At 53.2% G+C, this 141,513-nt stretch overlaps 2 protein-coding genes across 4 annotated transcripts; one reads left to right on the top strand and one right to left on the bottom strand.

The window, feature by feature from the left end:
* The first annotated feature begins 8,547 nt into the window (after positions 1–8,547).
* Positions 8,548–33,708, top strand: LOC146338310 (Krueppel-like factor 5). Its single transcript, XM_084813443.1, has 4 exons — positions 8,548–8,715; positions 22,663–23,554; positions 26,861–26,920; positions 31,006–33,708. The coding sequence occupies exons 1-4, from the start codon at positions 8,548–8,550 to the stop codon at positions 31,182–31,184; spliced, it is 1,299 nt and encodes a 432-aa protein (XP_084669569.1). The 3' UTR covers positions 31,185–33,708.
* Positions 33,709–52,261: 18,553 nt separating this feature from the next.
* On the bottom strand, positions 52,262–123,963 carry KLF8 (KLF transcription factor 8). Of its 3 annotated transcripts, XM_084813442.1 has the most exons (6): positions 123,524–123,963; positions 92,922–93,062; positions 64,157–64,715; positions 62,411–62,513; positions 61,729–61,865; positions 52,269–53,801 (listed from the first exon to the last, which is right to left on the bottom strand). In XM_084813442.1, the coding sequence occupies exons 3-6, from the start codon at positions 64,677–64,679 to the stop codon at positions 53,620–53,622; spliced, it is 945 nt and encodes a 314-aa protein (XP_084669568.1). In that variant the 5' UTR covers positions 64,680–64,715; positions 92,922–93,062; positions 123,524–123,963; the 3' UTR covers positions 52,269–53,619. The 3 variants fall into 3 exon arrangements, with proteins under 3 accessions (XP_084669567.1, XP_084669568.1, XP_084669566.1); XM_084813441.1 differs by lacking the exons at positions 92,922–93,062; positions 123,524–123,963 and adding an exon at positions 76,412–76,615 and having other exon boundaries at positions 52,262–53,801; XM_084813440.1 differs by lacking the exons at positions 92,922–93,062; positions 123,524–123,963 and adding an exon at positions 66,236–66,744.
* Positions 123,964–141,513: the final 17,550 nt, after the last annotated feature.

The following is a 141,513-nucleotide window of genomic DNA, read 5'->3' as shown; positions in this document are numbered from 1 at the left end:
CCCCTGATCATCTTTGTTGCCCTCCTCTGAACCCTCTCCAGTTTGTCTGCATCCTTCTTCAAGTGTGGTGCCCAGAACTGGACACAGTACTCCAGATGAGGCCTAACCAGTGCTGAGTAGAGGGGAACTAGTACTTCCCGGGATTTGGCAGCTATGCTTCTATTAATGCAGCCCAAAATAGCATTTCCCGTTTTTGCAGCCACATCCCATTGTTGGCTGATATTCAGCTTGTGAACTACAACAGTTCCATCTCTGAGGGAATTCCACAATCTCAGAGCCACCACTGAAAAGGCCCTGTCACCACCCCCATCCATCTGATCTCACATAAAGTGTTTTGGAGTGGGAGGGGGAAACCTCTCCCGGGCCTAGGGGTCAGGAGGCAGCATGTGCTAGATTATTACGGGACTTGAGGCAGCTGCAGTCAGGAGATGGAGAAACAAATTCATCACACACGCTGAGTTAAGGAGCGTCTGTGTGCTGCAAGGGGCTCCAAGGCAGAATCGCCAAGAGCCAGAGATGCAGGAGGCGGCAGCGGGGGGGGGGGGCAGGCGCGGGGACTGACAGCCTCCAATGTACAGAGAACTGACTGGGGGTGGGGTGGGGGTGTTGACTTCCACATTGCTTCAGAGATCTCCAGTTTGTCTCCAGGCCTTTGGGGCAGCCCGTGTCTGCACACTCACTGTCCCAGCATGCCAGTTGTTGTCAAGACGTATCGCCAAGGCAAATGTTATTAGCCATGTTTTGCAGCTTCATTGCTTTTAAAGAATCGTTTCCATGAGAAACCAGCTCTGCAAACACACCTCACAGAGGAGGCCAGAGGTGAAAGGAATAATAGGCACATTCCAGCAACATGAGACAGTGCGCGCGCGCGCACGCACATACACACACGGTTAACTGTTTGCGTGCTGTTGAACAGCATGTTTATTGGCTTGGGATGCTGACACCTGCAGGGTCTTTCCCTTGCCTTTGCGTGAGCACATCTCAGTCCTGCCTCAGCTTGTCCTGTCTGGTCCTGGTAGCAGAGGTTCTCTTCTCCTTTCCCTGCCAAAGGTACACCCCTCCTCCTCCTCAGCCAAGAGGAGCTTCTCCAGCAGCAGCACAGCGGGGCCCACCCCACAAAAATGCCCACCAAAGCCCATCGGTGTGATCTGTGATGTTCTGTTTGGTAAATAAAAGCCACACAGATGGAGCAAAAACATTCTCAAATGAATTTCTCCCCTCATCATTTGAGCCTACTGGAATGTCATTTACTTTAATTTCTTAAACTTGTTTCTGTTGTATTTCACCATTGTAGGTACGTACCAAGAATTCGTACCATTTTAAAGACAAGCAAGCAGTTTAAAAATAAACTAACTGGAATAAGTGTCACTCCACCCTCAAAATGCTGATTGTGTCATTCAGATGTTTCTGTGACAAAAGCTTTGGGTTTCAAATTTGGGAAAATTCACATTTGCCTCCAGCTCCATTTAAGTTTGCTCCCCTTCTGTCCCCCAACGGAAAGGTTCACGAAACATTTCCCTTGCGCTTACACTGATCCTGAGGGGCGTGTCCACCCCCAGGGCAAGATACTGCCTTTCTGGGAGCTCTGCTGAGTCACATCAGGCTCCGGGGAGGCCTGTTAAATCCCATCCCTCTGCTCTCCCATCCATCCAGGCCAAATGGTTTGCATCAGATTCAAATCCGCATACATAACCACCAGCGCACACACCAAATTTGCATCCTCTTTGGGCGCCTCTCTATCCTTATGCACCAGCCAGGTCTCAGGGGCCCAAGGAGCAGAGCAGGGTCCTCGGCCCGCATGGACGTCTTTGCTTAAACAGATATTGAAGAACACAGCGGGATCCGGTCCAGTGGCCGGGCCCTTCTGTGGCCACAGGGGCAGCAGAATCAGGTTCCGACGCCCCGGCTCCACCGCGGACTGCGGGAAGAAAGAAGGGGGCCCCGCGGCACGTGCGGAGGCAGGGCGCCGCTTCACACGACCGGGGGAGGGCAGCCCCCCGTCTCGCATCACACCCATTCCGGCGTCACTCAGGCCCGTTTCGCTCGTCCGCGAGCGGGTCCTGCGCTCGTGGCTGAACGTCGCCCTCGAAGCAGCGCGCGAGGCAGCCCGGGCGCGCAGCCGCGGAGCTCTGGGGCGGCAGCCTCGCGGGACCCCCGCCGGCCGCCCGCCCGCCCGCCCGCCTCGCACGGACGGCGGCGCGCCTGGCGGAGCGGAGCGAGGTCCTGGGTGGAAGAGCCCCGCGGGTCGCAGAGGGGCCCCCGCCGCCCCCAAGGCGGCGTCGAGCGCTTGGAATCCGCCCGCGCGGCCCGCCGTGGCGCGCGGCGGGGCCAGGCTGCCCGGCGCGCGCCCGCCCTTCCTGCGGCCCCGGTTCTGGCTTGATGCGCGAGGCGGTCGGGCGCGCCGGGCGCCGCTGCCTCCCGCCGCCGCCGCGCGCGGATTCCCGGGGGCGCATCCTCGCGGGCGGAACCAGGCGCGCGCTCGCGGCAGCCCTGCGCTCGGCCCGAGGGGCGGCCGCCCGCGCCCGCGCCGCTCCGCCGCGCCGCCCTGCCTCCGGAGCCGGGCCGGGCCCGCCTTCCAGCCGCGCGCCTGCGACGGGCAGCGCCCCGCGCGCGCCCCGCGCTCTGCTGCCAGCGGCGGCCGGGTGCCGCCCCCGCGCGCCGGGCACCCCGCCCACGGGCGCCTTCTGCGCGCCCCGTCAGCGCGGCCGCCGGGAGAGGCTCGGCGGCCGGGCCGAGGAAGGGCGGCTGCGCGGCGCCGGTAGCGAGGGGCGCCCGAGGCGGAGCGGGTGTCGCGCGCGCCCAGCCGCGAGACGCGCCGGGCTGGCGCGGCTCCTCGGGCGTGGGGCTCCGGCGGGCGGCGCGGCGCGGCGCGGCGGTCTCGCGGGCCCCGCCCGGCCGCCCCGGCTCCGGGAACTGGCTGCCCCGCAGCTGCGCAGGCCGGGCCGCGCTGAGGCTGCCCCGGAGGGCCGCGCTCCGGGCTCCCGGGCGCGTGCTTCCGCTCAGCCACGTGCTGCAGCTGCGCCGGACCCATCTTGCGGGGGGGCAGCAGTTGCGCTCCCCCGAGGAAGGCTCGGCTGCTCAGCCGTCTCCGTCCACGCAGGCCGCGCACTCTAACGCTTCAGGATCAGGCCAGAAGTACACGATTTATTTGAAAACAAAAAAAAATCCACATTGTTTCAATCTAACAAAGAGCCATTCAAATAATAATTATTTATTTATTTGTGATACTTCTGTACCACTTAATATAATAAAATCCCTAAGCGGTTCACATATAAATATTAAAATCCTATTTAAAATACACCATTTAAAAAACAATTACAGTTACAATAATAGCAGAGAGCAATACAAAGAGTAGTACAATGCAGCAGCATAAGATTTTATATATTTTTTACAATATTTATATACCGCTCCACATCAGAAGATTTTGGAGCAGCAAACAACAAGGTAAAAGAATAAAACACCAGGTTAAGAGTTAAAACCTTTTTTTTAAGACAAATCCCAATAAGGTGGAATTTAATAAACCGTGGCTGGTCATGTAAGGAAAGCCTCTTGAAATAATGTCTTCAGGAGGCGCCAGAAGGAACACAATGTTCGCACCTGCCTGACCTCTAAAGGCAGGGAATTCCACAGGAAGGGGCCACCACACTGAAGACTCTTTTCCTGGTAGACTCCAGCCAGGCCATGGGTCCATGTGGAACCACCAGGCACACGCCCTCTGATGACCTCAGTGACCACCAGGCAGGTTGATAAGGGAGAAGGCGCTCTCTCAGGTATCCTGGCCCCAAGTTGTTTAGGGCTTTGTACATATACCTCAAACCTGGCCTGGTAGCAAATAGGCAGCAAGTGCAGTTCCCTCAGCAAAGGAGTTGCACGCTGAAAAGGGGCATCAATCACACACCAGGAACAGCCTGGGTGAACAAATGCATTTTCAGTTTTGCCTCCTGAACTGTGCAGGGGAGGGTTTTCCAGAGGGTGGGTGCCACCACTGAGAAGGCCCACCATTGAGGTATTACGTGGCAATATTTCTGCGGGTTTCAGAATGACCAGCAAGGCCTCCTCAGATGATCTTAAAAGTCGGCTGGGCATATATAAGGGAAGGCAGTCGGCTTTATGTAATATGAATTCATCTGGGAAAAATTTACTCGAAGAAACAATGCAGTAACCTTATTTTTGGCCTGAATTACATAGTTAGATTTGGGGTAAGGGAGGGCTCAGTGGATATTTGGTACTTCCTCATGTAGGGGGCTGAATGTGATAGCCACAAGCCTCCGCTTATGATTATGCAAAGGTTGGAGAACAACTGATTTGCATGTCCAGGGAAGGACACTGCATTCCCTTGACCTTCTTAGCTGCCTGGGGGCCTCCAAGGTGACCATAAGGAGCAGCCCCTTGCAGAATAGGGTGCTGCTATCACTCCCCAAACCTGGAGGATAATGCTTGGTTGAGTGGCATAATAGGTTTCTCAGTGTTTGCACTTTCCAGTTCTCTGTGGGAATTTCCAGCCCACTATCAGTCTTGGCAGCTCATGCCAGCCGCCCGTACTCCAGATCCAACCCCTGCTCCTGTAGCCCCCCCCAACTCTGTAAATGATTTCTCAAGTAAGCCTAAAAGGATCTTCTGATTCCAGCAATAAAAGCAAAGCGATGTATAAACGTCTTATCTGCCTACAGATTCGCCTGCAAAGGTACGGCCTTGATTCTATCAGCAGTTGGCATCTTGGATTGTCAGTGGGAGCCAAAATACGTGAAGCAATTATCTTTTCTTTGGACAGCTTCTGTTAACACCACCATTGGCAAGCTTTGGAGTTTCGCAGAGCTCCCCACAGAGAAAATGTGAAAAGTAGCTAATATGCAGCTGTCCAGGAAGGAACGGTGGTTGGAATGTCACTTGGAAGGGTTGTGCCTGTCCCTTCCTTCACTTGGCTGATGAATGGTGCTGGACTTTCCTTCCCACATCTTGAGAGCTGCTGCTGGCTGGCTGAGACCTCTGCAGGGCCCCTTCTGTGGTGGTGTCACAGTGATGAGCTGGTTCTCCAAAGAGAACCATCCGGCAACTTCACCAAGTTAGAACATTAACAGACCAAGATGTAAGTGGTATATCCCTGCCCTGAAGCTGATCTGGCCTGTAGAACCTGACCTGTTGTGGGGTCTACACATCTCCTCTAGAGTAGAAAGGAAGTTTCATAAAAATAACAAAAGTCACCAAAGTCAAAATTTGACTTTGATTTAGAATTTAGAATATCAGAATCAAATGTTTACATCAAAATTTGGAAATCACCTAGTCAAATCAGTGAACAAGGTAATGTAGAATTGAGTAAAATCTATTAAAATTTAGATATTGTCAAATATTGATGACTATTGCATACTGGCAGGTACTGAATACTACTGCATGTTCTCCATCAAACATTGCCAAATGTTGAATTCTGCTTCAAAGTATTTGGAGGTCAAATACTGGTGCTGCACATAGTCACCATTAACATTCACAGAGAAGAATTTTGAAAACAAAATCATTCCGGCTCTATCCCTGGAAGCTGTGTTAGCGTGGTTCAAGTAGCGCTCCTTGGACACAGAAGCAAAATCCAGTGGGTGAACCCTGTATTCATGCCTGGAACTTCCCTTGTGTTCTGCCTTGACTCCCTCCTGTGGCTTTTGTCCATTCTTAAGGGCACAAAATGGAATTGTCTATCCAGCTGAGTCTATTTGGGCTGCGGAGACCTTTTGTCTTCTTTTGCTGACTCCCTGTCCAATTGTGCACACCTGTCCCCTGCATTGGTCAGATTCTGTTCCTGCAGTACAAGGGAAACATGCATTGAAGCATTTGTCCGTGAAGTTTGCATTTTGAAAAGGGGCAGGCAAGCAAACCCTTTCTGAACCCTCGAGTTAAGCCAACATGATGTGTACCTATAAACACTGAAGCTGGCCAGGTGCAAACAGCCAAAGGCAAATTCACTGTAAGCCAGAAGAGTCAGAATTGCACCAAAATCAAATGAGGTTCTCCGCAGCTGCAGCAGGTCTGTGTGTCCAGGACTGAACCAACTGCTTTGCCCTCTTCTGGACAGATGCCTGCTTCTGAGTCCCTCCACTGCCACTCGTGAGAAGCCTTATTTTCTTTTGTCCAGCACCCAGGGGTGCTTCCAGGCAGAGGGCTCCTAGTGCTAGCAATCAGAAGGCATCGTGCAGCTAGTCTATCTTTTTCTCAACATACTGTCTGCTATAAGGAAAAAGATGGAAGAAGAAGAAAGCAAGCATGGGAGAGTCACAAGCAGAAGGCATTGCTGTTTGGATCCACTGTAAACATCTGTGAATAAGGGTGATGGCATCACAAAAGCCCCGTCTAGAAGCACCCCAACTTATATCAGGCTCTTAACGGTTATTGTCATTCATTATTCTCTTGCTTTAGGTTCCCCACTAACCCTTGTCCCCTGCTCTGCCGATGTCGATTGCTTTTATGTTGTTTTAGTAGTGCTTTGTTGTTGTTGCTGTTTATTGTTGTTTTCTTATAATAGTTTTTACTATTTGTTATCAGTGTTCTTCCTAAAAGGAAATAAAACTGGTTATTTATTACCTTGGCTTTTGATGCTGCATGTTTTGCCCCTCTCTGCCAGTGATGTTTGTTTCCTGAGGAACTGGCAAACCCATTTGTATACCTTTCCATCTACCTTGATTAGAGAGTTCTGTCACTGCAATCCAGAAGCCTGCATGCTCCTGCTCTAACTTAAGTTGGTGCAGTAACAGAAACCATGGCTTCTGCTCTCTATCTCCTAGTACTCTTTAATTTGTGGAATTTTTGTACATTACTCTGGGTTATATTTTACCAGAGAATGAAATTAACATACTGATGATAGATAGATAGATAGATAGATAGATAGATAGATAGATGATAGATATTCCTTTGAGAGTAACACAGCAACTACTGTTCACCGGGCATGTTGGGAGAGAGGCTGGTGCTCCATGGGGGAGCCCCTGCTTTGCACGCAGAAGGTCCCAGGTTCAATCCCTGACAGCATCTCCAGGGCGGGCTGGAAATGGCCTCTGTCCAAAGCCTGGGAGAGCCACTGCCGGTCAGCGTTGACAATACTGAGCAAGATGGATTGATGGTCTGAGTTGGTATAAAACAACTTTCTCTGTCCCTACATCTGCTGTGTTTGGTCAGAAAAGAAGTCCTCCACTGGAGAGCCAGTGTGGCCCATGGGTGCAAAGTTGAATTCAAGCAGGCCTGGTGTAGCAACCTTAGGCAACTGTCAGGGCCTGCTGGTGCCCTAGAACCTGTGTCTTTTGCTTGCTCCTTCTGCATTTGGGCAGATCTGCCTCTTGCATTGATGAGATGATTCTGTGCCTGGAATACAAGGGAAAAATGTATTTAACCAGAACTTTACATTTAAAAAATAAGGCCTGGTACAGCATCCCTGGGCAACTGTTCTTTCTGTTATATCAAACAATTAATAGGATTGTTTACTCATTCCCTAGCATTAGGCCTTCCACTTACAAAAGTTCATGACAATATCTGGCTCACGGCATTGTGGTCCTTCTCTGGGAGCCCCTGCCAAAGGAAGAGAGGTGAGTGGCTACTAAGAAGAGGGTCTTTTCTGTTGTGGCACCCCAGTTGTGGAATGAGCTTCCCAGAGAGGCTCACCTGACATCTACATTGTGATCTTTCTAGTGTCAGGTGAAGACCTCCTTAACTTTCTCAGGGATTTTAGTCTTTTGGTTTGTGTTGTTTTAAATCTGTTACTGTATTTTAAATCTTTACAATGCTGCTAGGTTATATTTTGGTGGTTGTTGTTTATACTGTAGTTTTAAACTTTTATATTGTGTTTTATCATGTTGCATTTTATGGTTTAATTGTTTTCAACCATCCAGAGAGCTTCAGCTATTGGGTGAGGCAGAAATGAAATGAAACTAAATAAATAAATGCCCAATGGCCATTCACAAGTACTCCATAACTGACTGTTAGCGATGAATCTGGACCAAGGCACATGGACTGGGAAGGCAAGGCAGGGCTATTGGTGAGATGGTCCAGATAAGCCAGGGGTCAAAAACAATCCAGTAAACTCATAGCTGAGCTGTTTACCCTGGAAGCACCTTGCACGGAACTCAGCATGCTCCTCTCTCTCTCTCTCTCTCTCTCTCTCTCTCTCTCTCTCTCTCTCTCTCTCTCTCTCTCCTGTACCTGTAACATGGCTGATGGCTCCAGCAGCCAGACACATTCTTCACTACTCATTCTATATGTGTTGCCTTAAGGAAGAGATAATTGGCTCTTTCATTGGCCCAAGCAAAGCTAACGTCCTCCCTGATTGGCGCAGCAGGCCTGTCTCAGATATTTGCCAGGTTAGAGTACCTCCCCCTTCAGGACAGGTGAAGTTTTTCTGTAACAGATTGGGATTCTTAAGGCTACAGAGCACCTGGATTCCTCAAGATTAGCAACAGGCGGGCGGGCGGGCAGGCTGGCTTCGCACTGCCTGATCGCTACATTGTCCAAAAACTTGTTTTTCTTCTCTGATTTGTGTTTCGCAACTCAGCCAGGTGGGAGTAGGGGAACGCAGGCGGGATGAGTAGCAGTGGGCTTGTCTTAAGCACCCCGATTTCAGACGAAAGTACAGCGTTTACGCTACTCAGGCCCGTCACAATGTCCAGGGAGCCTACTGAAGACACAGCAGTCTTCGAAGACATCAAACCACCAATACGGATCCTGGAGAATCAACAGGATTTGGCACAGGTAGGAGAGCCGTTGGAAGCGCCGTCACACCATGGTATTCTAGACGTGCTTGTGCAAGGTTGCAGTTTGGATGAGCTTTTCTTTTAAGAGATTTGACAACGCTGTCTTTTTAATCGGAAAGGGGGGTGGGATAAAGGATATAAAAGTTTTTAAACTGAGCACATCCTTTCGCCATGATGATGGGGTGTGTGTGTGTGTGTGTGTGTAACAAGTTCTCATTAGATTTTAGGCTGATGTAAGTGAATGCGGTTTGCCAAAGTTTGTGCTGGATCAGGGTTTGGCCCCAAATAAAATGGCAAATATTTTGTGTGTCTTGAGTGGGTGCTTGACGTGACTTTCTATAGACAGAAACAAACAGTTGAGAAAAGTGGGGGGCTTTGGCTTTGAGAACTGCAGAATTTGGGCTTCAGCCTTGTTCAAGCCACCTTGGGATATAACATTTCTAGAAGCGGTGTCATGTTTTCAGGACAGGCAGCCAGAACAAATGGAATCAGGGGAAGGTTTGGAAAGGTGGCCTCCCCAAATGTGCTTTGGTGGTTTTGTTCTGTGATTGCCAAGACAAGTGTGGGAAGGGCAGCTCTTCTTTCTTCCTGAAGAGGAAGGGGCTTTGGCGAGGCGCCTGGAGGGTGTTTCAGAGGCAGGGGAAAGCAATTACTTGGAAGGGCCTGGTGAGATTTCTTGCTGTTCAGGCTGTTGTTTTCCAAGTCGCTTGAATGGAATTCTCCTTGAGACTCTCCAGCTCTGTGGCTTCCCCATGAGCAGCGCCAACAAAAGAGATAAGGAGGTGGATAAGGAGGTGAAGGAAGCCAAGTGCCACATTGCCTCACACACTCGCACTTTGTTAGGCCAGAGATGCCTGTTCCTTCCTGCCCCCGTTGTGGCTGTGGAGGAAGCGGGCAGGCAGCCTCACTCCGCAGAAGGCGAGACTGAGTCAGCGTGGAGGTCGCAACATCTCAGCCCGGGGCCTGCAACTCTCCTCCTGCGGCTGCTGAACTCGGGGCTCCAGCTTTTGAGGAGGGGGGAGGGGGAATCCCTCATTGGCTTTATCTTCCCAGGTTGAAATACAGGGTAAATGTAAATGTTTAAAGCAAGGTGGCCTACCTTGGAGGGGCGGGCGGGTTCTCTCCGTATGAACAGGAACTAGGCTGTGGGCAGAGATGCTGGGCGCATGGATTGTGCTGGGCGCATGGATGTATGAAGCAGATCATAGCCGTGGCTGATCTTCCCCTGTCTTCTGTCTCCATTTGTGGCAGGACCCCACCTGAGATTTATACATTAAATACAGTACATTACCACTGATATCTGGCGGGTGCTTTAAATTGCTCCCCTGGAAGATCTCACCACTTGGCTCTCCATGCTGACTGGGTGATATAAAACAAACAAATCATGTCCTTTGGCCTGTGTGGTGACCCAGTGTATGAATGGCTTTGCCATGTGGTGGCAGACACCATGTAGAGCAATCTAAAGCACCCTCCACCCTGAAGCCGCCATAACATGTGTGTGTCTCCCTTCCAAACGGCTAACTTACCCTGGGCTCCTGACCCCCTTCTCCAGCCATCCCAGGCAGGGCTTGCCAGAAGGGCCCCATTGCAGCCACTTGCTCTTTCTGAGCTTCTGCTGTATTCAGTGATGAACAAGCTACCAGGCAGCTTCCTTGGGAGTGAGCACTGACAGGAGCCACACGTTAGAGACCGTCTGTTGCCCACAGAAATGGGCCTTCCAGGAAAGGTTTGTTCGTGGGAGGAACTGGAACCAACTGAAACAAATCCAGTCCAGGTGTGACTTCTCCAATGATACTGAAATTACATTTGGGATCCAATTCAGCCTGCTCACCTTTTTTTTCTTTTTGACTTAAGAGAATTGGATTCCAGCTTCAAGTTTGCTGAGCTTATTCGTGCAGATGCAAAATCCTCACCTTGACTGAATTCTTTATTCCGTGCCTCCATATCTCAAAGCCTTCCTCCATTTTCTCTCGCTAAGCCGATGCGGCAGGTCAGCTAATGATTAACCTCAAATGTGAGTCTTCCTGGCGCCATCTTGTTGGCGGAGTACCGCAGGCCCCTTGGCACAGAGGAGAAGCAAAGCCGGGGCGCCGTTTCCAGAGCGAGCTAGCGGCTGGTTTGCTGCTCACATTCAGAAGAAAGGCAGCTTCAGAAGCCACAAAGGGTCCACAAGTCCATCACATTTCATTCCTGCCTGGGACCTCCTCTTCACTTTTTCTTCCTAGCTGTAGTGGAGGAGGGGGAACTGCCTGTTCCTATGGCCGTGCCACCAGTCTTGCAGCCCTCCAGACCAGAGATGGCCAGGTGGTCGTTCCTGCTGTAGACCACCCTCAGATTAAAATACCTCTAATCATGACTGTTCGTAAGCATTGAATGAAGCTCAAGGCAGAAGCCAGAAGGGCCAAAACTGGCCCCAAGTGAGCCTAAATCCCTGCACTCTCCAAAAAGACCACAGGAGGTAGAGGACAACTCTGGAGGTGACGGTGGCATGAGCAGCTCCTGTCTGCCCCCATTCCTTATTCCTGGGATTTCCTAGAATGCACAACCAAAAGCATCTTTCAGAGCCAAGATCTTGGCCAGATTCACTTGCTCCTTTGATCTCTGAAGTGAAGAGTTTGTTTCACCTGCCAAGCAGGGCAACCTAGGAGATTGGCAGCTGGATTTTCTCTTACAAAATGCATCAAGGTGTGTCTATTGGAGGCTCACTGAGGCAAGCATATCTCCTGGCTCCAGCTTAGTGTATTGCCTTCCCAATTTTGAAATCCAAATTGTATTAATTTAAGCTTCTCCCTCAAAATCTTAATCCCCCCTTCCTCAACCTACATATGAGCCCTGCTTGCAAGATCATTGCAAAGTCAGCTTGCAAAGCTAGTTAGCGTGGGGGGCAGAGTTGTGTCTCAGAGTAGCTTTCCTTTGATCTAGCAAGTTCAGCTCAGCTCTTGGCCAGTTTTGCACAGCTGACCATTTTACAAGGAACCCACCCAGAAGGCAAAGCTGGCTAGAACAGTGGCTAGCAAAGTGCAGAAATTGGGGTGGTGGTCTGTTTCCATTGGTTCCCACTTTCATTGGGCATCTTCTTGGTTTGGTTTCATTGCAGAATCACAGCTGGGCTTATCTTCAGGCTAGGTAAGATGCAGCATGAGGTTCCTGTGTTGGTTTGATTATACAGGGGGTAGTGTAAAAAGTGCCCCATCTTTCTCCCAGCACTGGGTTGTTTTTTATCTTCCCAGTTGCTCAAATTTGGATGGCTGCTCCTTCCTCAAGAGGCAGGGGTGCAACAGACATTTGCAAGAAAACAGGAGATGCAGGGTGACGGCCAGGTCAAAGGAAACTGTTGGATGGGATAAGAAGCTGGGGGACAGGACTGAAGAAGGGAGGCTGTGGGGGGAGCATGGCCGCATCAACGTTCATAGTCATGGCTTCTTCTGTGGATTCCCAGACATGCCCTGCTCTGGTGGCCGGAGAGCTCCTACTCATGCAGGGAGGGGCAGAGCCCTTGCTTTGCCTGCAGGCAGTCTCAGGCACAGTCCCGGCATCTTCAGTTAAAGGATTTCAGGTAGCAAGGCTCAGAAAGACCCTTCTCTGCCCGAGACCCTGGAGAGCAGCTGCTGGTCAGCATGGAACGTCCTGGGCTGGGTGGGCCAGTGGTGCATCTCAGCAGAAAGCAGCCTCCTGCGCTTCTATGACCTCTGGGAGCCCGAGGTTCCCCAGGGAAAGCACTAGAGTTCTCCTGCAGTCCCCGTGGTCCTGGTGCCCCTGGCCCACTCCCCCTGCCCACCACCAGCAGCAGCATTGACACCACCCAATCCCACGAGAGGCTCTGCAGACGGTTTCCACTGGAGGCAGCGCATGGGGGAGATTTGCCTGCCTTCCAGCGTTAATGCAGATTGGCCTACATGCCTGATGTTGAGTAAACAAGGGATTCATAGTACGGTTGTGAGTAAGCCGCTCCCATGGTGTTTGTTGGCCTGCCCAAAGGTATTTTTTTTTAATTCACTTCAAAACAGACATGTCTCCAGAGCCAAGAAGCATGTTTTCCCATCTAGACCTAGTAGGTGCACATCCCTGCGGTTAAACAATATGTCACCCCCAAATTAATAGTGTTTTTGGCATTTCAAAATGTTGATACCCACCAAAAAAGTTGTGAGATTTGGCCAAGACCACTTGCTTCAGTGTTGGGTACAAATTCAGCCCACACCAGCAACCTGTAGACAGACAGAGAGAAAATGGGTTCAGGGAATAGGTGCAGGTGGAGGGTATGGATTTGCACGCAGCATCAATGCTCCACACAGCAAAGTTTCCCCTTCCTTGGCTGGATCCTGACTCAGCTGGTACACTGGTCTCTGCTGGTACGGGGAAGGTAACTGATAATAGCCTTGCAAATTATGGTGGGCAAGAGCTGGTAGTGGAGACTTGATTCACCAAGGCACCAGACACTTGGTGACCTCCACAACTTGACCTTTGCTAACCCAGGACGTTGCAAACAAGTAGATGTTATTTATTTGGCCATAAGCCATAACAAGAACTGAAATGTCCGTACAAAATAAACTCCAAGAGGAGTATCTGTATGGGCACATTTTATATACAGATTTGTTCAGACCACAGGCCATGACAACAACTGTGATTAGATAAGCAGGATACATCAAGAGTGAGACAGTCGATTATTAAAACAAGCTACCACATACGCAGAAAATGTAGCATCCTGCTGCAAAGGCAAAGAAAGCCACCTCTTCCGTTAGTATATTTGTTTACAGTTGGCTAAAAGGAATTCAAGTTTTTGTTGCTGATTTGACTAGAAGGCTGTGTTAGCAAAGTGTTGTACATCTCTGTGTGTTGTTTCCTTGGACTTGTGTTGTTTTGTGAACCTCCCAGAGAGCTTCGGCTATTGGGCGGTATAGAAATGAAATAAATAAATAAATAATAAATAAAACGCGGCAAATCAGTAAGCTCCAGGACATCACAGTACACAATGTCTAGTTTGCCCTCAGGCTTCTTGCTGGTTGCTTCCGCTGCAGCAGGGAGCGGGTCCTCTGGACCCCCTGCAGCAGCTGGAGGACTGCTGCTGCTTGTGCTAACCGGCCCGTCCGTCCTGCATCTCATGGATGAAGCCTGGCCTTGGCCTTGCTCTGGCCCCTTCCTGGCCCCCTCGCATGGGTTTCCAATGACCTTTGCCCCTTCGTCCCATTGTGCGTCAGTTCCATGCTAGGACACATATATTTCTGTGATGGAATTGGCCATTCTTGGAGCAGCGCCAACAAGGATGAGATAATGTACGGAGAGCTCAGATTCCAAACACTTTCATGAGGAAACGAACACGTAGCTGTGGCAGGTACAAGTGGAGGTTAACACCTCCCATGCCAGATGCGGGAAGGCTTTCCCATTCCTCTTGAAAAGTCCCTTGTCTATTTGTGTGTGGCAATGAATCTAGATGCCCCCAGATTGTGTTCTTTATTGAGCATTGGTGCTGGTCTTGAGGGACACCCACACGCTCTTTCTCCATTAAATCCTTTGAAGGACGAGGGAGATTACTGGTGGAATGGAGTGACTTGGGATGATACCCCAGCAATTATTCCAGTGATCCGGAGCCCGTGGGCCTACCACTGGGGTCAGGAAGGGGTTCCCTGCATCCAGAGAAGCATCCTTCTTGAAGCTTGTCCACATGGTTTCCAGTACAAAAGGAACCCCTGTCCAAATACCTTTCCAGAAGCAGCACATCTGTTGTTCTGTTGCAGCTGAGGGCTCCAAGTGGTTATTCTCCTTTCACCCCAAAGGAGCATTTCTGTTGCATGCCAGCACCACCCGTGTCAGTTCAGAGCACTCCTGCGCTGCGCCACGCACAGCCGCTGGGGCGCCCGTTGGACTACCCCTTCCCCTGCCTGGTGTGCCCTCCAGATGTCAGGGGCTGCAAGCCCCGTCGCCATTGGCCACACTGACGGCAGGGAGGCAATGGGAGTTGTGCACAAACACCCCAGAGGGCACCAGGTCAGGGAAGTCCGATGCACATGGCTCTGCTAGAGAGGAAGGAGACCTCTCCTCCCACCCCAAATGTTTCCTGTTGGACACCAGACCATGTCCCAGGAGCCATACCTTGGAGTGGGGGACTGTGCTGGCCCTCGGTGCTTTTTTCCAAGAGGAGCAGGACACGCTGTGCCACTGAACACCACCCTGCTGGCGTCACCAGCCAGGAAACTGGCAAGGGATTTTGCAGCTTGAGGGAAAGGGGGATGAGTTTGGCCCAGTCTATTGTCACTGCTTATTTCCTGGTAAGTCCATGAAATGCAGAGAGAGCTGTTTCCTCCTTAGAAAACGAGGCTCCAGAGCAGAGGCCTGTTTTATGAGGCGGAGAGGAGGATGCGTGCGCCAGGCAAGACCAGGAGCCTTGGGACTGGCCTCCCAGGCTGGCCTGTGGGTTTGAGATCCTGGGTTGCACCCAGGGGGCTGCCATGTTCGTCTGACTTAAGTTCCATTCATCGCAATGGGTCTAGTTGAGAGCCAGTGTGGCGTAGTGGCTAGAGTGCTGGACCGGGAATCAGGAGATCCGGATTCTAGTCTCCACGCAGGCCAGGAAGCTCACTGGGTGGCTTTGGGCCAGTCACGGACTCTCAGCTCAACCTACCTCACAGGGTGGTTGTTGTGTGGATAAAATGGAGAGGAGGAGGATTATGTATGCCACCTCGGGTTCCTTAAGGAGGAAAAAAGGTGGGATGTAAATATAATCAGTCAATCAATCAATAAGTAGGACTAACTTTGGATGCAACCCCCTGCTTGCACTGGAAGACAATGGACGTGCCCAACTGCCACAGTGATCTTGCGGCATGCATGGGTCACAGCTTTCAAGAGGGAAGGGAAGGGCTGGTGGAGGAAGGGGGTGTGGCTCACGCATGTAGGAGCCTCAGAAGCTGCCTGATACCTAGTCAGACCCTGGGTCTGCCTAGCCCAGTATTGTCGACACTGACTGGCAGCAGTGGCTGTGCAGGGTTTCCTGCCCTACCTGGAGATATTAGCGGGAATCGAACATGGGACCCGCTGCATGCAAAGCAGGAGCTCTGCCGCTGAGCTGCAGCCCCTCCAGCATAAGCGCCTGGCAACCTGGAGGTGGGCCTTGTATAGGGGCGATACTGCGGGAACCTTTAAACAGGGAGACTGGGCAGCACAGGCAACAGCCCCGTGGGACTAAGAATGTGACAAGATGCTGTTGGATCGGACCCCCTGGCCGGCAGGATTTTGGAGTAGAGGAATCTGGAGGAAGACTTTTCCCTTCTTCTTCTGGGGCACATGGCCTAGACATTTCTGACAGCTCTGCCTCCTCCCTACCTCCGCCTGCGATGCGAAGGTGGCCCAGTCTAAAAGGCTGCTGCTTAACTTCTGGGAGGGCAGGCCAACGGACAATTATCCGCCAGCTGGACCTGAGGGATGCACCTCCAGTTCCCTCTTGCTGAGCTACCCCACTGGCTTCCTTGGGAAGCTGGAGGTGCGGGGGGCTGCGTGCCTCTGTGTTGCTGCATCAGAGGCCAGGCTGGGCTTCTGAAGTCGCCCCTGCCATGGGCTGCGCTGCCGCTCTTGCTGGCCCTGGGCTCTTATCCTCAGAGAGTTCTAGAAGAAAGAGAATGGCAACAAACAGAAACTGGCTGAGCCTGAGGTCAATACCAAGACTGAATGATCACAGAAGCAAATATTTACCTTGGTCAATATTTTACTAGAGAGACAATAAAGATTGACATTGAGCCAAACAAGTATATAGGTACATTCTATTTTAAAAAGCAGTATCTTTTGAAGGAATGCAGACAAAGTGGTTGATGGAGTTTTTAATCTGTGCTTTTCCTCCAGATTTTTTGTAATTGCTTTTTTGGGAGTTTGAAAATAATGTTCCTTCAACCTCCCTTCCCCTTCCCTTCCCTTTCTCGCTCTCTCTCTGTGCAGGGGACTTTCTTGCATTATATGGTTGTTATTTATATGAGCCCCGTCGTCCTTCATGCCCCTCCACCAGGCGTACTTTGGCCCTTACTGCTATCTGCCTGTGGCTTGCTATAATCGGGATGATCAAAGGCCATGATCTTCTATTATATGGGATAATCCATTCAGAATGTTTGGTCAGGGAGTCTCCTTGATACAAGGTGTTAAACTGGCATGCTCCCAGCCAAGAAACAAATGGGTAGAGCCCACCCCCTCCCCAAGAAAGGAAGATGATCCAAAGAACAACATCTCTGCAGGCAGAACCAAGTCTCCTCTCTGCCCGAGGTCAGTCTGGATGAGAACAGTAAGACTGCAAAGAGGCCATGGGATGCCTTACGATCCATCAGGTACCCAATATTCCTAGAAATGAATATGCTGCATCCTGCTTTTTTGATCCAGCTACTGCTGAAATAAGTTTGTGGGGAGGTGGATGTACAAAATGGACTGAGTTTTGGACTGCTGCAAAGTTTTGATTCATGCCTGGCTTGGCCTACTAGCCTTTCTGTTTATTATTGATTGATTTGATATGATTTGTTGCCTTCTCCTCCATCCTACCCCCATTCCCTCCCCACAAGAAAAGCTGTAGTGGGGCAGGTGATTCAGTCACAGAGTGGGAGCATGGTGTACATATGAGTGGGGAATGCCACTGGGTCCCCCCCCACACATACACACACACACACATCCCTCCCTTCACTATCTGAGGTCATTCCCAGGTAAGGATGTAAAAACAGCCTGAAGCCAAATCAGACCAAAGGCTGTCTAATCCAGCATCTGTTTCCAACAGGGGCCAACCAGATGTCTCTGGGAAGCCCAAAGGCAGGACAAGACTGCAGTAGCCCTCTCCTGCTGTTCTTTTCCAGCAACTGGTATTCAGAGGCATGCTGCAATTGATCATGGAGGTAGCACATAGCCCTCAGGACAAGTAGCCATTGATAGCCTTCTCCTCCTCTAGGAATTTGTCTAACCCCCCTTTAAAGCCATCCACATTGGTGGCCCTCACTATGTGTAGTGGTAGCAAATTCCATAGTTTGACTCTGCATTGTGTAGAAAAGTCCTTCCTTTTATCAGTCCTGAACTTCCCACCAATCAGCTTCATGGGATGACCCTGGGCTCTAGTATAGATTTCCAGAAAGTCATTAAGCTATTGGCAGTTTTATTTTTGATCCGTTTCCTAATGATCCCTTACATGGAAATACCTTTTGCACAGCAGCCACATACTGGGGCAAGTTTTTCATTGAGATGTCCACCACAACCCCCAAGATGTTTTTCCCCAGTCAGTCATTGCCACCTCAGATCCCATCAGCCTATATGAAGTTGGGTTGTTGGGTATTTTGCCCCGATGTCCATCATTTTATACTTGCTTACACTGAACCGCATTTGCTATTTTAATGCCCATTCCCCCAATTTGGAAAGATCCTTCTGGAGCTCTTTGCAATCCCTTTTTGTTTTAATCAGCCTAAATAATTTGGTTTCTTCAGCAAACGTGGCCGCCTCATTGCTCACCCCTCACTCCAGACCATTTATGAAGCACCAGTCCCAATGCATATCCTTACAGGACTCCTTCCCTCTATTGCAAGAACTGTCAACTTTCTCCTTCTCTCAAAATACTAGAACCCAGGGTCATCCTATGAAGCAGGTTGGTGGGAGATTCAGGACAGATAAAAGGAAGGACTTGTTCACACAGCACACAGTTAAACGATGGAATTCACTCCCATGGGATGTAGTGATGGCCACCAATTTGGGTGGCTTTGGACAAACTCCTGGAGGAAAAGGCTATCAGTGGCTACTAGTCCTGATGGCTATGTGCTACCTCCAGTACCAGAGGCAGTGAGCCTATGTACACCAGTTGCTGGGGAACATGGGTGGGAGGGTGCTGTTGCACTCATGCCCTGCTTGTGGGTTCCTGGTCAACAGCTGGTTGGCCACTGTGTCAACAGAACACGCTGGACTAGATGGACCCTGGGTCTGATCCAGCATGGCTCTTATGTTCTTAATTTATTCCTACTCTCTGCTTCCTATTATTTAACCAGTTAGTGATCTATAAGAGGCCCTCTCCTCTTATCCCATGGCGGCTAGGTTTGCTCTTGAGACTTGGGTGAGGGACTTTGTTCAAAGCTTTCGGGAAGTCCTAGTACACAGTGTCACCAAGGACTTGCAACTGATTCTGCAATCTGCCTACAGCAGCATCTCTGAGATCAGGCTGCTGACTGTTTCCACAGTAGTTTATCCTGACATGAAGCAGATGTGAGGCCCCCCATTAATCAAGAGCTCCTTTCCTCACTTCCATCAGGCTAAAATGACAGACAATGGTGGCTGATCTATGCCTTGAATCCAAGATTTGCCCCAACTGCAGAGGGCAGGGGTGAGGGTCAGCTAGGCACGAGATGGGTCTTGCGTTCCAGGAGTAGACAGAGGCTCCTGAAAGAGATTTGGGGGTGTGATGCCAGCTGCAGCTGATTATTCTGTTGCTCTAGCTAAGAAGCTGACCTGTGGCCTCATAAATCTAACTGGAGATACCTGTCATTATGGAGTGCCTTGGAATATGGGCAGAGTGCATTCCCTTGCCATTCACAAGCCACAACCAGTCCCCGCTATTACTTAACAATCTATAACCATTTGCCAAATGCAAGATTAGGGGCTTAGGTTGTGTGGTGACGTGCTCATACCCAGAGTAGATCCAAACCTCTTAGTTAAATGCCAGCTTAAGGCATAAAGTCTGAAACATTAAAACACCCCAAGGCAAAGCAAAACTTTAAACTCCCTGCCCCAAATCAGTGGCTCTGTCCTGAGCCCACCGCTGGAGCAAGGTGGCTCTATGGGAACAGTCAACCCAACAGAAGTCTGGGCGAGGCTGAGAGCTTATATGCTGGCTGGCCCTACTTCATCAGTTACAGCTGGGGCCTCCTACTCATGACTAGACCATTGCTCCTAAGTAGTCCCTTCCTCATGAGTAGACCCTGGGTGAAATGGTCTTCTGAGTGTCCCAGCTGGTCCATCACTGCCAGTACTCTAGTGAGCCGTGGGCAGAGGAAGGAGAGTCTGGAACCACAGCTGGCCTCAGGATGGGGTTGCAGGGTTCTTGGGGGCCTCCGGTGAGGCATCCCTCCCATGGGACCCCTCAGGTTGCCCAGGTCTACTGTAGGGGTGAGGTGTGCTGAGGGATCGAACACCTCCTCCTCCAAAGAGGTCTCCCCTGAGCTTGGTTTGGCCAGGAGCCTGACAGATTTGCTTGGTGGCTTTAACTTTGTCCTGCACTTGGAGGTGGCAAAAGCAGCTGAGCCATTTCTGCATTGGGTGCCATGTTTGGGTTGCATCACACTGAGGTTTAGGTGCCCTTATGAAAAGGTGTGGTGGCTATTCTTGGGGATCACATGGGGTGCTGGACAGAAGAGGAGCCTTTATGGGTCGTGCCAATGAGGGTCCATGTCGTCCGCCATTGGCCAGGCTGAGGTTTCTGGGAAGCCCTTGCTCCAGGCAGGGCATGAAAGCATCACCCTTCTGGGGACAGGGAAGAGTCCTCCGCCCCCCGAGTGGCTCTCATCTGCTTGAAAGCCTGTGTGCTCCTTTGGGGGGAGCACTCCCCAGAGGGAATCCACTCAGCCTGCAGCATTGAAAGCAACATTATGAAGGAAAATCTGGTGAAAAAATCCAGGGGATGGTCGATACATGAAGAGGGCATCTGGGCTGAATGGAGAAGATGCACAGCCTCCAGAGTGTGGCACAATCTGGAAGATCTTTCCTGGCCAAGCTGGGAGGCAGTGGAAGCTCAGAAACACAGTGCATGGGGAGCCTGCTGGCTGGACCTCCATGGCTGAGCAAGTGGGACATTTCATAGCTTAGGTATGCATGGCATTTGAATCCCTGGATGTTCCCTGGTACTGCCTAGCGGAGATCTGCTCCTGAGTTTAAAAATAACTGCCTGGAAAGGCACAGAACACAGAAGCAGGAAACAGGGAGAAGCATGCTCTGAGTACAGGCATGCTCACACGTAAAGACAAGCAATGCTGATAATGCCTTTGAGTGCACTTGGGAATGTTGGAAGCCATTTTCCAACCCGAATGCATATTTTGCTCATGTAGTGCAGGTTTTTTTTTCATTCAGTTCGCAGGCAAGGAAAGGGAAAGCAGGACTCAAGCGTACAACACTTGTGAAAATGGCCATCTGTTTGGATGCCCTGTGCTGACATCCAGATGGATGGCCAAATCCATCTTTGGTGGATTTTTTTTCAACAATCAGGCATTTACCTGTAATGGACAAATCTACCATTATAGCAGAAGCCCGTCACATATGTGAATTCAGCACCCTTAGATTTTCCGAGGTGTGCTCTGTTTTCAGAAGAGCTTTCTCCAGGTGGAATAGCTATCCTGCGACTGCTAGGTTCGCTGAGGAGCTTTTGGTATGATGTGGCATGGGCACCAACACAAGAGGCGATGGTGTTAAAAGAGTGATAGACAAGTTCACAGAGGATTAGGCCACCAGTGGCTACTAGTTATGATGGCTACATATTATTAGTTGCCTTGAGTGCCATTTTTGGTAGACATCAAATAAATACTTGCATGGCATCGGGACTATATTATACCTGTCCTGAAGGACCTGCACTGGTTGCCAGTTGTTTTTCAGGCTCAGTTCAAGGTGTTGGTCTTAACCTTCAAAATGCTGGCTGGGCCATGCTGAAAACCGTAGGCCTTTTTCTGTCTAGACAGGCGTAGGATTCCACCCTAAAAGGCTTTGAACCTGGCTAAGGTTGAGGGCACCATGGCCGTTTGTCAGACACATGTGAACGGGCTTTCTTCTGTGTTGCTCCAAACTGTGGAATGTGCTCCCCCAAAACTATGATTGGCCCCCACTTTCTTGGCCTTTAGAAAGGGTGTGAAGATGCATCTTTTCAACTTGGCCTTTTACAATGGGTTGTTTTTAGTGTGTGTTTCTACTGTTTTTAATGTTCTTGTTTTTGTTGCAAGGTTTTATTGTTTTAAATTGTTGTAAACTGTCTTGATGGCTTCTTAGCAGATCAGGTGGTATATAAATCTTAATAATACATACATACATACATACATACATACATACATAATAAATACTTCCAGCATTGGAGGCAGGAGGCCTCTGTGTCCCAGGTGCTGGGGAACACGAGCACAAGGGTGCTGCTGCACTCATGTTCTGCTTGTGGGCTTCCCCTTTGGGCACCTGGTCGACCACTCTGGGAACAGAAGGCTGGACTGGAGAGGCCTTTGGTCTGATCCAGCTCTGGGCTCTCTGTATGATTGTTTATTTATTATTATTAACATTTAGATACCTCTTATTTACAAAAAAGCCATCAAAAAGCCATGTTCTTATGCTTTTCTGAATACTTAAGTCATTTTAAGGCCAAACTAGACATGTCCCCTAATGCTGTGTCCTTTGTAATCAATAGCAGCCGCCACAGGTGTCCCCAATTTTCATTGGGACCAAGGCGTACAGCCCCCTAGTGTGGTCCTGGTGAAAACATCCCCCCCCCAGGGTGGGGGGCTCAAAACATGCTTTGAGCCCTGAGGGATAAGCTGTGATTGACACCAAAGAGCAGGTGCAGGAGGGAGGATTTCGGTCAGGACTAGTGGGGAGAAAGGGGTTAAACCCCCCTCCCTTTGCACTGCAGCCTGGTCCCATCCTCCCGCTGTGGCTATTAAGGATAACAAAGCCAACGGTGTGACTTCAAGTGATACTTCTAGCCATTTAGCCTGAGGTCTAGTTTGGCCCTGTGTCACTTTATCCGAGGGCTTATTGAGGCAGCTTCTTATCCATTTGCACTCCTTCATCTTTTTCTCTTGCAAATGGACTGTTCACACTAATTTCCATAATGAGACACCATGAAGGGGGGGGGCACCTGTATCAAATGGACAATGGGACCATGAGCGAATGTGGTAGTCATTTCCCACAAGGTGCCCCGTGTATGTGATCTGAGCACACTGTCGTTTCTTTCCTCACCCCACATCCCTTTTCTGCACCTCCCCTTTAGGCAAGGTCTGAAATGGACAAGTACCTCTCTGGCCAGGTGCTGCCAGTGCCAATGTTGCCAGACAAGAAGTACCGCCGGGAGAGCGCCTCGGTGGTGGACGAGTATTTCTCCACCGAGAAGCCTCCTTCTGCGCCCTACAGCGTGAACATCAATGTGATTCTGCCAGACACCACGCACCTGCGCACGGGGCTCTATCGGCCTGCCAAGCCCCTGGCGCCCTTCCCCCAGGTCAAAATGGAACCCGGAACCTGCTTTGCCCAACCCTGCTCCTCTAACTCTTCTGGGGCAACCCAGACTCTGCCAGACTTCACCAGCGTCTTCAGCATGCCGCAGTCAGTGGCAGCAAACAGTATCTTCGTCAAGCAAGAGATGCCCTCGGAAATCCCCCTCTCCTCGGGCCTGCTGTACCAACTGCCCATCGGCAGCAGCGGTGGGGAGATGACCACCATGGCGCATTCCACCTGCGGCACCACAGCCATCAGCACTATCAACGGTGTTGCCATGTCCACTGGCAGCTCCTTGCTGGACTCCAGGCCTCTTCCCCGGCCCCTCCGGCCAGGCGGCCAGGCCAAGCCATTCCAAGAGCAAGGCAGTTTCAACATGCCAGGAGAGCTCTACCCTGTCCCGGGAGTGACCCTGCCCCCTTCACCCCCCAACTCACAGCCTGGCAGCCCCGAGAACCAGCCGGAGCCCATCAACACCATCTCCCCTCCGCCTCCCCCCTATGACGCCACGTTTGGACTGAAACTGGCACCGCCAGGCCAGATGCCTCTGCTCCCAAGTGGCCTCGTGACCCTCTCCCAGGGACATGCCATCCTGCAGACACCCAAGTACAACCGGAGGAACAACCCGGAACTGGAGAAGAGGAGGATCCACCACTGTGATTACCCTGGTAAGAAACCATTTTCGCTTGGCAGCAGAATCTGTGCCTATGAGCATGGCTGTTCACATGAGAAACCATCACAGTCTCCCAGAGGGGCAGCCTGGTTAACTGGTAACAGCAAAAGCAACAAAGGATCTTGTGGCACCTCAAAATGAAACAGGTTTATCATAGCAGAATCAGCTCTTGTGGGCTACAGTCCGCTTTGCCAGATGCATCAAATGCTATTCAAAGGCAGCTATAAATGTAGAGATACCAACAGTCATGAGTCAGGTACTGTCATCTCACAGATCACGGGATAGGCTTAAAAGTGTGTGCATGTGTGTGTGGGGGGGCGGTGGGGGGTTGTCTCTCATAGTCCCAGGCACAAGGGCACCTATTTCCGTCTATTAGATGCAGGAAGGTATCTGCCTTGCTATCAGCTACTTCTGAATTAAAATCAAGAGGCAGAATTGTAGAACCAGGGAGTTATTTTACTTAGCTTTTATATTTGAGCTTTCAATTTTTTCTCTAATTCTGTGAAGATTAGAAATGCAGCTGTCATGGGGCACTTTGCATGAAACACCATAGAATCATAGAATCATAGAGTAGGGTTGGAAGGGGCCTACAAGGCCATCGAGTCCAACCCCCTGCTCAATGCAGGAATCCAAGTCAGAGCATCCCTGACAAATGGCTGTCCAGCCTCCTCTTGAATGCCTCCAGTGTGGGAGAGCCCACCACCTCCCCAGGTAATTGGTTCCATTGTTGTATTGCCCTAACAGTCAGGAAGTTTTTCCTGATGTTCAGCCGGAAAACATCTACCTTGTGAGGTAGGCTATTTGTGCCACGTGGCTTCCTTTCCTGGGTTCTGCCTCCGCTCTGTGATTACTTCCTGGCCTGTGAGGTGCAGAGAAGCCTCACAGACTTCTAACTATTGAGGAGGGAATAGGCAGCCCAGCCTCCAGCCCAGCCGCCTATGGAAGGGTCAGTCCATTTTCCGCTTTGTCTCCTTAAAGCAATAGATGGACCGTAGCTGAAAACTGGCAACAGAACAGGACAGTGGGGGGGATTACCTTGGGGTGTTTACAAGTAAGTAGCCAACCTCCAGCATGCAGATTAGAAAGGCTTTTTTAACTGAAAAATAAGTAAGAAAAGGGCAAGAGAAAAATAAGCAGAGGAAAATAAATACAAAAACGATGTCTGGGTAGCCTAAACTGAGCAAGCTGAAATCCCAACTTACATGCCAAACTACATGGGTCTCCTTGAAGTTCAGATGAAGAAGACAGGACACATGAGAAATCATCCCTTTCAACTGTGTGAGGAAGCCCCACCAATGGGCAAAGCGGCAAGGGATCGCAGCAGGGTCTGAGTTTGCACTCAGGGCACATTCGGAGAAGGTGCTTCTGTTCAATGGTGTTGCTTTGCCTAGGCAGAGAGAAGAGGTGGGAAGCAGATGCCACCTGCCCTCTACCAGGGAGAGATGTGGCACACAAGCTCACCTCTGTGGATTAAGGGAGAGGGTGGGACTAGGTGCTTGCCCGCTCTTGAGATAAAGGAGCCCTCGGTCAGAGAAGTTTCAAAGAGACAAGGCAGGCCTGTGCAAACCACCACCAGGACCGTATCTTTTCAAAAGGTTCTGCTCACCAAATCAGATGGGCATGTTGAGAATGCGGGTTGCAGGCGACATAGGAAGCTGCCGTACACTGGTTCATCTAGCCCAGTATTCTCCACACTGCAGCTGTCTGGGCTATCAGGCAAGAGCTCTTCCCAGCCCCTGTCTGGAGACACTGGGGATTGAACCTGGAGCCTTCTGGGCGCAAAGCAGGAGCTCTGCCCCGGGTGATGCCCCGTCCCCTGCGGCAGGAAGCCATGTGGCACAGGGCCAGGCCATTGGCCTATCTGGCTCGGCCTTGCCTATGCAGAGTGGCAGCAGCTCTCCAGTGGGAAGATGCAAACCCAGAAAAATTCTAGCAGGGCGGTTTCTGCTGCTGGTGCACATGCATACTCAATATGCTGTCACACAGGGAGTCAAGTGTGTGATGCGAGAGTGGATGTCTGCACACTGTGTAGCAATGAGGAGGGTACAGGTGCCTGGTACCAGTTTGAAGGCCGCATTCAGGGCGCTGACATGACCACACCTGGATCCCCCAGTTGCTGCAAATTGGCCCCAAAGACAGCCCAGGTCTCCCTGCAGCACTCACGTGTCTGCCCGTGGGCTGCCCGCCGCTCCATCCTAAATGTGGGCTATGAGCGGAGCAGGGTGTGGTGATGCAATGCAGCCATGCAAGCCCTTCACCATGTTTAAAAAACTGATTAAAGAATTCAGAATAATTCTGAAGCTGGCTTCCATTATGTTAAAAACCACTTATTCCAGTAAGAGTCATGTTACCAACCACTTTCCCAGAACAGAGCTGACCTAAGTGAAGTGGAGGAGATAGAACTGGGTGAAGCACAGCCTTACAGGAGATGAGGCACATCAGAGGGGAAAGTGAGGTGCCAGGGGAGGTCTGCAGGCCAGCAAGGCAGCGGGGGGTCTGTAGCAGACCCCTGCCCCCACCCCCAAGCTCCTGAGACGAGCAGATTTCCCCAACATTTCAGAACTGGGGAAAGGGGCACACTTGAAGAACACGCCTATATTCTGACTTGAAAGATCACTGCCAAAGACACACACACACACACACACACACACATACGTTGTGTTCGTTCACTCTGCCAGAATCAATTCTGCTTGGATCCTGAAGCGGGGTGAGCTAGTAAATACAGTAGCGCTTCTCTGGATTTTAAACCTTGAGAACGCTTAATTCTCATAACAGGTTGAGCTGTATTTATTATGGAATAGCTGCAAAAACTCAAAACAGATTCAGCAACATTTTTGGTCTGGATAGATGGACTGGGTGGGGAATGAGGCACTAGTCATGATGCCACCCCTCCGCCCCCAACCTTGAGATTTAACTCTTTGAGATTGGAGCAGGTGTGTGTGTGTGTGGGGGGCACAACCTGAAGAACTCTCCCCAGTTTAGAATTTGCTGCAAGCTTGAATTCAGAGAAATTGCAAATCTGGTGTTTGTTCCAGGTAGCTTCAGTTACTTTTCTGTATGTAGTGCAAACATGCCCTGAGCGTTTGATGGCTGCCTTTGGTGAACTTTGTAATAGAAAACAGGGGCCTGCCTTTGGGGCTGAAAGAGTGCCCCCCCCCCCGGGCTCTGCCCAGTCATGTTGTCTGGCAACTTGAAAAGTCATTGACGGCAACTCACCTCAAGCTTGGAGAATGTAATGACACCTGTGCTAGGACGGACACTGTCTCACCCCATGGGTTCATTCTTTTGGGTTTTTTTACAGGATGCACAAAGGTTTATACCAAAAGTTCACATCTGAAGGCGCATCAGAGGACCCACACTGGTACGTTCCTGTTTAGAGTTACATCGAGGGTGGGGGTGCTATGGGGAGGGGATTTGTTTGTAAGGGGAATTTTTTTGCAAAAATGTAACTAGTTTTTCCATCTCAGAGTCTTCAAAGAGGGAATTTTTGGAGGGGGTGGTATAATATAATATCTCTCTTATTTTTCCATTTCCAAACGATTGTTTGGTTTTACATTTTAAAAAATGGTTTTTCAGTTAACACCCTTCAGTGATTCTGTGGTTGTCAAGTATTACTGTGCATTTTGTAGCCAAAACCTGTGGAAAGCTACTGTAGCTGTGGAGGCCAAGCAAGCAGAAGAGGGACCTGGGACAGTCCCTGGTCCAGATCTTGCCCCTTCCATCAGTGCAACAAGTGGCCTTAGGGAAGCTACTGTCTTGTAGTCCCACAAGTCTGGTACAGGGGTTGTAAATAACACTGGCCAGTCTTACGGAACCATTGCAGAAATGACGGAGAAGCAGCCAGCACAGCCAGTGTGGGATGATGGGACTTGCAATCCAATCACATCCAGAGGGCTACATTTTCCCGCCCCAGCTATAAAGGCTAAGCAGCAACGTCGTTGTGCAAGGGCTCCTGCGCCAGTGCAGAATGCTGCATTGCGGAATTTCACTGGTGCAGCAAAAAACCCCTAGGAAGTTCTGAGCAGCGCCCCAGGGCAGAGAGCGTGGCTCCTGTAAGTCAGAGCTGGTTAGAGAGGGAGCCTACAGAGCAGCTGGAGGTCAGACCCCCTGACCCAGAAGACGGGCTCCCTGCTTGCCCATGTGTGTGGGGCGGCTCTGGTTATTCAGCGGTAAGGGGAGAGCTCTGCACCGTTCATTGTCCCTTCACCATGCAGGCATTCAAAAGAGGCTGTGCGTCTTCACTGTCCCCTGGCCAAGCCTGCCTGAGTGCCTGCCGAAACCCATTTATTCTCAAAATTTGTCACCCAGATATTTCCAAGCAGTTTGCAATAAAATAAAATCCAAACAAAAGCCATTCCAAAACCTCTAAATAAAACCTTGGGAGCTTCCAGGGGGAGCCTCCTAGTGCTACCCATCCAAAGGCCTTGGAGCTATTCTCCCTTAACAGATCTTTGGTTAGAAAAAAGATGAAAGACGTTGTGGGAAAACACAGGAGGGTTACAAATCAAAAGCATTGTCACCTGGACCCCTTGCAAAATTCTGTGGATGGGGCAAGAAAAAAAGACAAGAAGCAGTGGGGAAACATGGGAGGGCTATAAAAGGGAAGACGTCATTGTCTGGACCTCCTGCAAAATTCTGTGAAATAGGTAGGGCGATTGCACAACAAAAGCCTCTCCTGAAGGTTCAGTTGTTCATCAGATGCCGCCTGGGTCCTGATTTCCTTAGTCCCTCGTAAATGTACTTTATAGATGACTTGCACTTCACTGTGTCCAGTTAAGACAGTCCTTGAGTTTCCTTTGCACAACAAAGCTGCGAATGGAGACAGCCCCAGGACGGGCTGCTCTTGTTGATTGGCATTGTTCCCAGGGTGCTGAGAGAGCTTCCTGCCCAGGCAAGGAGCTGTGCCAGTCCTGGAGCAACCAGTAAAGCGTGTGCTCTGGAGCAGGGCAACCAATGGCCCACAAGCCAGGAGCCATGCCTCCGAAAAAGCCTTGCCCTCCTTTTCCCCAGAATGATTGGCCCACCCATGAGTCACTGGATAGGGGCCAGTGCGCAGGGCCTTGGGAAAAGGCCCCAGAGGGTTGGAGGTGGCTCAAACGTCCTTGAAGCGGAGGCAGGTGCTGTAGCCGGGCACCATCATGTTGGTGGCAGCTGCAGAGGGGTCTTCCCCATCCCTCTCCTCATGTCAGGGCCACCAGAATGCTGCAATGGGGGGGCACCGGGGCCTTTTCAGCTGGGCTTGTCTCGCCAAAGGGCTGGGGGTGGGGGGTGTCTCCTGGTTTCCTCCTGTAAAACCTCCGCTAATCTGCAGGAGGTCCCATTCCTTGCTCGAGCAGCCGGGGGAGAGTAAATATATAACTCTGCCACTGATCGGGCCGGGCGTGGCGGTTGGGCCCATTGTTTGCGGCTGCCCTGCTGCGTTGCCCTGGGAGAAGGAGCCAGTTTGGGGGACAATGGAAAGCGTTTGGTTTCCATCCTGGAAACCAACTTCGCTATTGTCTGAACTTGAGAGTGACCCTGCCTGGGACAATGGCTCTGGCTGAGCAAGGCCAGGCAGCCTCGCCTCTGCTGGTGCCCTGAAAATAACCTGTAAACGTCGCTTTTCACAAACCCATGTGATCCTGTGTGTAGAATTCTCAACAGGCACACCTAGGTTGCTCTGAAACTCTTCAATGGAGCCATCAAGGCACATTTCACCACCCAGAGTGAAGGTGCTCTTCTCTCTTCTGGCCTGATCCAGGCAGGGCCCTGCTTTGCATGGGCTTGGGCAGACTTGGGTGCCCACAGGCATTTCTGCAGGTGCCCACTGGAACACGTGTGGGTTTTCCAGAGTGCATACTAGTGAGCCCATAAGGAGCGCACTAGGCACACAGATGCCTTGCTTGCTCAGGCTGGCATGTATGGTAGAGAGCAGGGCTGTCGGAGAAATCTGCAACGGAACCAAATGAGTTCGGATTTCCATGTGTCTGACCCATGGATTCCGCAGCTGACCAGCTTTTCCCGTCAGGCGGAATCTGCAGACTTGCAGATCATTTTTCTAACTTTCCTGAATTTTACGCAAATTTCATTGTAGAAAAATACACAAAATTTAAAGAACAGCCAAAAATATGCATTTCCCCCATTGGCTACACTGAATATGTGTACATTCGAAAACCAAAAAATCCAATTCCAGCAACGGGCAGATGATGGAACGAAAGGCACCAGACAATCCATGAAACACAGGCAGAACTGATTTCACACAACCCACACATCCCTGGCAGAGAGAGCATCCACCTTGACTGGGAAGACTCCTGCTCAGATCTCTGCTCAGCTGCAAAGCTCCCTGGGGGGCCTTATGCCGCAGCCTATGTCACGGGGTTGCTCTGAGAATCAAGTGGTAGTGGGGAGCCCGTGCAGCTGCCCCGAGCTCCTTGGAGAAAGGGGCGGAAGGGAAACCTACCAAATGAGCAAACAACCGGGGTGGTGGTCCATGGGCATGAATGCATCTGGATGAAGTCCACTGGGTAGCCTGCTGTCTCACAGTCTAACTTTCCCTTGCAAGGGTGCTGTGAACATAAAAGCAGTACCAGCACGATCAGCCACTAGATGCCAGCCCTCAAGATGTGCGGGTTAGTTTGAACACAGATATGAGACCCTGCCTGTTGGCACTCTGTGACCCTTCCCACCAATTGCTCACACATACACCCCTGGCTTCCAGAGAATTGTGGGACAATGTGCAAACACTTGTGGTCAGCGGAGTTGGTGCTTCCTCAAATGCTGCCCGCTCACTCAAGCTTTCAGAGAAGGCCACACCCCAGTGGAGTCAGTCACAGTGGGGCTGCCACAGGGAGCTGTGTGCGGCGAACATGGCAAGGCAAGGGCGCCATGCATTGTTCTCGCACCAGAGTCTTGCGCCTAGAGCTGCGCACCGTCCGTGTGCTACAAACAGCGACCCTGGAAGCACTGAATCCAGCACCTTGTGCAGAATGCAACATCTCCTCAGCTTCGGAATGCCGGTGTGGTTGTTTTTCAGAAATGTTTGGCCTTTATAGCAGCAAGGTTTGAAAACATGTAGGCAAAATGTGGGAAGAGTTCACTGCTCGTGCAACAGAGGGGCAGAGTCAGCTAGATTCTCAGCTATCCTCCCTAGCGGTCTCCCTCACTGTCTTGGCTGTTGCTCTCCAGCTCCCCTCCTGGCCCACCATTTCCTGGGTTCAGCAGTTCAGCAGTTTAACAATCTCAAGTTGCAGGGTTATGCACTGCTGTCTGTCCATCATTTCTGTTCCACTGGAATTGTTAGCAGGTTTAGTAGCAGTTCTAACAGGAGAGGTTTTCTTTCCATTTGGGGGCTATCATGCAGATAACGCCTGCGAAAACGTCCATTGCCTGAATCTACCCAGAGAGGAGAATGTGTGGGTGCTGCCAACAAGTGTGCTGATGGGTTCCCTTTTTTCACCCTCTGTCTAGGTGAGAAGCCCTACAAGTGTACCTGGGACGGTTGCGACTGGCGCTTTGCCCGCTCCGACGAGCTCACCCGGCACTACCGCAAGCACACGGGGGCCAAGCCTTTCAAGTGCCTTGCTTGCGGGCGCTGCTTCTCCCGTTCGGACCATCTGGCTCTGCACATGAAGCGGCACCAGAACTAAAGACGGAAGCTTCTGCATCCAGCTGAGGGTAGCCCACCTCACGTTGTACATAGGAACCTTACTGCACTGTGATCAAAGACCACACACCTGGCCTCCAGCTTGGCTTCACTGATGCCACAAATGCTCTTGACTTTATTGCTCTGGACAAAAAATTAAGCCACAGGCGGGAACACATCCTTCCCCTACACCAGAAGTGCTGCTCGTGCTCCAGAAAGCACGCTATTTATTTCTGCTCCTCTGAAAAGATTGAACCCCATGCCTCCTTGGGAGGAGCCAGGCTCAGGATTGCAGGATGGCAACATGGGATCTTCAGCCACTGTCCGAACGTCGCTTCTTAGCTGCTCCATAGGTCCAAGAGTCCAACAGAACCTGAATGACCTCAGCCTGCCTGAACCATCAAGTGCAAGTGAAATCATGGGCCTTGCCATGGGCCTGTGGCCGAGTGAGACATGCCCGCGGCACATTCTGCTCCCACACTTCCCTGGTTGACAGAAAGAGGTGGGGGTGGGGTTATTTTGCTTCTTTGGCCAAATGTTCCCGAAGGTGTGTTCACGGTGTCTCTGCTTCTGGCACAGCCTTGGATTCTGCTGTCTTTACAAGAACCCGTTTGGATTATCTAGGAAGTAGCAACACACATGCACCAATTCTGTAATATGCTGTGCTTCTTGGTCTCCCAGAATGCACTGAAAACCTGCCCTCTTGGTCCAAGCAAAAGAAATGGGTTATTCTATTGCAACCAGGTTCTTCTCTTTTGTTTCTCTTCCTTTTTTTTCCTTTTGCCATAGCCTGGTGGGGTTTTTTCCCAAATGTTTAAAGCTGCCATGGAAACAACTCCCAGTCAGCTTTAATCCCAAGCGTCTGACTGCGTTTCCCCTGCCTCGCACATCCATGACCTTGGTGGAACTTGTGCTGGTCTCTCGGAGGCAGCCACGGAATGTAGCGGGTGTTATGTCCTGAGCTGTGTAGAGGGCTCAGTACAGACTGAAACTGCAAGGTGAGTTGCAGCAAGGACAACAGTAAATTAAAGAAGGAACAGACACTCCCAAACTTAGACGTTGTTGTGGAATTCTGCTCCTGCATCTTCTAGCTGAACTGCTCCACCTGGACTGGGTGATGCTAGCTACGGGGTCTCCCCACCCCCACCCCATTAGCTCGTGAAAGCAGATTCCTTGGTTTGCTTTGGACTTTCTGTTGGGGAGGAGTAATTGCCTCCTTTTTGTGGCGCATGCCCTCTCTCCCCATTGCAATGCTTTGATGTTCATTCCGACAAGGGGCTGCCACCCCAGCTCTGCATATAGATCACCAGCCCGGCGATCAGGACTGCAGCCAGAACAAAAGGTGGCTGCAACTCCCAGGATGGAGCGTGGCCCTTTGACTTGTGTGTGCCCAGCTGGGCGTCAGCTTCCACAAGACAATGGCCCTGCTCCAGCTCCACGGACCCAGGAGTTCCAGCACAGGCAATTCCTTTTGCTCCAGTTGCTTTACCCTCAAGCCATCGTCATCTCTGTCAGAAAGGGCTGCAAGAAAATTTGGGTGTGCAGGCACATGGGTGGGTGTCTTTTGTGCCAAGTCTGCTTCTGTCTCTCCTCCTCCGGGCCAGATTGCACAGGCAGGTGGGTGTGGATTGCATTAAGAACATAGGAAGAGCCCTGAAGCTGGATCAGACCAAAAGCCCATCTAGTCCAGCATTCTGGTTCCAGAGTGGTCAGCCAGATGCCCCCACGGGAAGCTCACAAGCAGGACTGAGTACCATTTAGCAGCATCCTGCTTGCGTTCCCAGCATACTGGAGGTGTGCATATATTACTAGGCACGATGGCGAATATGCAGCCATCATGACTAGCGCCACTGGTAAACTCATCCATTACCCCCAAGCAAGGGGGGCTGGTCCCTTGGGATCCTTGATTTGCCTTTGCACACATGTGAAGCGCTGGTCGAAAGTCAGAACCAGACAAGGAGCCACATCTCCTCCCAGGGCCTGTTGACGTCTGCCCAGCACTGTGAGCAGCACGCCAGCCTCCCAGTGACGTCCCACGCCCACAACGGAAGCAAAATCTCAAGGAAATTCTGCTAACTCCATCTGCTCCCCAAAATTCACATTTACATTATATTCCAGTTACAGATCCTCTCCGGTCACAGATCCTTCTCATGTGTGAAGTATCTATTTACATGACCTATGAATATTTAACATTATTGCCTTAAAATTACTTACTTTTGGATGGATTGTGCCCAACATTTTAAGTCTTCTTGCTACATTAAAGTCTCATTGATTTCAGTGGATTAAGCACCTGCTAAATTAAATTTCCAATTAAGCAATGGGGCTTAAAAGTGTTATCTTGGTCTAGATGCCCATGTTTTGTTAGTTGGTTTTCAAGTATCCCTCAACACTGATATTTGAAAATTATAGGAATCTGAATTTCAAAATTTTACCAACTATTAACCTTGTGCAAAGGGGTGCTCCAGCAATTTCCACCTTGTCCAACTGTCTTCTCTAAATCAGCTGGTCCATCTCCTTTATCTTCCACAGCCATATCAGTATTGTTTGTGGGGCGGGGGCCTTTTGAGCGCATTTCCTGCCATATCAATTCATTTGGTCTCTGCCCCACAGCTACAAAGTAAATCTGTGAGGTTGGGCAGGCCTCTTGGCAGGAAGAGGCGAACTAACTTGGCACTGGAAGTTTGTTCTTCCACAGATTCTTCCGCAAGATATTTCCTTGACTGGTTTCCAGCCAGTCCCTTTCCTTCCCAAGCCTGGCACTCCAAGCTGACCAGGAACAGAGTTGGAACTTGCCAGGTGGGCTGATCCTTGGCATTGCTGGCTTGGGTTCAACTGACACAGCCTTGCAGGGCTCTGGAGCGTGACACTGTTCCACTCCGACACCAGCACACGCACATGCTTCTGCCAGCCCAACAGATCTTCTGTTAATTACACACTTGCAACAATCCCCTAGAGAGGGGCTGTGTGGAAAAGCCTGCCTGCTTCACCCAGATCTCCGAGCGTGGTTGGGAGGGTGCTTCCCGGGGTGGTCTGGGCAGTTTCATGGGCGACGTGAACTGCGCTGGTCCCGAGTCAGACCGGTGGCCCATCGAGCTCGCTGACAAGGGGTCCTAGGGTCTCAGAGGGGTCTTGGCCACCCCTGCCTAGAGAGGACGGTGGGCAATCTGTCCTGTTATAGGACTTGCATTCTCTCCGAGCAGGATTTGAGATTTCTCCATGTGCAAATGCAGCAAATCACCATTCCCCAACCTGGCGCCCTCCAGAGAGAAGTTTTGGACTTCAGCTCCCATCGACTTCTGCCAGGTGAACAGTCAGGAACACTAGGAGCTGCAGCCCAAAACTTCTGGAGGGCATCAGGTTGGGGAAAGCTTCACTCAGTGTTCAGAAACACACAGGCTCTCTCTCTGAATACCAGATTCCAAGGACACACCTCTTGTTGCTGCTTGGAATTATGGCTTCCTAGAGGCATCTGGCTGCTGCCCACAGGTGGAAACAGGAAGCTGGCCTGGACGAGATGGACCCGCAGGGCGCTTCTTACGGAATCTGTAATCTCGCCTTGTCCCTGCATCACACTCACCTCCTTTCCCAAGCCAAAAACATGGACATTGTGTGAGCAGGATAGAGCAGCAGTCAAGCACAAAGTCCACAGCTCTCCCGAGCCGATTGAAGTCCCTTTTCATGTAGGCAGCCAGTTCTGCAGGGACATTTGAGGGGTCAGCAAGGCCGGAATTGCCTTGTCTAGCCTCTCCCCATTTTGAAATGAACAAAGCCCAGGGTCCACATGTCTTCTGTGGCTTCTTTGCTTGTCTCTCCCCACCTACCCCTCAAACGGGGGGCATCTCTGTATATAGGAAGGATAGCTGTACAGAATTTTGTATATGCGAACATTAAAGGATGATGTTTTCCTTTAAAAAAATATATATATATGTGTGTGTGTAATATGAAAAAGTGGAACCTGGAGAACTGCAATGGGTGGAAGGTTTATACTTGCTTCTTTCAATATAAATGTATATAATTTACCTGATATTTTGTAATAAAACTATAGCTGTGACAGGGGGTGATATTCATCCTTCCAAAGGCCTAGATCCATTTCTTGCTGCAGTCACCTGCCTCCTACCCCAAACACACACTCACTCACACACACACACACACCAGCTTTCTATAGCTCAAAGTTTTCAAGCCCATTCAGCTGTTCAGGATTTTTTCTTGCTCAATGGGGCAAGCCAGGACACACCTCACTGAGCCTCTGGGATGGCTTAATGCAGCCCTCCCCAACCTGGTGCCTTCCAGATGTCTTGGCAGTACAACCCCCAGCATCCCCCAGCCAGCTGGCTGGAGGATGCTGGGAGTTGTACTGCCAAGACATCTGGAAGGCGACAGGTTGGGGAGGGCTGGCTGAATGCGTCTCGAGCCTCTTCTGGTCGGGGTGAGTGGGGACAATGATAGCTTGTCTTGAGCTATTATACCTTGCTGCAGGCTTGTGACTTCCACATAACCCAACCGGCAGAATGGAAAACAGTGGAGTCTGGTGCGCAGTGAAGAGGTCTGTGGAGCTCAGAAGCTGCCCCGGTGCCCCCAACTTGAGCAACATGCCTTTCGCTCAATCGCCCGCCCGTTCCTCCCTGCTAAAGTAGGTAGCAGAAACGTCCTGGAGGCAGGCCCAGGGCAGGAAGGCTCCCACTGCCCACTGCGTCTGGGGAGGCAGCTGTGGAAGATCCCCTTGTCTTGAAACTGAATCAATAAAAAGTGAACTCAAAGTGGCTCTCGTCTGGGCTTCTTGGTCCTTGCAGGCGTTAAACTCCATGCGCTCTTCTGGGGGATACACACAGGAATGAAATCGCCAGCGGTATTCCACTGGTGTCTTGGGAGCTGTGTGCGCATGCCGCATGCGTGGCGCGTGTGCTGGTGCTTGGGAAGGGAGGCAACTGGCCCAAGTGAGCAGGGGGCTGGGAGTGGCCCATGCCAGCTCCTGGGTCCAAGGGCCCTTGGGCAAGGCCTCCCCCACAGCCCCCCTCCCTCAGCACGTCTACCTGCTCGCCGCCATGGCCACCAGCTACCATTGTTCCTCCGCCTCTCCCCTTGCTCCCACGCGCTTGCTTGAGAGGTGGAGAGCCAGGGAGCCAGGCCTCGCCACCACCGTAGCCTGGGCTGCAGCGAGCGGCAGGGCGCAGCGGTGACGTGGAGGAGCAGCTCCAGGGGGCTCTGGCCAGTGGGCCCCTGCTGGGTGTGAGCATTCGGCAGGGGCCCGACCAGGCTGACCCGTGATGCGGCCTGGGCATGGCAGAGCAGGCCTCAAGAGATGCCTGCTTCTCCGCCAGGGCTGGCCCTCTGCTCTTCGTGCTGCAGCCAGACCAGACTTTCACAAAACCGTCCCATGCACACAGAAAGTTGTAAATACAGGGGTGCCTGCGGGGGGTTGGCTCTGGCTTGCTTAGTGTCTCTCTGTCCTTGCAGGACTCGCAGCAGCCCGTTCTACTTCCCTTTCCCCCACTTTGGGAAGGTTCTAGACCGGGGTGGGCAACCTACAACCCCCACCAGCCCTAGCCAGCATGGCTAGTGCTGAGGGGTGACGGGAGTTGCAGGCCAAATGCCTGGAGGGCCACAAGGTGCCCACCCCTGGCCTAGATGGCACTTGTTTAACTTGCTGCCCAACTCCACCGGCCTCATCACTTTTAGCTGAACCGCAGTGCTGGGGGCACCCGGCCGCTTTAGGTCTGAGTTAATTATCAAATGCCCACAATAAACCTGGACACTATTTGATGCTGGGAGGATATAGGTCATCTGGGGAGGGCACGCCTGGTAGGGTAGCCAATTGTGAATGGCCAAAAAAAGAGGACGTGCATCATCAAGAGAGAGGACGGAAGAAGATGCCAATTTGCATAAAATATGCATATGCTAATAGCTGCAAATTTAGAAATAATCATTATAATTTAAATAGAAATACAGTACATCTCACCACTGTGTGGAAGTCTGTGACCAGGTGACCTGTGTGCCTTGTTCAACCTGCTGTCCAGGGGCATCTCTACACCAGCCTAAAATCCTGGATTTAAAATGGGGCTTTCTGCTTCTCTTTTAAATGCAGGATCACAGACTCCCTTTGTCACCTGCTTCCTTTCCCCACTCCCCTTTCCCCCTCCTTCTCCCTGTATCTGAGTCTTCCATACTTTCATTGATCTCGCTCCTCTTCTTGCCGCCTTACCTCTTTTCATGGAGGAAAGTGAAGCGGAACGCAAAGGGGTAATTTGATAGCTCATTATCCACGATCTATTTAAACATGAAACAAAGGGCAGGAGACGCCTTGAATGATCATGGCATCATGTAAAGAGCCCGCAAACTTCCATGAAGGAGCCGTCTCAATTGCAGGATAAAAGCTCAGTGTGAAGGAGCCCCAGGTGCTGTTGATGGGCAACTTCAAGGCCCTTGAGATCTTCCTTGTGAGGGTTCTTGATCGTTAAACCTTACTTGGACGGGACAGTCCTTAAATAGAGGAGTGTCCTCTGCAAAAGAGGACACCTGGATACTCTATGTTGCTCCTCACTCCCCAGCTCCATCTAGCAGCTGGATCCTCCTATGCCACCCAATATGACTAAAACAGGGTCATGCTCGTAACACCCCACGTCTCGCACCGACAGGGATCACTGCCCAAGCACCCCATGCTGCTGAAAGGCCAGCTGTATGCCCTATTTGTTTACCCTGCAAAAACCTGTCCTGCACTGTTTAAAAAGCTAATGAGGCACTTGCTCTTCGTGTTAAAGATGTCCTAGAGAACCACAGCAGCTCGTGGGGCAATTAACACCCTTTCAGAATGACTCTCTCCCAAGATGGAGAGGGCAGGCCCCGTGCTGCACAGTGCCTTGGCGCCCTGGCGCTGGAGGCGAGGTGCCCCCACGTCCCACTCCAGAGGCGCATTTCCTTATGGAGTCCGCTCATAACTTGCCCGTCTCCCATCGAGGAGCTCCAGGCAGTGCAGGAGGGTTTCCACATCTGTCCTGCCCGAGCCCTGAGCAGACCCAACCCTGCCTTGGTTCAGCCAGCCTGCTGCTTCATGCACTCTCCGACTGGGCCCGCCGACCTCCCACAGATGGGGGGGGGCCCGCTGTGTTCAAGAATGGCAACCCTGCTATTAACAAAGCATTTGTAGAAGGAACAAACAGGGGCTGAGCAGGGACAGCTGGGGGGCATGGGTCTCCCCACCCATGCAGGAGGGCTACCGTCACCTCCACCATCCAGCCCCGTACAGGACTCCTGACGCAGACCGCCATCTCCTGCTGTACTGTGCTGTGCTGGTCGTGTCAAGCTAGATGGGTTCTTGCCACCCCACCCCTTTGCCTAGAAAGGCTTCAGCCTCCCCTGTGAAGAGAGCCAAAGCGCATGAAAGGAGCACAGCTGAGGCTTCAAAACCCATCTGAGCTGAGTTGCGGGACGAGTCACACAGGACTGAGCCAGGTTGGTTTGTTTTTGTCTTACAAAGTTTGCAGCAGCAGCAGCAGCAACAAACCTGGTAAGCTGCAGCTGGCTCGGAGCCCTGGACGGGCCTGCTGGGAACTTTCCGGAAGGTCACGCGTAGGTCTCCGATGAGGGCCTGACCCCTCAACCTCCACAGGAAGGCAGCAAATGCCATCTGAGGACAGCACAGGCCCCCGAGGGAACGGAGGGCGGAAGGCCAGACTCAAACAGGCGAGGAAGCAGGGCGGATATTTCCGTGCACGTACCTCTTGGTGGCCTAGCACATGGAGACTCAAAGTCTGCACGGCCACTGAATAAAGACATGTATCCGGGGGGGGGGGGGGGGCGTTGCTTCACAGCCAAGGCTGGGAAGCGGAACCAGGAAGGCTGCCAGTTCAACTCTCACCACGGCCACAAGTTCACTCACCAGCCTTAGGGGAGCTACCATTCTCTTGGTCTCCACTCCCCCCGCCTGCAGTGGTGGTGGGGGTTCCAAGGCTGGGTAGCATCTCTGGCAAACTATACAGCCACCCACAGAGGAAAGGGCCCCATCGCCCCCTGAGCACATGGCACTGTTCTGTTCAGCCTGGCCTACTCCGCAGGGAGGTCATAAGAATCAGTGAGGTAATGAATGTGAGGTGCCTTTAAACTTGAGGAAGTACAGAACAGTTTCTTACAGCAGATTCCACCTGTTCAAACCCTTCGCCCACATTAGCCCAGAGGAGGGTGACAAACTTGTGGAGAGAACAAGTCCAATGAGGAAAGGTTGAAGCAGCTGGGTACATTTACCCTCCAAGGGAGACAATTAAGAGGCGATATTATAGCTGCCTTCAGATATATGCAGGGTTATCACATCCACAGATGATGGAGCAAATCTGTTTCCTCCAAAGGGCAGGACTTCAACCAACAGGTTCAAATGACAAGAAAGAGTTTTGACTAACCCTTTAGAAGAACTTCCTGGTGGCACGAGCTGTTCAGCAGTGGGAAAAACTCTTCCGGATGGTGGTGACCTCTCCCTCATTAGAAGTTCCTTAAGCAGAGCCTAAATGGCCACCTATCAGGGGTGCTGCAAGAGCAGATTTCCTGCAGTGGCAGAGGTGAGACTAGATGACCTTTGAGGTATCTCCCAATTCTGCAATTCCATCTCAGCACTCTTTAGAACAGCTCTGCAAGCGAGGACAGGCCGATTACACCTGTATTGTAAGAGAACTTTGAGAACCCAGAGGGTTGGGGGCCGCACAAGGCATGGGGGGCCCTTTTCTCTGTGCTCAAGAGCCGAGTGGTCTCATTCTTCAAGAGTGGCACCAGCTGAGCCTCTTGCAAAGCTGGCAATGCCAGCGGCCCTCCCAAGACACTGTGGCAATGAGTTGCACTCAGTCCGCTATGTGACACAGGCAGATGCCTTCCCTCTGGGTTAAGTCATAAGAACGTAACCTAAGAACCTAAGAAGACCCTGCTGGATCAGACAGAGGGGCTGTCTTCGCGAGTGATTTAGTGCAGTTAGAGCAGTCTGAATTCCTTCACGACAGATGACATTGTCACCAATCCGCCACCAACTAGCCGCTTCCCTCTTGAAAAGCCGCATTTTCTGAAACTCCTTTTACTCCAACTTTTTCACTGAAAGCGGCTCCCTGGCGGTTTTATCACAGTGTGCCATGCCCCCCTGCATTAAATCCTGGACGTTTTGTTTCCCGCCTCCCAGCTGAGCAGAGCAGAGCAGAGCAAGCTGCTCCAGCTGGTCCAGGGACTACAGAAGCAGGCAAGCTCCCAGAGAGCGAGCGAACAGAGCGAGCGAACAGGGGGAGCAAACAGGAGTTGGCCAGGGGAGTTGCAGTGGTTGAAGAGACAAAGGAGACAAAGGAGACAGAGGCTAAGAGGTAAGTGGGTTGCAGGAAGCCCAGGGCGCTGCCCTTTATCCTTCTGACTGGCTGTGAGCTCACCAGGAGCTTCTGAGAGCTCCAACTGAATTGGAGGGGTGTGGCCTGAGTACTCCCAGCAGCTGACTGGGCGGGAAGCTTCAGTCTGTTTCCCGCCTCCCAGCTGAGCAGAGCAGAGCAGAGCAGAGCAGAGCAAGCTGCTCCAGCTGGTCCAGGGACTACAGAAGCTGGCAAGCTCCCAGAGAGCGAGCGACCAGAGCGAGCGGACAGGGGGAGCAAACAGGAGTTGGCCAGGGGAGTGCGGCAGGGGAGGTCAAGGGGGAGGCCCCTAACATTTTTTTTATTATTATTTTATTTTTTTTTTACTAACTTTTTTTCATTTATTTGTCTTGTAACACACACTTCCACACCAGTGGGACTCTGCTTTTAACCTCTACTGAGTAGAGGAGCAGGCACAGGCTAGTCTAGAACAATCACAAAGCTAGACACAAAAAGGGAAAAGAGGCTATGGAAGGACAAGACTCTCCAGTGGTGGTGACCTGCAAGGTGTGTGCAATGTTTGTTTTCTTGCCTGAGAACAACATAGCCTACACCTGCAACAAGTGCAAGTTGATCACGCTGCTGGAGGAAAAAGTAAGTGGACTGGAGCAGCGACTGTCAACCCTCCGGGGAATAAGAGAACACGAAGAGTTCTTGGACAGAATGGGGGAACTACAGCAGCAAAGGGCAGACCACAAGCTTGAAGAGCAACAGCAAGATGAGGCAGTGGGAAATTCTGAGGTGAAGAAAAATGGAGTAGAGGATACTCCTTGGAAAACGGTGACAGTTAGGAGAAGAAGAACTAGACGACACTCTGCACCAGTGGAAGCGGTGGAGCTGTGGAACCGATTCCAGGTACTTGCAGATGAGACTGGAGGACAGCCTGCAGAGGAAGAATCACAGGGGAACCTGCATGAGAGTGAGCAAGAGGCTAAAGGTCAGTCAAACAGAGGCGATGAAACCCAGGCCTACAAGAAGAAGAAGAGAAGAGTGGTAGTAGTGGGAGACTCCTTGCTGCGTGGGATCGAGACCCAAGTATGTCGCGAAGACCCGTGGACTCGCCAGGTATGTTGTCTCCCGGGAGGACAGATTAGAGACGTGACTGAAAGGTTGCCTGCACTCATAAAGCCCACTGACAGGTATCCCTTTCTTCTCATCCATGTGGGAACAAATGATACCGCCAAGCGGAGCTACGAAGAGATCACGTCAGACTTTGAAGCTTTGGGAAGGAAACTCAAGAACTTTGGGGCCCAGATAGTTTTCTCATCCATCCTTCCAGTAGTTAGAAGAGGGATAGAAAGGGAACGAAAAATACTCCGGGTGAATGACTGGCTACGAAGGTGGTGCCGACGAGAGAGATTTGGATTCTGGGACCACGGGCTATACTTCCTGGAAGATGGGCTGTTGGCTAGGGATGGGTTGCACCTCACAAAGGCTGGGAAGAATGTGTTTGGCCACAGCATGAAGAACTTCATCAGGAGGGCTTTAAACTGAATCCTACGGGGAAGGGAGATGTAATGTTGGGGGTAACAATGGACGTAGGCGCATGCACTGCAATGGAGAGAACAGCTCTGATAGCGTCCAATAATAGTCTTCAGACACAGGTAGGAAGAAAGCCAGACTATGAAGCACATGGTCTTCGATGTCTATATACTAATGCCCAGAGTATGGGAAACAAACAGAACGAACTTGAACTCTTAATACAGGAGGGAAATTATGACTTGATAGGTATAACTGAGACTTGGTGGGATGACTCTCATGACTGGAATACAGCAGTTGAAGGATATAACTTGTTCAAAAAGAACAGGAGGAACAGAAAGGGAGGTGGGGTTGCACTGTATGTGAAAAATACATATCTCTGCACAGAAATACAGGAGGAGGAGCTTGGTAGCCCCATCGAGAGCATCTGGGTTGAAATAAATGGAGCAAAGAATAAAAGGAACCTGGTGGTCGGAGTCTACTACCGGCCACCCAATCAAGGAGAAGACAAGGATGAAACTTTTGAAAAGCAAATAGCCAATGTTTTAAGGAAGCATGATGTAGTAGTAATGGGGGACTTCAATTTCCCCGATATTTGTTGGGAGACAAATTCTGCAAAACATGGCCCCTCCAGGAAATTCCTGACTTGTGTGGCGGATAACTTCCTCCTACAGAAAGTAGAGGAAGGAACTAGAGGATCGGCTATCCTTGACTTGATCCTAACCAACAGAGATGACTTAGTGGATAAAGTAGCAGTTACAGGAACTCTGGGGGAAAGCGACCATGTTGTACTTGAGTTCTTGGTTCTAAGGGAAGCAAAAGCCGAGTGTACTCAAACGCGTACCCTGGATTTTAGGAAAGCTGATTTTAATAAACTCAGAACAATGATCAGTAAGGTCCCATGGCAAGCAATGCTAGCGAGAAAAGGAGTCCAAGATGGGTGGGAACTTTTAAAAAAGGAAATTCTCAAGGCACAATCACAAACAATTCCAACAAGAAGAAAAGGTGGAAGACAACAGAAGAAGCCAATGTGGCTTCACAAAAAGCTCAGGGATGACCTGAAAACAAAAAAGGACACATATAGGAAGTGGAAAGAAGGCCAAGTAACAAAGGAAGAGTACAGGCAGGTAGCACAGAATTGCAGGGATGGCGTCAGGAAGGCTAAAGCGGAGAACGAGGTGAGGTTAGCGAGGGATGCTAAAAACAACAAAAAGGCTTTCTTCAGCTACGTGCATAGTAAAAGGCAGAGGAAAGAAATGGTGGTTCAGCTATTAAATAAGGATGGCAAAATGATAACAGAGGACAAAGAAAAGGCAGAGGTGCTCAATTCCTACTTTGGCTCAGTCTTCTCCCAAAAGAGGGTCTATGACCCCCCTGGCAAAGGCGAAGTACAGGCTGAAGGGGCAGGATTGCAGCTTGAGATCGACAGGCATATGGTCAAGGAACACCTCATTACTTTGAATGAGTTCAAATCTCCAGGGCCAGATGAACTGCATCCTAGAGTCATAAAGGAACTGGCAGAAGAACTCTCAGAACCGCTGTCTATTCTCTTTGAGAAATCATGGAGGACCGGGGAAGTGCCAGATGACTGGAGGAGGGCTAACGTTGTCCCTATCTTCAAAAAGGGTAAAAAGGAGGAACCTGGGAACTACAGACCAGTCAGTCTGACATCAATCCCTGGGAAAATTCTGGAGCAGATCATAAAGCAATCCATCTGGAAGCACCTTGACAACAATGCCGTGATTACTCGAAGCCAACATGGATTTGTCAAAAACAAGTCCTGCCAGACAAATCTGATCTCATTTTTTGATCAAGTCACCTCCCTTGTAGACCGTGGGAATGCTGTAGACATCATATACCTCGACTTCAGCAAAGCTTTCGACAAAGTGCCCCATGATATCCTGATGAGCAAACTAGCTCGAAGTGGGCTAGATGAAACAACGATCATGTGGATCCACAGTTGGCTACAGAATCAGACTCAAAGAGTGCTTATCAATGGGACCTTCTCAAGCTGGGGAGAGGTAACGAGTGGGGTACCGCAGGGCTCAGTCCTGGGCCCAGTGCTCTTCAATATTTTTATTAATGACTTGGAGGAGGAGGTGCAGGGAATGCTGATCAAATTTGCAGATGACACAAAATTGGGAGGGATAGCTAATACTTTGGAAGACAGAAACAAAATTCAAAGTGATCTGGATAGACTGGAGTGCTGGGCAGAAAACAACAGAATGGCATTTAATAGGGACAAATGCCAAGTTCTGCACCTAGGAAAAAGAAACCAAATGCACAGTTACAAGATGGGGGATACGTGGCTCAACCACACTACGAGCGAGAAGGATCTTGGAATTGTCGTCGATCACAAGCTGAATATGAGCCAACAATGTGATGTGGCTGCAAAAAAGGCAAATGCTATTTTGGGCTGCATTCATAGAAGCATTGCTTCCAAATCCCGGGAAGTACTAGTTCCCCTCTACTCAGCACTGGTTAGGCCTCATCTGGAGTACTGTGTCCAGTTCTGGGCACCACACTTTAAGAAGGATGCAGACAAGCTGGAGAGGGTTCAAAGGAGGGCAACAAAGATGATCAGGGGACTGGAAACAAAGCCCTATGAAGAGAGACTGAAAGAACTGGGCATGTTTAGCCTTGAGAAGAGAAGACTGAGGGGAGATATGATAGCACTCTTCAAGTACTTGAAAGGTTGTCACAGAGAAGAAGGCCAGGATCTCTTCTTGATCATCCCAGAGTGCAGGACACGGAATAATGGGCTCAAGTTACAGGAAGCCAGATTCCGACTGAACATCAGGAAAAACTTCCTGAGTGTCAGAGCAATACGGCAATGGAACCAATTACCTGGGGAGGTGGTGGGCTCTCCCACACTGGAGGCCTTCAAGACGAGGCTGGACAGCCATTTGTCAGGGATGCTCTGACTTGGATTCCTGCATTGAGCAGGGGGTTGGACTCGATGGCCTTGTAGGCCCCTTCCAACCCTACTATTCTATGATTCTATGATTCTATGACGTGCCTCTGTGACCTGTCAGTGACATGGTCAAGGGGGTGGGACACCCCATTCCGTCTTGTTTCCCCAATGGAAGTAGTTTTCCCATTCCCATTGAGAAAATCCCCAGGAGTGCAACAGTGACCCCTCACATTACCACAGCAGTGGGGACCCTTGATCACCTTAGGTAGCCTGCTTTTCATCTTTAACATATCCCCTTCTGTGCATGTTTACTCAGAAGTAAGGAATAAATCTTGCTTCCCAGCAGTGAAAGGGTTAAAGGCTAACTTTAATAACTGGCCCTAAAGTGGTCTTTCGCTTCTTCAGTGCTCTCTTAAATCGCTATTGCGATGTTGTGCTTCTTTGATGTCCTGTAGTTTCTCTGACGTAAAGTCATTTCTCCCTTTTTATGTAAAGTCCCTTCTCTTCTTTATTGCTTTATCACAGTAATTACCTTTCAAGTTTATGGGGGCTGAGCAGGGAGAAGGAGAAAGTGGGGGCAGGTTGGAAGCAATAGACAAAAGTGCACACATGGGGGAAAGGGGTTGAGAACAATAACTCCACAGAAGATTGCTGGGATGTGGTGAAATTGGAGTGGGTAAGGGCTCTCAGGAGCCTTCAGATGCTGCACTGGAGAACTGGGGATTTTGGTTTCTTCAAGGAAAACTGCATGCACAGGTAAAATTAGTTGCTCTCCATTCCTAATGTAGTAGCAGTGGGGAGCCTGGACAGGGGCAAGCCTCTCTCATTGGTTGAGCAGCCCCTGCCAGGTTGATAATACTCAGGTCTCTCCCACCCCCCCAAGTATGTTCCTTTCAAGCACTGGAAACCAGATTTTAAAAGTATGCTACTCTCGGCTTATCTTGCTTCGTGTGTCCCTGATGGACCAAAGGCCAATTCCATGAAAATCTGGGTAATATTCCAATGCGCTTCTCATTCTATTGCTGTGAAGATCCCCCCGCCCCCCAAGATTCTGCTCACACAGTGGCCAACCAGCTGCCCATGGGAGACCCACAGGTAGGACATGGGTGCAACAGCACCCTCCTGCCCATGTTCCCCAGCAACTGGTGTACACAGGCTTACAGCCTCTGATACTGAGGTAGCACATAACCATCAGGACTAGTAACCATTGATAGCCTTCACCTCCAGGAATTTGTCTAACCCCCTTTTAAGGCCATCCAAACGGGTGGCCATCACTATGTCTTGTGGTAATGAATTCCACAGTTTAACTATGGGCTGTGTGAAGGACGTCCTTTTAAACCAGGTCCAATGTTAGAGCAGGATCTTATCTTCAAACAAAATAAAAATGGTAGGTCTCACTTTTTACATAGCACTCATGATTTGATAAGCACCTGGTGTGTTCTACCCCCACTGATATTTCCCCCAAGCTAAAAACCCGTCACATGCCTTCAAGCCTCTGGCCGCTCCTTCCTCAGCTGTCCCACCAGCTAAGAAACACAAGTAACATTAAGATCCTGGAGGCTTTTCATGGAAGGGGCCCACGCCCAGCCACTTGGCAGCTGCTCCCCCCCCAGGTCCCCAGACGATGACACACACTCGGGTTCAATGACTCCAGCCCAGCCTCTGCGCACTGACATCACCTCCCTTTTCCAAGGAACTGGGGTGGGCACTCACATGTCTCCTTAGGCCCAAACTGTTGATCCGTTGCCTCAGCAACTCTATATACTCTATTTGGTTTCTTGAAAATTAATGACACATCAAAGGTGAAGGATGGAGAGATTCAGCAGAGCTCAAGATAAGGGAAGGAGTCAGCGCCGAACTCGGGAGATAGTTGTGCTCCACACTGCACAGCTCCAAGCTATGTGGCTCCATCCAGATGAGGCATTTATTGTGGAACCACCATGTACAGACAGAAAAAAAAAATCTGACAGTCTGGAAGGTCAAAGGCAATTCCGCTTGTAGCTTACAGTTGGAGAGCAATAATTTATTAGCACCAGGACGAGCTGTCCATCTGGAAACACCCTTGGACTTCAACCAATGCATCCGCCTTTGGGTTCTATCCTGTTCCTCAGGCAACAAACACCAAGCTCAAAAAGGCCCAGTTGATGATCAGCTATTGGGATTCATGTTTCCAAGCTCTCAGCCACAGCAGCAACCATGGCTTAGGGGCAGGCGTTAAATCTGGCATCCCAAGAAGGGGAGGAGGGAAAGGCCATGGACACGACCTATCCTGAGAACCTCAGGACCATAATTGTTATACTCCATCCCTCAGGTGCAGAGGAAGGCCGGGGGGAGGCGGGGAGAGAGAGCAGCAGAGATCACATATTGCTTGCAGAAGGCCCTAGGTTCAGCCCCTGGCATCTCCAGCCAAAACGGGATCTCGGCGGATGGGAAAGTCTCTCCCTGCCAGACAAGCCTGGAGAGCGGTTGCAAGACAGAGCACACAATACATGCTGGGCTAGACAAAGAGCCCATCCTGTCCTAAGGCTGCTTCTTCCCATGAAAAGGCCATGCTAGCTCACAGTCCAGCCAGCAGAGTATCGCAACTCTGCCCACCCTCCCCTAAATCCTTTCTGAATATGTACCTCTTGGTTGTTCAGCAGCAGCACCCCACGTATTCCAGCCTCTTGGTTATCTTTCCTGCACCCTTTTTTTACCCTCAGCCAGTGGTTCCTATGCTGGCCAAAAAGTGGACAACTACTTTAAGCTTGGCCTAAACCAGGGGCAGGCAACCTTCCTGCTCCACGGGCACATTTGGCAGAAACTGCACTGGTCACCACCACAAAATGGCTGCCACAAGAGGTGTGGCGAAGGACACGTAATCTGCCCAAAAGCCTGAGTACAAGAGGTCTGAGTAATGCCTTTGAACTCCCATTACTTTACCCTAAGTAAAGTTCAAAGGCATTACTTTAATGCTAAGTAATGCCTTTGAACCCTCAGTTTTCAGCCCCAAGAGCTATTTGACAGAAATCCCAGCTGCCAGTAAGAAATTAAAAAAAAAAAAAAAGCTGGGACGGGGAGGGCACCGCAGTAGGTGCCAAGAAAGTCGCCTGGGGGTACAGTGGTGCCCACAGGCCCCACACTGCCTGCCCCTGGCCCAAGCACTGCTGAGCAGCTCCGTTGCTTTCTGGATCTCACCTGCAGTATTTCCATGATCCTGATGATTTCATGCCATCCTGCCATGTACCCACCCACCCCACCCAGCAAATGCAGCTATGCTTGGGGGGGGGGAAGATACATCAGTAGGTGAATTTTATTTGTATAAAGAGCGCTATGGCTATTGGGCGGTACAGAAATGGAATAAATAAAAATAACCTCCTGGGTTATTTTACACAGGTGCAACGGCTTGCAAACCCTCCTGGCTGCTGTTATTTTGTCACAGGCCGCCAGGCTGGCTCTTGGAGGTGAAACCACGATGTCTGAGTTTTACGATCCTGCTGCCCTCCGTTACCCTCTTAGTTGCCCGTCTAATGACAGCCTCAATGTGACTGAACGCAACTTCCCAGGCTCGCAACGGGCAGAGTTTCCAACAGCTGAAGTTCAGAAAGAGGCACATACAGCCCACCTCCCTTCTGGCTTCATATCCCTGACCCATTAGTTCTAACCCATTACAAGGTAGAAGACATTAGATCAGCCTTCCCCAACCCGGGGCCATCTTACTGTTTTGGACTACAACCCCCAGCACTCCCCATGCTGGCTGGAGCTGTTGGGAGTTGTAATCCAAAACATTTGGAGGGCGCCAGGTTGGAGAAGTCTGCGTTAGTTATGCTTTCATTATAAGCATGTTTCTAAATATATATATTTAGGTATATATACCTGAAAATAGACAATTCTAAATTATTGTAACACGTAAAAGACCAGAGCTATACATTTAAGTTGGTTTTGCTCTGTCTCTTTCTCAAGCCCAATTGCAAATTTTACATTGCTCTTTCTGCTGGCAGAGTACTTCCTTCTGAGCTGAAGACATCGACTCCAGCATCCATCTGCTTTGCTTCCCGAGAGATTTGATGTAACTGCAAATGGAACCCAGAACTCTTACAGGTTCACACCACACCACTCCACACCCACACCAAATTGGGTGGGATAGCTAATACTTTGGAAGACAGAAACAAAATTCAAAGTGATCTGGATAGACTGGAGCGCTGGGCAGAAAACAACAGAATGACATTGAATAGGGATAAATGCCAAGTTCTGCACCTAGGAAAAAGAAACCAAATGCAGAGTTACAAGATGGGGGATACGTGGCTCAACAACGCTACAAGTGAGAAGGATCTTGGAATTGTTGTTGATCACAAGCTGAATATGAGCCAACAATGTGATGTGGCTGCAAAAAAGGCAAATGCTATTTTGGGCTGCATTAATAGAAGCATAGCTGCCAAATCCCGGGAAGTACTAGTTCCCCTCTACTCAGCACTGGTTAGGCCTCATCTGGAGTACTGTGTCCAGTTCTGGGCACCACACTTGAAGAAGGATGCAGACAAACTGGAGAGGGTTCAGAGGGCAACAAAGATGATCAGGGGACTGGAAACAAAGCCCTATGAAGAGAGACTGAAAGAACTGGGCATGTTTAGCCTTGAGAAGACTGAGGGGAGATAGGATAGCGCTCTTCAAGTACTTGAAAGGTTGTCACAGAGAAGAAGGCCAGGATCTCTTCTTGATCATCCCAGAGTGCAGAACACGGAATAATGGGCTCAAGTGACAGGAAGCCAGATTCCGGCTGAACATCAGGAAAAACTTCCTGTTAGAGCAATACGACAATGGAACCAATGACCTAGGGAGGTGGTGGGCTCTCCCACACTGGAGGCGTTCAAGACAAGGCTGGACAGCCATCTGTCAGGGATGCTCTGATTTGGATTCCTGCATTGAGCGGGGGGGTTGGACTCGATGGCCTTGTGGGGCCCCTTCCAACCCTACTATTCTATGATTCTAGGTAGGGATGTACAAAAGTCACTTACCTTTTCATGGATGTGATTCGCGGTGTGGGGGGGAGGCGCTCCATCCCTCCTCCCGGAATCCTCGACAGGGAGGAGGCGATCTGGTCCTCCCCCCCCCCGGAATCCTGCCCGGCCAACTCCGCGGAGCAGCTGGCCAGGGCCGTCCGCAGCCGGAGTTCCGGCCGTGGACCGGCTGCTGTGGACGCAAATGGCAGCCGCCATAGCGGCCAGCCAGGCTACCGTGATAGGCTACGTTAAGTATTTACGTAGCCTATCACGGCAGCCCCCCCCCCCAAAAACAGCGTACGCAAATGGCAGCGAATACGGCGGCTGCCATTTATGTTCCCTATTCTTTAGTGCCCACTATGCTATTTGCGTTCCCCTTTTTTTTGCTGTAATAGCCTACGTAAATATTTACGTAGGATAAAACGGCGAAAAATAGGGAACGCAAATGGTGGCCGCCGCAGCCACTTGCGTACGCGGTTTTTTTTGCTTGCTGTGATAGGCTACGTAAATACTTTCCGCAAAAAGCGTCCCTGCATTAGCTGTGATAGGCTACGTATTTACGTAGCCTATCACAGTTATGATCAGGAAGTGAATGGCAGCCGCAGGGCGGCCGCCATTCACAAGTCAGCGCAGACGGCAGCAGGTAAGTGCTCCATTCCGCGTGCCTTTCGTGGGTTGGGGGCTCCGTTCCACGTGCCTTTTGTGGGTTGTGGGGCGGGGGCTTCGTTCCGCCACGGATTTCGGAGGGCTGAATGCACTGGCATTCGGCCTCACCGAGATCCGTGGCGGAATTCTCCGCCATCCCTACTTACAGGCAATTTCGGGTTTTTTTAAAAAAAGTTTTACTGCATACGAGAATCCAGCAGCACCCTCTGCTGGCAGACAAGAACAGCACAGTCCTTGCACAGTCCTAAGAACTTCAGAGCCCTGCTGGATCAGACCCAGGGTCCATCTAGACCTCTATCTAGTTCACACCATCTAGTTCACACAGTGGCTGACCAACTGCCCATGGGGATCCCATACATAGGACATGAGTGCAACAGCACCCTCCTGCCCATCTTGCCCAGCAACTGGTGTACTGTCTCCAATACTGGAGGCAATATCACAACTATCAAGACTAATAGCCATTGATAGCCAAAGCAGGCACGGTTTGCAATCAGTGTGGAAGCGTTCAACAGTATGACCCACTAATCCAGTCCTTAACTGAGATTTAAACACTGGGCTTTAAATCAAACCTTAAGCCACTAGGTTTTCGGGTAGAAAACAGGAGTTGCGCTAAATGGGGCCGTGATTCTTCCAGTGCTAAAAATGGGTGTGAATTTCCCACTTTCTGGGCCATGGCTCCCACGACAGCTGGGCTGCACACATGGGATTTTCTGAATGCAGTATTACTTTGTGATTTCCTAAAGAAAAATGTGCCCTCCCTCAGTGGCCTCAAAATTGTGGGCTGCACAGAGGTGCTCTTGAATCAACTAAAAAGACAGGGCGCGCCAGCAGGTACAGAAACCTCAGCTATGCTGCGGACTCGTCTCAGCCCCACATTCTCTTCACAGCCTCAGTTTCTCCTTTACAGATGGGGAGTAGCAGTGAACTGCTTCCCAGGGTTGTGCAGATGGCGCATTACCAGTCATCCTTTGTGCTTTTTGACAAATAATATTAGCAGGTAGCGGGTCTAGGGACAAACGTTGTGTAAGACCCTGGCTCTGAGCCCTACTGCCAGTCAGGAAGGAGCATGGCATGAGGTTTAGTGGAGCAACTAGACTGACCCAGGAGACATCACAGTTCTGGTTTACCCACTACATTCAGGATCATGGCGTGGAAGAGAAATGTGCCATCCGGAATCAGCTGCAGAGAGGACTTTTTGGGAGGGAGAGTGAGATTAGCCATGGCTGGCGAAATTATTTCTGAAGCAAAGGAGGGCTGGCAGGGCCTGCCAGAGCCAGATGGGCAGAAGATGAACATGCAACATTGCTCAGCGACGCACTCCCGTTGGTAGAAGCAATGTAAGAACATGCGCTAATCTGCATGCCTTGTTCAGGTGAGAGTTGGCCCAGAAGCCACCTTTTCAGAAAAGGGCATCCATCATTCTGACACCAGTTGGATCACATCTACATGCATCCACTCCTCCCCAAAACACCCCCTTGCTTCTAGCACCTCAAAGCTAACAACAGTCCCATGCAGGTGGAAACACCAAGCAAGCCCCCTCACACCTCTCTTTCACCTCCAGCAGCTCCTGACCCCAACCCAATCCTGACTTTGTAGCGGAACAAAACCCAATCTGAACTGGCCATAACAGAGGAAGAGAGGAAGTGGGGCAGGGTGGGGGAGAGAGAGACACACACACACAGGCGTTTCTGGAAAACCATGTTCATATTTGACTTCTCCAAGAGCAGAGAAAGGGGAAACAAGTTCTAAAAACCCCAACTGGTGCCTGTCAGTCAAATGGCCACCTCGCAGTCCCTTGGATCTTCACACACCCCAAATTCAGGTTCTGCACTGCTGCTGCTAGGTCCACTCAAATCCATCTGTGTGCAGGTCATCAAACTGGAAAGGCTTGTCCATCTTCTTTGCCCCAATCACGGAGGAAGAATTAAGAAAACCCACATCCGCACCGCAACTCTTGAGTTGTTGTCACAGTTCCACGTTCCGCATTTCCCCCCCTTTCCTTGTTTACAGCCCCTCCCTCCCTGGTCTCTGTTGCTGTCCGCCTCCGCTGTCATCTGCCCTGAAGCAATGGCACCCCCCCACACACGCACACGCCTTTACAAGTCATGCATGCGATAGAGGGGGCGGGGAAGCGAGCCGTGGGCATTATGGGTGTGTCAGCCCTGCCACTCACTCATCAGACCCCGTTAGAAGAACTCCCTGTCTCACACACACAGGCTTCTCAAAGTTCAGCAACATTTCTTAATTAAAAAGAATGACCTTGGAATCAACATTTTCAGCAACAGTTGATGAAATTATCCTCTTCATGGGATCGCTGAGGTTACCAGTTCCGGGTGTACAAGGTCAAGATTTCAGGGGGTCAAACGCTGACCCCAAAATCCATATTTGAATCATGTCAAAAAAATCAAATCCTGAACATTTGGAGATCAAATATTCCAAGTGAAATTTCAAATATAGACTTAGTTTCAGTGCTTGCTAAAACTTCGTTAAAAACCATCTATTCCCAGTTCTCTTCCCCTCCCCCCTCCACTCCCAGCAACTTTCTGGTCTTTAGGGATTCTGTTTGTGCTGCAACCAGGAAATCCAGGTTAAGAACTCAAAAGACTCCCAAACTGCCCCAGGGTCTTTGCCATGTGGAGAGACGGGGGTCAGGGTTCCAGGAAGCCTCTGGACCTGCATGTGACTCCACCGCAGAGAACGAGCCCCAGCCTTCTTTGCCAGGATCTGGCTGCAGGAGCCTCCCTGCAAGCCGAAACCTCCATTCCAGCCAGGGAGGCCTCCATCCTGCTTGGACCCCTACATGCCTACAGCCCCTGGGCCTCTTCGAAGGAACAGCACCTCCTCAGTGCAATGCTGGGCCGCCAAACAAGGCCGTGGGTCTTTCTCTGGAGTTCTGTGGATGGCAAGGACCAGGAGGGGAAGGGTGGCTATTGGCTGGGTCCGCGCCATCCGCAGCAGCAGCCACAAGGGCCAGGCAGGATCCAGCCCACGGGGAAGCAGCCCTCCTGGTCTTTGGCCGGAGAGGGCGGGGGCAGCCCCTCACATCATGATATGCCTCCGGCGGTGCAGAGCCAGGTGGTCAGAGCGTGAGAAGCTGCGGTCACAGTCTGAGCAGCGGAAAGGCTTGATGCCCGTGTGCTTCCGGAAGTGCCTGGTCAGCTCGTCGGAGCGAGCAAACTTCCAGGTGCAACCCTCCCAGGTGCATTTGTACGGCTTCTCTCCTGCAGGGGCGACAGAGGTGGGAAGCGTCAGGATCTCCCCAGCAAACCCGAGACTCTCTCCTTTGGCACCCCTTGCAATGGCCATGGCTGCAGGACAGAACACAGAGGTCTGGGGAACATCAGGAGCTGCCTTCTACTGACTCAGACCACTGGGTCTATGCGGGCCTGTACTGCCGACACTCACTGGCAGCAGCAGCTCTCCCGGGCACCAGGAAGGGGTATTTTCTAGCCCTACCTGGAGATGCTGCCAGGGACCGAACCTGGGGCCCTCTGCATGCAAAGTGGGGGCTCCACACCCGAACCAAGGGCCCAGGTCTCGGCTGTCCCTATGTTCTGGTCGCTGCTGCCCTCTTCTCTGCCTCCATTTCGGACAGCCTCAAAATAAGCTCAAACCCTGGGCTGCCATTCAGGACGAGAACACAGGCGTTTCAAACTGAAGACTGCTTTTTTAAAAAAAGAAGCCTATTCTTTCCCCCCTTCCCCAAATATAGCCCGTGTGCCCGTGCGCGTGTGTTTCTCTGGAACTGAAGCAGCCTCCACCACATGCAATTTGCACCCTGCCCCCAAGCTAAGCAGAGGGGCACAGAAATGCCAACTTGAAGGGAAACGCAGGCGGCACAGGGCGCCGCTGGCCCAGCCAGGCGGGGGGGAAGGAGGCCTCCCCACACCCACGGGTGGAGGAGAAGAGGAACGCCCCACACCCGTAGTCTTTCTGAGCGCAACCAAGGCCACTTGCTTGTCTGGGGGGCCCTGCTTGCACCCCAGGGCAGCAGCAGAAGCCACGGATCTGCAAAGGGATATTTTGGCTGGTGTGGCAGGAGAAAGAGAAGGTGACGCAAAGCGTGTGGGCTGGCAGAGGGGGGAGGAGTTGCTAGGATACTGGAGGGCTGAGAGGATTCCAGCCTGGGAGACGGAGCAGGTTGCTAGGATACCTGTGTGGGAGGATCCCAAGGATGGAGTTGCTAGCCTGGCTTGCCAGCGCTGGCAGCCACAGCGCCTTGGCAGGGGCCCAGCTGCAGCTCTCTGACCCACATGGGGGAAGAACTGCCCACGGAAAAAAGAGGAGGGAGCTCCAGGGGGCTGCGAGGGGCTGCCGGGCTGCACTTAGGGCAAGGGTCTTGGGAATTCAGGGGGGCCTTTGGTTTCTGGCAAAGGAGTGACAGAAGGTTCTGCCGTTGCTGCACAGGGCGGGGAGAACCAGCGATTTTCGAGCTCACCTAGATTCTCCAAAAGTCACTCCAAAGTTTGTTTTGGCTCGCTCCTGTTTCATTTTTGACTTGTTTGTGTGTATTTTTCGAAACTGCACATTTCCCCCATTGACTAAAGTGTGAAAATGGGGGCGGAAAATGTGCATTAAAAAAATATATGCATTTTTCTAACACTTCTCAGGGGAAAAAAAGCACCCCTGCTTGTGTTCGCATTTGGGATTGCGAACGGGACATGTTCATATGATCTGCGAACAAAAACAGAATTCTGATACATTGCTATTGCTACAACACTCCTTGGTCTTCCACATCACAAGAGGGCCATCTAGTGAACAGCCGATTACGCTACGGCGCTACAGTTCCACCACCAGGGCTAGGCTGGAAGAGGAGCAGAGGGAAAAAACTAAAAACTTTCACAGCAGGGACACAATGCACCTTCCTTGATTATTTGGGGGGGGGGCAAATGGGGAGCAAAAGTGTTCACCCATGAAGAAGAGGGCAATATGTGAACTGCCTGGCCAGAATCTCTCCCATGAACACTCCAAGCTGCCTTGACCTGATTCTTTTGCCTTCAGGAATGTTATCACCAGGTATGATTGGCTATGCAGTACTGAATATAATCCCTGATTGTCCGGGACTGCCTTGGGAAGAAGAAAGCCCTAAGGAGAAACCTAGGAGAAATTAACAGTAGCAAACAGACTTGTAACAGGCAACTATTAGGGTTTTTTTTCAGGTCATATCCTGCCCCCACCCCACTCCACCTATCTTTTGGGCCTGACAGTGGAAACAGGAGAGGAGTCAGGACAATCCCAGGCACTATGGGCAGCAGACTGACCAGCAGGAGAAACAAAGGGAAGGCAGGACTCTGCACTGGCTCTGCAAAGGATCTGCAGAAGGAACAAGTTTCAAGGTGGGATCTGTCAAGAAGAACATAAGAGCTCCGACAGTCTGTTTCCCGCCTCCCAGCTGAGCAGAGCACAGCAAGCTGCTCCAGCTGGTCCAGGCACTACAGAATCAAGCAAGCTCCCAGAGAGCGAGCAACCAGAGCGAGCGCACAGGGGGAGCAAACAGAAGTTGGCCAGGGGAGTTGCAGTGGTAGAAGAGACAAAGGAGACAGAGGCTAAGAGGTAAGTGGGCTGCAGGAAGCCCAGGGGGCTGCCCTTTATCCTTCTGATTGGCTGTGAGCTCACCAGGTGCTTCTGAGAGCTCCAACTGAATGGCGGTGTGTGGCCTGAGTACTCCCAGCAGCTGAGTGGGCAGGAAGCTTCAGTCTGTTTCCTGCCTCCCAGCTGAGCAGAGCAAGCTGCTCCAGCTGGTCCAGGGACTACAGAAGCAAGCGAGCTCCCAGAGGGCGAGTGACCAGAGCGAGCAAACAGGGGGAGCAAACAGGAGTTGGCCAGGGGAGGTCAAGGGGGAGGCCCCTAACATTTTTTTCATTTTTTTTTCATTTTTTAACTAACTTTTTTCATTTATTTGTCTTGTAACACACACTTCCACACCAGTGGGACTCTGCTTTTAACCTCTACTGAGCAGAGGAGCAGGCACAGGCTAGTCTAGAACAATCACAGAGCTAGACACAAAAAGGGAAAAGAGACAATGGAAGGACAGGACTCTCCAGTGGTGGTGACCTGCAAGGTGTGTGCAATGTTTGTTTTCTTGCCTGAGAACAACAAGGCCTACACCTGCAACAAGTGCAAGTTGATCACGCTGCTGGAAGAAAAAGTGGACTGGAGCGGAGACTGTCGACCCTCTGGGGAATAAGAGAACACAAAGAGTTCTTGGACAGAACGGTGGAACTACAGCAGCAAAGTGAAGAACAGAAGCTTGAAGAGCAACAGCAAGATGAGGCAGAAGTGGGAAATGCTGAGGTGAAGAAAAATGGAGTAGAGGATACTCCTTGGAAAAGGGTGATAGTTAGGAGAAGAAGAACTAGATGCCACTCTGCACCAGTGGAAGCAATGGAGCTGTGGAACCGATTCCAGGTACTTGCGGATGAGACTGGAGGACAGCCTGCAGAGGAAGAATCAAAGAGGAACCTGCATGAAAGTGAGCAAGAGGCTGAAGGTCAGTCAAACAAGAAGAAGAGTGGTAGTAATGGGAGACTCCTTGCTGCGTGGGATCGAGACCCAAGTATGTCGCGAAGACCCGTGGACTCGCCAGGTATGTTGTCTCCCAGAAGGATGGATTAGAGATGTGACTGAAGGGTTGCCTGCACTCATAAAACCCACTGACAGGTATCCCCTTCTTCTCATCCATGTGGGAACAAAAGATACCGCCAAGCGGAGCTACGAAGAGATCACGTCAGACTTTGAAGCTTTGGGAAGGAAACTCAAGAACTTTGGGGCCCAGATGGTTTTCTGATCCATACTTCCAGTAGTTAGAAGAGGGATAGAAAGGGAACGAAAAATACTCCGGGTGAATGACTGGCTATGAAGGTGGTGCCAACGAGAGAGATTTGGATTCTGAGACCACGGGCTATACTTCCTGGAAGATGGGCTGTTGGCAAGGGACGGGTTGCACCTCACAAAAGATGGGAAGAATGTGTTTGGCCACAGCATGAAGAACTTCATCAGGAGGGCTTTGAACTGAATCCTACGGGGAAGGGAGATGTAAAGTTGGGGGTAACAATGGACGTAGGCGCATGCACTGCAACGGAGAGAACAGCTCTGATAGCGCCCAATAATAGTCTTCAGACACATGTAGGAAGAAAGCCAGACTATGAAGCACATGGTCTTTGATGTCTATACACTAATGCCCAGAGTACGGGAAACAAACAGAATGAACTTCAACTCTTAATACAGGTGGGAAATTATGACTTGATAGGTATAACTGAGACTTGGTGGGATGACTCTCATGACTGGAATACAGCAATGGAAGGATATAACTTGTTCAAAAAGAACAGGAGGAACAGAAAGGGAGGGGGAGTTGCACTGTATGTGAAAAATACATATCTCTGCACAGAAATACAGGAGGAGGAGCTTGGTAGCCCCAACGAGAGCATCTGGAACAAAATAAATGGAGCAAAGAATAAAAGGAACCTGGTGGTCGGAGTCTACTACCGGCCACCCAATCAAGGAGAAGACAAGGATGAAACTTTTGAAAAGCAAATAGCCAATGTTTTAAGGAAGCATGATGTAGTAGTAATGGGGGACTTCAATTTCCCTGATAGTTGTTGGGAGACAAATTCTGCAAAACATGGCCCCTCCAGGAAATTCCTGACTTGTGTGGCGGATAACTTCCTCCTACAGAAAGTAGAGGAAGGAACTAGAGGATCGGCTATCCTTGACTTGATCCTAACCAACAGAGATGACTTAGTGGGTAAAGTAGCAGTTACAGGAACTCTGGGGGAAAGCGGCCATGTTGTACTTGAGTTCTTGGTTCTAAGGGAAGCAAAAGCCGAGTGTAGTCAAACGCGTACCCTGGATTGTAGGAAAGCTGATTTTAATAAACTCAGGACAATGATCAGTAAGGTCCCATGGCAAGCGACTCTAATGAGAAAAGGAGTCCAAGATGGGTGGGAGCTTTTAAAAAAAGAAATTCTCAAGGCACAATTACAAACCATTCCAACAAGAAGAAAAGGTGGAAGACAACAGAAAAAGCCAATGTGGCATCACAAAAAGCTTAGGGATGACCTGAAAACAAAAAAGGACACATATAGGAAGTGGAAAGAAGGCCAAGTAACAAAGGAAGAATACAGGCAGGTAGCACAGAATTGCAGGGATGGCGTCAGGAAGGCTAAAGCTGAGAACGAGCTGAGGTTAACGAGGGAGGCTAAAAGCAACAAAAAGGCTTTCTTCAGCTACGTGCATAGTAAAAGGCAGAGGAAAGAAATGGTGGTTCAGCTATTAAATAAGGATGGCAAAACAATAACAGATGACAAAGAAAAGGCAGAGGTGCTCAATTCCTACTTTGGCTCAGTCTTCCCCCAAAAGAGGGTCTAAGACCCCCCTGGCAAAGGCGAAGTATAGGCTGAAGGGGCAGGATTGCAGCTTGAGATTGATAGGCATATGGTCAAGGAACACCTAATTACTTGGAATGAGTTCAAATCTCCAGGGCCAGATTAACTGCATCCTAGAGTAATAAAGGAACTGGCAGAAGAACTCTCAGAACCGCTGTCTATTCTCTTTGAGAAATCATGGAGGACGGGGGAAGTGCCAGATGACTGGAGGAGGGCTAATGTCGTCCCTATCTTCAAAAAGGGTAAAAAGGAGGAACCTGGGAACTACAGACCAATCAGTCTGACATCAATCCCTGGGAAAATTCTGGAGCAGATGATAAAGCAATCCATCTGGAAGCACCTTGACAACAATGCAGTGATTACTCGAAGCCAACATGGATTTGTCAAGAACAAATCCTGCCAGATGAATCTGATCTCATTTTTTGATCAAGTCACCTCCCTTGTTGACCGTGGGAATGCTGTAGACATCATATACCTCGACTTCAGCAAAGCTTTTGACAAAGTGCCCCATGATCTCCTGATGAGCAAACTAGCTCAAAGTGGGCTAGATGAAACAACGATCCGGTGGATCCACAGTTGGCTACAGAATCGGACTCAAAGAGTGCTTATCAATGGGACCGTCTCAAACTGGGGAGAGGTAACGAGTGGGGTACCGCAGGGCTCAGTCCTGGGCCCAGTGCTCTTCAACATTTGTATTAATGACTTGGAGGAGGAGGTGCAGGGAATTTGATCAAATTTGCAGATGACACAAACTTGGGCGGGATAGCTAATACTTTGGAAGACAGAAACAACATTCAAAGTGATCTGGATAGACTGGAGCGCTGGGCAGAAAACAACAGAATGACATTGAATAGGGATAAATGCCAAGTTCTGCACCTAGGAAAAAGAAACCAAATGCACAGTTACAAGATGGGGGATACGTGGCTCAACAACGCTACAAGTGAGAAGGATCTTGGAATTATTGTTGATCACAAGCTGAATATGAGCCAACAATGTGATGTGGCTGCAAAACAGGCCAATGGTCTTTTGGGCTGCGTTCATAGAAGCATCGCTTCCAAATCCCATGAAGTACCAGTTCCCTTCTACTCAGCACTGGTTAGGCCTCATCTGGAGTACTGTGTCCAGTTCTGGGCACCACACTTTAAGAAGGAGGCAGACAAACTGGAGAGGGTTTAGAGGAGGGCAACAAAGATGATCAGGGGATTGGAAACAAAGCCCTATGAAGAGAGAATGAAAGAACTGGGCCTGTTTAGCCTTGAGAAGAGAAGACTGAGGGGAGATAGGATAGCACTCTTCAAGTACTTGAAAGGTTGTCACAGAGAGGAAGGCCAGGATCTCTTCTTGATCATCCCGGAGTGCAGGACACGGAATAGTGGGCTCAAGTGACAGGAAGCCAGATTCTGGCTGAACATCAGGAAAAACTTCCTGTTAGAGCAATACGACAATGGAACCCATGACCTAGGGAGGTGGTGGGCTCTCCCACACTGGAGGCGTTCAAGACGAGGCTGGACAGCCATCTGTCAGGGATGCTCTGACTTGGATTCCTGCATTGAGCAGGGGGTTGGACTCGATGGCCTTGTAGGCCCCTTCCAACCCTACTATTCTATGATTCTGTGGATCAGGCCACAGGCCACAAGCAGGACATAAGGGCATTAGCTGCCTCCCACGTGTTCCCCAACAACTGGAATTCAGAGGCAGAGTCTGTTCCATCATGACTACTAGTAGCCACTGAATTTAGACAAATCCGCCATCCATTTTTCTAAGCCCCTTTTAAAGATACCCAAGTTGGTGTCATCTTGTGGCTAATTCCATAGTTTAACTGTGTGCTGTGTGAAACATGCCCTTCCTGTGATCTGTCCTGAATCTCCCCCCAATCAGCCACATGGGATGACACCAGTGGGGTCTAGTATTATGAGAGGAGGAGAAAAACTCCTCCCTCTCCACATTCTCCACACCATAGTTTAATACACCTCTATCATGCTCCCCCGTTACTTGCCCTTTTTCCAAGCTAACCAGTCCGAGATGTTGTACCCTTTCCTCGCAGGGGAGTTGCTCCAGGCCCTTGGCCATTTGGGGTGCCCTGTTCTGCACCTTTTCCAGCTCTAGAATCTCCTTTTTGAGGTGTGGTGACCAGAACTGTACTGTACACAGCATTTCATGTGTTTCCCAAGTGTGATGGATGACAGCAAACCAGAGTGCAGGCGGTGAGAGAGGGCGGCCGTTTCAAGCACAGGGAACAGTAAAGCAGCACGTGAAGGGGGCCAAGGGAGATCTACAAGGGAAACAGGCAGAAAAGGGGGTGGAGGAAGGAGGGTTCACGACTCAGACTCACGAATCAGTTTTTCACTTTTGGGGAGGAATTCTGGTAATTCGCATTAGCGCGAGTGCACATTCGCGCAAGTAAAACAAAAGTCTGGTAAGAAAAGCCCTGATTCCATCAACGAGCAGATGACAGAATGAGAGACACCTGACAATCTGTGAAACACAAACAGAATGGATTTAACAAAATCCGTACATCCCCGGCACAAAGTCCCAGGTTCAATTTGCAGCATTTCCAGTTAAAATAGGGCTTGAAAAAAGGTGATGCCACTCAGGGTAAACATTCCTGGGCGAGATGGCCGACGGTCTGAGCTGGAGTTAAGGCAGCTTCCTATGGCAGCAGAACAGCAGATACCTTCCCCCTGGGGTGCCTGAAACATGGAGAACCTTGGAGCATCTGGGAGCTAGGGATTGCTTTGCCCACCCCCCCACCCCCTGCACCTACCTGTGTGTATCCTCCGGTGTGCTTTCAAGTGTGAGCTCTTTGTGTAAACTTTGTTGCAGCCCTCGAAGTCACACTGGTGGATACGCCTCTTCTTTAGGTCGGGGGACTCAGGCCGCTGCATTCGCCCCACGGAAGGCCTAGTGGGAGAAGGAGGCAGGGGTCACATGTGGCAACCGCCCAAAGGCCCTTTGCCAGAAATCGCTCTTCCCAGCAGGACGTCCCAAAGCCACTCTCACCAGGGGGGCCCAAGGCCCAGGCCCTCTCAGGTGCTACGTCCTGCTCAGATACCATGCAGCCCCGGGGTTCAGATGCAGGCCTGAGCATGAGCCACTGCTTTCTGCCCCACTCCACCCCACAAATGATCCCAGCAAGACACTGTCAATATTATGGGAAGGGGGGCAATTTGTGTGCTCAGAAATAAACACATTTGCAACCTCATATAAATTGGTCCTGGTATGGCCAACGTGGAAGGGGGAGCAGGGGGGCATTTCACCCCCCCTCCCCAATCCAGGCTGTCCTGGTGTCCTGGTGCTACCTGCACTCTCCTCCCTAACCATAAGAGCTAGAAGCATGTCATCCTTTTAAGCCCGGAGACAACTGGGGTAAAGCAAAGCTCGGCCGTAGATTCCACCATCTGGCTCTGCATGCTGCTGGTGCTGCTTCCCCAAGGGCTGGGACTCACTCTCTCTGCAGGTCTGGGAAGGAGGCCGGGCCACTCTCCGAGGTGCTGTCCTCACTGTCGCTGTTGATCTCAACGGGGCACATGGAACTGGGGTCAACTTTCACTGCAGAGAAGACCAAAAGCCACGAATAAGAGGAAGGACTGGCAGATGGGCTCTTATGAGACGGCAGGATCGCAGCAGGTAGAAGGGGCGCTGCCAGGCACAGCGGTACCAGGCACTCTTGTGGGCAGTCAAGGAGGGAGGATACCAAATACGTCACATTTCTGATCCCCCTCCCCAGAAAATTCCGCCCCCCTCGGGCATCTAGAATCTGTCTGGTCTGGACATGGAACAAAATGAGGTGGCAGAATAGACTGTCCCATTTCAGACTGCAGGTGAAAGATGCCTTTTCTGAATACTCCCCCTGCTGAAAAAAAATCCTGCAAGAAAGGTCTAGCGTATCAGGAAGACTTTAACTCAGTCCACTCCCTGTTGAGTTACTTTCTGCTTACAGGGAGGCTTTTTTCACACACAAGAGCATTTGTAAGCATGATTGCTGGTGTGAAACCAGCAGGGGTTCAAGTCCATTCACCAGGCCTGAGCTCCAGCCGTCAGACCAGGCCTGCCTCCGAGGGAAAGGCAGATCCAAGCCCCCTCAACTGGGCTCCACCAGATGCGTCCAGACAGGGCCTCGTGACACGTCACCCTTTGGTTACAAGGAAGGAAGCGCGTCTTCTCCCACTGCAACTGCCTCCCCTTCCCTCCACGGGGAACAGCAGCGTGGCGGGAGCTCGGAAGTGGAGTTTCTTGTGCTACTTGGCCCTCCCTCGCTGACATGGGAGCCAGCCCAACCCTAAAGGCGAGGAGCCATGCTAGCACCCCCGAGGAAGCCTGGCAGACCCAAAGGAGGTGGGCGCCAGGGACACTGCTAGCTGTGGGTCCCGAATCTATTTCCCAGGGCCCTGGTTATTTTACCCAGAGCCATGAGTGTCTGTTGGAAGCTTTTTTTTCTGCAGCTTAATTGCCATGCAAGGGACAATTTTCAAGGGGGGGGCACACATGCTGCGCACCCCTCCAACCCCTCCCCGACAATTAAGCTCTCGGGGGCCAGGGAGACAATTTCCATTGGTGCCAATGGAAGCTTTTTTTCTAAGCTTATTTCCATGGGGGGGCGGGTTAAAAGGGCTTATGAAAAAACTTGCCAGCCACACTTTCTTGCCCCTTTTTTCACACCTCTTCACAGCAGTTCCAGATTAATTGTAACTGGAGATGAACTACTGACTTAGGATGATCGGGGGTGTGTGTGCAAATTAATTAAATCATTTAGTTTATTTGGTGTGATTCGGATGGAAAATTTGCTGGCTTGCCTTCTGAGAGATTTTTCTTACTGTTGTTTAAAATTGTTTAGATATATGTGAGTCTATCTGCATGCTGCCCGTTTATACGTAATGTTTTCTATACTATGTATAATGTATTTTTAAGGTTTAAATCTTTGTAAACTGCCCAGAGAGCTTTGGCTATTGGATGGTACAGAAATGTAATAAATGAATAAAATGATTTTAAATAAATTCTCATAATTATTTCTGAATATGCATGTATAGATATAAATTAACACACGTAAATGCTATGTGCATCGGTGTCCTTTGGGCCTGGGCCCAGAATCTTCTAAGTGCAAAGCCAAGCCCCACATCAGGGGCAGACAGAAGCGCGGAGGAAGCGTGGCCGCTTGCCCCCACATCAATGGGAAGCCTGGCAGCAGGTCTCACCGGATCCAGCATTCTTGCCATCACCACCAATAAGCGGCACTGTGATGGCGGCGGTGACACCGTCGCTGGGCATGGTCGTGTACACCACGGGCAAGGACTGTACCACCACCGGGATGGTCTGCAGGTTTCCCATCTTGCTGGGGAGGTTGACGGAAGGGATGGTGTGGATGACGTGCAGGATCTGCTGCCCGCCGCTGCCCTGCGTCGAGGCGAGGATGGAGCCGGGGGAGAGCACTGCCGGGATGGCCGAGGAGGAGCCCAGCCCCGTGGGCGACATGGAGACCACAGGGGCGGGGATGGGGGGCGTCGCCAGCATGGGCGAGGAGCGGACGGAGGAAGGCAGCGAGGAGGAGGAGGAGGGCTGCAGCGAGGCCTTGGGCTTGTTGAGGGATAAGTCCACCGGCTCCGCTTGGGGCTGGTTGCAGTCACTGGCCAGCAGCTCCTCAGGGGGCTCCGTCTTGATGTCACTCAGCAGCACCGGCGGCTCGATGGACCCGTCCTCCAACAGCGACGAGGAACTCATCTTGGACAGAGCCTTGCTGTGGGCAAAGCCGGCAGCCTGCAGAGGAAGGAAGGAAGGAAGGAAGGAGCCATGAGACAGCTGCCTGTCAGGCAATACCCGAGACTCCTAGTGGAGGGCGCAAGGGGACCCAGAGCCCAGCTCGGCTCAGCCCGTCCGGGCAGGACACAGCAAGGGTGGAGGAGGGGCCGGGCAGAGAGGAAGGCCTCCGCGAGGCACCGCCTGAGACGTGCACAGGGGTCTGGCTGCACCAGGCAGGGCGACAGATTCGCTCCTTCGAGGCTGCCAGGGGGGGGAACCAGCGCCGCGGAAACAGGTCCAGACGACAAATGTAAAGCTGTCATGGCTCCTCCCCACAAAGCACTCTGGGAACTGTAGTTCTGCAGGGTGGCAGTCTAGCCCTCTCTTCCCAACAGAGAATCCTCACCACTGTCGGTGCGTGGGAAGGACTCGTAGACACACACTCCTCTGCAGAAGGAAGGAAGGAAGGAAGGAAGGAAGGAAGGAAGGAAGGGGCTGTCTGGGCCACCAAACCAGCTGCCCTCCCTCCTATGGACCTTATAAAGAAGGGGCTGAGCAGCCTGGGCGCAGGACAGCAGCTGCACCCGCCCTGCGCAGCCCAGCGGAGCTCAAAAGCCAAGGAGGCAGGTTGCCTGGGCCAACTCCAACGTGCAAAACGAAGCGGGGGTGCGGACCGCCGCCCCAGACTGCGCTACTCCAGAATGGGCGGGGGGGCAGGCGAGGCGGCTGCAAGCGCTCCAGACAGGCGGACCTATTTATAGCTTTTCTCAGCAACAGCATTCTGTGGCCAGCCCCAGGCCGAGAGAGAGCACGCGCGCGATGCAGCGCGGGGGGGGAGCCAGGCCTGGGAGGCGGGCGGGGGGGGGGCATCCCTGGGAGGCAGCCTTGGCGTTTCCGGCTGCAGAGGAAAGGTTGGCACGGCGCCTCTCCCTCCCCAGGAAGAGCGGGTGGAGCCTGAAGGACAAAGCACCCCTCCTCCTGGCAGCGGCAGCAGCTTGAAAGCACACTGTGGGGCTGCAGCGTGACTTACAGCGCCCCCCCAACACACGCGCACGTGCAGTAGAGACACGGACAGCCAGCTGACGCTTTCCCCCTCCCCAGGCCCAGCCGCGAGCCCGGCTTCTGCCAGGCAGCCCTCAAGGGCCGATCTGCCCAAGCCCCTGCAGCCTCTCGACTGGGGGGGGGCCCTCCCTGAGACAGGGCAGCCCAACCGCGGCAGCAGAGGGCAAACTGGAGCCGCCAGGCGGGGCACAGAGGCCATTTATCGGGGCACAGACTCTGCCCAGCTGGCCGCCCCTGTTTAGCCAGAACCCAAAGGGCCCCTCTCAAGCAGCAGGGAGTTCCACTCCATGAGGCCTGGCACGCCCCGCAAAAGCAGAGAGGAGGGCAACTGCCTTGCTGTTTCCATCAAGGCCTCAGTCCGGCTCAAAACTTCAGCCTAAGAGGTCAGATTTATGTATTTATTGGAACAACGGGCTTGATACCCTGCCCTCACGGGCGGGGGGGGTAATAAGCAGTACTAATTAAAGCACCCAAACCATCAAATATAAACCAGTGCAGGCTCTGTTTTGCTTATGGTGCAAGTTCCACACTTGTCGGTGCCGGCCAAGGCCGGGAGGCGCCAGATCCAACGCCAAGCCCGCTGTGGAGCCAGGTGCGGCACGAGGAAGGTGCTTCCGCTCCCCCGAGTCAGGCCTGGTATGGCAAACGGCTCTTCTCCTGCTGTCCCAGACCCACCAAAAAGGCAACAAGGAGAAAGATGGTAAACTTGGCATCACGCTAAAAAAGGAAACCTGTGCCTGCACGAAGGATGTCTGCGGACCCCCTCCCAATCCTGGGGATGTGCGTACTACATAGACGGGGTGACATCTCCACACACCCCCACCCCACATGTGCAAATACCCCTGCGGGGGCCGCATTCCATGCAGGTTGTTTGGGCTGCCACAGCAAACATAGTTGCTGCTGTCAGGATCCATCCAGCACAGGCTGCCTCCCTCGGCAATGCCAGTAAGGAAGCCCCCCCCCCCCCCCCCGGCTACTGCACTCCCAGATCAGCGGGGCAGGAGAAACAGATTGGAAAAGCATCACATCCTCCCCATCTGACCAGCTACGTGTCTTTTGGGGAGAGGGGAGCAAAGTTGCCTTCCTGTTCTCCTCTCCCAAGCCTCCTTCTCTTTTCTTTTTTTTTAAAGGGGGGCTCTCTGCTGAACAAAGAGCCCCCCTACTTCCCAGAGTGCATGAAGGAGCTCAGCGTCTGTTGCTATGGGAACAGGAGGGAGTCTGCATTCGGCTCTGCCCAGTGTGTGTGTGTGTGTGTGCGTGCACACGCGCGCGCAAGTGATCACACCTTCTCCTGGCACCAGCTAGGGGAGGGGAGCTATTTCGAGAAGGCCAGGCCCACCTACCCCCCCACCCCCTGCCCAAGCAAAGCCTCTAGGCTGACCAGGCTCATCCTCCTCTTGGAGGCTACAATGCAGGGGAGGGGGAGAGGAGGGAGTCCCTCCTCTCTTGCTAGTAGTGTCAGAATAAGGCCCTGCGTTGCTCCTCAGTCCGGTCTAGAAGACCTACTTGCTAACAGACGGATTTCTTTTGGGGGTCAGAGCTGGACTCGCCCCCCAACCGATGACAACCCACCCCCGGATCCATGGCAGCATACAAGAGGTCCTGAGAGGGGGACTGAACGACCGACCGCACTGCTCCCTCCTCAGCCCTTCAAGCAGTCCGTGGTTGGGCGGGGGGAGAACAGGATCTGTTTTGAGTCGGGACCTTTCTCCTCTCCTTAGTTTTTATTTGTTTGCCATGGGGCAGGGTTATACTCCACTGCAATTTGGTATAAGAAATGGTCCTAACAGAAATACATTTTATTTTTTTAAGTGCACCCAAATTGCAGACTGGCACACCTAGAAGCCCAGCAGCATCAGAAAGGGCGGGGCAGGGCAGGGTGGTGGATAGGTCTTCCTTTGCCGCTTCTTCCAGGAGGACAGCGGCAGCCTCTGGAAGCATGATCTGGCACAGCAGTAGGAAACCAAGGCCCGGGTGGGTGGCCACTCATTCACCAGCACGGGGGAAGAGGAGGGCGATCACGTGGCCCTCGTTAAGAAACAGGGAGTGGGGGGTGTTATGAAATCACGGGGGAGCCCTGCAGGAAGGAGGCGACACAGAATGGGAACCAAGCAGGAATCCTATTCTTCATTCGGGGCATTCCATGTAACAAGGGACATGGTAAGGAGCCAACCTGTGGAACTCACTGTCACATGACAAGGCTAAAGAGAAGGCAAAAGTAAGAGAGAGTGGGGGGCTGTCAGGAAGACAAACCACCTCCAGCATATTCAGGGGACCCCCGGGGAAAAAAAGGAAGTTCAATTGCAAACCTGCAAGCAAGGCAGTGAAATGCCCAGCACATACTCTATGGCAGGGTATAGAACTTCAGGCCCAGGGTCCAATCCTGCAGGGGTCTCCAGAAGGCTGTATCCCTCCCCCTGCTCCCACCCCCACCCTCATACGTCACCAAACGCTTGGTAGTTTCCGGCTTTTGTGCAGCCCCCCCACCCCCCTCCATTCTAAAATGCTGAAATACCTCCCTTAAGGCTAAAGGGCTGTAAGCTAAAATATGAGGGTATTTTGGGCCCCTCCCCTTGACTTCAGCCCCGCCCACCACTGGCATGTGGCCCAGAGAGCTTCTGCGAAATGGAATTCTGCCCTTGGGCTGAAAGAGGTTCTGCAGCCCTGCTCTATGGGGTTGCCACCCCTGAACACCTCTGCTAAACATCCCAACTGCAAGCATGTTGGGACAGAGATCGGGGGGGGGGGGGTGGACTTTCCTGCACTTTCAATGCACAGGTCCTGCACCGTACAAGCAGCCCAGAATATAGAACCACCCACCAGTGACCCTGGGTTAGCAACGTGGGACGTAAAGGGGGAGGGCCCCATGCATGCAGCCAGCACAGTGTCACGTGAGCTCTCGCAGGGCACTTAGCAGCTGCCGCCACAGACTGGGGGTGGCGGTGGCGGCGGGGGGCACTGAAGAGCCTGGGGGCTGAGCCAGGAGGAAAGTTCAGAGGCAAGCTCAGGGTGTTCCTTCCATGGAAGGAAGCAGACCTCCACCACTGCCCCTCCAAAAGCCCTTGCACCCCAGAGAGGAGCAGACTGGCAAAATCCGGGGGGGGGGGCTGTCAGAAGCCCCTGGACAGGGACCGAAGAGGCTGCTGCGAGGGCATCACTTTTGCAGAGAGCAAAGAACTAGTCCGGGAGGCCCTGCCATGTCCAGGTGCTCCTGGGGGGGGGGTGCCCCGCCCTCTCTGGGCTGGCAAGAGATGCTCAGGCAGAGGAGGGAACCTGCAGCACCTCTCCCTCCCCACAGCCAGGGGCCCCTAGCGGAAGGGGCTGGAGGCAGAAGGGGTGCAGAGGTGGAGAGATTAATTCAGAGATACTTGGCCCTGTATCTGGACCAGGCCGGGTATGGATGGGTGGGAAGCAGGGCACAGGTGCCAGGGAGCAGTAGCGGCACCAGCGGGCCCATCCAGGCCTGGCAAGGGGCCCAGGAAAGCAGTGCCAAGTAGGGATGGGGGAGAATTTCTCCCCGAAACTTCGGGGGGCCGAGCGCCAACGCATCCGGCCCCCCGAAATCGGCGGTGAAATTCTCCGCCCCCCCCCCCCCCCCGGATGGGACTTACCTTTCACGAATGTCCCTCCCGGCGGCAGGTCGTCGGGTCTTCGTCAGGGGTGGGGGTGGCAGCCGGTCTTTCGACCGGCTGCCACCGCCGCCATTACAAGTGCAGTAAAAAAACCCAACAAAACCCTGTGATAGGCTACGTAACGATTAACGTAGCCTATCACGGCTAGATCTCCAAAGTCAGCCGTGATAGGCTACGTTAATCGTCACGTAGCCTATCACGGGTGACTTTGGGGGGAAAAAAAAAAGCACGTACGCAAATGGCAGCCCCGATAGGGAGCCGCCATTTGCATTCCTTATTTGGTCCCTGTAGTCTACATAATTTGCGTACGCGCCTTTTTTCCCCCCAAAGTCACCCGTGATAGGCTACGTGACGATTTACGTAGCCTATCACGGCTGACTTTGGAAATCTAGCTGTGATAGGCTATGTTAATCATTACGTAGCCCATCACGGGGGTGGTTTTTTTTTTTTTCACGGCCGGGTAGACGGGGCGCTTCTACCCGGCCTGAATTTCGCCGGCGAGGGATGGGGCTCCTCCCGCCCGGCCTGAATTTCGGCTGGGCGAGGCGGGGTGCCTCCCCCCCCTCGCATGAACTTCGGGGGGAGAAGCGAAGCGCCTCCCCCCCACCGCAAAGCAAGCTGCGAGGACAGGTGAGGGACTTTCGTCCATCCCTAGTGCCAAGCAAGGGCGGTGGCGGTGGAAGAGGAGGAGAGGGCTTGACAGCCATGTGGCACCTTCACGGTGCATGCGGGTGCCTTTGGAACGCCTGCAACACTCTGCGGTCTGGAGTGGCGGGAGGGGGAGAAGCAGCAGAGGAGTGCAGGCAAGCCCCACCCCCCGATCTCCCAGCCCTGAGCTCTGCGGGGCCTCCTCCCAGGTCCAAGGAGCACCTCGGCCTCCCTGCTGGAGCCTCTTCCACGTGCCCTGGATGGGCGAGGCCCAGGCACTCCCAGGGCCTGGCCCAGGCAGTGCAGGCGCAAAACAAGCCACTCCTTTGGCAGGCCCAGGCACGCCCTTCCCCCAGCCAGGCCGGCCGGCCCCCGCCCAGCCACCCACAGGCCAGCCCTGGCTGGCTGGCGGCTTGCCTGCCGGCCTCCCGCCCCCTCCCCGCCTGCCTGTCAGGGCGCCAGAACAATGGAGTGCCAGTCCCCGCCAACCGGCCGCTCTCCAAGCAGGGGGCGAGCCATCTGAGCAGCCCTCGCTGGAGGACGTGGCCAGCCCCCCCATGCAGCCCACTCCTCCCACCCCTCAGCTTCCCACCCACGCCCTCCGATCCGCCCCCAGCCTTTGTCCCCAGGAGAGGCTGGGCTGCTCCCTTCCGTGGCCAAGGGGCCTGGAGGTCACGAGAGGCGGCGGCTGGCGCTGCCAACCAAAATGTTCTGCCACCTGCGAGGGGCGGACTTCCCAACCTGGTGCCCCCAGATGTGCTGACCTGCAACTCCCATCATATGGCCATGCTGGCTGGGAATGATGGGAGTTGCCATCCGACACATCTGGAGGATGCCAGACTGAGAAAGGGCGGCCCTGAGGATCTTTCAAAATTGGGGGCCCAGGAGGCGCAGCTTGTCCCAAGGTAGTTTAAATGCCAAGCCCCTTCCTGGCTGGCTGGGCACCCGAGTGACTGTCTGTCCTTTCTGCAGAGTCAGACCCTTGTGCTGAAGGGGACCAAGGGAGGTTGCTCCGATACCCCCAGCCCAGCCCAGCCCAGCCCACTAGAGGCAGCATATGGCCAGTGCCTCTGTGGCAAGGGAAGGCCATTCCTGGGCCATGCGCCATGAAGACCCCCAACCCACATCCTGATAAAGGGGGTGGGGGGGGTTCTGACCTTTCTATATACGAAGTTCCTCCTAACAGCTGCAGATCTCTCTGAGGTGGTGGTGGGAGGGAGAGGTCTAGATGACCTCTACATGAGGTCATGCCTTGCCGGCAGGGGAGGAGAGAAAACACTCTCAGCCCCGCTTTATTCCCAGAGGCTTAGGTGACAGCAGGAGCCAGGAATGTTTTTGGTCAGCTCTGCCCAATACGCTGACCGCAGCCCCTCCTCAGCCAGCAAGATCCAGCCACGACCCTCCTCCTCTGGTCACTCTTCCACCAGACTGGTAACTGCAATGCACTCATGTGGGGCTCAGAAGCTTCGGAGAGTGCAGAATTCCATGATCCATCTGCTAACTTGGGGGGATGCCATTGTGGTGCCTGTGGAGACCTCCCACGATGCCCATCAAGCTCTCCACTCCATGTCCCCTTCCAAAAAACATTTTAAATAAAAACCATGAAAACCTCAGAGCGCCAGGTTCTGCTTCCTCTTCCTGCACCTGTGGCAGGAGTTGCTTCCTGACCCCGGCCAGTCTTCCCCCACAGACCTTTCCCGCTGCTTTGCTTTGCCTTGCCCTACATCTAGCTGCTAGCCTCGCTATTCCTCTCCCACAACCCTTTCCCTCGCTGCTCCTCTCCCTTCCCCATCCCTTGCCTTCTTCTTTCTCTCCTTTATCCCTTCACCTTGCTCTTTCCCTGCCCTTCCAGCCTCCAGCCTCACTGTTTCCTCCCCCTGACAACCTCTTTTGACTAGCCAGGCCCCCATAGCAGCCATTCTGTGACTGCCCACATCCTCCACAGAAGCCATATTGCGGTGGTACCCACAATTCCCAAACATGCCCATGGATCCAAAAAGGTTGGGGGCCCCTGTGTTCACTGGAGGAGTCATGGGGACACCATTATTCCTATCCTGGAGCAGTTATGCTGGAGCAAGCCATCGGCTTCTTGGCCTACCTAAAAGTTCCACTTTGATACAAGTGTGTAATATCTTAGGGAGCGCCTCCCCAGTCCCTCAGGTGCTGATGGGACATGCAGGCTCTTCTCCATGCACATTCTCTTCATGAGTTAAAAACCTGCATGTGCAAAGCAGGCCCCACTGCAATGCACATTCCACCAGGGTGTTCAGACTTTTTTCTTTTTAATTCCAAAGGGTTCTTTGTTCTTCACTTCTACTGCTTTTAGAATATATTTAAATCGCTTTATCACTGCCAATTTGTATATAATTTTACTTCATTCTTTTTTTAAAAAACGTAAAGCATTGATTCACCAAACCGTTCTGTGCTGCCTTGATTTCTGTAGAAAGGCAAGTAACAATTTTTGCAGAATGCCTTTCTTTTCTTGTTTAACCTTTGCGTGGCTCTGGATATACAACCGCTTCTCCTCCACTCCTCCCTGCCACCCCTTGGTGTGTTTTCTGCCCTCCCCCACTTCTGCAAACCTCTCCACAACACCTGCTGCTCCCTCCTGGCTCTAATCCCCAGCCAGCCTGCTGCGCCTTCCCTCCCACCTGGGCCCAGGAATCCCACATGAGTCGTGAAGCTCCGTGGGGCTGGCCGGCTGTTGCCACGGCCAAGGGCACGCCTCTTCCCCAGCCATCTTCCGCCTGCTCCTGGACCCCCTCCGCCCTGAAGAGATGGACAAGAAAGGGCAGAGGGCAATGGCATGGCAATGGCATTGGAGCTGAACTTTCTTGCTTTGCACATGGGCCACGCTTGAACTACGGGGGTGGGGGCATTTGTTGGCTGCCCCTGCTATGGACGTGATCTATGCCTACGTACACTGGGATACCAACAACAGCCTGAGAACCTGGAGAAAGAGCTGGTAAGACCAAAACATTTACAGAAAGGTCCTGGGAGGAAGGGTCTCAGAGGACGAGCACTGCTCTGTGACCCAGCACCCCTGCCTTGCTGCCGCCCAGGGCAGAGGAAGCCACAGAGACCTGGCAAACCTGCCCCCTGCGCTCAGCACAGCCTGTGCTTGGGAACAGGGCAGACGGGGAATGTCTGACACACCCTTCCCCAAGCTGGAGCCCTCCAGATGTGCTGGATGGCGGCTCCAATGGCCATGCTGGCTAGGAACGATGGGAGTTGCATTCTAACACACCTGGAGGGCTCCAGGCTGGGGAAAGAGGCTTTAACTCTTCCCTCTTGACACCAACTAACCAAGACCGCCCCGTGTGGCCACGGTAAGTTCATGCCTGACCTTCCCGCTTGGGAGAGGGTCCAACTCGTTGTTCACTGACACACTGCTCAGGAGCCCTTGACCTGACGCCCTTGGCCCTGGCAGCTTCCCAGAGACCCCACTAGCCCTGCGAACTTCCTTTCTCCCCCTCTTTGTTCAGCAGCAGCACATTACCCAGCTAAGCCAGGGAGACCCGAAGTAAGGGCAACCAGCTCAGCGTGCTCTCCAAGCAGAGCCGTCCTGAAGCTGGCTTTCCCAGTGGCTGAAGGTCTCGGCTGCCCTACAAGGGAGTCTTCTAGCCCCCCCCCCCCCCGCCCCGTTCCTGCTGCCTCCCAGCGCCCAGAAGTTAAAGGTCATGGAAAGCAGCAAAGGGCTGTGCTGAGAAGCGAATGACACAGGAAACCCTCAAGAGGCCTCCAATCGCTGGGGCAGAATGCCAAACACGATACAGACGGGGTGGGGGGCAGCTGCGAGTTTGTGTGGGGAGAAGAGAAAGCAGGGGGCAGCGAGCTCCCAAATGCAACTTCTCCTCCATCCCTGTGTGCTTTGACTGGGAAGGGGGGGTTCAGTAAAGTGGGTTCGATCACCTGGAGCCCCTCAAATGTGGGGAAGTTGGTGCTGCTTCTCATGACCATTTTTAGTTGATGGGCACGTGATCAAGCGAAGCCATCTCCTTGGCAGAGCCACGTCTGAGGAATTCCCGTCGTCTATCAGGTAGGGGTGGCCTGATGGAAACTGGAGCATCCACAAGGCCCCTCTCACTGGGTAAGTCAAATCACTGAGCATGTCATTTAATAAGTGAGACCAAGCACGGTCTTTTTTCTCTCCCCTTCTCCCCCCCCCCCCATGTGTGCGCGCATGTACCCAATAGCAATGCCCCTTATTTAAGCCCATCTAAAGTAGTTCAATCTAACTTAGTGTGAACTGACGGGACAGGCAGAAGTCTGCAGAAGGGTGGGACGCCTGGCCCGGACAGGGCGTTAACTTCAGACGCCCCAGCCCTGACGCCAACGGTTTAAATGCCATCAGTCGCTTAACTGCTTCGGTGCTGAACAAAAAGCAAACACAGCCAAGTTGATCCGTAAGCAAACCCCAAAAGGCACAGCAGGGCTTATTAGGACCAACAAAAATGTCACAAAACAGCAAGCCAATCAAAACACCGCTCATTCATGCACATCACAGAAAAATCCCATCTCCGGGAGAAGCACTGGACTGATCCCCTACATTAAACCAGAGGTGGGCAAAAGGCAGATGTGGATCTATTGGTAGATCTCTGAGTGATATGCAGGAGATTGGAAAGAATTTGACTCCCAATTGTTTAACAATAACAGAGGCAAAATGGCCCTCCCCCACCCATGTCCTAAATTATACTTCTGAACGAAAGCTTAGAGAAGCCTCCCACAACTTGGTGCCTTGAAGATGTGTTGCAATACAACTCCCATCATCTCCAGGCAGCTGGCTGTGGGTGATGGGAACTGTAATCCAACACATCCGGAGGGCACTCGGTTGGAGGAGGCTGGCTTAGGGTAAGCAGGAGTGAATCTTTTGTTTGCAACAACTGTTGAGCTCCATTCAGTTCCAGTACTCAAATTCCTGGGTTCAGAACCCTTTAATTCTAAACGTATGCCTTTTGCACTAATCTCTGGAGGATGGATCTCGGGGTTCTAATAAAAAAACCCGAAGTAGATCCTGCAAGCCTAAAGTCTGCCCACCCCTGGATTAGACAGTGATAAACCATTTAAATCCAAACTTTCCTGGGCCAGAGCATATTGTACGCTTTAGGCACCGAACATAAAAATCAGTAATGTTTCCTAGAAGCAGCAGTACACAACTCCAGCATTACAGATTGTGTGAAACGTAACCGGAAACTATGGTACCTGGATAATGCCATGATCACCACAACACTGAAAACCCTGGGAACAAACTGAAGGAAATCTAATTGATTAGTTAGCAATAAAGTCAACAGTTAATTGCCTTGATAGCTCCTGGCTGTTAGCCCTACTTTGCTAGAGCACTGACTTTTCATCCCACCCGCTCCCCCCACACGTGGGCACGCCTTGCCACGCCTCTGCTGTGAAGCAAAAAAGGTCAGAGAGGGGCAGGCACCCAACCAGAGTAAGAAGGGGCGGGGTCAGCACTGCTGCTGTCATCACCAAGAAAATAAGCATTGTCTTGCCAGATCAGAGCGGGGGGGGGGGGGGAGAGATGCCTCTGGGTAACTCACAAGCAGGGCATAAAAACCACACACACACACAGAGCAGCTGGCAGTCTGAGGTACACTGTGCCTGAACATGGAGGTGCCACAAAGCCTTCACGAATCCAACCAGTCAATGGACACATTCCTCACTGAATGGGCTGGGGGAGAGGGGAGGGTGAAATGAGCCTGAGCGGGCCAGATTCAGGCTGTAGTTGCCTGTCGAGGGCCAAAGGGCCCTATCCTGTAGAGAGGCAACAGGCACAGGCTATGACCAAAGTAGCCCAGGAGGAGAGCTCACCCACCAACATGGCCTGCTCTCCGGGCAAGCTCAGGAGTACACCGGATTGGGGGGGGGGGTGTCCTCACTGGGGCCGTTTCTTTCCCTCCCTTGCAACGTTTGTGGTTCTAGGGCAGGCAGGGGCAGAAAGCACATCCGCAGTTGTCTTGGACGTCTAATCCCAGCATTCTTGACCACTGCCCATGCTGACGGGGGCTTCTGGGAATGGAAGTCCAGCCCATCTGGAGAACTACTTACTACCCACCCTGTTCTAGAGAGACGCAAATAGGCATCCCCGGGGCTTGCATCGACAAGACGTTGCGGGCGGGCGGGCACAACCCCTGGCCAGCTTGGGAGTGGCGCCCTCGACTTGGAAGCTCCGTTCCATTTGGGGGCTGGGGAACGGCACTCTGCGTGCGCTCAGAAGCCGCCTTTCCCAACGCCTTCAGAGGCCGAAGCCCCGGCTCAGAAGCCGTCTCGTCCGAGCCTCCTGCTGCTCGTCCCAGCCACCCCCCTTCTTGGTCCGAGGCGGCGCCGGGGGCGGGCGAGCGCGCTCCGCTCCTTCGCACTCACCGCCCAGGCCCCGTGCGCGGCGCTCATCCCTTCCGCAGGGAGAATCATCCCGAGCCGGGAGCGCGGCTGGCTGCCGGCGCGCGGCGGCGCTGGCTCACAGGTGGGCAAGGCGGGTCGCTCCGACGGCCTCGGCGCTCCAGCAGCACGGCGAGCGCAGGCAGCCAGGCGGCGTCCACCCGCCCGCGTCTCTCCCTCGGCGGGACTGCGCGCTCCGGTCCTGCGCCGCCCCGTGGGCGTGCCCGGCTGGCAGCCCCACCCCGGGGAGGGGCCGGGCCGGGCGTGGCGAGCGCTGGCCTAGGAGGTGTGCCGGGGCGCCCTGGCCGGCTCCCGCCCTCTCTCGCGGGTGGAAAGTGGGTCAGCCGCTCGCTGCACCAGGCCGGGCGTCGGGGCGAGGAGCAGTGGGCTCCGCGCCCCCGCGCGGGCTGTGGCCAAGGCAGCACAGCCTCCGGGGAAGCGCCCCTGGTTCACACGTGCCCCTTCGGCCCGCGTGTCAGTCGGCCTCTGCACCTTCTCTCTCCCCGGACAGCTCTGACCGTGGCCCGCGAGTAGCCCGGCTCAGAGCCGCGGCTCAAGGGCCCCCGGGGGGAGGCGCACTGGATGCCCAACGGCGAAGCTCTCGCAGGCGAGGCGGAGGTTCGACCTGCGCGGATCACGCCGCCGGTGCCGGAGGAGCAGCCGCGTGGGCGCGACGAAGTGGCTTGCGGCGCCTCGGGGACTAGCCAGCGTCTTCTGGCAGCGGCGTCCGGGACACGCGCTCAAGACGAACCGTGCGAGTCTGCAAGGCGCCAGCAGCCGCTCTGCCGTTCTCGCGGCTGTGCTTCAGGCGGATCGTCCCAAACGCTCCTCCCGAGTCCCGACCGCTGTTCCCGCTGTTCCCTCGCCCGCCGAGATGCGGAATAGCAACGCCGTTGTCCGCACGGGCACAGGCGCCGGGGGCACAGTGGTGTCAACTCCGGAGCTCGGCAGGCCCCAAGACGTGCTCTGCAGCTGGGGAAGAGGCAGAGGGCTGCGGGCGCCCGGCCTTGGCAGCCGGCGCCAAAGGCCCCCGGCCCCAGTGCTTGGATCCAGCCCTTTCCCTCCCTGCTGCCCTGAAAGGCCACAGCGGCCCCCTTTTGCCCCGACCCATTTCGGCAGGCGAGTCCATCGCCGCCCCAGGGGCTGCGGCAGCAGGAGGCGAGAGACGCCGCTGCGGCCGCAGCGCCCTCAGCCCGCGGGCGGCCGGGGGAGGCGGCTCGGCTTTGGCCTCCGCGGCCCAAAGAGGCCCCCCGGCCGGGCGTGGGAGCGGGGCTGCGGGGAGCGCTACCAACCCAGCCGCGGAGCGCGCCTTCCGGGCAAGCGGCGCTCCCGGGCACGGAAAGGCTGCCGCGGCGGGGCGCTCGGCCGGGCAGAAGCGGCAACGAAGAGGAAAGGCCCAGGCCTCTTCCTTCTCTGCCCGGACCCGCCGCCCACACGTCCCCCCGCCGCCCCACTGCTCTGCCACCGAGTCGCGCGCCCAGGAGAGTGATCCCCGCGCACACCTTTAACCCCCTCCACCCCGCACGCTCCTGACCCATGCTCGCCAGTGAGCCGCGCCTAAGAGGGCGCATGAGAGGCGCGTGGGCCACGCCCGCCCCAGCGCGGGGGCGGCGCCTGCCCACGGCGCTGGGGCTGCTGCGGGCTGGGGAGACGGGAACGGAGGGCCTCCCGACGCGCCTCCGCGCGCTCTGCTCCCCGCCTGAACAAACAACCCTCGGAGGGGCCCGCCTTGGGGAAGGGGGGCGGGGCGGGGCGAGAACAGGCCTGCGGGGCATTGTGGGCGGCACGGAGGGCGCGGTGCCCCCCCCCCCGGCGCTGTGAGGCAGCTCGGCTGGGCGCCGCCAACTTGGCCGCGCTCCCCAGGACAGGTGGGGCCATGGGGCGAGGCCGGCGGCACGGGGCGCCCGTGGCCACGCCGCGCGCGGCGCCAGCTCCCCCCCCCCGATCCAGAGTCCAGTTTAAGAGCAAGCGAGAAGGCGGGGGAGCCCCCCCGCGTTCACGCAGATGCCGGGGAGGGGGCGCATCCGTCACTGCAGCAGCCAGGCTGGGGGGGGGGGCGTCCCGCGGCCCCGCCTCCGCTCCAGGGCTGCAGCCAGAGGCGGCCCCTCGGGCCCTGGCGGGGCAGCCACGGGCCCGAGACGGGAGGGGGGCCGCCCGTTCCAGACGCAGCCGTGCAGCAACTGTCGATGAGGGCGAGGGGGAATTGCCCCGAACCCCAGGCGGGAAAAGAAGGCTCTGAAAAGGCAGAAATGCTTTCTTGGGGCTACATTTCCAAGAAACCTCTGCAAGGCGGCTTTGCATTCAGCAAGCTAGAATTCAGTCTTAAGCATGAGCTAGCAAAATATGGCCTCCCCGACGATGGCCCAGCCCCCTGTGCCAGCACACCGCAGAGTCTGCCCCAATATACGGGGCGCACAGGAGCCTCCCAAGCACAAAGGGCTGGTTCTGTGTTCACCACTGAAGCTGCCATGGGAAGTACACACAGCAAATGGGAGCCCCCTCTCCTGACTGCGGACATCAGCTTCCAGCCACCGTTCAGGATCTATGGTCACTTGGCCATGCCTTGGGGACTTCTGCTCTGAAGATTCCCCCTACAGGGCCTGAGAAAGTAAGTGGGGCAATCCTACAATGGAATGGGGGATTATTCTTTATCCATTTCAGTCGGGCTTCAGGCCTGGGCATGGGACAGAAATGGCCTTGGTGGATGATATGAGGAGGGCTCTGGATAGGGGTGAATGCTCCTTCCTTGTTCTCCTCGACCTCTCAGCAGCTTTTGATACTGTTGACCACAGTATCCTCCTGGACCACCTGGAGGGGTTGGGCATTGGAGACACCGTATTGCAGTGGTTCCGGTCCTTCCTCTCTGGCAGATACCAGAGGGTAGGACTGGAAGAGGAGGTTTCGGACCTGTGGCCACTCACTTGTGGGGTGCCACAGGGTTCCATCCTCTCCCCGATGCTATTTAACATCTATGTGAAGCCACTGGGGGCTATCATCAGGAGGTTTGGGGTGCGGTGTCATCAGTATGCGGATGACATGCAGCTCTACCTCTCGTTCAAATCTTCACCAAGGTTGGCCGTAGAATCCCCTGTCTGGAGACGGTGAGCGGCTGGATGGGGAGGAATAAGCAGAAGCTGAACCCTGACAAGACCGAGGTACTTTTGGTGGGCCCCTTCATGGATCACTGCCTTGTTGTGGCGAAGGGGCTTGCGTAACTCAGTGAAGCCATAAGCTATGTCGTGCAGGGCCACCCAAGACGGACAGGTCATGGTGAAGAATTCTGACAAAATGTGGTCCACTGGAGAAGAAAATGGCAACCCACTCCAGTATTCTTGCCAAGAAAACCCCATGGAACGTATCACAAGGCTAAAAGAGATGACACTGGAAGATGAGCCCCTCAGGTCGGAAGGTGTCCAATATACTACTGGGGAAGAGCAGAGGGAATTTCCAAGTAGCGCCAGAAAGAGTGAAGCGGCTGGGCCAAAGCCGAAAGGACACTCAGCTGTGGATGTGTCTGGTGGTGAAAAGGAAATCCGATGCGGTAAAGAACAATATTGTTTAGGAACCTGGAATGTCAGATCAATGAATCAAGGTAAGCTGGAGGTGGTCAAACATGAGATGGCAAGACTGAACATCGACATCTTGGGAATCAGCGAACTAAAATGGGCAAGCATGGGCGAATTTAATTCAGGTGACCATCATATCTACTACTGTGGGCAAGAATCCCTTAGAAGAAATGGAGTAGCACTCACAGTCAACAAAAGGGTGGGAAAAGCAGTACTGGGGTACAATCTCAAAAATGATAGAATGATCTCAGTACGAATCCAAGGCAAACCATTCAACATCACAGTAATTCAAGTCTATGCCCCAACCATTGATGCCGAAGAAGCTGAGGTTTATCGGTTCTATGAAGACCTACAACACCTTCTAGAACTAACACCAAAAAAAGATGACTTCATCATAGGGGATTGGAATGTTAAAGTAGGAAGTCTAGAAATCACCGAGATAACAGGCAAGCATGGCCTTGGTGTACAAAATGAAGCAGGACAAAGGCTAATCGAGTTTTGCCAAGAGAACACGCTGATCATAGCAAACACTCTTTTCCAACAGCACAAGAGGCGACTCTACACATGGACATCACCAGATGGTCAATATCGAAATCAGATTGATTATGTACTTTGCAGCCAAAGATGGAGAAGCTCTATACAGTCAGTCAAAACAAGACCTGGAGCTGACTGTGGCTCAGATCATGAGCTGCTTCTTGCAAAATTTCAGCTTAAATTGAAGAACGTCGGGAAAACCACTAAACCGTTCAGGTATGACCTAAATCATATCCCTTATGAATATACAATGGAAGTGAGGAATAGATTTAAGGGATTAGACCTGATAGACAGAGTGCCTGAGGAACTATGGACGGAGGTCCATGACATTGTTCAGGAGGCAGCAACTCAATCCATCCCAAAGAAAAAGAAATGCAAGAAAGCCAAGTGGCTGTCTGATGAGGCTTTACAAGTAGCTGAGGAAAGAAGGGAAGCAAAAAGCAAAGGAGAAAGGGGAAGATATATCCAACTGAATGCAGAGTTCCAGAGAATAGCAAGGAGAGACAAGAAGGCCTTCTTCAATGAACAATGCAAAGAAATCGAGGAAAACAACAGAATGGGAAAGACTAGAGATCTCTTCAAGAAAATCAGAGATCTCAAGGGAACGTTTTGTGCAAAGACGGGCATGATAAAGGACAAAGAAGGCAGGGACCTAACAGAAGCAGATGAGATTAAGAAGAGGTGGCAAGAATACACAGAAGAACTATACAGGAAAGATCTGAATGTCCCTGATAGCCATGATAGTGCGGTCACTGAACTTGAGCCGGACATCCTAGAGAGTGAAGTCAAGTGGGCCTTAGGAAGCATTACTAACAACAAAGCTAGTGGAGATGACAGTATTCCAGCTGAGCTATTTAAAATTCTAAAAGATGATGCTGTTAAAGTGCTGCACTCAATATGCCAACAAATTTGGAACAGTCAACAGTGGTCACAAGACTGGAAAAGGTCAGTTTACATTCCAATTCCAAAGAAGGGCAACACCAAAGAGTGTTCAAACTACCGCACAATTGCACACATTTCATATGCCAGCAAGGTTATGCTCAAAATCCTACAAGCTAGGCTTCAGCAGCATGTGAACCAAGAACTACCGGAAGTACAAGCTGGGTTTAGAAGAGGCAGAGGAACTAGAGATCAAATCGCCAACATTCGCTGGATAATGGAGAAAGCAAGAGAATTCCAGAAAAACGTCTATTTCTGCTTCATTGACTACGCGAAAGCCTTTGATTGTGTGGATCACAACAAACTGTGGCAAATTCTTCAAGAGATGGGAGACCCAGACCACCTTACCTGTCTCCTGAGAAACCTGTACGAGGGTCAAGAAGCAACAGTAAGAACCGGACATGGAACAACCGATTGGTTCAAAATTGGGAAAGGAGTACGACAAGGCTGTATATTGTCACCCCGCTTATTTAACTTATATGCAGAGTACATCATGAGAAATGCCGGGTTGGATGAATCACAGGTCGGAATTAAGATTGCCGGGAGAATTATCAACAACCTCAGATACGCAGACGATACCACCCTAATGGCAGAAAGCGAAGAGGATCTCAAGAGCCTCTTGTTGAGGGTGAAAGTGGAGAGTGCAAAAGCTGGTTTGAAGCTCAACATTAAAAAAACTAAAATCATGGCATCCATCACTTCCTGGCATATAGAAGGGTAAGAAATGGAAGCAGTGACAGATTTTATTTTCTTGGGCTCCAAGATCACTGCAGACGGTGACTTTAGCCATGAAATTAAAAGACGCTTGCTCCTTGGGAGGAAAGCTATGGCAAACCTAGACAGCATAGTCAGAAGCAGAGACATCACCTTGCCGACAAAGGTTCGTATAATCAAAGCTATGGTTTTCCCAGTAGTAATGTATGGCTGTGAGAGCTGGACTATAAGGAAGGCTGAGCGCCGAAGAATTGATGCTTTCGAACTGTGGTGCTGGAGAAGACTCTTACAAGTCCCCTGGACTGCAAGGAGGTCAAATCAGTCAGTCCTAAAGGAAATCAACCTTGAGTGCTCATTGGAAGGACAGATACTGAAGCTGAAGCTCAAATATTTTGGCCACCTAATGCGAAGAGAAAACTCTGGAAAAGACCCTGATGCTAGGAAAGACTGAAGGCAAAAGGGGAAGGGGACGGCAGAGGATGAGATGGCTAGATAGCATCACTGATGCAATGAATATGGACTTGAGTACGCTCCGGGAGAGAGCGCAGGACAGGAAGGCCTGGCGTGCTATGGTCCATGGGGTCATGAAGAGTCGGACACGACTGAACAAGAACAACAACTTTTGGTGGGAGACAAGAGGAGGTTGGAGGATGTTGACCTGGTGTTGAATGGGGTACGGCTACCCTTGAAAGACCAGGTCCGCAGCCTGGGGGTCATCTTAGACTCCCAGCTGTCCATGAAGGCTCAGGTGTCAGCTGTGAGCCAGACAGCGCTGTACCAACTCCATCTGATACAGTGGCTGCACCCCTACCTTCCCGACCATCTCCCATCGGTAGTACATGCCCTGGTCTCCTCTCGTTTAGACTACTGTAATGCGCTCTACGTGGGGTTACCCTTGAAGACGGTTCAGAAGCTGCAGCTGGTACAGAATGCAGCGGCTCGCCTGATTAAAGGCAGCTGCTGGCGAGATCACATCACTCCAGTTCTGAAGGAGTTGCACTGGTTACCAGTTGTTTTCCAGGCCAAATTCAAGGTGTTGGTTTTGACCTTTAAAATCCTGTATGGTTCCAGCCCAGCCTATCTCAAGGAGCGCCTCCAGCAACACTAGATAGGCCGCTCAACAAGATCAGCCTTGGATGGCTTTCTTTCTGTCCCATCAGCCAGGACAGCTAGGCTGGTAAGGACAAGGGAGAGGGCCTTCTCTGTGGTGGCCCCCACTCTGTGGAACTCCCTTCCTAGGGAACTCCACCATGCCCCCTCTTTAATGAGCTTCCACCATGCATTAAAAACATGGTTGTTCAGGCAGGCGTTTGGGGTGGGTTAGGGTAATTTTAGAAATGTGATGTTTTTAATGTTGAATTTTATTGTTTGAACTGCTTTTATTGTTGTACGTCGCCCAGAGTGGCTGGGTGATTAATAAATTTAATAAATAAATAAATTCTTGGCATTCACATCACTCCCAGGCTTAAACTATGGATGTGAATCCAGGTTTAAAGAACTTTGCTTTACAGGAAGCTGCCTTGACTTCAGCCGACACCTACCATAAAAGCTCCAGCCACATTTCTGTGCTAGTGTAAACTGGCTTAAAGCCCACTGGAGCCACACTAGGAGTCAAGCAGGATCATGGTACTCCAGTACCATCAGAGGGGTCATTGTACTAGTCCAAAACTGGCACCACACCTCTTCCCCACAACTGGGTGATGAATTGCACACCCTGCCCAGTACTTGGGCATCCAGTTGTCCTTACTCTCCTTGAGCCCAGGGCTCAGTCCTTCAAACTTGGGCACACAGCTAAGTATCTCATGTGGCCTTCTAGACACTGTAGCTGTCCTAGGCTTGATCAGCAGCAGTAAGAACGTGACAGGAGGCCTGCTTGGCAGACTCCAGTAGTTGTCTTTTCCCCCACCCAAAGTATCCAACTGTAGAGAAATGGAGTGGGGGGAGAAGCCCCCCCAAGAGAAAATGCCCTACCTAACACCAAGGAGTCCTTTAGCCCATTCTAAGAAAGAGTCTTGAATTCCACATTTGGGGTGGGGTGGGGTGGAAGCAGGGTCAGCCCTCTGCTTCAAAAGGAGGCAAACCTGGTTAATCAGGTGGGGACACCCTTTACCCTGACCACTGATCATTTGGTGGTTTCCCAGCTTTTGTGCAGGTTATTCCCCAATCTAAAAGGCTGATGTGCCTCTCCTAAGGCTTAGAGCCTTTCTACACAAGGCTTTTATTGTGTGCTTGTGATTCCTCACTCACAGTAGTTTGCAGGTCCTTTATATGACACTATCATCCTCCAGGGCGTCTCCCAAGCTTTGCAACCATTTTAGCAAGTCTTTTTTCTAACGAGGAAAGTCTGGTATATCTCTGAATTGTAGCATGAAACCCTAGCATATTTGCACAATTCCACCAAACCACAGTGCCACCTAGTGGTTGTGTAATGGAACATACAGAAAAGCAGAGAAAGCAAGCTCCAGGAAAAAACACGTGCAAAGGCGCTGATCTTAATCCCACAAAGAATCCAGAAGCCTCTGTAAAGGTGCAGGTTAAAAGCCTCATGTACAAAAGCCTCTAATTACTGGCAGTAAGAGCTTTAAGTTAAAATGTACTGGTATGTTGGTCCCGCCCCTTTTGACTTTGGCCACGCCCACCACTTGAACGCAGCCCCCGAGTAGGGATGTCAGAGAATTCTGCCACGGATCTTGGTGAGGCCAAATGCCAGTGCATTCAGCCCCCCAAAATCTGTGGTGGAATGAAGCCCCCCGCCCCGCAAAAGGCGCACAAAATGGGACACCTACCTGCTGCCGTTTGCGTTGACTTGCGGCTGCGGCCGCCATTCGCTTCATCACTATAGCCGTGATAGGCTACGTAAATACTTACGTAAATACTTACGCTATTTGCGTCCCTGCGGAAGCCGTGATAGGCTGCGTAAGTATTTACGTAGCCTATCACGGCAAAAAAAAGGGAACGTAGATGGCGGCGGCTATGGTGGCTGCCATTTGCGTTCCCCCTTTTTTGGCCGTGATAGCCTATGTAAATATTTACGTAGGCTATTACGGCAGAAGAGAGGGGCGCAAATGGCGTAGTGGCCACCATTTTCATTCTTCTTTTTTTTCCGTGATAGGCTACGTAAATATTTATGTAGCCTATCACAGCAAAATACAGGGACGCAAATGGCGGCGGCTATGGCCACCGCCATTTGCGTCCCTGCAGGCTGCCCAGCGGCCGGATATCCGGCTGCGGCCGGAGAGAATTTCAGGGAGAGGGACGGAGCGCCTCCCCCCCACCGCGAATGTCACCCTTCGATAAGGTACGTGACTTTCGTACATCCCTACCCCCGTGAGCTTCTCCAGAAATGAATTTGGCCTTTGGGCTGAAAGAGGTTCCTCACCCCTGTGCTAAATCATTAGAGCAAATCTGGAAGATGCCTCTGGCACCATCCCCTCTTCCACATGGACGTTCCCAGATGCCAAGGCAAGGGGCCTGGGGGTGGAGGAGAGAAAAGATGCTGGATGGTCTCCATTGCAGCAGCATCTTTAACTGGCTTGGTATTTGTTGTCTAAGTTTGGAGTGCGAGTCTGTCCATACACAGTACAAGTGTCTGCACCAGCCTCAGAGACGTGTTTCTGGAGATGTGTGAATGGAAGGAAATACTCCTCAGTGGAGATGGAAATCAGGTCATCCATCAGGGGTAGCCTGTGGGCAGACGCCCAGGCAGAAGCCTTGCTTCTAACTGGGCATCTGTCTACTTGCGCACAGCCCCTCCTTTCCCCTTTGCTAAATAAGAAAAAGAACCAGTGGAGATGTACTCGGTGGGCAGGGCAGGGTCCTCCTCACTGTTGGGCAAAGAAGGATCGAGCAGGGAGCACAATGATGGCAGGGCCCAAAGCCCTCGACCCGTTCTGCTATTCCAGTGCAGCTGCCGTCTCTAGAGCAAGTTGCCATCACAAGATGAGAACTGCTGCTGTACACGAATGAGCGTGCAGGGGTGCCATCGCTGGTTTTTAACAAGCCACCGTCTAGCCCAACACAGCATCATATTGGAACAAGGTTTCAGGCATATGCAAGCCGGCATTCGGTGATTGGAGGGGGACGGTGCTCCTTGAGATGGTGCTCTGCAAAGAGCTGTCGTGAATTTGCTCTCACTCCCCTCTTGGGTACTCAAGGGTCTTCTGTATTTGCATAACTGACACTGCTGTAGGCAAACAAGGTTGCACACTCATCCCATGACAGGTGGGGCCACAGCCAGCCTTCCTCTGGGGACGCCACAAGCAACCTCTGCAGCAGGTCTTCCAGGAAGTCCCACATGGGTGCACCTCCAGCGAGAAGGGAGTCCTCCTTTGGCACGGATCAGCCCTGCTACGGAGGGAAGCGGGCGGCTCCAGGCTTGCGATGACAACAGCCAGGCAGGCCAAAACCTTCGGATGTTCTACAAGCTCCCCTGACGTGTGAAGAGGAACCTTCCCGATGTGCCAGGGACCCAACAAGGTGGCGCCAAACATTAGCTGGTGGATCCGAGCCTGTAGGGAACGAAGACCTGCCCTGCGGTGCTGGAGGCTTGCCTTGCGTTGGTGCCCATTGAAGCCGGCACCAGCCAGGCTGCTTGCCTATGCCTGGCAATCTGAACAGGTTGGGTGACTGTAAGGGGTGGAGGGGAGAACGTGCTGCCATGACATGTTTACCCTCTTTGCTCTGCAGCGCTCTGCTTCCATCTCGTGCAAACGTGCTGCGCTGTGAGGACCGTGGAACTTAAATGCAACAGCAAACTATGAACTGGTTGCTGAAGTCCTGACCCTGCAAATCTTCGCTGCCGCCGCCCGAGTGCCAATGGGCCCACAGAAGAGAGAACACGAACAGGGAAGGCCTGTCGGAGGCCCTGTGGGAAAGGGGCCCGGCCGGCTGCACAGCCTGGCCTCCCCCCGCCCCACTCACCTCCACCCACGGCCAACAGGCAATTCCTGTTGTGAGAAGCCTGCACACCCAGCCCCCTCCTGCACCCACCCCTGCCCAGGCCAATCAGCACAGAGGCAGCCCCACCCCGTCTGGCCTCCTCCGGAGGAGGCGAAGGGGGCGGCGTGGCTGAATGGGACCAGAAGCACATTCTTCCTGCCATGAAGGCGGCCGCCAGAGGGAGGTGGCTAGTTAATGTCACAGGGGGCTCACGTATGCGTTCCTGTCTGTAAAGACAGCATCCATGGGATCCCACAACAACCAGCCACAAAGCCTTGATGGGGCGGGGGGAGACACTTGCTCCTGTATGCCAGGAGGAGCTCCTCCCCTACCCCTCCCATCCCCCATCAACACAAAACCTCAGTTCCAGGCCCCCCCCCAGCCTCGGCAAGGCCACACCCCCACTCTCATTCGTGCAGCTGGGTCAAAGACCAAAGACGGGTCACAGCTGTGTGGCGCTCTTGCCCAGCCTGGATCATGCCCCACAGCAAGCCTTCCCTCCAGTACTGCCATCTCTCACCATGGCCCCCAGCCCCTTCAGAGCGGCATCCCATGTTAACCTCTGTGTCCCTGAAATACTTTGCAACCCACTTGGAGCTTTTGTGCCAAAGCAAGCAAAAGAATAACCCTAGAACCCGCATCCAAATAAACAGGATGCGTAAGAGCAGCAGCTCCCCCACGAATACTGAGCCGCGAATACCTACATGCCCACCGCCCACTCCCAGCGCCTTTTAACTACGCCCAGCTACAAGGGCAGGTGACCTTTGTGAGCCCTGGGCACATTTGGCAAGCTGAGAAACTGCCCTGGACACCCCCACAACACGGCTGCTACGGGAGGCATAGCAAAGGACAAGCAGCCTGCCCCATAGACGGAGTGCAAGGCAGAGGTGGGTTCTGAGCCCCAGCATACTAAACAACACCTTTGAAGCCCAGTTTTCAACACCAACAGAAACCTATTTCACAGCAATCCCAGGGGCTGGTAAGAAAATGTGGATTTTTTTTAAGGGGGGGATTCAATTTTGGAGCAGCTCTCGGGGGCCACATTCCAGGGGAGAGCGGGTTGGAAGGCAACAGGGCCAGGACCCAAATTCGAAAAATACCAGCATGTTTTAATGGAAACCTCTTCCTGCCAATAGCTCAGCCTTAGGGGAGGCATTTCAACATTTCAGAATGGGGAAAAAACTGCAAAAAAAGGCAGTAAACCACCAAACAATCAGCGGGGGGGGGCGGTGTTGGGCCAAGGGAAGGAGCCGTGGCCATTGGGGGCACCCCAGAGGGGCACACTGGAACCCCAGGGGGCAGGATTTGGCCCGTGGCCTTGAGGTTCAACATCCCTGGTCTAAAGAAACCACAAAGGTCTGTCTCCAGCCAGTGGGGTGAAAAACAAGGAATTGTCTTGTGGCAGCCTAAAGACAAACAAATGTATTATGGCAGAAGCTTTTGGGGACTGCAGCGCACGTCATCAGATGCTGCCCCTCTGGAAAGGGTTCCAGTGGGATGAGTCACTCCTCTATTTCTTATGTCTTTGGGCTCTACAGCCATCAACCGTCTAATTCCTGGAAGCCAATAGGTTTCCTTCAGTCTGTTTTGGAGTTTTAAAATTTTCTTTTAAAGTTACAACCTTACATACATAGGTGATCCCTCGAATATGCAGAAACCACTATTTTTGGGTGAACCTGTTTTGCTTCCAAACTGATTGGTACTTAACCATCCGAGTTTGGTATTAGAGAAAATGCCATTCCAAGTCATCCTCAGCATACAGAAAAGGAGCGGGGGGGGAGAGAGAGAGAGAGAGAGAAATACCTTCCCATGTTAGTTCTCCCCTGCGCAACCTCTAAGCACTCAAGGTAAGACAGGGGTCTCCTCACTAAAGTTTCGTGCAAAGCTGCAGCACCAGCATGCAAGCATGTCTATTGCTTTGCGGGGAAGCAAGCTGAGGGAGTTAAAGGGTGCGCTTCCCTGCGAAGAAACTTGCTTCACAGGTTGCGGTTGCAGGATGTTTCCCAACACAGAAGGGAATATTCCGCAGAGGTATGTTCCCTGAGAATGTCAAGACTCTTAAGAGCCATGCTGGCTCCACTGCACAAGAACACAGGAGCAAGCAAGCAGTACTTTTATTGGACCATTGCATGTTTAAACAGACTGGATGCAAGTTTTTCAGTTATGCAGAACTCTTCTTCACATATAGGCATTTAGAGCAAAATAACTAGCCAGTATACGTAAAATATACGTATATCCAGTATACGTGGGGCCGCGGTGGCTTAGTGGTTAAGACGCTGAACTGCAGACTGGAAGGTCGGCAGGTCAGCAGTTCGAGACCCGAGTGCTGCGTGACGGAGTGAGCTCCCGTCTTCAGTCCCAGCTCCTGCCAACCTAGCAGTTCGAAAGCAAGAAATTGCAAGTAGATAAATAGGTACCGCCTCGGCGGGAAAGGTAACAGCGTTCCGTGCACCTCGGTGTACAGTCATGCCGGCCACATGACCACGGAAGCGTCTTCGGACAGCGCTGGCTCTTCGGCTTAGAAACGGGGATGAGCACCGCACCCTAGAGTCGGACACGACTGGTTGGGGACACCTTTACCTTTACCTTTTTATACGTAAAAAGCCAGGGACGTTCCATACACAAGCAAATGGGAACCCAATGAAGTCGGCTGTTCTATCAAACCCAAGATTGGGACCTTAAAAGTGGCTGAGATGTCCGGAGAGGACTCTCGTCTACACAAAGCATGGAAGTTAACAAGTAAACGTTGGTCCCCAACCTGCAAGAGAGAAGGCAAGGTCTCCTGGACTGCTCTGACCCAGACCTCTCACTGGCATCAGCAGCCCAGGAAGACTGGGGAGGGGAAAAGACAGGCTGGAGCCCAGTGGCACAGCAGCACCCTCTTTGCATGCAGAAGGCCTCTGATCCAAGCCCTGCCATCTCCAGTTCGGGTGATGGGAAAGACCCTGGAGAACCTCTGCCAGCTCGGACAACACTGGGCCAGAGGACGCGTGGCCTGACTCTGCTGGCGAGGCTCCGTGGCACCTCCCCCTCAGCCTGGGAGGCCTGGCCTGGCCTGCAGGGAACAGCAACAGGAGACATTTGGGAAGGAGAGAGACCCTCCTGGCTTCATGGGAAGTTTTGGCAAGTTGCCTCGCCACCACATGAAGGCCGTAGAATGCTGCCCTGTTCCCTGGCTTGCTCATCCACGGACAGAGGGTGAGTGCAGAAGGGGCCCCTGACAGGGAGGAATCAAATCCCCCTGTTGTGTTTCAAAGAAGAGGACAAACTCGACCCACAAAGACTGTAAATGGCTGGGATTCCTACATGCCCCCACCTTCCTAAATCAGGGGTGTTGAACCTCTTTCTGCCCGAGGGCTAAATTCCATTTCAGAGATGCTGTCGGGGCCGCATTCCAGCAGTGGGAAGGGAAAAGGGGAGACCCTCCAAAATACTAGTGGAGTGTAGGTCAAAGCCCTTCTTGCCAGCAACGAAGCACCAGGAGAGGCATTTCAGCCTTTTGGAGTGGGTGGAAAATGGCATAAAAGCCAAACAACTGGTGGTCTAGTGAAAGAGGCGGGGACAGGAGAAAGGGGCGGGGCCCTCTGGGAGACCCCAGATGTAGGCTTTGGGCCAGAGACTCTGCACCCTGCCCTGAAACCCCATCCCCGTGAGATCCTGGCATCCTCCAGAAGCCAGCAAAGGAAACTGTCTTCTACCCAGGCCAACCCTCAGCCTATCAAGGCCAACATGGTCTACCCTCTTCTCTCGTGTCCTTCCCAAACTCCAGAGCATGCTCCCTCTGGCGTGGCGACACGCGTTCTCTCTCTCTGCATTTAGGAAGGGGGCCAGGATGCCTCTTCTAAGCTTGGCTTGTAGAATGGTTTTTTATGTTGTTTCAATATGTTCTGATTGTTGTTTTAGTTTTTAAACTTTTTGTAGACCACCTTGGTGGGTTTCAGTAAGGGGATAAAGAAATATCTCAAATAAAAAATAAATAAAAATAATACTCCAGCATTCTCCAACCTGGGTCCCTACAGATGCTCCTGTCATCCCTGAACATTGGCCATGCTGGTTGGGGCTGCTTGGACTTGTGGCCCAAAACATCTGGATGGCCCCAGGTTGGGGAAGGCTGGTCTACTCTGAGTAGCAGCGCTCCAAACTCTCCTTTACCCATAGCTGCTGGGAACTGAACCTGGGACCATCTGCATGCATTGCATCTGCTCTGTTATGGAGTGGGGCCCCTCCCCACATTTCCCTCAGCCTTCCCCAGTAACTCCAAGCTGGGTGGGGCTGTATTACAAAGCAACACTTGTGCCAGACCTCCTCCAGGGAATCTCAGTCCAGAAAGGGGTCAGGCAGTGAGCGCCCTCTGAGCAGGTGCAGACGCCCCCCCGCCCAAGCAGTCATGACCAGTCTTCTCACATGGGGAATTCAGAAGCCGGGGGATGGCGACAATGGCTCCTGAGCAGGCTTCCGCCCCAGCACCTCTTTAAGAAGTTGTGCTCCAGTTGCGCGAGAAGACCGGCTTCCATCTGCCCACCAATTGCAACAAAACAGCGCCTGCCTGCCTGCCGAGGCGCCTTTTCTCCCCCCTCCCCTCCCCTCCATGCTCCTATCTAAGACTCAGTCCCATGAGAGCAGAGAGGCTCTGGCAGACTCAGAGGCACCACTTCCGCTGGGAACAAAACCCTGCAGAACTTCCTGAGACTCTTGCTTTGAGGTTATACAGCGCAGCCCTTCCGGCTGGGGGGCGAGGGCAGAGGGAGGGGTTGGCTCATCACAGGCTGGCCTGAGTAGATCCAGCTTTCACCAGAATGCCACTCTCATCTTCTGCCCCGCCTGGCCCCCGTTGCTTGTAAAGCCTGGGCTACCACCCCCCTGCCTCTATGCAGTTCCCCAACTCTCTGCCTTCCAGATCAAAAACTCAAATGGCTTCTGAAAAAGGCCCAGCCAAATGCCCTGAGAAAGAACCAAATACAAGCGGGACGGAGCAAGAGCCATCCCCAGTACACTGCTTCTGAACATGGAGGGCTCATTTTTGTTCATTTGGCCAATAGTTATCAATAAGTCTAGTCCTCATGAATGTGTCAACCAAGTAAGTCCCATGCACACAAGGCATCCCTTTTAGCCATCTAAGTGAGCAATCCTCGTCCCATCTGGCAACAATTTCGCCTCTTCATCCTGCCACAAGAGCTCAGGTGAGCCCCTGGCCCTCCTTCATGCTACAATCCCAGCACTTCCTCCCAGCCAGGCCATGCTTCCTCCCAGCCTCCCTCTGTTCCACACAGCACCACCCCGGAGGGGGAGGCACTCTGAGAGTGGCTTCTCTCAGTCCTGTTATCTGTGCCCTCCTTCCAACTACCTGAGAGCACAGATGGAGGGGCAGCCATTTCAGGAGATGTGGAACGGAGGGAGGCAAGGCGAGGAATGTGCTCAGCATCCAGGCACACCTAGAGGGCTCAAGCGAGGCGTGGTCCCATGGCCTGCCTCCCCAGGAGACCACACTGTGGACAGAGCCAGCGCAAGTCTAAGAATGCTGGCATGTTTTAGGCATTTATTGGAAATATATCTTTTCACTTTGGCTTTCCCCCGTCTTTAACCATCTCTAGTATTGTATGACTGTGTATTTACTGTACTGTTCTCTTGTTTTATGGTGCTGTTGTAAACCACTTTGGATTTGTGCAAATGAGAAGTGGTATAGAAAAATTGCTAAACAATCAATAATGAATTGAACCCAACATCAGACACCACATTTTATTTGCACCGTGAAGCTCTTTTGTGTGCCTCAGTATTTGTACGGGAAGAATAAAGGTGCTACTCACTTGCCTGCCTTGTTACACTTCCAAGGGTTGGGGGGGGGGGTGGCAGAACCTCCTGCCAACCAAGATGTTTCCCCCAACTCTGCCCCTGCCCGGACGGGTAGTTCTGGCACGTCACTTCTCCTGCAGCCTCTGGGACCCCATCTGTGAGGAAAAGAAGGGAGAAAGGTGTGGCATGCCTTGGCTTTCACAGCGCACCTGTTCCACATGCAGACTGTTCCAGGTTCAATCCCAACATCCCCAGTTTTAGAAAGGCCCTGGTAGCTGTTGATAATGGGAAAGACTCTGCCCGAAATCCCGGAGTGCTGTTGCCACTCAGAATAGACATCACTGGGCCAAATAAATCAACAGCCTGACTTGGTACAGGACAGCATTCAACATATTCCATGCAAGAACACTGAACCCCGGGTTTGGCAAGATTGCCAGCCTCTATCTCGGCACCTTTTGGAGACAGGCATTCTATAGCTTCCCGCACAGTCCAGTCTAGTCCACACGAGGTGCAAGGAAAACCCCAGATGGCTTCCAAATGCCAAACTGCAGTAGGCGAGAAATGCTCAGGAGGAGCAAGCCGCCTCCCCTGCACGCCCAGCGTGTGGAGAGCTCCCCGAGGGAGAACACGCCACTGCAGCCCTCCAGGAGACACTTCAGTATCTCCAGTCACAAAATACTGGAACCCAGCAGGGTCCTCCCATGAAGCTGATTGGTGGGAGATTTAGGCCAGACCAAAGGAAGGAATTCGTCACACAGCAGAGTCAAACGATGGAGTTCGCTACCACAAGATGTACTGATGGCCACCAAGTTGGATGGCCTTAAAAGGAGGTTAGATAAATACCTGGAGAAGGCTATCCATGGCTACTAGTCCTGATGGCTATGTGCTACCTCCAGTACTGGGGGCAGTGAGTTGCTGGGGAACTTGGGTGGGAGGGTGCTGTTGCGCTCTTGCCCTGCTTGTGGGTTCCCAGTCAACAGCTGGTTGGCTACTGTGTGAACAGAAGGCTGGACTGGATGGACCCTTGGTCTCATCCAGCAGGGCTCGTCTTATTTGTGTGCCCGAATGTGGAGTTTAAAATAAAATTATGGAAACCAAGGATACACACATGCAAGTTCATTCATTTTATCACTTGCTTGATTTGATTTGATTTGTACCCTTCTTTCTACAAAGAAAAAATGGCACTCAAGGTGGCTGTTTGCATTTTCAATTCCCACAATGGCATGGATGAATGTTGCACTGCTCTTTTTTGAATTCTGCAGAGGCACGGGTAGTGTGGTTTGGGCAATCAGGGAGACATGCCAATGGCCCTGTTCCTTAACCCTGAAGGTGCAGTGGCAAGCTTTGGTTATTGAGCAAGGACGCACACTCCAGTCGCTTTGCTTAATACGCCTTAGCATATTGCAATACTTGGCCCTGGTCTTAAAAAGAGATCACGGGGCCCAGCCCTGGGTGCATGGATAAGGAAAAAAGCCCTGAAGGTTGTTCACAGGTTGCTGGGGTGTAGTGCATCCTCAAAAAGCTTCAGAGGCAGCTCTTGAAAAATGAACTACCAAAAGCTCATGAACAGCCAGAAGCTGCAGTTTGCTGAACAAAATGGAAGCCACCCAAAGGTCAGGTAACCCATAAATGAAAACTGAAGAGGCATGTTATCAATCCCCAGTTTCTAACATCAATGAGCCCAGACTACATTTGTTTCTGGTATCAGAGAGAGGCTGCTGTTTCACAACAGTGAACTGATTGTTCACGAAGTTTGTAGTTGATGGAACACATCCATTCAAAAGCGTTGAACACCCAGAAATGTACTGCCCTAGTTATAAGGTCTAAACAAAAGTGCAGATGTTCTCCAACGGGCACATGGATGAATGCTATTCCACTATGAGCAGCAACTTGAACATGTGTCTTCAAGAAATGAAACAGGTTTGCTCAGTGGCTGACATGTAGCCCACAAAAACATAGTTTTATAGGTATTACTGTATACTGGATGGATGCATAGTCCAAGTCTGCTAAGGTAGTCAGCAGCCTTAGCCCACAAGCCATTCACTGAGATGCATTCATTTGCTCAGACTGCAGACAGGGTGATTTGAATGGCAAGCACAGACTTTCACAACAGAAGATTCTCCTTACTGTGACTGGCAAATGGGTCCGGTTTCGCCAAAATTTTTGAAGGACGTCCCAAGTTCAGTTCTGAGCATCACCAGTTAACAGGGCTGGGAAAGACTTTGCTGGAGACCCTGAGAAGCTGCTGTCAATCAGAACAGAACGTTGGGCTAGGCGTGCCAATGGTCTAATTTAGGGATGGGCAATCTGGTGCCCTCCATATGTTCTTGAGTGCCAGCGCAGCCAGTGGCGAGGGATTCTAGGAGTTGTAGCCTCAAACATCTGGAGGGCCCCAGGCTGCCTGCCCGAATGGAGAATCACAGGCTGGATATGAGATGCAGCTGATTACTCCTGAAAATGATGGCAGGGTCCCGAGCATCCGCCACTTCTGCCCTGGCCACAATGCTATCGTCTCCCTCCCCTGCTGTTCCTGCAGTTCCCTGTGACTTGGCACACCCAGAGGATATTGCTCTGATCTAGGTCACCTGTTCATGAGCACAATATTGGCCGCATGCCTTAAAAAATAGGGGATCTGTGTGACTCTGAAAGTTGCTCCTTTGATCATCCCAGTAATCAATGGGCCGTGGATGTGATGGTATCAGAACAGCCACAATCACAGAGAAACTGGGGGGGGGGCGGGGGTGTTGAGGCAGAAGCATCTATCTAAGGTGAGGCAAGAAATGAGCCCTGGTGTCAGAACGAAGTGGCAAGCAGGAGTCAAAAACAGACAAGCTGCAGTCAGAACCAAGGGACAGAGCAAGCAGTCAGACCCAGAAGAACATGCAGAAGCACCCCTGACCAGGAAGGCCTTGTTGTTGCGGTAAAGCCCCAGCCCCAGCCCAGCCCAAAGTGCTTTGCATGCAGAAGGCCCCAGGTTCTATCCCTGGCAGCATCTCCAGGTAGGGCTGGAAAAACGCCTGCTGGCAACCCTGCAGCCCCTGCCTGAAACCCTGGAGAGCCATTGCTGCCAGTCAGTGTCAACAAAACTGGGCTAGATACACTCAGGGCCTGACTCCGCCTACAGCAGTTTCTTAGGCCTTTCTGGCCCTTCCTTTCTTGGAGGGCTCAATGCCTCGCTTGAGTGGGTGGAGCCAGGCCAGAATCTGTCTGTCTGTCATCATCAATATTGCTGCTACTACTACTACTATTACTAGTAATAATGAGAGGACTTGACCGGCTAAGACAGGATGGAGAACCTGTAGCCCTCTAGGTGCTGCTGAACTCCAAACTCCCATCATTCAAAGGCTTGCATGGCTAATGATCAGGGATGATGGGAGTCATACTTTAGCAGCATCTGGAGGACCACAGATGTCCCCACACCACCCCCGGGCGTCCGAAGATGCTGCTGTCCCTCAGTTCTGTGGCTCCCCACACAGAGATCCACACACAGATATGAAGGTTCCCCATATGACCCTCAACAGTTCTTGACAGGAGAGAGGCACCGTCCCAATGGCATGAGGAAAAGGTGGCTGCAGGTGAAGGGTGTTGGATCATAGAATCATGGAGCTGAAAGTAACCTTAGAGATCACCTAGTCCATTCCCTGCTCAATGCAGGGTGCAGCTACAACATCCCTGACTGAGGGCCATGCAGCCTCTGCGTAAATACCTCCAGTGAAAGAGACCCCCCCAACCTCCCAAGGCAGAGTCTGTTCCACTGCTGAGCAGCTCCCACGGTCAGCAAGTGTCTCCTAAGGTTAAGCCAGAATCTGCTTCCCTGCCTTCCCCCCTCCCCGTTGGTTCTAGTCCTGCCCCTAAATAAATAATACTCTGGAAACACCCCCTCCTCCATGCAGTCACTTTGTGGCTGGACATTTCCTCCTCACAGCAGCCAGGCTGTGTTTTGCTTCAGCCAGCGAGCCCTGCTGTCATCACGAGGGCCGGGCCATAGCGAGGACTTGGGGGAAGTCAGGTTCTGTGGATCCTCCACCTGCCACCACCTGCCTTCCTGCAATCCTTCCCCCCAGGGGTTTCTATCACATCTTACAGCACTTAGGGGAAAGTGAGGCCTGAGAACAAAGTACAGACAGGGATGTGGTGGGCAGGTTCCACATGCCTGACCTGCAAGCCCCTGTGGGCACTACAGAGCCCTCTTTCTAGAAACCCGGAGGGCCTCTTTTGGGCAGACGCCCTCCTGGACAGCATTCCCTAGAGACAAACTGAGACATGGACTGGCGCCGTTGTGCCAAGCAGCAAGGAATGAGGGGAGCGTCTGGGTTGCGCTACAGCGTCCTCTGCAGGAACTCCAGAGGGCCTGTGGGGCTGCTATGGATCCCACTCCAGAGGCCAGGGTGCATCTACCCAGGCCAGAGCGTGTTCTTAAGAGAGGGACAGCAAAGAAACGCCCTGGTACCCCAACAGGCAAGATGGCAAGACGGAAAGAAATGAGACTGGGACCCATTTCTGCCCCTGCCAAATGCTGGAGTCCTTTGCAGACAAGCCAGCACAAGGACGGGGATCAGCCATCCCCAAACGCCATGCAGGGAGCATCTACTGGAGTCTCTGGCACCAGGAGCATGTGCGTTTCAACATTGTTTCCTTTAAAAGACATTGGAACCAGGTGCCCTGTGCAGAGCTTGGCACAGAACTAATCAGAGGCATTGGTTCAGCCCAAACTGAACAACAGATCAGGCTAAGTAACAAGCGCTCCACATCGTCTCTAATCTGCAAGTGCGTTCCAGTCGCAGTCTCTCCTGGAACAGAGGCACCAACATTTAATGGGTGGAAAGAGGGACGTGCTTGGAACCCCCCAATCATCATACTGAGGATCACTGCCAGAGGCACCCACCCCATTGCACATTCTCGAAGGCTCTTCACCAGCAGCAATATGGTCTGTTCACTCTGCAACAGCTTGTCCTCCACTGATTTGAAAAGCCAAAATGGCACTGGGTTTGGGGGTTAAAGATGGACAGGGGACCTTTTTCAGCTGAAGAGCCGCATTAATAAATGTATTTATTAAATAAATAAAATTATAAGGATGGAGCCTGCTTAGACTAAGTAGAGGCCCATCAACCAGGGGAGGAACTGGTACCCATTAGCTGAATTTTAGGAAAAGCTGGTGGAGGGAGAGAACTGAATATGTGGAAACTGCAGGTAAAACACCAGCCTTTGGGGGAAAATGCAGTGCAGCCCATTGAATACCAGGAGCTGCCATACCATGGGGCAGATGGTTGGTCTATCTTGCCCCATGCAGTCTATGCTGACAGAGAGAAGCCTTTCCCTCATTGCTACCAGATCCTCTTAGCTGAAGATGCCCGAGGCTGAACCTGGGACCTTCCGCCTACAAAGTGTGTAGTCTTCTGCTATGTGACTCCCCCCCACCCCCCCACCCCGCCAGCCAATACTCAGGAGTCATGCGAGTTTTGGAAAACATTCAACCTCTGGACATGGGATGGGGGACTTTCTCACCATCAACCATAAAGACCTCCCCGCAGGCTAAAGAAACTAGCCACGGTTAAGACCAAGCCAAGTTCAATGCATGGCGCCCTTTTTAAAGTGCGGCCGTTTCATCTGGGGAGCCTCCGGGTCTATGCAGATGGTTTCAGCATCCAGGGCTTTTGAAGACAGCCCATAAGCCACACAATCCCATTTCCATTGATTGCTTCTCCCATGCACTACTTATCTCCTCCTGCTGACATGAGACATGGCCTTTAAAGATCCCAAACCCGCAAGACTTCATCTGAAGGAAGTCACAAGGGTTACGGGTGTCTGTTTAAAAGTCTCCATTGTTTTTAAGCCTCACAATTGAGGAAAGGTGGCAGAGGCGACTAGCCCTCATAGGACTGGTGCTCCCGCTGGGGCTGGGTGTTCGGCTCCCACGCCAGACACAGAGGAGCCCCCGATATGCTGGGGCCCAACACCTCACATTCCTGGAGAACACGTGCTGGCCTGGGTGTGTGCCCTGTCTGGAAAAGCTTGCAAATGCCTAGGAATTAATTGGACACGGTCTAGCGATCAGATTGCCGGGCAGGAACCGCCCCACCCCAGGGACTCGGCTGTGGAGCCCCACCAAGGCCTGCAGCAGCATCCCATCCCTTCCCTTCCCTTCCCATCCCTTGGCAAGAGGCAAGAGCCAAGGCCGGGCAGCTGCCCCCTGGAAGGGAGGGTGGCTCCCTCCCACCCTGGGAAGCCAGCCGTGTGGCTCCCTCCAGGCCTCCTCACTCTGATCCCCAGCACAGCTGGGAGCTGCAGATACCCAGAGAGGCTTTTGCCGCTTTAATGCAGGCCGGGCCCTGGGCTGGCTGCAGAGAAGGGAGCACACCCAGCCGCCTGTGTGTCCACACCTCCTGCAGGAATTTCCTCCCGGCCCCAGCTCGGCCTCGCCCTCCTCCTCCAGCAAAAGGCGATGCTGTCAGGCAGGCACAGATGCTATTTCGAGGCAGCAGGGAGGGGCACAGGGCAGCCGGCCGGCTTGCTCTGTTGCCTCAGCAACTGCGTACACCCAGCTGAGCTGGTACTAGGCCGGATCCCAGTCAGTTGCTGCTGGAGTGCCGGCAAAAGGAACCAGTTTGGACCAGCAGGAAGGCACGGTCCTTTCCACCCCAGTTATGCCTTGGGAGGGGGACATGGATGTCTGGAATATACACTTTAAGAATTGGAGCCTGGCTGGGAACTCCACTCCAGAAGCCCTTCTCGGGGTCCCACCACGGTCTGATGTGTGCTGGATGGGCAACCAGAGAGAGGGGGGGGGGGTCTTTTCAGTTGTGGCATCCAGAATCTGAATGGCCTCCCTAGGGAAGAACACTGCTCCTCACTTTTAGGAGCAGCATACCTCCATCGCTGCTTCCCGCTTTTAGGCTAGCAAAGACAGTTTTATTTCAGCAGACTCCTTCAAGATAACGCTTTTAAGCGACATGTTGCTGCTTTTAATTCTTCAGTTGTGGGGTTTTGTTTGTCGATTGTTGTTTCTTATTGTTTTAACATTTGTAAGCTGCCCTGATTACATCTGAGAACACCTGGGCAGAAATAAACAAGCAAGCTACACACAGAGAGAGATTTGGGGACACCCACTACTCCACAGATTTTATGCCATCTGCAGGTTGCATCGTGTGCTCCAGGATCATAAGCTCTGTAAGATTGGGGGGGGGGGGATGGAGCCTTTGAAGAAGCAGGACCTTTAGTCTCACCAGTTTGCCTTCTGAGAAATTGGTATTCTGTGACCAGCCATGCCCACTATGGTAGCCATTTTATGAATGGGCAAGCAGCCCACAGCAGCCATTTTGCGAGAGCACCCATGACACGCTCAAAACTCCATGTGCCCACCGACCCAAACTGTTGGAGACCCCTGCCCTATCTGCAAGATATAAATCAGCCTCATAAATATGAGGGGAAGGGGAAGGGGCTGGCCCGGAGGAGTCTTTGTGCGCTTAATTTGAGAGACTTCCTCCCTCTCAGCCATACAGCGGCAGAGTGTTGGCTGCCATCTTGCCAGCTCTTTACCCAAGCTTCTCCAGATCTTTCCATACAAATTGCACCCAGGGCTGCTGTTCCTATCCTGCCCCCCCAACCCCTTCATCCTGTACCAAGGAGCTGCACAAGCTGCTCCCTTCCTCTCCTTAGCCCTCTCCCTCCCACGACTCCCACCTGCGCCTGCCCTCCACCACCACCATAGGCAAACGGTCACCCTATGCCACCCACCCAGCCATCCCCAGCCCCTGCGGCCAGCTGGGGCACCGCAGGAGGGGCTGCAGGGAGGGGTGACAGCGGCCTGCGAGGGAGGGCCAATCCCGTTGCCTCCCCTCAAGACGCAGGAAGCCATACATGCAGCCATCCTGCAGGCAAGGATCAAAGCTGCAGAATGGCAAGTAGGAGCCCAAGCGGGGGGATCCCCAGACAATACAAGGTGTGGGGGGGGCTGTGGGGGGTGCAGCGTCAGCCTTCTGTGCGATGCGCGCATGTGAATTTAAGGGGACTCGCCTAGACCTGAATCGATTAGAAGTGGCTTCTGGGGGTGACATTCTGCAGCAGCAGCAGCAATAGCGCGGCCCACAGGTGAGGTGCGCGCGAGGGGCTCGGCTCCGGGGGTCCTGCCGGAGGTCCACTGTGCCAGCCCCACAGGAGTGAGCAGGAGGGAGCGCCTGGGGAAGGGGGGCAGGCTGCTCCTCTCCCCTGCAACACTCTCATCCCCTTCCCGCCCGCCGGCCCGCCAGTCACTGTGGAATTGGGGGGAAAGGCAGGTACAAGCGAGCAGTTGCTAGGCGACCTCCAGACATGCTCCACAACCACCTCCGGAGACGCGGGAGAACGAGATGCCCCTCGGGCAGCTCTGCCGCTGCTCCTGTCAGTGGTGCCAATCCATGGGTGGCGGGGAGGTCGGGAGCGGCGGAGAATGAGGCTTCCCAGCCACGACACCCTCTGCCCCAGCGCGCAGGCAGTTCAGGGTCTCCCTGCGCTGCTCATTTTGCCACAGGGGCGGGATACAGGAGGAGGGGGGAGAGAGCCAGAAAGTTGCAGTTGCCTGGCAACTACTGCATGCCACGCTCCCAGCTCACCAAGGTGGTGGCAGCAGATGCAGCCAAGGGGTAGCAATGCCGTGGCCACCCCCTCTTCCTGGAGCTTCTGAACCATCTGTGACCTGGCCAGAAAGCTTTGGCTATTGGGTGGAATAGAAATGCTGCTGCTGTTGTATTTTTATATAATAATATTAACAACATCTGGCCGGACCAAGAGGCTGGAAGATCAGCTCCAACAGCCGCCAGCACCCCTCCCCCCCGCAAAAGGCTCGCTTGCCCAATGGCCAGCTAAGCCCTGAAGAGGCAAGAGTGTTTGGAGGGAGGAGGGTTGAGAAAGAACAGAGGGTCAGAGAGGGGAGGGCTGGATCCAGAACCCCCCAAACCTAGAGACTGTCCCGGCAGAGGGAGGCACGAGGGAGTCCCCTGGCCTTCCAGATGTCGTGGGCCACAGCCCCCGGCATTCCTGACCATTGGCCATGCTGATGGGAGCTGAAGCCCCAATTATCTGGAGGAGGCATCCCTCGCTGTTCCTTTAGTTCTCTCACTAGTACACAACTATCCACCATAGTTTGGAAGCGCCATTTAAACAATAAACAATCAGCCCTTAATGTTTCCTATTACTTTATTTGTCAGCCAGTTTCTCACTTCCAGATAAGCTTTGTTCATTCATTTTTGCGCAGGTTGCATCCGTCTCTCCTCCTCCAGGGTTGCTGCACTGCTCCCCCTCCCAACCCTACCCCAGGCTCTTGGGCCTCCAAAAGGCCTTACTGGATAGACTGGGAAATCCCCCGTTTCTTCGAACTCCTCCAGGGAGACAGGGGGGCGTGTGCTGGAGCAGCCGCGTGCAGCCACCCTCCTCCGCCTCATGCTGCCCCGCCCAGCCAAGGCCTCTGCGCCTGTCCTTCCCACCTTCCCAGCAGATTAGAGCAAAGGTGGATGATGTCTCCCGGGGCGCCTGCCTTCCTGCGCGGCAGCCTCCGCTTCCATGAAGGGGCGCCACATGCAGGCTCCCTCCCTCGCTCGCTCGCCAATGGAGGGCCGGGCAACTCTTCTGCGCAGCATCCGCTCCAGCCTCACACTGGGATTTCCCACCTCACTTCAAGAAGGGCCCTTCATGCACCCTCTCAGAGGCACCACAGGCAGCTGCCCAAGAGGGAAAGAAGTTGGGCTCAGGAGTGCCTCTCAGGCCGTTCTCCTCTGTGAAGGAGCAGTGGTGATCTGAAGGAAATGGAGGCTTGTGAGCAGAGTCTCTGCACAGCCACCTGAGGAAACTGGAGGATGAAATCAGAGGACGGGATGGGGTGGCGTGGGGAGCACAAGTCATGAGAACCAGTCTGCATCCGACAACCCTCTGCATGCCACCATTTGCACACACAACTACTTTGATACTGAGAAGGGAGACACAGGCAGAGAGAGCTTGGGGCGCCCAAACGGTCTTGGCTCCGCAGGGCCAGCCAGCCTCCCCGCAGCACAAAGAACGCAGTGGTCGGCCCGGGGAGAGGGAAGCCTCCCTGGCTGTGGCTTACAAGCAGGGCAGAGGCAGAAACAGGGGAGGCCCGGCCCACAGCCCTGGAGAGGGCCGGGCTGAGCGCACGCCCAGCTCTGCAGAGCCCATCCTGCCTGCTGTCAGGCCAACAATCCTGCTCCATCTCCACCCCGCGTCAGCTGCCTTGACAAGGTGAAGAATTGGCAGATGCAAGCCAAAAGCACAGAGGCTAATCCAGAGCCGGAGGTGTGGCCCCCACCCACCTTCCCTGCAACCTCTCCATAACCCTGCACCCAGTCCCTGCCAAGAATGGAAAAACACGGCGCTGCACTCCACCCCGGCCCGATGCTGCTCCGGGCTGGGTGCACCACCAGGGCTGCCTCCGCATGCCAGGCCGTGCACGACAGGACTAGAGCAGCACGTGGCATGTGGCTGGCTGTGTGGGCAAAGCCCTCCAGCTGGCAGTGCCATCTGTGGAGGAGGGAGGAAACTGCACATGCGCAGAGAGAGCGAGAGAAACAAAGGGACACACATGGTTCAAAAGGGGGGTAGGTGAGAGAGAGAAGGGGGTCATTGGAAAGCAACGGCCCCTTGTTCCAGGAGACTGGCACCCCAGGCCTCAATGCCAATGCAAGCAAGTCGGCGGCTCTTCCAGCGTGCAAAGGATTGTGCAAAGGATTTCCAAGGGTCAACCGGGCACGGCTGCTCTGCCGGACAAGACCCTCTGCTGTCCAAGGCAGCTGGCTTCCCGCACACGTGCAGAGGCGCCTGCTTCTTCCAGCACACCTTCATTGGTCTGCAGGCAGGCAGATCACCTGAGGTAACCAGGATGCCTTCAGAGGACGCAGGCCCCAAATCTGGACATGCCGCGTATGTCTGTGCTTCAGCAAGTGGCACCCCATCTGCTTGGAAGCAATTGCCTTTTACAGTGTCGATGTGGCTGCTGCCTTACAGTAAGCCAGACCCTTGTTCCACCTGGCCCAGTATGGTCGACACTGACTGGCAGCAGCTGCTCTCCAGGGTTTCAGGCAGGAGTCTTTCCTAAGCCTACCTGGAGAAGCCAGGGCTCAAACCTGGGACCTTCTGCATGCAAAGCAGGGGCTCCACCATGGACCTGTGGTCCTTCCCCTGAGCCACGGTCCTTGCACAGCGGTGCACATTTGCTAATCAAGGACAAAACCCACACCGTCTCACCTTGCAATCCCAAAGGAACAAGGATCCATAGCAAGCCCTGCCCACAGACTACTGTTGCCAGACACAATTTACACGATGTCTCTGTCCGTGTTTCGCCCACTTCAGCTTACTGCACTGCAAACATTTATGGCTTTGCATGGGCAGGAATAGGCCTTAGTCTGATACAGCGAAGCCTTCAAGCAGAACTGGGCACCTGTCAGAATTGGACACATTGTGCCCAGCCCGCTGGCATCCCGAGGCACAGCCCTGTCTGGTGCACCCCTCCAGCCCCCTAAGGGAGGGGTCTGTCCACTCGATTACCCTGAGGGGGGGCTGCCCCACGGCAGGAGGGAAGGGCAAGGCATGTAACTCTGTCCCCAGGCCTGCTGATCTCCCCTGGGACCAAACTGTATGGCCTGCAGCCCTACGTGCTGGTCAGGGAATCCTGCCCCTCGTGGCTGAGAATGTCACTGCAGGCTTTGACCACACAGACACATTTAAATTCATTAAAATTAATTCATGGATCCAAGAAATGAAACAGTGCCACAGGGCACCCCCCTAGAGTCCTCTTAGCATGCATGCCAGGTTTCACGTGTCCAGGTGTCACAGTCTTGCAGCTATGATGCTGACCGGCGGACAGGCACACATCCGCTTTTGCTGTGACGGATGTCTCAGCCGGGGCAGCAACAGACACAGCTGCTAGTGCTCTCCTGCTGCTAACCCCACCCTGGCCCACAGCAGGCTGGCAACGAAGCCCAGCCCTTGTGCGCTTCACATGGGTTCGGCCAGCACCCAGCCACGCAGGGCCACTTAAACACGCCCACCCTGGCAGGATCAGGCCAAGAGGGCCATCGGGTTCCTAACCACAGCTTGTCTTCTCTCTCTCTGAGGGGCTCGCAGGAACATCAGAAGAGCCCTGCTGGATCAGACCAAGGGTCCATCCAGTCCAGCATTCTGTTCACACAGTGGCCAACCAGCTGCTGACCAGGAACCCACAAGCAGGGAATGAGTGCAACAGCACCCTCCTGCCCATGTTCCCCAGCTCACTGCCTCTGGTACTGGAGGTAGTACATAGCCATCAGGACTAGTAGCTGTCGATAGCCTTCTCCTCCATGAATTTGTCCAAGCCCCTTTTAAAGCCATCCAAATTGGTGGCCATCGCTACCTCCTGTGGGAGCGAATTCCACATTTTAACTATGCGCTGTGTGAAGAAGTCCTTCCTTTTACCTCTCCTGAATCTCCCACCAACCTGCTTCATGGGACGACCCCACTGGGTTCTCATATTATGAGAGAGGGAGAAAAATGTCTCCCGCTCTGCTTTCTCCACACCAGGCAGAATTTTGTACGCCTCTCTCATGTCTCCCCTTGCTCACCCTTTTTCTAAGCTAAACAATCCCAGCTGCTGTAACCTTCCCTCATAGGGGAATTACAGCCATCCCTGCTGGCTGAGCTCAACTTCTGATATTCAGAGGTATTCTGCTTCTGTACACAGAGGCTCCATTCCAACAGGCCTGGGGAAGAGGCAAAGCACTGGCAGCACGCCACCGGGCAGAACTGCTTGACCCATTGTGGTGTATTTGAGAACCCCATTTCCACACTGTGGTGGGTGATCCTGTTTGTGCCAACAGCACCCTCCAGATGCATGGATCCAGCTGGGAGAAAGCCAGCTCCCGCAGATTACTAGCACTGACCTCCCACACCAAGTCCACAACAGCCCAACAGTTCTCCACCTCCACCTTGGATGAGCACAGAAATGGACTGACACACGCAGGGAAGAACAGAGGCAGCCAGGCCTTGCCGACCCAGCATCTCAGCCTCACCATCCTGCCAAAGTCTCCCACAGACCCAGGCGCTTTGCTCCAGGGCGGCTGGAATCCCCCTCACCAGTTCCCAAGGAGCATCTTGTCTGGGGGGTTGAACATTAGGACAGACATCATGACTGTAAGAGCAGCCCATTTCAGCGGGGGGAGGGGGGGCTTGAAGCAGAGGCTGGACAGCCATCCACGGGGACACTGTAGTGAGAGGCCGCAGCTCCATGGCAGAGCCCCCGCTTTGCATGCAGAAGGTCCCAGGTTCAATCCCAGGCTTCTCCCGGTAGCGCTGGAAAACACCTGCCTCAGATCCTGGAGAGCCACTGGTGCCAGTCAGTGTCAACAGTACCAGGCTACGTGGACCAAGCGCCTGACTCAGTTTAAGGCAGCTTCCTGTAAAAGTGGATGTTTGGGCTGGAGCCAGCATGCACATTGGCTTGCTTTTTTACTCCTTCTGTGAGCTGCTTGGAGCATAATTAGGGGAAAGTGGCATATAAATATATTGCTGCTACTAGTAATAAACAATATTCTACAATCTGGCCATTGTACCATGCAAAAGCATCATCTAAGGAGCTTGCCTGTATAGTGTTAAAGTCGGTATAAGGCAGCGTCCGATGTTCCTAGCTCCGGGTTTCCTGCACTGAGCAGGGGGCTCAACTGAAGAGCCGACGAGACCCCCTCCAACTCAGGGACTCTTCCTGGGAGGCCTGACAGGCTCCCAGCCTTCTACAGCCTCACAGCTGAGCATCTGCTAGACTGCTGCTAACCCCACCCACCCCCTCCCACCCCCAGATGGCCAAACTGGGCCAACTGCCAGGCACCATGTTATCCTTAAATAAGGCAGGCGGTGGGCGAGGGAATCCAATTTCCTTTGAAGCCTCTCAAGAAAGGGCAGCTGGGGTGGTCAGAGCCAGAAAGAGCCCAGCAGAGTGAAGGGGCCAAAGGCAAGTGCCACCTGGCAATCACCAGCCCGGGGGCCCTTCCCCCTCTGCTCAGGCTGTTGGCATGCCAGGGGCACCGGCAGAGATGGGGCTCTGGCGCAGTATGCAGGGATGCCCCCCACCAATTACTGCCTGATAAAAGTCTCCCCCCTGCTCACACATCCTCTTTCTCTATGCCCTGCTGACTGGTGCAGCCCCCAAACTATCAGTTCTTGGATAGCTACAGAAGCGTGTCATTCGTTGAAGAAGCTCTCCATAACTGGCGTGCAGGTGTTTGTTACGGAGCCCTGAGGGCTCAGAACTATCCATTTCGCAACCACAGATGGACCCACCCAAGACTGTAGAACAGCCTTCCTCAGCCTGCTGTCCTCCAGATATTTTGGACTACAACACCCAGCATTCTTAACCACTGGCTATGCTGGTTGGGGCTGGTGGGAGTTGAAGCCCAAAACATCTGGAGGGCACCAGGTTGAGGAAGGCTGCTATAGAGAGGGACCCAGTTTTCTGTTGTACAAGGGGGAGGGCTGCAGCCTCCAAAACACGGGGAAGAGCCGTAGCTGAGTGGGGGAGCCCCCGCTTTGCATGCAGAAGGTCCCAGGTTTGATCTCTGGCAGCATCTCCAGGCAGGGCTGGAAAAATACCTGCCTGAAACCCTGGGGAGCCATTGCTGCCAGTCTGTGTTGACGATACTGGGCTAGATGGGCCAAGGTCTGATTCAGTAAGAGGCATCTTCCTATGTTCCAGGTGGCTTCACTCCAAGCCCCCATTTCCCAGGCGCCGCATGTATGTGTGTACACACACACACACACACACACACACACAGTGACCAGTGGGAGCAATGACAGGCCCAACCGGCTGCAAAGTTCCAGGGGCGGCCGCTGTCAGAAGCTGCTATAAGCCACAAGGATGCAGTGTTCGGCAGGGGTTGGCAGGTATCTCACCACTCTCCTGCAACGTGGGGGGAAAAGCAGGCTGAAGCTGGCAAAATGTGTGGCATGGCAAATAGAAAACTGACGGATCTGAACCCAGCCCACCAGTGTGCCTCTTTGAATGGCTCCAGTGCCCACCAATTCTTGCTATCTGTTTGAGGGGGGAAAACTACGTAATTTTTTAGGAAGAAACAATTTGGACTACGGCAGCTGGGGATATGGAGAGGAATTCATCCCTCAGCTTTTCATGCAGCTACGACTGCCATTTGCGAGACTGAACAGGTTGCGCGTTACTAAGAGAAAGACTTTATGACAATAAGGAGCGACTGAGCGAGGCCTGTTGGTCAAACACAGCGTTGGTTAACACGCTAAATTTTGTGCAAACATTTGCCGCAGAATCAGTTCCTACATCATAAGTGCTCCACTGTAACTCGCACACTGTTAGGGCCGTGCCATGTGCAAGTCTCCTGCTTCCCACAGATATTCACATGTCCTGGCTTTAGCAGAATAAATTGGTAAAGGGAGAACTGGTAGGCTGGTTTTATATGGCAAACACAAGAGATGAGCTCAGGCATTGCCCACCTGCCTGAAATATTCATAGCTGAAAAGTGATCCATTGGCAAAGTAAGGACTCCCATGGAAAAAGCGTGCTGCTTAGTGGCTGCAGAAAGGAACATCAAGGGCTGCCCTGCACCAAGCCAGACCCTGGGTCCATCTAGCCCAGTACTGCTGACACAGACTGGCAGCAGCGGCTCTCCCTCCAGGGCTTCAGGCAGGAGCTTTCCCTAGCCTTACCTGGAGATGCTGCTGGGGACTGAACAGGGGACCACCTGCATGCCAAGCAGGGGCTCTGCCGCTGAGCCGCAGCCTCTCCACCAACTACAGCCCCTGCACTGGGCCTTGACCGCAACACAACCACGGAGGCGGGACCACTCTAGGGGGGGAAGCCTTGGGCCAGTGCCAGCCGCACAGTGATGGCGGTGGGCAGGACCCCAGAAGCCAGAGCTAGTGGGGTGATGCGGCAGGGCCAGGGAGCCCACCAGCAGGGGCTGATGCATGACCCCAGGAGCGGGCAGAGAGTGGGGGTGTTTGGCAAGGCACAAGCCTAGCCTGTGAATGCCTTGAGAGAGCCTGCAAAGGCAGTCCTGCTGCCCAACTTGGGGCTTTGGCAGTTCAGTTGTGAGAGAACAGGAACACCACACACCCTATGGGACCCCACTGCCCTATCCAATGCAGTCCCCTCCCCATACTTAAGAGCGGCTGGGGCTAGTGTCATGGGCGTTGTTACAGAAAAGCACACCACAGCACGTGCCCTGGATCTTCTGAGCTGAGCCCCAGATCAATGGTCATCTGCCTAATAAAAGCCTGCCTCTTCCCTCCAAGCTCAGCAGACTTGCAGTGACTAGCGGACCTTAGGACTCATCCCCGTAGCAGACCAGCAGGGGGTGTCGCATGAAAGGAGCAGCCTTTTAAACTATGGGAGATACTGCCACCTTTCCTTCCACAGTCCGATCATTTCCCCCGCTTCTCTCTCTCCCTACCTTTGTACTCTTACATGCCCACTTCTGGGAGCTAGTTTGCAATGAACGTTTGAAGAGGGAGGGGGAAGGGCAGGAAGAGCTCCCTGTGAAACACTGGTATTTCATACAGCATCTGATTTTACCATCCCAAACGGGAACATCTAGCTTCTGCAAAAGCTCAGTAGTTTTGGCACAGCAAAGGACTGAATTAGGCCCACAAACTTCTTTCTCCCCCTCTATTTTAATTTCTCCCACATAACTGCAGGCAACAGATTATACCAAAGGGAATGTTAGGACCACTGCTGGCTCCAGGGTTTTAAGGGCCTTTGGGCAAGATGCCCCCAATGAGCCCCCTCCCTCAGTGAGTCTACCTTCTCCTGGCCATTGTCACCAGCCGCTATTGCTGCTGCTCCTCCCTCATCTTTGCTACCACTTGCTTGCTTGACAACCAGAGAGCCAGGGAGCAAGTAGGCAGTGGCATCTCCTGCTCCCCCTCACCACCGTCACCACCATTGTCTGGGTTAGAGTGAGAGACAGGTGAACAAGCAAGTTGCAAAAGTGAAGAGGAGCCGCTCCAGGGGGCCCTTGTCAGTGGGTCATGAGCCCTCGACGGGTGCCCAACCATGGCGCTGGCCTAGGGCAGAACTATGTGATGTCATGCCAGGAAGTGCCGGGAAGGCTGTGGGCAGAGTGTCTCATGGTGGTGCCAGCAGGCACGGGGCTTTTAAATAAGTTTTACCATTTAAAAAAGCCATCAGCCACCTGACCTCAGAAGGTTGACTAGCCCCCCCCCATCCCCCACAAATTCCTCTGAAGTGCTACACCTTTGAAAGGAGCCACTTGGCCTGAGAAATTCATTCTCTCTCTCTCTCTCTCTCTCTCTCTCCCCCACCCCAATTTCCAATCACCATTCTTCTTTTCCTCTTCTTCCCTCCCCTATCCTAGTCTTTCTTTCCCTTCTTTATTCCACCTAGATCAAGTTTTGGGGAATTCCCAAGAGGGGAGAGTGGTGGATAAGTTCTGAACTGTGTTTGACTTTATGTCTACTCAGAAGCAAGTCCCGTTATGTTCAATGGGACTTACAGGAAAGCATGTCTAGGACTGCGACCCAAGTTGCTTTTGCAGGGTGGTTTGCAGCCTGATCCTCTCCATATTTGCTCAGGAATAAGTCCCGAGTTTCGAGCATGGTACTGCAGGCTTAATACACTCTCCCCCCACCCCCAATTCCACTTCACTGACTTGGCTACCCTTTCAGCCCAATCTTATACATGTTTTATCATTTGTGTTTTCCCTTTTTGCATGGACACTAGCTGCTGTGATAAGGGAAAAGGACTTGGTACATGCTCAGATACACTTTCTCCAGAACTTAGCCCTAGTATTGAAAATGGACTCCTTGGCTGAATCTTGAAAAAGTCTTGGCACAAATTAAGTTACGGGGAAGAGGAGACAAGAAGAGCTTGCAAGTACCAAGGAGGTAGAGGAGAATTGCAAAAAACAACAGCAAAGCATCTGTTTTTATGAAGAGTTGCTGGAGGATGGGAAACTGGAGATTGTTGTGTGGAGGGGAACAGAATGCACGTGATCTGGTTGAAGCAGTCTTGCAACAGGTGTGGTCAGTGCTTAATATCTAAAAAGGGAACGGTGATGCTTTAATCTATGTGAGATATATCCCATCACTATTAAGTTGCCAGTGAGCTGCCAGGCCCAATTCAAGACGCTAGTACTGGCATACAAAGCCCTACATAGCTCAGGACCCAGGGGCGTGAAGGACGGCCTTCCCTAGCTCCAACCAGCCCAGGATTCAGAATCAGCTGGGGGGTGTTGCTTGAGGAATCCCTGAGGAATGTGGTCCAAGGGGCCTTCTCAGTGGTGGAACTCCTTTCTGGTGGAGATTCGGCTGTCCCCCAGGCTGTTGACCTTCAGGTGCCAGTTAAAAATGTATTTATTTGCACAAGCTTTGGGGATGCTTTATCTGTTTTCTGTTGTTGTAGTGATGGTTTTATTGCTCGTTATTGTTTTACAGCTATGCTTTTAATGGTGCTCATGTGTCATATTTTTATATGGTTGTGCAACGAAGGTTGGGGTATAAATATAAATGTGTAAGTGTGTGGGGAGTGAGAGGTTGTAATTGCTCTATGGTGAGAGAAAAATTCTGCATATGCTCTGCGGCACCCCTTATTTCAGTTATTTTTGCTAATGATAGTGAAATGGGAATACATTCTAGCAATTCTACGTGTGTGTGTGTGCGCGCGCACGCAAATATATGTCATGGGCCTGTGCCCCAGATCCTTTAGATACCTAGCAACACCCCCGGCTGGCGTTCAAACAGGCTTTCCTACTGCTGTTGCTGGACTACCAGTAAACCAAGCTGGGGGGAGGGGCTCCAGATCCTGGGGCAGCCTTGCAAAACAGGAGCAACCCGCATCTGGAAAAGGTGCTTGGGAGGGTTGGGAGATTGTCAGCCTTCAGCAGCAGCGCTGACACAAATGAATTCAAGATCCCGTTTCAAATGTTCCAGGGCAGCTGAGCGCTGGCATGGAGAGCAGGATCTGGAGCTGAGCCCATGCTCAGCACCCTTTAGCCACCTTTTGGTACATGCAGAGGTCATTTCAGCTACGGAGAGCAGGCCGCCAGAGAGCCTTGGGAGGCTGCAGCCAGCATGACACCCCAGGCAAGGTTCTCGGGCTGCCCTGCCAATCTGTTGCCCCACCATAAAACGGGGGCGAAGAGCCGACAGCCAAGGCACCTCACAGGAGGCTCCATCGCGCATCAGGATGGAGCAGCTGTCGCTGCCCCTACGCCTGCAAAGCCAGAGGATGCTGGGGCTGCGACCCTCATTGCGCTTCTGTTGCACTGGGACCCACAGGAGCAAACAGGCCACAGGGTGGAGGAGGAAGAACCCGGGTGCTGTTTTTGTTGCCTGTGCACCAAGACACGAACAGAAGCTGAACCCTGTGGCCAACACCAGGGCCTGGGAATCTTCTCCCCCTGTGGCACTGTGGCACCCAGAAGCAGAGCCAAATTCCACAGAGGGAACCTGAAAACCTGAGCTGCAAGCAACCACAGATCCCATATAATCACCTTTCCCAAGCAGGTGCCCTCCAGATGGGTTGGACTACAACTTCCATTGTCCCCAGCCAGCATGGACCCGCTAGCTGGGTTGGGTGGGCATTGTAATCCAACCCATCTGGAGGGTCCCTGCTTGGGGAAGGCTGCCTTGTAAGGACCCGTCCCCACAGCACAGCTTGAGAGCCCAGGGGATGGCCAGGGCCTGCCGCTCTTTCTCTCCACGGCAGGGCATCTCTGCAGCAGCCTGTCTGCTTCGACCAAGAGCGCCCCAGCGCCACCGCCCTCGGGAGCCTCCCACATTCCCCCTACGCCTAGATACACATGCCCTCCCTGCTCACAGCGGTGACCTTCCGAGGAGCATGCCACTGGCTCTGCCTCCTTGCACCGCAGGGAAGCAAGCCTCCTCTGAGTGAGGCGGGGGGCGGGGCGGGGCAGGCTTTCCATTTGCTTGCTTGCAAGTTAGCTCAGCCAGTTTTCACTTCCACAAGTGGGAATGGCACACTGGGGGTACTCAGTCCCTGGCCGAGAAGGTCACGGCACACGACGTGCAGGGAGGGCCCATCACTCAGGGACAGGAACACCTGCTTTGCATGCAGAAGGTCCCGGGTTCAATCACCCCGGGATCTCCAGTTCAAAGGGTTCGGAAGTGGGCAATGGAAGAGAGCCTTCTTGGCCTGAAACCCTGGAGAACCACAGCCAGGCAGAGATGACAATACCCAGCTAGATGGGCAAGTAGTCTGATCTGCTGTCACAGTTTCCTATGTTTCACACACACACAGAGGGCCTGTTATTCTGAGCCTTTCAATGCCAGAAATATGGAGTCATCCCCCAGAGGGATAGCAGAAATGTTAATCCTATTGCAGAAAACACACACACACACACACCCAGCAGGAGTCTTGTAGCACCTTGAAGAATTGGGATCCAATCCTATGCATGTTTAGACAAAAAAAAGTCCTACAACTCCCAGAATTCCCCAGCCAGCATGGCTGGCTGGCTGGCTCTGGCTGGGAGTTGTAGGACTTTTTTCTGTTTAAACATGCATAGGATTGCACCCTTAACAGATTTATTATGGCATAAGCTTTTGCAGACTAGAGTCCATTTCACCAGATGAATGCTGAAAAAAGAATGGGGAAAGAAGACCCGAAGCTCTGGTAGTGCAAGGCTGCAGCTGGTAGTCCTAATATTGGAAGCACGCTAATATCTGGGAAGGGGGTGAAGATGAACTATGTGTCACTCCATCCCTGTCTCTCATATCTGACTGTACAAAATTGCTAGGCCTGTTTTATGTTTAAGTGATTAACAGGATGGCCAGCAAGCCAGTCAAATGAAGTCTGGATGGGGGGGAGGGTAACTTCAAAATACACATTTGTCCTTCCCTCCCAACCACTTCAGTCCAGAATGCTAGAATATAAATCGTATTTCTCTGCTACAGGTGTATATGTTTTTATTTGCCCACCATGTCTCACTCACCAAATATTAAAAACTCCAGAAAAAAATACTTTTATTTTAATCAATTTTTTTTCATATTTGGGGAGTGATACATGGTGTGAGAGTAAAAGTGCATATGTTGCAGCACAGAAATGGGGACACATTTAGCATAAACTATTTTAAATCCTGCCTCTCCTGCAATCAGAGTTTACAAAAATTCCGCACAGGTTAGCAAGACAGCAAACTGCTGTTGGCGCTGCAGCACAGGCAGGCACCTGTGCGGAAAAGCCTTCGCACCGACTGGCACATGCTAGCGCAGGCCTGATCCTGCCTGGACTGATGACAACCCAAGCCCGGTGTTCCTAAAATGGGTACAGCTGGGGCTACCCTCCTCGCCTAGAGGCCTGAAGGGTCATGTTTGGTCATTTAAAACCCTCTCCAGGTAACCTGCCTTGCCCTTTAAGTGGAGACGCTGCTTGCTGCATTCTGCCAGAGCCCGGCCGGCTGCAAGGGCTGCGCACCCTCGTTCCCTCCCTCCCCGAACAGAATTGCACCACGGGGTCAACCACCGGACAAGCCAGGACACTCCTTCCCGGCTGAAATTCTTATCTGTACAACTTGCTGGCTGGGGTGTCAGATTCTCTCGCAGATGGAACAGGGAGTTTGGAAGAGACGAGTAGGACTCCAAAGGGAGCTGGTGGAGAAAAGTGGAGTTCAAAAAGGCCGTGTGTGTCTGTGCACGCGCGTGTGTATAAAGGGTGGGATTGAATTCTGAGCAAGTAGGCAGCCACTTGGGCCAGCAGAAGAGGTCAAGCTGATGACCCTTCACACACATGCCCTTCTAGAGAGCCAGGAACTTGCCCCTTCGCACACCCAAAGACACAGCCCACTCCAGATTTTTCTTTTAAGCTACAAAAACTTCCTTTGACTCCCCATGCGAGGTAAGTGTATCATGAAAGCCACAAGATGCTTAAGATTCAAGGGAGTCGTTAAGGCCAAGCAACAGCCATCTTAAGGGCTGGTGCCAAGATCAGGAAAGGCGGACTGGCAGCTCTGAGCAAGTCCAGCATGTCCCACAGGCCAGGCCAAGGGGGCTGAGCTCAGGAGGGTGGATTTCACTTGCTCGTCCTGATCTCTGACCTGCCTGATGCTGGGAGGGGCACAGCCAGGCCTTGCACAACCCCACCCTGGCTGGGATCCACTGCGGTTGCCAGGCACAAGTCGGCACACCTCTGCCAAGCCAAAAAGGCAGCCAGCCAAATCCCCACAGAGGGGCTGCAAAGACAACAGTCTCTGGGACTGGGGCCCAGCAGGGATCTGGGTGCTGGGCACACATTTGGAGGGTTCCGGAGGAGAGGTGCAGATGTGGCAGGGCTGAAAGTCAGCTGGGCCAAGCACAGCCTGCTTCCAGTAGCAAGCAGGCTGTCAAGGGCTATTAGCCCCGATGGCTATGTGCTACCTTCAGTATCAGAGGCAGTATTGCTCCATGCATCAGTTGCTGGGGAACTTGGGCAGGAGGGGGCTGTTGCGCCCGTATCCTGCTTGGGAGTTTCCTGCTGGCAGCTGGCTGGCCACGGTGGGGACACAGTGCTGGGCGAGATGGACCTGAGGTCTGATCCAGCATCAGGGCTCTTCTGATGTTCTTAGGTCCCCCTGAATCTAACCTTCCTACTCCTGCCGGCTGGCCCTGGGGGAAAGCAGCACAGAAACAGGGGAAATGGCAGGCTCAGCCCCCAGCCTGGGGGAGGCCATGTGGGCTCACAGCACCGTGAAGTGCGGCTGGAAGGGAAAACCCAGCCAGCCCACCCGCCCACTACCTAGGCCCACCTCGGCCTTTGGTGAGTTCTCAACAGCTCCGGCGTCTCGTGACAAGGTCTCGGGCCAAGCACAGTGTCGTCTCTCCTTTGATCAGCTTGGAATTTGCCCCCCTCTGTTCACCTGCTCTGTGAAGGCTGGGAGAAGGGCAGCTTCAGAGCGGAAGCCATCCATACCTCCCACCCTAGAGCAGCCCCTGGGGAACGCCGGCCAGCTGGATGTATTCCATACCAACCAGCACAAGATCTGGCCTCAGAAGAAACCTGTAAAACAGTTCCTGTTAGTCAGTTTGTCCCACAGCTTTTAACAGCAATTTGCAGCTAGAATCCTGTACTTCCAAGATTTCACAGCCTAAGCACAGAATCAGTTGTCTAGGTAATTTCAATGCCTCCTTTTAAGACACTGCAATCCTCATGCTTGAACAGCAGAGCTGGGAAACTGTAGACTAGCTGGTGGCATCACACCGTCTCTCTAGTGTCTGAGGGAAGCATGGGCCCCCGCCCACCTCTATTTGCTATTAAAGCCCCGCTCTCCCTCCATCCCAGCCCATGAAGCGGGGTGGGGGCCCGCACAGGTTTTTCATAGTCAGAATAAATACCCAACAATTTTCAATTACAGGTTTTGATCTGAGCACAGAATGTTATGGGAGGCAGCGCAAGGCACAGAGAGCCCAACCAGAGGTAACGGAGGGGCAGACTGAAGGGAGGGGAGCAGCTGCTGCCTCCAGGTTCTGCTTCTGGGCTTCCTGGTGGCGTCTGGGAAAAGGACGCTGGATGAGAAATGGCCCTGTCGTCTGATCCAGCAGAGCTCTAGTGCCCACTCTGCATTCAGTTCTAATGGATCTTTTCCCCTCCAGGGCTAGGAAGAAACTAGTTCCGCAAATCTGAAGCAGTCACTGGCTGACCAACACCACTCACCCCAGTCAAGCCCCAAGAATCTTCCCTCCCAATTCCTAGAGCAGTTCTTTTTCTTCTTAATAAGGCAATGAAAGGGGGACTGGGCAAGGTGTGGATCAACACCAGCACTGAACCAGTGTCTGATTTGCTGGTCTGTACATCTGTCATGTCAGCTGAGAATCTGGAATGCCATTTCCTGCTCTACACACTTCCATATTTATTCTCAACAACAAAAATTAATGAGGGCTAGAAGCTTGCCTCCCATCCATGTCCATCTGGAAGTCTCTTGTCCATGAAATGCAGAGACTAGAGCAGGCTGCTGCCTCCTCCTTCCCTAGAGGAGGAGTCACAAGCCAGGAAGCAGCAGGGAGTGTCCCAGCATGGATGCCAAAGCCCACCAAGTCATCAATGTCAGGAGCACTCGTCTAGAGAGCTGCTCCTGTGAAGGAACCTTTCCAGAAAGCCCTGGATTGACTAGGAGACTGTGGCTGTTCACAGCCCTTCACAGACAGTAAACTCTTTCCCTGCATGGATCCTTCTCAGCACAAGAGACTGATTCTCTTCCCAGATACCTACCAGTCAAACAGCTCAGTAATTACACTGGTGCTCAGGGCAGTGAAAGTAGGCTCTGTGGGATGAAATCAGCCTAGACAATAAGGTCCTACAACCTCACAGGCACAGATCACTCAGAAGCAATCCATTCACACAAGCAAGACAGCTCTCTCTCTCTCTCCCCCCCCCAATTTAGCATTAATTACATGAATTGCATCACTGTTTGCATCATTTGTTTATTTGTGTGTTTTTTTTAAAGACACAACATTATCCTTTACTTTTTTGCTGTTTGCAATTTTTTGGCAAGGAACTGTGTGTGACAGGAGGGCATCAGGGGAGAGCCAAGTGTGCAAAAGGTGGACCTGGATAAGAGGTGCGTGTTGAGGAGGCCACAAATCAGAGTGACAGGCTGCAGAAGAGACAACTCCTTTTAAAAAAATAAAAAAGATGGGCCAAGTTTCTTTTCTCCTCTTGTTGGTCAACTGCATTTCTAGGACTCCTATTTTGTTCCTGGTTTTAACTGTAATTTGTTTGGCTTTTCACGGTTTATCATGTCTAAGCTGCTCTAGGGGCCTTTCCAGGAGGGCTGCGCACGCTCCTTGCAAGCATCCTGCGCGGGGACAGACGCAGGCGCTGTGGGCCTTTGCCTTCCTCCCCTTTGCAGGCATTGTGCTCAGGAGGAGCATACGGGGAACCCAGCCCTGCTCAGGCCTGGCAGGAGCAGGGCTGCTGCTGGCTGTGCCACCATGGACTCGGGATGCTGTGGCGAAACCGCGTGTGCTGTGATGCAGGCCTGGGCACTGCATGTGCGCCCATGCTGGCTCAGCGCGAGCCCACTGACAGGGGCCCCTTGGAACTGCCCGTCCTCTTCACCTCCGCAACCTGCTTGTTCACTTGCCTGGCGACGAGGGGAGCGGGAAGGCAGACTCACTGAGGGAGGGCCCAGGGAGGACCTTTGGCGCAGGGCCCTCGCATCAAGCCGGTCAGCGGAGGCCCACAGGCCCAGCATAACGCGCGTATGTCGTTGCTCTGCCTGATGTTGTCTTTAGGAGACGTATCTAGCAAATTTTATGCAAGGTGCCGTTATAGCGGCAGGCTTCTGTCCGAAGGAGTACATGCAACAGTGATGGAGAGGGGCGCCATGACTGTGGGAACTGAAACCTTCCCCAGCCACCCCAGTCAGCGCTTCTCTCTCAGTCATGGGAACTTCCTGCTTTTGCAGCCCAGCAGGGAGAGCGCTGCGTGGGAGCAGTGGGGGACGGAATGCGGGGAGGTCAGCCGTGGGTGTGGGGGAGGGGCTGCAGCCCCCACCTGAGCCCAGCCTTTTATTTTAAAGTCAGGAAGTGTGACTCCTTCTTTCAATACACAGAATGGGTGCCATCTTCTAGTTTTGCCTGTTGCCTGCCTGCCAGGATGGGCTCCAGGGACTGGAATGGCTAAAGCAGCTTTACTTAGGGTGCGCTCCGACACATGTTTAGATAGAAAAAAACCTACAACTCCCAGCATGCCCCAGCCCGCATGGCATTAACTTAAAGGCAACCTGAAGCGCCTGGTAAGGGCAATCTTAAAATGCAGAAGCATTTAAATCAGATATGTGACTTACTCTGTCTCCAAAGGTTCAAGAACATTCATAAGCTGAAGTTCTGGGTCTCCTTTGGCAGGGAGCATGGCCAGGGAACACAGCGGTCTCCCCAGGACACAGGTTCAAGACTCCAGACGTGGGGTGGGATGGGGAGGCATCTGCCCTATTCGGAGAAAGCAGCTTTTGTGGGAGGGGCCACAGCTCAGGGATTGAGCCAAATGTGTTGCCTGCAGACAGTCCCAGGTTCAACCCCTGACGATCTTTCTGCACCTGAGGCCCTGGAGAGCCAACTGCCGTCCAAACCCTCAATGCTCAATGCTCGGCTGGAGGAAGCCCTGGCCTGGCTGACCAGAAGGCAGCTTTGTGTAATACTTCCCTGCAAGGGGGCAAGAAAGGGCTGAACGCCTGCAAGGAGGAGGAGACGGATCCCGGTTGCTGAGGCACAAGGCAGCTGGCTGTGTCTGGGGTGGAGAATTGGAACTGGGAGCACAGCAGCTCTTGGTTCACACAGCCACAGGGCCAGCTGGACAGCCAGCCAGCTTCCTGCTCCAGGAGGCATCATGACCTGCATGGTTGAACAGTGCTCAATTTACATCAGGGGGCCCTAACGAAATCCACACACCCCACTTCCAGACCCCTCCAGATTTTAGCCAAATCATGGCCCCCATAGCCTTTTTAAAAGTGGGGCTGGGGCCCTTTTGCCCCCTTGTAATTCAATGACTCTGCTTGAGGCACTCCAGTGCAGGCTCGCACCCATTTCTCCCCTGCTTGTAGAGAAGGAAGGGAGGAAGGAAGGGACGGGACAGATTTGATCGAGCAATTGCTCTGCACAACATGGGAAAGTATCCACAGGCATTTTTATCAAATACATAACAGCCCGCTCCAAAAGTCAACTCCATCCCAGTACTTGGCTTCTCCTTGTGAGAAATGGGTATATAGCCCCCACAACACAAAACGCACAAGCCAAGTGGCTCTCAGGGGGGCTTTCAATACAATAAAACAATACTCAGCATTTCTACAGGACTTGAGAGTGTTCAGAATACTTCATATACGATTATCGCAATAAGTTTCATAAACAACTTGTAAGGTTGTAACATTAGCGTGAAAAGGGAAAGACGAGGGTTCGGGGTCCCACCTTCCCTCCTAGCACCCAGCATCACCTCAAGGCCACCGAGTGAGCTAGAACATAAGAAGAGCTGTTCTGGACCAGACCACACAGTCTCTCTCGGACAGCGTCCTGTTTTCCCGGAGTGGCAACCCAGGGAGCCCACAACAAGAGGGCAACGGCTCTCTCCCACAGATGGTATTCTGCGGCACATTGGCCCAGGACCTCAGGTTGCAAGACGTAGTCCCTGACCAGTCTCTTGCCCTCTGTGAGTTTCTCTAATCCCCTGTGAAAGGCATCTGTGCCAACAGCGGTCACCACCACAGCGAGGAGCAGATGCCAAGTTTCAACGGGGGGATTTCCTGGTTCCCAGCTCATGCTCTTCGCCACGCTGTGCTCCACTACTAATCGAAAATGCAACTGAAGTTCTCAGAACAGTCAGCACAAAACTTTCCTATAAGACATGAAATGCAAGCAGAAGAGAGTCAGGCTTCTGCAGAAATGAGAGGCAGGACTCAGTTTCAAGGAAGCCTTTGCAACTGCTCTTTTGAACTTCTGACAGTGCAGTTTTGCATGTGGACATTCACGCATCCCAGGCTAAGAGCAGTTAGGGCCTCAGGTGCAGGGCACTGTACAATTTCACGGCAAGTCTCAGCCCTTCCCACAAAAATATTATCCAAGAACCCATCAGAATGGTGAACTCAGTAGCAGTTCCTCTGGCAAAGCTGGGAGCACTGTCTCTGCACTCCTCCTCTGTGTGTAGAGGCACACCACCCACATCGAGAGCATCATCAAGTGCTGTAGGGGAGGGCCTCAGCCTCTGGAACGCACAGCCTCCTGATAGTGCCAATCCTGGATGTTTCCCCATTTCAAAGCCTCAACAAGGGAATACCAGCTGGAGAAAGGGACATAAATAAGCAATCCTCAAGAAAGCTGGAGAAAGGGACTTAAGAAAGCCCATCTCAAAGACACAGGGCCCACAGCCATCCAGCAATTCTGTCTCTGCAACCCAGATCAGCGAGACTAAGAGCTCTGTGAAAAGACATCTCCTTGGTTCAGTAGCATCTGCACATTCGTCCTTCAGCCAGAGTGGCATCAGGACACCCAAGAGCATGAATCACGGGAAGACCACAGCCAAGAGGAGAACAGTTTTGCTTCAGCTGGCAGAAGTGCGCCAACGTTTCTGGCAAAACAGGCAAGGGGCAACTCATGGTGCACCAGCTAGTTGCCAGACAACAGCCTTTCTGCCAGAGATCCCTTTCAACTGGAATTGCCAGAGCCCGGGACCTTGTGTGCCCAGAACAGATGCCCCAGCTCCAAGGGGAAGCCCCTCCCTGGATGAGTGGAACAAACAGGTCTAAGCTCCTTGCCATGGACAGGAGCTGCCCACCAGCCTGCAGATTAATGCATTCCACAGGATCAGTCTGCATGGAGAGGAAAACAGTCCCTGGAAGGACGTCCGCAGATCAGCCTCTGGTAGCTCGGGAGCCATGGGCCACTCCCCCTGCTGTCAGCCATGTGGCCGCTCAGCGTTCCCCTATCCAGCCCAGCCAGCCACCACGAAGATCCACGCAGGCTCTGCCCATGGTAGCCAAAGGTGAAAGCGTTCGAAAAGCCACTGAGCCAAGCGACCCAGGACCCCACAGCAGGCTGCAAGTGGGGCGCTCGGTTGCACCAAGGATACAGGGATTAAGCCCCAAGGACTTGTGAGTCTGAGCTGCGTTTGGGCCGAAGGCTCCTCCAAGAAGACCAGGCTCCACCCCAAATAATCTCCTTAGGCACCAAAAGGAGCAAACAGCGGCACCTGACTGCTGGACCTGGGGCCCTCAAGCCCAAAGCCCACCTCAGCCATGCAGCTGCTGGCCCCTGGGCCCCCAGATCGCCAGGACTGCCCAAACCTGTGGCTGGCCCCTCTGAGCACAGAGAACCCCCCCCCCCAGGGGTGGGGATGCTGCAGCAGCCAGTGGGGTCACAGCTGAGCTCTCTTTACACGGGCAGCCCGGGGAGGGGAGGGGAGGGGAGGGGAGGACGCAGGAAGCGGAGCAAGCCAGAGCACTGGGAAGGAGACGGGTGGCCAGCAGGGAGGTGGGCACCGTTACCCAATGCCAACCACACGCCTGGCAAAAAAGGAAACACAAACCCATAGGCTGCGCCCAAACCCTCCACTGGAGGCCAGGTCAGCTCTGCTTCCAGAGGGGGAAAGACACATGACTGGCAGCTCCAGCTCAGGCTTCCACCTGGCCCACCCTCCACAGCCCCAGCAAGGGGCAGCAGAATTCCAAGTCACTGGCCTTCAAAGCTGACGTGCCTGTTTTTCCAGGCTGCAGTAATGTAACCCAGGTGCTAGGTGGGCTTGCCCAGTCCCCACACGCACAACCGGAAGGAGGAAGGGAATGCTCCGCTCAGGAGAGAGAGAAACAGGCGGCGGGCAGGTCTGAGAACTGCCTGAACCCTCTGCTCCAGGAGTTACGACAGTCCTGCTGCGCTGCCTCTCTTGTATCTCTATTATGCACCTGGGTCTACACAGGAGATTGTTGCCTTCTTACCTTTCTGGCTAAACCAGACTAGCTGAAGGATTACGGGAGTTGTAGTCCAACCCCTCTGGAGGGCACCTGCTCGGGAAAGGCTGGGCTCAGCTATACATCACAACCTGCCTGAAATGGCACACAGTGCAAGAGCACTTCTGGGCATGTACAGAACGCTTTGTGGATTCTGAAATGTGTGTTCCTGGCCCATGCGGGCTCCCTGCATGGATTCCACAGGGCAGAAATTCCCCTCTTGAAGTGCCTCACCTCGTATTGGCTCAAAGGCAAAGCCCTGGAGAGATCTAGCACGGGCCAGAAGAGAGAGACCAGGGACCGAGGGCGGGCAAGAGCTTCCCCGGAGGTAGCGACTTGCTGCCAGGGTCCAAAACGCCCGTCTCTCCTGGCTTCGGCCCTCTCACCGCGGGCCTTCCCGGACCCCTATGCGACGGGGCTGGCGAACAAAGGAAGAGGGGGGATGCCACACCGGCCTCCTGCTGAGCCAGGAGGGGCGAGGCACTTGCTCCTGAACAACCCGCACAGGAGGAGCGGGGCCTCCTTGGCTGACACCTGCTCCTCCTCCCTGACCCCCCCAGCTGTCAACTCGGCGGCAGCGTCGGCGGCCTCCGCCTCCGCCCTGGCAGGAAGTGGCTCAACCCGACGGCAAACTCCGGGCGCGCTGCGTGCTGCAAACGGGGGCCGGAGCAGCGGAACGCCCCTCAGCCCGGAGCAAGTCGCGCCTTGGCCAGGGGCCGCGCTCTGCCGCCGCGCGGCGCGGACTCCGCCGCTCTCCCCGTGCCCACCAGGGCCGCGACCGCAGCAGGGGGAGGAGGAGCCCGCCCGCGCCCCGGGGCAGGCCCCCGAGGGCGCCCCGCAGCTGCCCGCCTCCGGCAAGGGGGCGCGAGCTCCACCCGCCGCTCCCCCCTCGGGAGGGAAGGCCGGGCCAGCAGCGCGGGAGCCCCGCGGGAGCCGCCTCCGTCTCGCGCGGCGAAGGGCTCTCTCCGGCTCCCGGGGAGAAGCGGCTCCTCGCGCAGAGAACCGGCCCGGGAGCTTTGCGCGCGGGGAGGCGGCAAGCCGCGGGCGGAGGCTGCCGCTGCGCTCCCCGCCGAACCTCCTCCTCCTGCCCCCTGGCTGCCGGTGCCAGGCGCGCTCGCCGCTGCCTGGGGTGGCGCCTCCCCCGGCTGCCCGCCCCTCTTCCCCGGCTGCCCGCTCGCCCTGCCCGCCGCGGAGGGACTTACTGTGGCTTCGGCTCCTGCTGCGCGGCTCCGGGCCTGGGGGTGGGGAAGGCGCGCGGGGACCGGGGGGAGGAGGGGTGGGTGGGGCCGGGCTGGGAGAGGGGCCGGCTGCGTCGCTCGGCGCTCGCTCGGCGGCCGGGCTGCTGCCGCTGCCGCCGCCTCTCCCCGCGCTCCTGTCCCCCCACCCAGCCGCTGCCTGTCCCTGACCCCACCCAGCGGCTCCACCCAGCCGCTGCTACACGGGCTGTCAATCACGGGGCGCTTGAACGCTGCAACGGCCAACTTGCTCCAGGCTGCTGCTGGGGGCGGGGGCGGGGGCGGGCGTCTCCCCGCTGCCCTTGGGGCGGCACAGCCCTGCCCTGCCCTGCCCACTGCCGGCCATCTGGAGAAGGGGCCGATGCCGGGGGGCAGAGCGCCGCCGCCGCCTACCTGCTCCGCCCTCCCTGGCTCCACCTCCGCGCGGGCTGCCGTGGCCAGGAGGCGGCCCGGCCCCTTCCCGAGGCGCGGGCGGGCGGGCGTGGGCTGGCAGACGGAGCTGCGCGGCCAGGTGAGCGCGCGGCGGCGGCGGCGCAGCCTCACCTGCAGCCTGGGCGGCAGCCCCGCTGCGCGCGGGAGGAGACGGGCTGCCTCCGGAGCAAAGGCGCGCAGGGCCGGGGCGGGCCGGCGGGCGGGCCCACGCCCGAGGCGCGGCCGCGGCGCGTTCGGGGCTCGCGCGCCGCCCCTCCCGCCCCGCTGGACAACGCGCCCGCCGGCTGGCCGAGGAGCGCAGGCAGGCGCGCGGGCAGCGATGCGCGCTCGGCTGCCCCGCCTTGGGTGCGCGCAACGCCGGCGCACGCCCGGCGGCCAGGCCGGCCCCGTCGAGCGCAGCTCGGCCCTGGAGCGCGCGCCGCAGGCTGGGCGCAGGGCGAGGCGCTCAGCCCGAGGGGGTCGCCCGCCTTCCGGAGAAAACTCCCCGAGGCTGGAGCCTCACGCGCGGCTGCGGCGCGCTTCCGGCCCGGGGGCTGCGGCGTCCCACGAAGCTCCGCAGCTGCAGGGCGGCCCGCAGCCCCCCGCTGAAGGCAGCCCCCCCGGCTGCAATGTGCAGAACCTCCGAAGAGCCGTGCGCTGGGGCGGGCGCGGGGAAGGCCCGGGGGTTCCGACGGCGCGCACCTGTCGCGGCCGGCAGGCGTCGCCTTCGGGGAGGCGCTCGGCCCGTGGGAGGGAGGCAGGCGGCCCCTCTGGCCGCCTCCGGGCTTTGTGACCCCCTGCAGGATTTCTGCGTTTGCCGCCCTGCCACAGCGGAGGCAGCCTGAATCGCTCAAGAGATTTGCAGTTGATATGTTTAACCTGAGTTAGGGAGGGATGTGCGTCGTTCCGTGGCAGCGCTCATGCTTTGTCTGCTGATGGCGACAGGCTTAGGAAGCGTAAGAGCCCTGACGCTGGATCAGACCGAGGGCCCATCCAGTCCAGCATTGTGTTCCCATAGGGGCCCACCAGCAGCCCCCATGGGAATTCCACAGGCAGGACACGAGTGCAGCAGCACCCTCCCACCCACGTTCCCTGACCAGGTCCAAGCCCCAGGCAGGGCTGGGAGAGACCCCTGCTTGAAGCTCTGGGCAGCCGCTGCCAGTCAGCAGAGACCAGCCCCCCCACCTGGTGTCCTCCCAGTGTTTTGGACTACAACTCCAATCAGCATGGCCACTGGACAGGATTATGTGCGCTGTAGTCCAAAACATCTGGAGGGCACCTGGCTGGGGAAGGGTGAGGTAGACCCTGATGGCTTGCGAAAGTGGCATGGCACCATCTACTTCTGTCAGCAGTGTCAGTGGCACAAAACCTCCATATCCCGGGAGAGCATCAGGCCGCCAGGGGGATGAATGAGGAGGTGGCGCTCTGTTTCTCACGTCCTGCTTGTGAGCTTCTCGGAGCATCCACGGAGCGCCAACTGATCCTCTGGCTTGATCACACCAAGTCATAACGTGTTGAGCTTGGATACAGCAAACGTGGGTTCAGACCCCTGCTCAAGTCATGAAGCTCACTGGGCAGACTTGGGCAAGGCACTGCTGCCCAGGCCAACCCACCTCACAGGGTGGTTGTATCAGTAAATTGGATAACCCCCCCCCCCGCACAATGCCTCCCCCCAGTCTTGGGAATGGCCAGGAAGTCTTAGCATGCAGAGTCAGCAGCTGTAGAGGTGGGCTCTTGAGAGGGGCAACAGCCGGGGAGGTGAGGAAAGGACTGAGGCTGTCCAAGGACTGAGGCTGGGAAGAAACCAGCAAGGTGTGCCAGGAAAGAGTTGGCGGCCGCAGCAACAACAGAACCTGCCAGTGGTCAGGGCGAGCAGATTTCTACCACAATCGGAAGCTCTGCAGGTGGGTGCCCCCCCTGCTGTGAGATCTCCTCCCACAGGTCCCCTCCACCAGCCCTGCCCTCAGAGAGCCCCTTCTGTCCCGGTGTCATGCAGCACCGCAGCCACTCCAATCCTGCCAGCTTCTCCATGGCAACCCCCAGCAAGTCGCACTGGAGGAAGCAGCTCCCAGTTCAGCTTTCTCATGGAAACAAGCTCTGCCCCCCCCCCCGCAATCCACCCCCTCTCTTATCGCTGTATGAACCATAGGCAAGCATGGAAAGAGGATTTAAAAATGGCAGGATGCCCTAAAACTGCAGGGATGGCAAAGCAGTGGAACAGAGCAGGTGGGCTGTGGGCCTAGCAGGCCTGCCTGTGCCGGGAGGGAGAGTGGGCGGCGTGGGAAAGGCCAGCTCTGTGCCCCTGTTTCCCCCACCCCTTGTCTTGCCTGAGCTCTTTGATTTTGAGTCTACCACCCTCATGGCAGAATTAGAGAGTCGGTGTGGTGCAGTGGTTAGAGCGTTGGTCTGGGACTTGAGGGATCTGGGTTCTAGTCCCCACTCAGCCACGAAGCTCATTGGGTGACTCTGGTAGGTTAGGCTGAGAGTCACTGCCTCTCAGCCTAACCTACCTCACAAGGTTGTTGTGAGGGTAAAAGGGAGAGGAGGAGGAGGGGGACCATGGAAGCCGCCTCGGGCTCCTTGCAAGAGGAGAAAAGGCAGGATAGAAATGTAACAATTAATACATCATTGTCAGATTTTAGCCTGGTCTAGAAAGACATAGTGCCACACAGAAGCTAGTAAAATATGGGGTAGATAGAAGATGGTGCTACTGTCTGGTGGATTTGTTGCCAGCTGATAGAACATATCCAAAGAATGCTCATCGTGGCTCCTTGTCAACCTGGGGTGTTGCAAGGTTCTGTCCTGGGCCCACTGGCATTCAGCGTCTTTATGAGTGACTTGGAATGAAGGAGAAGAGGGTAAAGGGGGCGTTCATCAAATCTGCACAGGTCCCCAGTCTGGGAGGGGTAACTATTCTCAGAAGACAGAAATAAAGGCTCAAGATCATCTTGACAGGATGGAGAACAGGGCCAAAACTAACAAAATGAATTGAGATGCACAAATATAGGAAGAATCATCCATGGTTTGGTAGCGGTACACATAAAAAAGATCTAGGGGTTTTCGTAGACCAGAAACTAAACATGAATCAGCAGTGCAACACAGCAGCTAAAAAGGCTAATGCAATTCTTGGCCGCATCAACAGAAGTATAGTCTTCAGATCACGAGAATTGTGCCGTTCTATTCAGCTTTAGGACAGGAAGGCCTGGCGTGCTGTGGTCCATGGGGTCACGAAGAGTCGGACACGACTGAACAACAACAAATTCAGCTTTGGTCAGACCTCGCCTGGAGTCCTGTGTCCAGTTCTGAGCACCAGAGTTAAAGGGCTTTTCTACGCAAGGCTGTATCTACTTTCGGGTTTGTCACCGATTTGAGATCAGCACTACACGAAGAGTGTTTCCTTTCCTGCTTTTCTGCTATACCTATGTGGAATGACGAGCATACGATTAATGCCTTGTGTAGAACAGCTCCGTGCAAGCCGTTCTTTGACAGGAGAACAGACTGCCTCGGAGGCCGTGGACTCTCCTTCACTGGAGGTTTTCAGCTGGAGGCTGGACGGCCACCTACCAGGGGTGCGGTTGCCACGTATCTCCTGCTTTGACGGGGGCTGGCCCAGCTGACTTCTTAGTCCCTTCTGAGCACTAGGGTTCCATGATGTGCATCCCCAGCTGACCCGCCCGGAGGGTTGGTGGCGAGGCCTCCAAGTGTACCGTGGCTGGGCGCCTCGAGGGAGGAGCCCTGCTCACTGCTTCTTCTCGTGCTTGTAGTGGCTGCATTTCCTGGGCGGCAGCTGTGGTCTTTGCCTTGCTTGCCTGCCATGTTGGTTATTAGGGGTAGTAGAATCAAAGAGCAATTTAAAAAACTCTCGTGTAACTCAAGTACATTTTTATTTAATTAGATATTTAATTTATATTCCACCTTTGTGCCAAAGAATGGTGCTCAAAGCAGCTAGCAATAAACTCCACGTTAAAACAAAATAAAAACACAAGCAAATGAGAGATGTCTAGATTGACACATACAATTATTATTACTGAGTAAAGGGGGTCTGAGTACACACACTTTTACTCGGTAATAGTTACTGCCACTACCACAAAGGATCATCATGGGCTTCACTGTTTTTTTGGCTACTGAGCATGCCAAAGCACAGACACACACCCTGTAGATCTTGCTGCCTTATTTTGTAGCCCCTATGACTTGAAGAGCTGCTGCTGAGGGCCTGAGCCCCACTGACGGGGAGAAGGGGTTGTCGTCATGTGCGTGTTTCCAAGGATCTAAACTTCCATTGCAAGGCCCACAGTCCGCAGGGCCAAAGGAACCAGGCCAGACAGGCAGCCTCCCTCGGATTCCTCATTTCCTGCTTGCTCAGCTGCTCTTCTAAGGAAATTTGCAAAAAGAACGGGTTCTCCACAGCGCTCCCTGAGTCTGGTATTGACCGACAGCTGCTTTTCTGCTGGGCTAACGTGACAGCAACTACAGGAAGCACCAGCCCTTGGCGAGACCATGCCCAGGTCAGACCTGGCCGCTGGCAAAGTAGAGACACAGAAAGGGGTTCCTTCCTCTCCTGTCACAGATGTGACGAGCCTGCTTTCTCTGTTGTGAAACCCCACCTCCTTTTCTGATTTCAAGCCCATTCTGCAGCAAGGAAAACCAATACCTTTCTAAGGTTAGGAAGGGTTCAGACTGAAAGGTAGGGTGGAAGTTAAGCAACAAGGTTGATTTCTGGCCCTGATGATGTATGTTTACTTTTGTTCCCTGTGCTCTGAAATACTGAAGGAGGAGGTTTAAACCACAGTTGTCACCTAATTCAAGAAATCTTAGGTCAATCTAGTTATGAGTTTCAGGTAATCAATTATATCTGTGTATATTATTTGCATATGAGAAAAAATAGTTTCAAAGAGTACATTGGCTTTAGATTATACAGATATCTGTCCTAGTGTGCAACATCTTTGAAGAAACAATGGCTCTCTACCACTCATAGGTAGCTATTTAGGCTCATCAGAAAAAATCCAAAAGCCACAGGACAGATTATCATCATCACCATCATCAAAATGTATTTGTATACCACAGATGTCCTCAACGTGGTACACACCATGTGTGTGGGACTATTCCCCCAGCCAGCATGAGTATGCCAACAAAATGGCTGCCAACAAAGCATGTTCAGAATGAGACAGGAGGGGAAAAACAACCCAAAAAACCAAAAACATGCACAAACATGGCAAGAGACACCCCCAGTGCCCACCAATCAGAGACTGTTCTGGCCACAAGATCCCCATGCAGAGGGAGCCAGTGAACCCATGGTGGCGGAGGCACCCTCCTGCTCGCGCCTCTGCATCGCCACACATGCAATGTGCCAGATGGTGCCAGAGTGGCCCCAGTAGCCTGCACAATCCTGCCACTGCGACTCTTCAGGATTACCTGCAAGAAGGGGTTGAACATCTCTCTGTGTTCCTTGCAAGCCCTGTTTTGGACTGCAGCACCCAAAAGGAAGGACCGAGGAGATGCACAGCACAGCACCCAGATTGCTCCCTGAGCAGGATGCCTGCAGAGAGCACACTAAAATCCTGCTGAGACACAGGTTCATGAGAAATAGGAGCTGTGCCAGTTCAGGGCAAAGGCCCACCTAGTCCAGCAACCTGTTCCCAACCAAATGCCTCTAGGAAGCCCACAAGCAGGTCAGGAGTGCAACAGCGGACTGCCTTCTTAGATACGGGAGGGACTACGTAGCCCTTACGACCAGTAGCCGTTGAAAGTCATATCCTCATGACCCACCAGGGAGGGAATGACACTCCTATCAAGCAGGTAAGGGGAGGGGCAAAGATGCACAACTTGGGCAGCCAGAGACCTGCACCAGCAACCTCCAGTGGCTTGCGGCACAGCCTAGAAGAGCCTGGGGCAGGAGTGACTATGTCCCCTTTTTCATGCCTGACCCAGAAAACAAAAAGCCACATCGGGGGCAAGAGAGAGGATGATCCCGGGGTTCAAGCCCGCACATTCAGCCACAGTGGCAGTCGGGAAAGAAACATCACGGGGCGTTTCTGCCGGAAGGTCAAGTCATGTGTCCCAGGAGCACGAAGACTGCAGGCCGGGCCCCAGCCGGGTGGAACAGTGTCTGTTTTTGCATTCAGGGGGTCCCAGGTCTGAATCCAGGGCACAACTCCACCACCAAACCTCGCAGTGGAGATACAGACACAGGAACCAGACCCAGCTCGGTCCCCGTATCTCCCCTGGCAACGTGCTTACAGGACCCAATGATGCCATCCCCAACTCCAGAGCTGCATGCACGTGCCTATCTTCTAGCGGGGCGCCTGCCCTCCTTCGCCACCAATGCCCCACTGTGCCCTATACAGGGCAGACAGGCCAGTCTTTACCCAAAAGAATAAATGGACACAAATCTGACATCAGGAACAGTAATATTCAGAAGCCTGTAGGGGAACAGTTCACCCTCCCAGTGTACTCTGTCAATGGCCTTATGGTGACCATTCTTGAACACAGAATTTCAAAGGCAGATATCAGTGCAATATTGCTGAAGTATAATTCATCAAGCAATTCCACTTTATTTCCTATGGTCTGAACATGGACAAAGTATTTTTATCACGCTACATATGCTAACCTTCTCACCAGGGCAATGATGCCTGTCACCATGCAGCAATGGCGTGTGAATGGAAACAGTTAGGGTAATTCTCAGCATCTGTACTTTTTGCATTCCAGTTCCCCCTGACATCACTCTTCACATCTCCCCACACTCCGCACGTGTGCACAGACCAGCCAGCTTGGGGTCGGCACTTCCTGGATGTGGCGAGGTGGACCATGTCAGTGAAGGCTCCTGCCAGAGTAAGTAAATAAACGTGTTCATCCTTCAGGTGCCACAAGACGCACTGTTGTCGTTGCTGTCACAGACTCACACGACTGGTGCCCCTTTGGAAATGGTGACAAGAGGAAAGGCACACCGAAGCCCATCAGGAGGAGCACTATCCCACTTTTTGGCCTGACTCTCCCCTCCACGGTCTACTCCCCTAGGCTGCGATGTTGCTTGGTTGGCCAGGTGGCATCCCCTCCGGACTCATTGCCCGTCCCTTCTCAACTTCGGCACCCACCCCCACTACCTCATGCACCCTGGCCGCAGTGCCCACCCCGCTTGTGTACCCTGAGAGGCCTGACCCCGCCCATTCCAAGGAACCTGCATGAGCAGAAAGAGCTGTGGGGCCTGGCCCAGGTAGCTCCAAGCTCCTGCAGAGCCTCGTCCTTTGGCCAGCTGAAGCTAGGGTGGGCGCAAGACATGCATCTCTGCCACCCCAGGCAACAGAGGCGTGACACCTGTGGTACAGTCAAAGGCCTCTCTGGAGCAGCGTCCAGGATGGAGGAGATCCTGAGAGGGAAAGGTGCATGTGTGGGGTGGCCAACCAGACCCTACAGCAGGGCTCCTGTGCCTTGGACAGTGGCCAGGCAGACAGCAGGGTAGCTGGCACGGTGTCCCTGATGGTCCCAGCTTCATGGTAGGAACACCTTGGCCTCTTCCAGAACTGTCAGTCATGGAGCATGCATACCATCACCATCATCATCATTTAATTTTTATGCCACGTTTCTACAAAAAGTGCCCAACGCAGCTAACAAAACAGTAATACAACAACATTATAATAGGACCTCATTACAATCATAAACAACTCATTTCACTGATACTAATATAACATTTCAGATTAATTACAAAATAGGCAAAAAAACATTGCAACACAATTAAAAGGTAAAGGTGTCCCCAGCCAGTCGTGTCCGACTGTAGGGTGCGGTGCTCATCCCCGTTTCTAAGCCGAAGAGCCAGCGCTGTCCGAAGACGCTTCCGTGGTCGTGTGGCCGGCATGACTGAACACCGAGGTGCACGGAGCGCTGTTACCTTTCCCGCCGAAGCAGTATCTATTTATCTACTTGCAATTTCTTGCTTTCGAACTGCTAGGTTGGCAGGAGCTGGGACTGAAGACAGGAGCGCACTCCGTCAGGCAATATCAATTATCATATAAATCCTGCACCTGTGGGAGAGCGGCCGGTGGAGAAGAGCAAGGGGAGGGGGCACAGTGAGAGCGAGAGAAGAGAGAGCCAGCCTCTGGAGCACATCGTCCCTGAGCCTGGAGAAGGCGGGGGGCATCCGAGTGCTCGGCCCCTGCCCCCCTCAGGCCTGCAGCGTGGAGACGGCTTGTTCTGCCCCTGCATCCAGGCAGCAGTCTTGCAAGGCCCGAGTGCTGATGAGCGAGCGTTGGGCCAGCGGCTGGCGCAGAGGGCCTGCCCTTTGGCGGCGGAGAACTCGCCTGTGTGCGTGGCGGGGGCGGGGGCATTAGAGCAACGCAGGCAACGCCCAGCATTCACTCAGAGGGAAGGGTTGATGGGGGTCAGTCCCAGTAGACCTGCTTCGTAGCAAGCGCTGCCTCCTTGCTTGCCTGGGCGGGCTGGTGTGCGCCGTCTTGGGACACCCAGTTGGTGGCGTGGAGCAGAACTGGGCGTCACGGCTGGGATCCTGAGACAGAGCAACTGGGAGAGCTCAAGGCGGAGAAGCGTCAGCGCTGTGCTCAAGCTCCCAGGTGTCTTGCGAGGCCAGGCTGCTTTGTGCAAAGTGTCCTTTTCTCCACTGTTTCCCCTCACCGAATCCCCCCTTGTGAGCTCTAGGTTTGTACTACCAGAGGCCCGGGAGAAGGAGCCCCTGCTGCACAGGCCTGCTGTTTGAGTTATGGTCTCCCTGCATGGGGCTCAAGTACTGGCAGTGGGCGGCCATGACTGGATCCTGAGTTGCACCAGATCCCATGCTCTGTTGGGGCAGCATGGGGGGGGCAGTCATCAATGCAGCGGTGGCTTTTTAAATATTTCCCCTTCTCATTGAAATAGAGGAGGAAATTCTTTGCCCCAGTTCTAGGGCTTGAGTAAGGTTGTGCTATTTACAGGACCCTGACTATGGACTGAAGGTGTATAGCAGCCTTCCCCAACTTGGTGCCCCCAAGATGTTTTGGACTTCAAGTCCCATCACCCCCAGCCAGCATGGCCATTGGTCAGTTATCCTGGCAGTTGTCATCCAAAACATCTGGAGAGCACTAGGGCTGAATCTACACGTAGCAGGTATTCCATTATCATAACTACTGGTGTCCTTTGGTGTCGTGTGTACCAATAGTTATGATAACACTATGATAACACGGTAAAACTGCTATGTGTAGATTCAGCCTAGGTTGGGGAAGGCCGGTGAATGGGATGCGGTGTATGCATGTCCTTCATCTATGCTGTCCACCTCTCGCCCACAAATCCATCCCATTTTGGCTCTTCTGCTGGCATGTCTTTGCTGGCGGAAGCACTCCCTTGGCAGATTGTTTGCCGGCATATCTGTCATGGCAACAACATACCGCACAGGCTTAGCCCATTGAGCCAGCATGGGAGGCCCTCTACCACATGCAGAAGCCCTTCAACCAGCATAACTCAAAGACAGGGTTACCCAGTGAGATAGGCCCTGTTAGGTGCAAGCAAATCTCCAAGTTGCCATAAAGGGATGTATTAAAAATAATTTTAAAAACTGAAAAAATACTGCTTACCTAATCACCTTTAGTCAATATGTTTTAAATCAATCCATTAACTGATTGAACATTGCAGCCCAAAATTCTGAACATCTTTATCATGTCCAATGCAAAAATTATCATTGTCTCGTTAGGTCCAGAGTTTGGCAGCCTCTGATGTTGCTGGTATGCCTTTTCTGCTTAGATGGAGAAGGTGACAGTAAATGACTTTGGGGAGGGGCTCTAAGCAGAGAAGAATTCATTGGCTTGCTCTTGCCTTCCTTCCTTCCTGAAAAGATGGATTCAGATCTGCTTGAGCCCAGAAACAGAGATAATCACAAACAGGAGATAGGGAGACGGGGTCACACAGCATTCAGTGAGGCCCATCTCTGCAGCTGAACAGTGAGCAGGCCTAGAAGTTTTATTTTGTCCTGCAAACCATTCAGCAGAGAGAGACATTTTGCAGGTGTCTCCTGTCTGCTCCTGCTTTCCACTCTAGTCTGAACAACGGGGATGTTTTTAGGAGGCTTGATATGAAATAATGCACTGAAAACCTTGTCTTCTGGCAAGGGGCTAGACCACATGACTTCACAGTTCTTTCCAGCCCTTTAATATGGTGGTTGGTTGGTTGGTATCCTGCTTTTCTATGGAAAATATCTAAAGCAGCTCACAGAGGGTTAAATAGTACAAGCAAAATTTCACAGAATAATACAATATGTACAAAATACTAATATAGCAACACTAAAACATATTGTTACATGCACCCCACTTACTTGAATGGCGTGGAAGTTCTGAGGGTGCAGCGCTTACCTGGGTTTGGTTCCCTTTGGAAGGAGGTCACTGGAGGCTTATTGGTGTTTTGCAATATTGGTGTTTATATACAAATATACAGATTGAACTACAGGAAGGAGTGGCTTAAACTCTCCGACATGCACCCACAGCCCGCTGCTCCCATACCAGATCTCCAGGGAGACAGCACGCGGAGATGCTCGCACATCCTTCAGCTCAGCTCTTCCTCTACATCCAAGTCAAAACTGCAGTCTCCGGCCCTATCCTTTGCCTGTGAAGGTGGGTGGGGTGGTTCGCCTCCATCTCTGATCCATGTTCCTACTCAGAACCTACCTCGAATGATTCTGCACTAAGATGCAGTTGGCTAACTATTTAGTTCCTGTGGCAAAATATTGCCAGTAGCTTATCTAGCAACGAGAATGTGCCAAGACAGACCTGCCTGATTAATTCCCTCTTGTCCGAGACTTACGACGCTTCCGTCTTACAACGTCAGGTCAAGAGCAGCAGTGCACGAGAGTCCATTGACGTGGCAGCGTGTTAGACACAAATTGCTTGTTGACTAAAAAAGCCTTCTGTAGTGGGGGGGGGGGGCAGGCACCTCTGTGTCGTAGGGACCCACACGCAGCATGGCCTTCAGACCTCTGTACCGGTGCCTTTACTGCTCACGCCAACGCAGTTGCGAGCTGTGGTTATCTCAGCCGGGTACAGAGTGCTGGGCTGAAGAGGCCTCTGCTCTGGTCCCACAGCAGGCTCCTCCTACACGTCCCACATGCTGTCCCCAGAGCTTGGGCATGGCCCTCTGGTTTACATCCTGAGTTGGGGCCCCACCCTCTGAGCCCTACCTCCCTGGCTGCTTAACCTCTTGGTTATGAGCTCCCCCTTAACTGGCTGGGGGATTTCTCCTTTGGGCCCTTTTTATGGGCTTGCTTCCCCCCGGCCCATGCATTGCTTGCCCATCCATCAGCCGCACAAAAACACCAAATAACAGAAAGAGGAGGAGACTCCGGGGAGGCCTCCACCAGGCCACCGGTCCATCTGGGCCAGTATTGCCCATGCTGGCAGCCACGGCTCTCCAGGGTTTCAGGCAGGATTCTTTCCTAGCTCCATCTAGAGGAGGGGGGGGGCAGAACTGGGTTCCTCCTGCCTGCAAAACAGGGGCTCTGCCACTGAGCTCTGGCCCCTTGGCTGGGCCGAGAGATGTTCTGCGCCTTTATGTGGGCCGGCCTTGGCGGGGTTCTGCTGATCTTGTTGTGTTGCACTGGAGCGTTTTAGCGTCAGCCATTTCGATCACCTTGAATGGAAAAGCAGTATATAAACAATCTGCTGAGTTCAGTTCAGGGGAACCCCAAGGTGCCACCTGGTCCATTGCAGGGCAGCCGTGAAGGGGTTGAGTCAGCGTGGGCCGTTCTTGGCCTTCGCTCCAGCATGCAGAAAAGCGAGCCGCGTTGCTGGGCTGCCTGCCACACCCTGGCCCCACCCCGCCCTGCCCTGCTGCGGGCAGCGAGCTGCTGTGCGCCCGTCCGGGCCGTAGGCTGGGCAGGGGCAGGGCTGGCAGGAACCCTCAGCTGGGTGGTTGCTATGGGTTCATCCCACTGAAGCGCAGAGGACACGAGGTGTCAATGCTGGCCCCGAGCTGCAAGGAGGGCCAGAGGAGGCGGGGCCTACAGCCCCACTGTGTGCTGCAACCCTCCCCATGCCTGCAGAGGGGGCAGGTCCCCTACAGGGGCCTGGGTAATGGACCCCCCTCCCCCTCCGCACTCCCAAGGCCTGCCGCCATTCGCTGTTGCCTCTGTGCAGAAGATCTGCTACCGGACAAAGGTTCATTTTGCCAGTGGCTATTCTGAGGCCTGTGCAAAGAACACGGGAAGCAGAAGAGCGGAGTGGCAAGTGCGCTCGTGGCACAATACGAAAGTGCTGGCACTTGGGCCTCCAGGAATCCATGCTAGAGCCTCAGTTGCGAGAAAAGGCACTTTGCACACGCTCAACGGCATCCATCTGCTGCTAAGCTGCAGGAGCAGTGAAAACCAGGCCCAGTGAATGCATAAGGGGCCTGGCGTTGGCTTCTGAGAATGGGACTTTGGGTCCTGTTTTAGCTGTGAAAAGGATGGCCACAGGAATGCTTCTTTCCACACATTACACCTATCCTGCAACAGCTGCACCCGTCACCAACACTTTGAATTGTGCCTGGTTGGTGATAACCTTTTGATGCCCTAGACGACTTCAGTCTGGGATACCCGAGGGCCAGCCTCCGCCTAGATCAGCCCACCGGAGCCCAGCCAGCTGCCTCAGATCGGGGCGGGGGGCTCTTCTCCGTGCCCTGTCTGCGGGGGAGACTCGTGGGACTGGGCTAGGCAGGAGGGCCTTCTCAGCGGCCACACCAAACTGGGAACTCCTTGCCTCAGGAAGCCCGGGTGGCCCTCTTGGCCCTCTGCCTGGGTTGGTGAAGACGTTTGCATCCCAGCAGGCTTCCATTTTGCAAAGTTTCGGCTGGCTGTATTGCTTTACCTGTGGTGGCTGCCCCTATGGTGTTGTCTTCTGTTGTGTTTGACTATATTTTTTCTTCATAACTGGGGGCTTTACTGTGTAATTTCGGCCTTATTTGTTGTAACCTGCCTTGAGGGATGCGCACCCATGAGAAAGGCAGAATAAACATTCTTCTATAAATGAAAGGGGGGGGACCAAGGAAGCATTTCTCTAGCACGCCCCCACAGGACCCCCGGAATCTCAGACTTCATGTCCGCCCCTACGCCCGGCTCTTTCTGGTCAGGCCCAGGTCGCAGCTTGAAGGGGCAGGGCAGAAACCCAGGCGCCTTAGTTCTCTGGTGTCTCCCTGCTGCTCCCTGCATGGCCTTGTCTGAGTATGGGACCATTGGTGGCAGCCATTGCAGGCAGCTGCAGGGTGGGATTAGCCAAGGTTCATCCCATCCGCCACACATCCTCGGACAGGCACCTCTGTGCTGCACCGGCATCCATTGCTTTCGCAGGATGGTTCTGCACCGGCTTATGTGCCGGAAGCCAAGTTCAGGAGAAAGTGGGCCTTGTGGGACGGACACACCCACACAGTTCCCGGACAAGGCTACAAAAACAGAGCAGAGGACTAGAGTGAGTCAGTCAAGATGCACACTGCAAGAGACGTGGCGGGGGTGGCCTGACTGGGAGGAAGGCCTTTCTCATCCCAAATGTGGTGACAAATTCAGTTTGGAGGATGAAGCAAAACCCCTTTCCAACAGAGGCAAGGATTCTTCTGGCCCCATCATAAATGTAATTGCAACCAGTTTCACTTCGACATGCCAGCACATGCTGTGCCATGAGGAAACCACAAAGCGGTGGGGGTGGAATGCAAGCAGGAACTCCCTTAATTCTGGTGGTCCAGCAGGACAGAAAGGTGACATCACCAGCAGCCAATCCTCGGCTTCTGATTCTATCCGGGGTTGCCATGGCAACAGATGTGCCCTTCCAAGTTCTGTTCTGCTGGAGCATCTCTGGAGAGTGTCGGAGATGGGTCCGGCAAGAAGCCAGGAAGCAGGTTAGCCCAGCCCAGAGCCTGCTAGGAGCAGGAGCAAAGCACACCTGGAAGGCAGCGGGAGCCCCTTCAGGGCACTGGCCTCCTGCAGGCTTGCTGCAGACTCCAGGTTCCTCGCTGTTCAGACCCACTTCTTCCAGAGGCCTCCACCCTCCCTGAGGATCCCTGCAGCTGCTACCACCTTGCCCCCAACCCCCCGCCCCAAACAGCCATTTCCATTATGTAACAGGGTGGGGTGAGTGGTTGCACCTACCGCAGACACACGGGCTCCCAGAGCTCTGCCTGCATTCTCCCCAGGTCGAGTCTCCGTCCCTCTTCTCTCCATCCCACCCCCCACCCCTGAACCTCTAGCCGCCAGCATTCCACTCCGTTTGCCAACTTTTCAACTTGCCTGTGTAGGTGTGCCTTAAAGAGCAGCCCAATGAGCAGGCCTCAGGTGCTCCCATGGCCTGAAAAGCCTGGCCTGCCAGTTCATGTCCATCACACTGCTCTTAAAGTAGGGTTGGGCATCATCTGTCACTGTTGTCTCGGCTGGCTAGGGCTGATGGGAGTTGTAGGCCAAACCATCCGGAGGGCCTCAAGTTGCCCACCCCTACCTTAAAGGCACAGGATCAGGCTAGACTCTCCCCCACCCCCAAGTCAGTTGGCAATCCTGACCCAGATAAGCATGAAGCTGCCAGCATACTTTTTCCAGGCACAGGGTGAGTTGTGTTGCCTCTTTGTAAATCCTGGGCTGTGTGAAAGGCAGATATTGAACACAGAGCAGCTTTCTCCATCACAGGATCTCCATGCCAGAAAAGGCTTCCCTTGTGGCATTCCTGCCTGTCGCACAGAGCCTAGTAAAGGAGGGGCAAACCTAAAAAGGGGGTTGTGTCCAGTGGAGATGTGTGCCAGGACAACAAGCGCCTCCATGGAGTGTGAGCTACATCATTCCTTCCATCTTTTCCTGGCCGTGTGCCTTAAAGAGGGTGTGGCCTCCTGCTGTGCCTTAAAGACGGCTAGCTCCTAAAGCAGACTTCCCCAATCTGGCGCCCTCCAGATGTGTTGGACTACAACTCCCATAATCCCCCAGCCAGCATAGCTGGCCCACTGAAAACAGAAAGTAACAGGCGACCAGAAATTCTAGTCCCTTCCCACCCACAGCAGATCCAGGCTTAAAGTATCTGGATAAGGTGACACCTTAGCCCAAGACCAAAGACCAAAGCTGCTCCTGGACCAAGACTGGAGCATCAGTGCTTCATTCCTCATTGGCTGGCTGCACACCTGGTTCTCCTGGCATCCCTACATCCCTCTCCAGTGACTTTGTGACTATTCACAACTTTGCTTTTTCTGTACTGTGTATCGTCCTTGCGGTGCTGAAGGAAGAGAGACAGAGATGGGTGCATGTATGCAAGAAAGATGGAAACAATTTTATTTATTTATTTATTTCATTTATATCCTGCCTTTTTTCCTCCAAGGAACTCAAGGCAGCATACATAATCCTCCTCCTTCTTCCATTTTATCCTCACAACAATAACCCTGTGAGGTAGGTTGGGCTGAGAGTCTGTGACTGGCCCAAAGTCACCCAATGGGCTTCCATGGCTGAGGGGACTAGAACCCGGATCTCCCGACTCCCAGTCCAGCACTCCAGCCACTACACCACACTGGCTCTCATGACTCATGGCTTGGGAGAATAAGCACACAGAAGGCATGACTGGGGCGGCAATCGCTAGGTGGTGAGTGCAAAAGTGTGTGTGGGGTCCATGGGAATTATTTCTGGCAAGAGAGGTTTGGTGACCAAAGATTGGTTGTGCCTGAGGGTGATGGTGAAGAAGAGTGCCATTTGTGCTGGGCTCAATAAAGCACACTTCTGGGCACCTGGCGGTCACCTCCCTTCTTTCATTGGAATTTACCAGACAGAAATGTTGGCTGTTGTGGGCCTCTAGAATTATATTCTAGGGGCTGAGCAGTTGTTCTGCTGCACTCCACAGCAGGCAGCTATTTGCCTCCTGGATTGCCAAAATGTGCAAACACCGCGCCCTAAATAAAGCAATTTTATGGCCCCTCATGACTCAGCCAGCTCCATCCGCAGCACCAAGTGTCGCTGCCCGCTGTGTGTGCAGGTGCCAGGAGCAGGAAGAATTGCCCCTTTTCCTGGAAGCCTTCTAAGCACCCTTCTTGTGTGGGCAGCTGCTGCTGGCCCCTCTGCAAGCTCTCGGAACTCTGGGCCTAGAAGCTGCCCAGTGCCATGCCCCCTGTGGCCCCCGGATGGCAGTGCAGCTTCAAAAGCAGAGAGAGCCTGGCAGATCTTGAGTATCGCTGCACCCAACAGTTTCCTCCAGAAACATTTGGGGTGAACACGGAGGCAGCCACGTACACTGCCACGTGTGAACATCATGCTACAAAGAGCTGTGAGAACATGGTGCAGTTTCTTTGGAAGCTGCCGTGCACAATCATGGCAATGGAGATGCTTGCACAATTTTCACACATAATTCTGGTCTACACACTTTTATTCACCCCCGCCCCCCACCTGATTCCCTTATAGGGAAAATGCCATGTGTGGAGCAGCTGGGGGAGGGGCTACATTTAGTACAGACTACCAGCAGTGTTAAGCAAGAGGCTAAGGGCAGCTCAGAGAGGGATGGTAGTGGAGGCGCTTGCAAAGTCCAAAAGTGCCTCGGGGACAGCCCAGCCTGACAATCAGCACAATAGTAGGGCATGCTCTGGAACAGATGTGGGGACCACCCATTCCCATTCAGTTTTCAATTTTTGGTGCAAGACTGGAGCAGAACACGTGGTGGACCTCTGAGGCTCCTGTTTCTCTCGGGCAACCAGGCAGAAAAGTAGCACCCAAGTAGGTAAAATGGCCATTTCTTCCTCTCTCTCTCTCTTTAATGTCTATTTGGGTACCAAAATTGGCTGAGAAGAAATGGGTTCCTGGGAGGGAGGGAGGCAGGCCCAGCGGGGAGAGAATCAGGAGCAGGGAGCAGGCACAGAGGCAGGGCTTGGGCCCAGCAGCAAGACCCAGCTGAGCAGCCACAAGAAAAACAGAACCATGGCGCTGTGTGCTGAGATTTGACTCTCCACAACCCCCCCCCACCACTTGTATGTCAAGCAAAGCCTCAACAAAAACAGGTTTGCTAGAGATGTGGTGACGTGACAGCAAAAACAAACAATTGATGTCTGCATATAACGGAGCCCCCCAATCAACAGCAGCAGGATCAACATGGTCCCAGTGGTGCAAGCCATCACATTTGGGGCACCTACTCCTGCATGAGTCAACTGATGATGTATGGCTAAGGTCATGTACTGTGCCCTCTGCCGGTATATATCAGACAAACAAACCAGACTGTAAGGCAAAGACTGAATGGACATAAATCCGATATAAAGACCAAGAACATTAGGAAGCCAGTTGGTGAGCATATGAGCCTCCCTGGACACCTGGTTCAGACATAAGCTAACTGTGGGTTGCTTAACTCTTAGCCATGGCTGCACAGCAGCGAGGGGGCAGGCTGCCTCCGATGCGCTCATCGCTTCTGCTTTCTGAAACAACCCAGGAATGCCCCATTCCTGGGTGGTTGTGGTGACATGCAAATCCAGCACACTGGGTTGTTTAGGGTTAAACAACCCAAAATTTTAACCCAGCACCAAATCATGGGTTAAAACTCTAGGTTGTTTAACCCTAAACAATCCAGAGTGTCAGGTTCGCACATCACAACAATAACCCAGGAACAAGGCAT

This window comes from Heloderma suspectum, chromosome 9 (genome assembly GCF_057233095.1).
Source record: "Heloderma suspectum isolate Gila_16-S chromosome 9, 16-S_ref, whole genome shotgun sequence".
Lineage (NCBI taxonomy): Eukaryota > Metazoa > Chordata > Lepidosauria > Squamata > Helodermatidae > Heloderma > Heloderma suspectum.
The sequence above is the reverse complement of the archived record's forward strand: the minus strand, read 5'-3'. Positions and strand labels throughout refer to the sequence as shown.

Excerpts from the sequence above, each read along its gene's own strand:
- KLF8 (XM_084813440.1), bottom strand. The coding sequence starts at position 66,673 with ATGGATCCTGACAGCAGCAACTATGTTTGCTGTGGCAGCCCAAACAAC. Across the intron at positions 64,716-66,235 it reads GCACTGGTTTATATTTGATG|GCTGCCGGCTTTGCCCACAG; the intron begins GTTTGGGTGCTT and ends CTTCCTCTGCAG. Across the intron at positions 53,802-61,728 it reads ACACCGGAGGATACACACAG|GAGAGAAGCCGTACAAATGC; the intron begins GTAGGTGCAGGG and ends TCGCCCCTGCAG.
- LOC146338310 (XM_084813443.1), top strand. The coding sequence starts at position 8,548 with ATGAGTAGCAGTGGGCTTGTCTTAAGCACCCCGATTTCAGACGAAAGT. Across the intron at positions 23,555-26,860 it reads CCACCACTGTGATTACCCTG|GATGCACAAAGGTTTATACC; the intron begins GTAAGAAACCAT and ends GTTTTTTTACAG. Across the intron at positions 26,921-31,005 it reads GCATCAGAGGACCCACACTG|GTGAGAAGCCCTACAAGTGT; the intron begins GTACGTTCCTGT and ends CCCTCTGTCTAG.